The sequence below is a fragment of the Tursiops truncatus genome, chromosome 9, assembly GCF_011762595.2.
Source record: "Tursiops truncatus isolate mTurTru1 chromosome 9, mTurTru1.mat.Y, whole genome shotgun sequence".
NCBI lineage: Eukaryota > Metazoa > Chordata > Mammalia > Artiodactyla > Delphinidae > Tursiops > Tursiops truncatus.
In genome coordinates this window covers 9,272,698-9,401,295 of record NC_047042.1, presented here as the reverse complement: position 1 = coordinate 9,401,295, position 128,598 = coordinate 9,272,698, and the positions used below count along the sequence as shown (strand labels likewise).

Here is a 128,598-nt window from a genome sequence, read left to right as displayed (position 1 = left end):
AAAAGATGTCTCGTTTTCAATTCTCCTTTATTACTAGCGGGATTGAACCTGCCGCAGCAGTCCCAGAGAGGGAACTGGAGCTGAACACTGTTGCTAAGCTCAGGAGGTGGCGAGGAGGGGCCAGCTGCCAGCATAGGAGCCTCCTGTGGTCAGGGATGCCTGGCCGACGCAGCACGCCTCACTGGCTTGCCTCTCTGCTTCCCAGGAGCGTGCTGAGGGTTTGCAGTCTGGGCTGAGAGGTCAGGGTAAGACGGTGATGCTCCACCAGTCACTGGTCCGGGCCATGGCACCTGGCTAACTGTGTGTGCACTGCTCTGACCAGCAGTGATGTGAACAGTTTATGGTCATTTCCAGCTCACAGGGGTAACCAGCCTACAGGCTGAGATTTGGAACCTGGTCACTTAGTGGACCCTTCATCTTCTTTGCCATCAGACCCCAATTCTATTTGGTGAAGGACTGTGTCCACAGTCCAGGTGAGAGATGCTGCTCCCTGCTCTCCCAGCCTCCTTTGCAGCCAGCAGTGGTCCCGTGATCCTGTTCTGGCCAATGTGAAGGCTTCTTTTAAGAAAAAATAGATTTAATTTTTGAGCAGTCTTATGTTTATAGAAAAATTGAGCAAACATAACATTGTAACAACTATATTTCAATTTTAAAAATTTGGGGGGACTTCCCTGGTGGCACAGTCGTTAAGAACCCACCTGTCAACGCAGGGGACACGGGTTCAAGCCCTGGTCCGGGAAGTTCCCACATGCCGCGGAACAACTAAGCCTGTGTGCCACAACTACTGAGCCTGCACTCTAGAGCCCGCGAGCCACAACTACTGAGCACACGTGCCACAACTACTGAAGCCCACGCACCTAGAGCCCATGGTCCGCAACAAGAGAAGCCACCGCAATGAGAAGCCCGAGCACCACAGCGAAGAGTAGCCCCCACTCAATGCAACTCGAGAAAGCCTGCTCGCAGCAACGAAGAACCAACGCAGCCAAACATAAATAAATAAATAAATATTCTTCTAAAAAAATTTTTTTTCTTAACTGAACAGAAGGTACATAGCTCCCTCATGCCCTTTCATCCCCTCAACAGTTTCATCTATTACGACTCTCTTGCATTACTGTGTGGCACATTTGTTGCAATCAATGAGCCAATATTGACATGTTATTATTCACTGTAGTCCATAGTTCACCTTAGAGTTCACTCTTGGTGTGTGCATTCTATGGGATTTGACAAGTGTATAACGACATGTATCCACAATTATTATATTATACAGAATAGTGTCTCAGCCTAAAAATCCCCTGTTCATCCTTTGCTCTCCCTAAACCCGAACCACTGAAAACCGCTGCTCTTTGTGCATACATTTTTTTGTGTTCATAAAATACACATACCATAAAATACTTTCTTAACCTTTTTTTTTTTTTTTTTTTTTTTTTGCGGTACGCGGGCCTCTCACTGTCGTGGTCTCTCCCGTTGCGGAGCACAGGCTCCGCACGCGCAGGCTCAGCGGCCATGGCTCACGGGCCCAGCCGCTCCGCGGCATGTGGGATCTTCCCGGACCGGGGCACGAACCCGTGTCCCCTGCATCGGCAGGCAGACTCTCAACCACTGCGCCACCAGGGAAGCCCTCTTAACCATTTTTAACTGTACAGTTCAGTGGTCTTAAAGACATTCACACTGTTGTGCTACCATCACCATCCTCCTAACTCATTTCGTCCGGTAAAACTGAACTTCGGTACCATTAAATGTTGACTCCCCATCTTCCCCTCCTCCCAGGCTCTGGCAACTACCATTCTTCTTTCTGTCTCTATGAATCTGACTACTCTAAGTACCACATATAAGTAGAATCATACAGTAGTTGTCTTTTCGTCACTGGCTTGTTTCATTTAACATAATGTCTTCAAGATTCATCCATCTTGCAAAATTTCCTTCTTTCTTAAGACTGAATAATATTCCATTGTATGTATACACCACATTTTGCTTATCCATCCGTCAATGGACACTTGCTTCCATTTTTGGGCTATTGTGAATAATGCTGTTATGAACACGGGTGTACAATATCCCTTCCAGACTCTGCTTCAGTTCTTTGGAGAATATACCTAGGTATGGAATTATGGGACCGTATGGCAGTTCTATTTTTAATTTTTTGAGGAACCGCCATACTATTTTCCACAGCAGCTATACCATTTTATGGTATCACCAACAGTGCACAAGTGTTCCAATTTCTCCATTTCCTTGCCAACACTTGTGCTTTTCTAGTTTTTTGATAGTAGCCATCCTAATGGGTGTGAGGTGGTATCCCATTGTAGTTTTGATTTTCATTTCCCTAATGACTAGTGATGTCGAGCCTCTTTTCATGTGCTTATTCGTCATTCATATATCTTCTTTGGAGAAACGTCTATTCAAGTTCTTCGCCAATTTTTTAATTAGGTTTTTTTCTTGTTTGTTTTGGTTTTTGATGTTGAGTTTTAGGAGTTCTCTCTGTAATCTGGATATTAATCCTTTGTCAGATATATGGTTTGCAAATATTTTCTGCCATTCTGTGGGTTGTCTTTTTACTATGTTGACAGTGACTTTTGATGCAAAAAGTTAATTTTCATTTAGTCAAATTTCTCTATTTTTCCTTTCGCTAAATGTGCTTTTGGTGTCATATCCAAGGAATCATTGCCAAATCCAATGTCATAAAATTTTGTCCTATGTTTTATTCTAAGAGTTTTATACTTTCAGCTCTAAAGTTTATCTCTTTAACATCCTAAACTTATAACGCTCTAGCTTTTATTTATACCAGCTTAAGTTCAATAACATATAAAACTCTCTGCCTTTACAGCTCTGTCTCCACCTCTTTCAGCTGTTGTCACAGAATTACATCTTTATATATTACGCATCCAAAAACATAAACTAATAATTATTTCAAATGCATTTGGCTCTTAAATTACATAGAAAGTAAGATTTGGGGTTACAAACCAAGGTACAGTAATACTAGTTTTCACAGTTTTTTTAAATTAGTTTCTTAAATCATGTAGGAAACAAAAATTGTAGTTATAAATCATTGTTACAGTGAGATAGCTTTTATAATTGCCCACGTACCTTTACTGAGATCTTTATATCTCCATATGGCTTTGAGTTACTGTTTAGTGTCCTTGTAGCACTCCTTTGAGCATTTCTTGCAGGGAAGATCTAATGGTTACAAACTCCGTCCGTTTTTGTTTGTGTGGTAATGTCTTAATTTCTCCCTCACTTTTGAAGGACAGTTTTGCCAGATATAGGATTCTTGTTAACAGCTTTTTTCCTTTTAGCATTTTGAATATATCAGCCCAACATCTTATGGACTCCAAGGTTTCTGATGAGAAACTTGCTGATAATCTTTTTGAGGATCCCGTGTATGTAACAATTTGCTTCTCTCCTGCTGCTTTCAAGATCATCTTTTTGGCTTCAGTAAAGTTGATTATAATATGTCTTGGTATGGATCTGAGTTCACATTACTTGGAGTTCATTGTTTCTTGAATGTTTATGTTCATTTATTTCATCAAATTTAGAAAGTTTTCCACCATAATTTCTCCAAATATTTTCTCTGCCCCTTTCTCTCTTTATTCTCCTGAGACTCCTTGATGCACAGGTTGGTATGATGGATATTGTCCTACAAGTCCTTTAGGCTCCATTTGCTTTTCTTCAAATTTTTTTTTTTCTCTTTCTCAGACTTGATAATTTACATTATCCTATCTTCAATTCACTGATTTTTCTTTTTTTTATATAAATTTATTTATTTTTTTAGTTTATCTTTGGCTGCGTTGGGTCTTCGTTGCTGCATGGGGGCTTTCTCTAGTAGCGGCAAGCGGGGGCTACTCTTCATTGTGGTGCGTGGGTTTCTCATTGCAGTGGCTTCTCTTGTGGCAGAGCACAGGGTCTAGGCACATGGGCTTCAGTAGTTGCGGCACATGGGCTCAGTAGTTGTGGTTCGCAGGCTCCAGAGCAGAGGTTCAGTAGTTGTGGTTCATGGGCTTAGTTGCTCCACGGCATGTGGGATCTTCCTGGACCAGGGCTCAAACCTGTGTCCCCTGCATTGGCAGGTGGATTCTTAACCACTGTACCACCAGGGAAGTCCCTTTCCTTTAGTTCTTCCAACATCTTTAGGACAGTTGTTTTAAAGCCTTTGTCTAGTATTTCTGCCAGTAGATATTTTTCAAAGACTGTTTCTGTCGATTTTTTTTTCCCTTTGAATGGGTCATACTTTTCTGTTTCTTTGTATGCCTTGTGATTTTTGTTGTTGTTGAACACTGGACATGTGAATTTAATAATGAGGGAACTCTGGAAATCAGATTCCTCTCCTTCCCCAGGGTTTGTGGGGGTTTGTTATTGTTTTTGTTTATCGTGTATTGCTTTTTTTAAATTTTTATTGGAGTATAATTGATTTATGATGTTGCATTAGTTTCAGGTTGTTTATTGTGTATTGTTTTCTGATTGTTATAGGCTGTCTCTGTGCCCAGGATCAACCTAAGGTATAAACTTAAGGTCTTCTCAAGTCCTTTTTTAGACTTTTCCTGGGCATGCAGGGTCACTTTCTAATTTTCTCTGTATATGCAGTTGTTTTTGAATGTCCTAGATTTTAATGTCTGGCCCCTGAGACAGCAAAAAGTGAAAAATGAAGGTGGGAATAAAAGAGCACTGGTCCTTTAAACCTTCTGGAGGTCACTTCGCCTGGAGGGGGAGGGGCTTGCAACAACGGGGGAGGTGACTATTTGTCTGCACCTCTGTGACCTGAACCAGCAATCAGCCATCAGAGCACAGATCCCCAGTATCTGGAGGATAGGGTCCTTTTTGTCCACCCTGGCTCCAACTAGCTGTTGCGCACAGCTGCCTGCCTACAGGCTGGAAGTTGGGGATGGGTAGGTGCTACTGTACAAAGGGCTGAAATCGAGAAAAATTAACCCCAGTTTACCCTCCAAGTCTTCCCCTGGAAGTTGCAAGCCTTCAGCAGACTCCAGATTCCCAAAATAGTTACATCAGACAAGTTCTGCCAGTGCAATTGTTGTCTAGGTGGGGAGACAGATTCCTGGTACATCCTACTCCATCAGCTTCTCATGATCTTCTTTCTCCAACATGAAGGCTTCTGTTTCCCTCATTAAATGGGATGTATGCAGCGGGCATGGTATTCTAGCATTTCTCCCTTTTCACTGCCCTAGACATAGATGGAATGTCTGGAGGTGTAGCAACCACCTTGTGGCCCTGAGGCATCAAACATGAGGAGAAAGGCAAGATGCACAAAATCACAGAGGGAGTGATATCAGCAAAATGGTGAACTAGGAAGCTCCAAGCTCTTGTTTTCCCACAAAAACACTGAAAAAACAAGCAGAGGATTTCCCTTGTGGTGCAGTGGTTAAGAATCTGCCTGCCGATGCAGGGGACACGGGTTCAAGCCCTCGTCTGGGAAGACCCCACATGCCACGGAGCAACTAAGCCCATGAGCCACAACTACTGAGCCTGAGTGCCACAACTACTGAAGTTCACGCACCTAGAGCCCATGCTCTGCAACAAGAGATGCCACCGCAAAGAGAAGCCCGTACACTGCAACAAAGAGTAGATCCTGCTTGCTGCAACTAGAGAAAGCCCATGTGCAGCAACAAAAACCCAACACAACCAAAAATAAATAAATAAATAAAGTTATTTATTTATAAAAACAAGCAGAACTGTCAGAACCAACTTTTTAGGAGCTCTGGAAAAAATTCAAAGGTCTGCAGCAACCAAGCAAGTGCTCAACCAGGAAAAAGCCATCTTCAAGACAGTAGGAGAATATGACAAACCCACAGCCAACATTGTTCTCAATGGTGAAAAACTGAAACCACTTCCTCTAAGATCAGGAACAAGACAAGGTTGTCTACTCTCACCACTATTATTCAACATAGTTTTGGAAGTTTTAGCCACAGCAATCAGAGAAGAAAAAGAAATAACAGGAATCCACATCAGAAAAGAAGAAGTAAAGCTGTGACTCTTTGCAGATGACATGATACTATACATAGAGAATCCTAAAGATGCTACCAGAAAACTATTAGAGCTAATCAATGAATCTGGTAAAGTAGCAGGATACAAAATTAATGCACAGAAATCTCTGGCATTCCTATACACTAATGATGAAAAATCTGAAAGAGAAATTAAGGAAACACTCCCATTTACCATTGCAACAAAAAGAATAAAATACCTGGGAATAAACCTACCTAAGGAGACAAAGTCCTGTATGCAGAAAACTATAAGACACTGATTAAAGAAATTAAGTATGATACAAACAGATGGAGATATATACCATGTTCTTGGATTGGAAGAATCAACATTGTGAAAATGACTATACTACCCAAAGCAATCTACAGATTCAGTGCAATCTCTATCAAACTACCAATGGCATTTTTCACAGAACTAGAACAAAAAATTTCACAATTTGTATGGAAACACAAAAGACCCTGAATAGCCAAAGCAATCTTGAGAAAGAAAAACGGAGCTGGAGGAATCAGGCTCCCAGACTTCAGACTATACTACAAAGCTACAGTAATCAAGACAGTATGGTACTGGCACAAAAACAGAAATATAGATCAATGGAACGGGTTAGAAAGCCCAGAGATAAACCCACACACATATGGTCACCTTATTTTTGATAAAGGAGGCAAGAATATACAATGGAGAAAAGACAGCCTCTTCAATAAGTGGTGCTGGGAAAACTGGACAGCTACATGTAAAAGAATGAAATTAGAACACTCCCTAACACCATACACAAAAATAAACTCAAAATGGATTAAAGACCTAAATGTAAAGCCAGACACTATCAAACTCTTAGAGGAAAACATAGGCAGAACACTCTATGACATAAATCACAGCAAGATCCTTTCTGACCCACCTCCTAGAGAAACGGAAATAATAACAAAAATAAACAAATGGGACCTAATGAAACTTAATAGCTTTTGCACAGCAAAGGAAAACATAAACAAGATGAAAAGACAACCCTCAGAATGGGAGAAAATATTTGCAAACAAAGCAACTGACAAAAGGTTAATCTCCAAAATATACAAGCAGCTCATGCAGCTCAATATCAAAAAACAAACAACCCAAGCCAAAAATGGGCAGAAGACCTAAACAGACATTTCTCCAAAGAACATATACAGATTGCCAAAAAACACATGAAAGGATGCTCAACATCACTAATCATTAGAGAAATGCAAATCAAAATTACAATGAGGTATCACCTCACACCAGTCAGAATGGGCATCATCAAAAAACCTACAAACAATAAATGCTGGAGAGGGTGTGGAGAAAAGGGAACCCTCTTGCACTGTTGGTGGGAATGTAAATCGATACAGCCACTATGAAGAACAGTATGGAGGTTCCTTAAAAAAAATAAAAATAGAGAGACTTCCGGGAAGATGGCAGAAGAGTAAGACGCGGAGATCACCTTCCTCTCCACAGATACACCAGAAATACATCTACGCGTGGAACAACTCCTACAGAACACCTACTGAACGCTGGCAGAAGACCTCAGACCTCCCAAAAGGCAAGGAACCCCCCACGTACCTGGTTAGGGCAAAAGAAAAAACTAAACAGAGACAAAAGGATAGGGACGGGTCCTGCACCAGCGGGAGAGAGCTGTGAAGGAGGAAAAGTGTCCACACACTAGGAAGCCCCTTCGCGGGTGGAGACTTCGGGAGGCGGAGTGGGGGAGCTTGGGAGCCGCGGAGGAGAGCACAGCAACAGGGGTGCGGAGGGCAAAGCGGACAGATTCCAGCGCAGAGGATCGGGCCGACCGGCACTCACCAGCCGAGAGGCTTGTCTGCTCGCCCGCCGGGGCGGGCGGGACTGGGAGCTGAGGCTCCGGCTTTTGTCGGAGCGCCGGGAGAGGACTGAGGTTGGCGGCGTGAACACAGCCTGCAGGGCGTTGGTGCGCCGGCGGCTGGCTGGGAGAGAGTCCGGGGAGAGGTCTGGACCTGCCGAAGAGGCAAGAGACTTTTACGTCCCTCTTTGTTTCCTGGTGCACGAGGAGAGGGGATTAAGAACGCTGCTTGAGAGAGCTCCAGGGACGGGCGCGAGCCGCGGCTAAGAGTGCGGAGCCCAGAGACGGACATGGGACGCTAAGGCCGCTGCTGCCGCCGCCAGGAGGCCTGTGTGCGAACACAGGTCACTAGCCACACGCCCTTCCGGGGAGCCTGTGCAGCCCGCCACTGCCAGGGTCCCGGGATCCAGGGACGGCTCCCCGGGAGAGCGCACGGCGCGCCTCAGGCTGCAGCGTCACGCCGGCCTCTGCCGCTGCAGGCCCGCCCCGCACTCCGTGACCCTCCCTACCCCCCGGCCTGGGTGAGCCAGAGCCTCCGAATCAGCGGCTCCTTTAACCTCGTCCTGTCTGAGCAAAGAACAGACGCCCTCCGGCGACCTACACGCACAGGCGGGGCCAAATCCAAAGCTGAGCCCCTGGGAACTGTCAGAACAAAGAAGAGAAAGGGAAATCTCTCCCAGCAGCCTCAGAAGCAGCGGATTAAAGCTCCACAATCAACTTGATATACCCTGCATCTGTGGAATACCTGAATAGACAACGAATCATCCCAAATTAAGGAGCCCTGTGGATGAAAGGCTCTTGGTGCTGCAGCCAGGAGTCAGTGCTGTGCCTCTGAGGTGGGAGAGCCAACTTCAGGACACTGGTCCACAAGAGGCCTCCCAGCTGCATATAATATCAAACAGCAAAAATCTCCGAGAGATCTCCATCTCAACGCCAGCACCCAGCTTCACTCAACGACCAGCAAGCTACAGTGCTGGACATCCTATGCCAAACAACTAGCAAGACAGGAACACAACCCCACCCATTAGCAGAGAGGCTGCCCAACATCATAGTAAGTCTACAGACACCCCAAAACACACCACCAGACGTGGACCTGCCCACCAGAAAGACAAGATCCAGCCTCATACACCAGAACACAGGCACTAGTACCCTCCACCAGGAAACCTACACAACCCACTGAACCAACCTTAGCCACTGGGGACAGACACAAAAAACAACAGGAACTACGAACCTTCAGCCTGCAAAAAAGGAGACCCCAAACACAGTAAGATAAGCAAAATGAAAAGACAGAAAAACACACAGCAGATGAAGGAGCAAGATAAAAACCCACCAGACCTAACAAATGAAGAGGAAATAGGCAGTCTACCTGAAAAAGAATTCAGAATAATGATAGTAAGGTTGATCCGAAATCTTGGCGATAGAATGGACAATAGAATGGACAAATTGCAAGAATCAGTTAACAAGGACCTAGAAGAACTAAAGATGAAGCAAGCAACGATGAACAACACAATAAATGAAATTAAAAGTACTCTAGATGGGATCAATAGCAGAATAACTGAGGCAGAAGAACGGATAAGTGACCTGGAAGATAAAATAGTGGAAATAACTACTTCAGAGCAGAATAAAGAAAAAAGAATGAAAAGAACTGAGGACAGTCTCAGAGACCTCTGGGACAACATTAAACGCACCAACATTCGAATTATAGGGGTTCCAGAAGAAGAAGAGAAAAAGAAAGGGACTGAGAAAATATTTGAAGAGATTATAGTTGAAAACTTCCCTAATATGGGAAAAGAAATCGTTAATCAAGTCCAGGAAGCACAGAGAGTCCCATACAGGATAAATCCAAGGAGAAATACGCCAAGACACATATTAATCAAATTGTCAAAAATTAAATACAAAGAAAACATATTAAAAGCAGCAAGGGAAAAACAACAAATAACACACAAGGGAATCCCCATAAGGTTAACAGCTGATCTTTCAGCAGAAACTCTGCAAGCCAGAAGGGAGTGGCAGGACATATTGAAAGTGTTGAAGGAGAAAAACCTGCAACCAAGATTACTCTACCCAGCAAGGATCTCATTCAGATTTGATGGAGAAATTAAAACCTTTACAGACAAGCAAAAGCTGAGAGAGTTCAGCACCACCAAACCAGCTCTACAACAACTGCTAAAGGAACTTCTCTAGGCAAGAAACACAAAAGAAGGAAAGGACCTACAATAACGAACCCAAAACAATTAAGAAAATGGGAATAGGAACACACATATCGATAATTACCTTAAATGTAAATGGACTAAATGCTCCCACCAAAAGACACAGATTGGCTGAATGGATACAAAAACAAGACCCATATATTTGCTGTCTACAAGAGACCCACTTCAGACCTAGAGACACATACAGACTGAAAGTAAGGGGATGGAAAAAGGTATTTCATGCAAATGGAAACCAAAAGAAAGCTGGAGTAGCAATTCTCATATCAGACAAAATAGACTTTAAACCAAAGACTATTAGAAGAGACAAAGAAGGACACTACATAATGATCAAGGGATCGATCCAAGAGGAAGATATAACAATTGTAAATATTTATGCACCCAACATAGGTGCACCTCAATACATAAGGCAAATACTGACAACCATAAAAGGGGAAATCGACAGTAACACATTCATAGTAGGGGACTTTAACACCCCACTTTCACCAATGGACAGATCATCCAAAATGAAAATAAATAAGGAAACACAAGCTTTAAATGATACATTAAACGAGATGGAGTTAATTGATATTTATAGGACATTCCATCCAAAAACAACAGAATACACATTTTTCTCAAGTGCTCATGGAACATTCTCCAGGATAGATCATATCTTGGGTCACAAATCAAGCCTTGGTAAATTTAAGAAAATTGAAATTGTATCAAGTATCTTTTCTGACCACAACGCCATGAGACTAGATATCAATTACAGGAAAAGATCTGTAAAAAATACAAACACATGGAGGCTAAACAATACACTACTTAATAATGAAGTGATCACTGAAGAAATCAAAGAGGAAATCAAAAAATACCTAGAAACAAATGACAATGGAGACACAACGACCCAAAACCTGTGGGATGCAGCAAAAGCAGTTCTAAGGGGGAAGTTTATAGCAATACAAGCCCACCTTAAGAAGCAGGAAACATCTCGAATAAACAACCTAACCTTGCACCTCAAGCAATTAGAGAAAGAAGAACAAAAAAACCCCAAAGCTAGCAGAAGGAAAGAAATCATAAAAATCAGATCAGAAATAAATGAAAAAGAAATGAAGGAAACAATAGCAAAGATCAATAAAACTAAAAGCTGGTTCTTTGAGAAGATAAACAAAATAGATAAACCACTAGCCAGACTCATTAAGAAAAAAAGGGAGAAGACTCAAATCAATAGAATTAGAAATGAAAAAGGAGAGGTAACAACTGACACTGCAGAAATAAAAGAGATCATGAGAGATTACTACAAGCAACTCTATGCCAATAAAATGGACAATCTGGAAGAAATGGACAAATTCTTAGAAATGCACAACCTGCCAAGACTGAATCAGGAAGAAATAGAAAATATGAACAGACCAATCACAAGCACTGAAATTGAAACTGTGATTAAAAATCTTCCAACAAAGAAAAGCCCAGGACCAGATGGCTTCACAGGCGAATTCTATCAAACATTTAGAGAAGAGCTAACACCTATCCTTCTCAAACTCTTCCAAAATATAGCAGAGGGAGGAACACTCCCAAACTCCTTCTACGAGGCCACCATCACCTTGATACCAAAACCAGACAAGGATGTCACAAAGAAAGAAAACTACAGGCCAATATCACTGATGAACATAGATGCAAAAATCCTCAACAAAATACTAGCAAATAGAATCCAACAGCACATTAAAAGGATCATACACCATGATCAAGTGGGGTTTATTCCAGGAATGCAAGGATTCTTTAATATACGCAAATCTATCAATGTGATAAACCATATTAACAAACTGAAGGAGAAAAACCATATGATCATCTCAATAGATGCAGAGAAAGCTTTTGACAAAATTCAACACCCATTTATGATAAAAACCCTGCAGAAAGTAGGCATAGAGGGAACTTTCCTCAACATAATAAAGGCCATATATGACAAGCCCACAGCAAACATCATCCTCAATGGTGAAAAACTGAAAGCATTTCCACTAAGATCAGGAACAAGACAAGGTTGCCCACTCTTACCACTCTTATTCAACATAGTTTTGGAAGTTTTAGCCACAGCAATCAGAGAAGAAAAGGAAATAAAAGGAATCCAAATCGGAAAAGAAGAAGTAAAGCTGTCACTGTTTGCAGATGACATGATCCTATACATAGAGAACCCTAAAGATGCTACCAGAAAACTACTAGAGCTAATCAATGAATTTGGTAAAGTGGCAGGATACAAAATTAATGCACAGAAATCTCTGGCATTCCTATACACTAATGATGAAAAATCTGAAAGTGAAATCAAGAAAACATTCCCATTTACCATTGCAACAAAAAGAATAAAATATCTAGGAATAAACCTACCTAAGGAGACAAAAGATCTGTATGCAGAAAATTATAAGACACTGATGAAAGAAATTAAAGATGATACAAATAGATGGAGAGATATACCATGTTCTTGGATTGGAAGAATCAACATTGTGAAAATGACTCTACTACCCAAAGCAATCTATAGATTCAATGCAATCCCTATCAAACTACCACTGGCATTTTTCACAGAACTAGAACAAAAAATTTTGCAATTTGTATGGAAACACAAAAGACCCCGAATAGCCAAAGCAATCTTGAGAACGAAAGAAGGAACTGGAGGAATCAGGCTCCCAGACTTCAGACTATACTACAAAGCTACAGTTATCAAAACGGTATGGTACTGGCACAAAAACAGAAAGATAGATCAATGGAACAGGATAGAAAGCCCAGAGATAAACCCACGCACATATGGTCACCTTATCTTTGACAAAGGAGGCAGAAATGTACCGTGGAGAAAGGACAGCCTATTCAATAAGTGGTGCTGGGAAAACTGGACAGCTACATGTAAAAGTATGAAGTTAGATCACTCCCTAACACCATACACAAAAATAAGCTCAAAATGGATTAAAGACCTAAATGTAAGGCCAGAAACTATCAAACTCTTAGAGGAAAACATAGGCAGAACACTCTATGACATAAATCACAGCAAGATTCTTTCTGACCCACCTCCTAGAGTAATGGAAATAAAAACAAGAGTAAACAAATGGGACCTAATGAAACTTAAAAGCTTTTGCGCAGCAAAGGAAACCATAAAGAAGACCAAAAGACAACCCTCAGAATGGGAGAAAATATTTGCAAATGAAGCAACTGACAAAGGATTGATCTCCAAAATTTATAAGCAGCTCATGCAGCTTAATAACAAAAAAACAAACAACCCAATCCAAAAATGGGCAGAAGACCTAAATAGACATTTCTCCAAAGAAGATATACAGAGTGCCAACAAACACATGAAAGAATGCTCAACATCGCTAATCATGAGAGAAATGCAAATCAAAACTACAATGAGATATCATCTCACACCAGTCAGAATGGCCATCATCAAAAAATCTAGAAACAATAAATGCTGGAGAGGGTGTGGAGAAAAGGGAACACTCTTGCACTGCTGGTGGGAATGTGAATTGGTTCAGCCACTATGGAGAACAGTATGGAGGTTCCTTAAAAAACTACAAATAGAACTACCATATGACCCAGCAATCCCACTACTGGGCATATACCCTGAGAAAACCAAAATTCAAAAAGAGTCATGTACCAAAATGTTCATTGCAGCTCTATTTACAATAGCCCGGAGATGGAAACAACCTAAGTGCCCGTCATCGGATGAATGGATAAAGAAGATGTGGCACATATATACAATGGAATATTACTCAGCCATAAAAAGAAACGAAATTGAGCTATTTGTAATGAGGTGGATAGACCTAGAGTCTGTCATACAAAGTGAAGTAAGTCAGAAAGAAAAAGACAAATACCGTATGCTAACACATATATATGGAATTTAAGAAAAAAATGTCATGAAGAACCTAGGGGTAAAGCAGGAATAAAGACGCAGACCTCTTAGAGAACGGACTTGAGGTTATGGGGAGGGGGAAGGGTGAGCTGTGACAGGGCGAGAGAGAGTCATGGGCATATACACAGTAACAAACGCAGTAAGGTAGATAGCTAGTGGGAAGCAGCCGCATGGCACAGGGATATTGGCTCGGTGCTTTGTGACAGCCTGGAGGGGTGGGATGGGGAGGGTGGGAGGGAGGGAGACGCAACAGGGAAGACATATGGGAACATATGTTTATGTATGACTGATTCACTTTGTTATAAAGCAGAAACTAACACACCATTGTAAAGCAATTATACCCCAATAAAGATGTTAAAAAATAAAATAAAATAAAATAAAAAAATAAATAAAAATAGAACTACCATATGATCCAGCAATCCCACTACTGGGCATAAACCCTGAGAAAACCATAATTCAAAAAGAGTCATGTGCCACAATGTTCATTGCAGCTCTATTTACAATAGCCGGGACATGGAAGCAACCTAAGTGTCTACTGACAGATGAAAGCCATAAAAAGAAATGAAATTGAGTTATTTGTAGTGAGGTGGATGGACCTAGAGTCTGTCATACAGAGTGAAGTAAGTCAGAAAGAGAAAAACAAATACCATATGCTAACACATATATATGGAATCTAAAAGAAAAAATGGTTCTGAAGAGCCTAGGGGTAGGACAGGAATAAAGACGCAGACGTAGAGAATGGACTTAAGGACACGGGGAGCGGGAAGGGTAAGCTGGGACGAAGTGAGAGAGGGGCATGGACATATATACACTACCAAATGTAAAATAGATAGCTAATGGGAAGCAGCTGCATAGCACAGGGAGAGCAGCTCGGTGCTTTGTGACCAGCTAGGGGGGTGGGATAGGGAGGGTGGGAGGGAGATGCAAGAGGGAGGAGATATGGGGATATATGTATATATAGGTGATTCACTTTGTTATAAAGCAGAAACTAACACACCATTGTAAAGCAATTATACTCCAATAAAGGTGTAAAAAAAAAAAAAAAAAGACAGTAGGGGACTTCCCTGACAGTCCAGTGGTTAAGACACCATGCTTCCATTGCAGGGGGTGCAGGTTTGATCCCTGGTCGGGGAACTAAGATCCCACATGCCACGTGGTGCAGCCAAAACAAAAAACAAACAAAAAAAGACAGTAGGAAAGTTTTCCGGTGTTTCTACTCAACCATGCCCCACCCCCTCTCTGGCACAGCGGAGGTCTTCATTCTTGAAGTGATGTCAACACAGTTTCTAATCCCCTCCCTCAAACCAGTGGAAGCTGAGGCACCCTTATTTGCAAATTACTGCGTATATACATTCTAACCTGTGTTGGGGAGACCTAAAGAACTGCAACATAAAGAAATGTGAGGCACTTGCTTCTCTTTCACGTCAGGTGGAAGTCAGGTGGACAAAGCAACAGCCACTGCTCCTAAAAGACATCTGAGGCAAGGGATTATGAGTGGAGACACACAACAGATCATATACAGCCCAGAGGAGAAGCTTGGAAAGTTAGTACATTCAAAAGCAGCTGTGTATAAGGGGTATTTAGAAAGCCACATGCATGCACAGCACAAGACACATACCCAGAAAAGACCTGCAGAGACCTGATGCTTCACCCTGGGCTTATGCCTAGGCTCAGAGCAAGCCTGCATAAATATTAAATGATAATCCCAGCACAGAGCCAATCTGAAAAAAAGGGAGAGGTGGAGTTTTGTTTGTTTGTTTTTCTGTTTCTCTGTGTGTGTGTGTGTGTGTGTGTGTGTGTGTGTGTGTGTGTTTTGCTTGTTTGTTTAGCTCCTGGCATTCAAGGAAATCTCTACCAAAACATTAGCTGATCATGAGCTAAAGGAGCAGAGATTTCAGTGAGCACACACAAGGAATAGTCTTTGCAAAAATAGTTTGGAAAAGTATAAACATAAGCAGACCACTACAACCTTCAACAGTAAAAACATAAACAAACCAAAAGAGCAAATGCTAGGGAATAGGGAGAATCTGATTTCCAAAGTTAGCACATTTTAATAATCAAATACCCAGTTTTCAACAAAACAATGATAACGCATACAAAGACACAAGAAAATATGCCCATTCAAAGTAACAAACAAAAAAAAAATTGACAGGGAATTCCCTGGCAGTCCAGTGATTAGGATTCTGAGCTTCCACTGCAGGGGGCATGGGTTCAATCCCTGATCGAGGAACTCAGACCCCACAAGCCACACAGTGCTGCCAAAAAAAAAAAAAAAAAAATTGACAAAGACCATCCTTGAGGAAACCCATAAGAAAAGATCTTAAAACAACTGTCTAGGGAGTTCCCTGGTGGTCTAGTGGTTGGGAATTGGTGCTTTTACTGCTGTGGCCTGGGTTCAATCCCTGGTCGGGGAACTGATATCCCACAAGCTGTGCAGTGTAGCCAAAAAAATAAACCAAAACAAAACCAACAACTGTCTAAAATATACTCAAGAAGGTACAGAGGAAAAGGTACAAAGAGCCAAAGGAAATCAGAAAAAAAAGTATGAACAAAATTAATAAAGAGATACAAAATCTAAAAAGAAATCAAAAAGAAATTCTGGAGCTGAAAAGTACAATAACAAATGAAAAATCCACTAGAAGGGTTCAACAGCAGATTTGAGGAAATAATCAGTGAACTTGAAGATAGAGCAATTGAAATAATCAAGTTTGAGGAGAAGAAATAGAAAAGTAGGACTTCCCTGGTGGCGCAGTGGTTAAGAATCCACCTGCCAATGCAGGGGACACAGGTTCGAGCCCTGGTCCGGGAAGATCCCACATGCCACGGAGCAACTAAGCCCGTGCACCACAACTACTGAGCCTGTGCTCGAGAGCCCGTGAGCCACAACTACTGAGGCCGTGTGCTGCAGCTACTGAAGCCTGCGCGTCTAGAGCCTGTGCTCCACAAGAGAAGCCACCTCAGTGAGAAGCCCGCGCACCACAACAAAGAGTAACCCCCGTTCGCCGCAACTAGAGAAAGCCCGTGCACAGCAACAAAGATCCAACGCAGCCAAAAATAAATAAATTTATTTTTTAAAAAAAAGAGAGAGAGAGAGGACTTCCTCAACATGATAAAGGACATTTACAAAAATCCCACAGCAGGGCTTCCCTGGTGATGCAGTGGTTGAGAGTTTGCCTGTCGATGCACGGGACACGGGTTCGTGCCCCGGTCCGGGAACATCCCACATGCCACGGAGCGGCTGGGCCCGTGAGCCATGGCCACTGAGCCTGCGCGTCCGGAGCCTGTGCTCCGCAACGGAAGAGGCCACAGCAGTGAGAGGCCCGTGTACTGCAAAAAAAAAACCCAAAAATCCATATACCTGATAAGGGGTTGATATTAATATGCAGAATCTATTTTTTTAATTCCACAAATTCAATAAAAATAACCCACCCAGGGAACTCCCTGGTGGTCCAGTGGTTAGGGCTCTGCACTTCCACTGCAGGGGACATGGGTTCAATCCCTGGTGGGGTAACTAAGATCCCGCATGCCATGCAGTGAGGCCCAAAACAAACAAACAAAAAAAGCACCCAACTCAAAAACAGGCAAAGAACTTGAACAGACTTTTTTGCCAAAGAACATAGACAAATGACCAGTAAGTAAGCACATGAAAAGATGCTCAACATCGTTAGTCTTTAGGAAATACAAATCAAACCACAATGAGATACCACTGTACACCCATTAGGCTGGCCTTTATTTAAAAACATGGAAAATACCAAGTGTTGTTAGTGATATGGAAAAGTTAGAAAGCTCACACACTGTTGGTGGGAATATAGACTGGTGCAGCCACTATGGAAAACAGTTTGGCAGCTCCTCAAGAAGTTAAACATGGAATTGCCTTAGGATCCATCAATTCTACTGTACTCCAAGGTATATACCCAAAAGAACTGAAAGCAGGAATAGGTGTACACCAGTGTTCACTGATGCACTATTCACAATAGCCCAAATCTGGAAACAACCGAAGTGTCCATCAACAGATGAATGGATAAAAACGTGGCATATACATGCTTGGAATATTATTCAGTCACAAAAAGATATGAAATTCTGATACATGCTACTACCCGGATGAACTTAAAGACATTATGGTAACTGAAATAAGTCAGACACCAAAGGACAAATACTGTGATTCCACTTATATGAGGACCCTAGAGTGGTCAAATCCATAGAGACAGAAAGTAGAATGATGGTTGCCAGGGGTTCGTGGAGTGGGTCAGAAGTTATTGTTTAACGCGTATTGAGTTTCAGGTTGGGAAGGTGAAGATGTTCTGGAGACAGATGGTGGTGAATTCACAACAGTGTGAATGTACTTTAAATACTTCACACTTCGGCAATGTGGATCGTACACTTAGAATGATTAAGATGGTCAATTTTATGTTATGTATGTTTTACCACAATTTACAAAAAAGAGGGCAGGGCAGGAAGATGGAAGAACTCGGATCCCTGCGGCCATCCAGCTCCAGTTATCCGACCCCTCTTCCTTTACATCCCTGTCATGGGGCTTCTCTTACCGCAGCTAGACGCACTCCTAAGTGATGTGCCCGGAACTCCCTGCTCTCTCTCACCTGGCTCTCAGCATCCCCTACTGGTGCTTTGCAGGGCCCAGTTGATATTTTCAGCCAGATACCTCTTCTTTGTGGGGAATGCCCTGGGCATTGTCGGATTTAACAGCATTCCTCCTTCTACCCACTAGATGCCAGTAGCATCCGCCCCCAGATGTGATGATCTCAACTGTCTCCACTCCTTGCCAGAGGCCGCGTTGGGGCAAATCACCCCAGTTGAGAACCACTGCCCCACGAAGCCTTTGCTAAGCCAGCTAACCTGCCCACTGTTCTCCACGTGTCCTGTGGGTCCCCTGCCCCCAGCTCAGCTGTGACGCCACAAAGGCCCCTCCACGTCTTCCCGATTCCTACCTGTCCTTCACAACTCGCGTCAAATTCTTCAGCATGGTTGGGACTTTGCCCACCACCCCAGGCCCAGGTGGGCTCTCCATGCTCTAGCCATCCCAGCATTTGGTCTCTCTGTTGCCTTATGTATGTGTTTTGCTCCTGAAAGCTGAGTTCCTGGTTCCTGGGGGCAGGGATATTGCACATATAAGGGTCCAATCTATCCATTTCAGTGAACATATGAGATTGTCTTTCCCTGGGGCCCAGCCGCAGTCAGGAAGCACTGGTGTGGAAGCCAGAAAGCTCAGGGCTGTCTGGTCCTTTGTCCCCATCCCCGGTGGGGCAGCCACCAGCATCTCGGGAGTCTGCTCACCCAGCTTGCTCACACAGCATCTCAGGAGCCTGAGGTGGGGAAGGGCCTGCAGGTCCATGGAGAGGATGGCCCAGGACTATGGCCTGGCCTGGTCTCTGCCCTGAGTCACAGAGGTGACTTGGAGGGAGCGTCCAGCCCATTGCATCGGGGGCAGAGTCCAGCCTGCTTAGCACATCTTTCCTTCCACTTTTAACTGGAACTAGTGCTCAAGAGCCTCAGGCAGGAGAGGGGCTTGTGACAATGAATTACCCTCAAGGTACCAGGGACACTCTCAGGGGAAAAGCTTTTAATGAACATGGGTGAGTCCTGGTTGGGCCCAAGAACCCATTAACAACTTGGCATGGTGCATGCTTCCAAGAGCTCCCAGGCCAGAGTAAAGACCAGGCCCCAGAGACAAGCCTAATGAGGTCAAGGGCAGTATTAGATACTCACCGAGAAAAAGATGCCCAGCCCAGGCCAAGGATCAGGAAGCCTTCCTGGAGGAAGCCATGCCCAGGCAAGAAAGGTTCCACACTCTAGGGTTGCCAAATTTAGTAAATACAGAGGAAGATGCCCAGCCAGTTCTAAATTTCAGATAAACAACTAATAATTTTTTAGTATGTCACGAATATGGGATGGGACATATCAATACTTAGGCTAGAAAGTTACACCCTTTATCACTGCCCCTCACAGATGAAGATGAGACTCAGAGAAGGGACAGGACACAGCTGGACCTTGGGTTCTAGAGGGGAGCCCACTGATCTGAGCACCCTCCTACTCTGCCACTTAGCTGGCTGGCACTAAGGCTAGCGACTTACTCTCTCTGAGCTGCAGTTTTCCAACCTGTACAATGGGATGGGTGTGTGGACAGTAAAGCTCGCCTCTCAAGGGCTGGTGTGGGGTCCAGCAGCATCGGGCTCCCACAGGAAGGAGGTTATTAGAAATGCAGAATCTCTGGCCCTGCCCCAGACCCGTGGGATGAAACCTGCATTCCGAGAAGCCTCTGCGATCCAGGTGTGCATTCAAGTTTGAGGGCGCTGTGTGCAGAGCTGTCCCATGGGACCCAGGGGCTAGCACAGAGCCAGGCACGGGGCGGGGGGTGCTGGGGCACAGGGCCTCCCAAGCCTTATTGGCTCATCCTACACACAGGGACACTCGGAGAGGGCACTATACACCCACTTACAGCTGAGACCCCAGAGGAGGCCAAGAAAAGCGAGGCGCTTCCCTGGAGGCCGGGCTGGCACATCTCGGTGCCACAGAGGCAGTTCTTGGAGCTGGTCTGAAGGCCTCGGATACACCCGTGCTCTCCAGCTCAGCCGTGCCACGTTGATCTCACTGCTTCTCAGCAGCCTTGAGGATGGATTCATGGGCAAACAGACACTCGAGCTCTGAAGAGGCTCTGAGCTGAGTGAGGTTGAGTCTGCCCAGAGAGGTGCCTGGTGGGAGGCTGGGCAGAGGTGACTTTTCCTGCCCAGAAGGATCACGTCTTCTTTTTCCACATAAACATGGCTGTGGTGAACACACGAGAAGTGGCTCTGGGCCCCGCTGAGAAGCAGGACACCCTAAGGCTTTTTTCCGGGGAAGAGGATGGCATTTGGCAGGGGTGCCTCCCTGCACGAATTCAGCTCGATCGACATTGCCTCCCTCCAGGAAAAACTGCCGCTAAAGACCAAAGTCCCCGAGAACAACTAATTCCCCAAAGGCTGAGTCACCGATCCTCAGCAGATGGGGAGAGAATTAGCTGGAATGGGAAATGCACTTGAACTGGTTCGTGCTCTGGGTCCAGAGGTTTCTAGGGACACTCTGTTCTCCCATGCGTTATCGCCGTGGCTAAATCTGATCAGGGCGCTACCCTGCTTCAAATCCACTGGCGCCTTTCGGTATCTTTTGATTTTTTAACATGTGACTATTATCTTTTTAAAATAAATCAGGTTAGTTTTTCAGTCTTTGCCTGTTTTGGTGACGACCACTTTGGTTTTCTTTTCATCCTCAGATGTGCCGGGTTCCCTCCCACCCGGAGCACTTACACACACTGTTCCCTCTCAGAACTGCTGTTCCCCCCACCCTTCCAGTCTCACCTGACTCCTCCAATTGGGTGAGGCCCCAGGTAACCCTCCTGGCACCGTGGACGTCCCAGAAGGGTGCCAGTCTAACCATCAGTGCGCTGGCTGGGGGGCCTGGCCCGCTCCCTCCTGCCCCCAGCCCAGCACCTGCACCTGGCAGCTCCAACAAGCGTTGGCGGAGCAGAAAGGTGCTTCAGGAGTCTGTAGCTTGGGGGAGGTTGGGATGCACTGAAAGCTTGGTTCTTGACCCCTCTAAAGGTCCTCCCATGCAGGGGCTGTGCTCTGTCCATCTCCCCTAGACCCTAGCCCACAGCCAGGAACACAGTGGCACCCATTCAAGCCTACGCGTGGGTGGGAGTAGGCCAGCCAGGGGTGGAGAAAGTCCCTGCACTCTGCTGCCCCCTTTGCCGTAAGCTCTGTGCGTAGCCAGCCTGGAAACGGCTGGAAACAGGCCAAGCTTATCTGTTGCTCAATGAAGCTGAGCTTAAGGCAGACTAATCCCACCTCTTTCCTTCCAAGTCCATATAACCCATCACGTGCACGCCTGTGTCCCAGGGCCTGTCCAGTTCTGTTTTGGACGTGCTTAACGAGGGCACAGGTTTCGGTATCAGATACACAAGTTCAACCTCTGAGGGCCTGTTTCCCCACGTGTAAATGGATAGCAGTGCCTCCACCCAAGGCTGTGTGACTGAATGAGACATCCGTACACCTTCCCTCTGCAGACCCAGGGCATGGGGACACACCACTCTCCTCAACCTGCCCAATTCAGATCCCACCAAGTGCCAGGGCCCATTCCAGCTGAGCGAGGGTTATGTAAACACAGCCCAGGGTTATGTAATAAAGTGCCTAGGGTGGCACCTGCCCCACGCTGGTGAGAGCGCCGGCAGCGCTGGCTACTCCTCCGTGGGCGTGGATAGCCGGGCCAGCCCGAGACACCAGAGCAGGCCTGTGCTGACCTCCAAATCCTGCCATCACCTGCCCTGTGACCTTGACGCCAGGTTAAGTTCTGAGCCTCAGTCTCCCACCCAGGAATCGGGAGTAGCCTTATGTTGGTAGAATGCTCAGCACGGCTCTCGGCACACAGCCTGCATCCAGCACGCGGCCGCCAAGCCCCAGCTCTGTGCCCAGGTGGGAACACAGCCCAGAGCAGAGGCCCCTTTGAGAAGGAACATCACTGGGGGAACCCGAGGCGCCCACTCTCCTGCATCCGGGCTGACTCTGGGTGTAAGCTCATTGGCCAGGATGCCTGGAGGTGGCAGGCGGAGGAACAAGGAAGGTTACAGTGCGAGGTTGGCACACATCGTAGAGCAGACAGCCTCCTCGATGGCCCGGGCTGTCGTGTCCCCAGGGCCAGGCCTCAGCTGCTCACCTGCCTCGGGCAGCAGAGACTGAAGGCAGCAGCCAGGCGGGGGCCAGGAAGCTCTCCAAGGCCGGCTCATCCCACGCGCAGTGACACCCACAACGCTCTCGGTACAGTTCTGGGACCCAGCAGACACTCATAAGCAGCCATCTTTGTTCAGCTCCATTAACCGATCTCCATTAAGGCGCCCGAGCCAGGGCAGACCGCAGGAACGCTGGCTGCATTGCACTGGCCGCTGTTCCACTCACTGATAATCCCAACCAAGCAGCAACCCCTACCACGCACACCCTGGCTCCCTGGAAATCCTCAGAACAGGAGCAGGAAATGTGGAGACCCCAAACCTGAGGTCCCAGCAACCCCAAGTCCCAGCACACCTTAACAGCAGCCAGAGACCCGGGCTCCTCCCACCATGCAGACCAGATGGTGCTGACGCCTGCTTTTCTTTCTGAAAGAAACTCAAGCACTTTTGACTTTCTTCCCCGGCACAATCCAGGGCACTGAGTCAGCAGCGTCGTGCCTCCTTCAGACAGCAGCTGGGAGGCCCAGATGTGGGTTGGGACCCTCTACTGTTACAGCCTTGCAGCTGAGCTGACAGCAAAGGAACAGGGCGTGTGGGCATCACACTGCCACTCATGCATTTAAAACCCAGGTGGAGTCCGGCCCCCACGAGCTCCTGAGTGGTCCTGAGCTCACACCCAGCTTCTCCTTGGCCTTAACCTTTGCGCCGCCATCGCCATCATGCTAGGCGCCGCTGACCACCGGCGCTCGGTAGCAGCAGCCGCAGTCACCTGGACCAGTCCTCGAGTCCTCCTGCACCCCACTCCAGTCCCCGGCCCCGCTGCCGCTAGCCAGTCAATTCGCTGCTAGTCCCATGGGTCACGTGAGACAGAGGAGGAGTGTGACGCTCGCTGGGTGACATACTTCAGTAAGCCAGATACTGACGCTTGGGAATTGCATAAAGGGACGAACATGCTAGTTGGCTATGATCTGGTTCCAGAACGCAAAATCACTGCAGACATGCAGACATTAAATGATTCTGCTAGTGCAGTTCACATCCTAGAGGTTAAGGTCAAAGCACGACCTCATAAGGAAATCTACCCTAACGTCATCCAGGAACCTAGACGAACTTTAAATGAACTGGGAATCTCCACTCCAGAGGAACTGCGCCTTGACAAAGTGTAAACCCCATGGATGGGCTTCCCAAGGATTTACTGATACTGCTACCTGACTGTAAACAACCACCTGGAAATATTGATGATAACATACTACCTTACCTGAACAAGTTTTCCTTTTTGAGTACCAAACCATGTAATATATCGATAACTTGGACTTGAATAAAAGGAAAATGAGTTTGAACTGAAACAAACAAACAAACAAACAAAAAACCGCACCCAGGTGTGCTGAACGGAGCAGAGCAGAGAGCAGTTTGGGGAGGAGAGACAGCTGTCCCTGGCTGCCTGAGAGAGTGGAAGGCTGAATTTACAACGTGCCCATATCTGGAGAAAGACCATCTTCCCTGCAGGCGAGAAGTCGTTTCCAAGCTTCAGGGAAGGGAGGCTGTCAGCCTAATCCTAGACAGGAAGGCTGGAGCTGCTGGCGGTTAGGCCAGAGACCCAGAGGAGGGCAGGTGTCTCCTGGGCCCGAAGGCACCAGGTTGCAGCACTGCATGGCTTACCTCTTCTGGCCAAGGAGGCACTGTACACAGCAGGCAGAGAGCCAGGCACTGCTTACCGGAAGTGGTTTCTGATTCCCAAGGTTTCCAGGGATGGCCCCTTCCTACAGGCAGGAGGCACAAACCAGGGCAGCTAGGATTTTTATTCTGTTGTTAAAGGCAAAGCACCACCCTGGCCATAAGTCTAGAGGGCCACAGTGCTGCCTGCCCCGAATCCAGTCCATCCAGTGCGGGAATCAAGCTCCCTCCAGGCTGGGAAGCCTGCTCCACACCCTGTGCTCAGCCCCGGGAGAGGCCCTGGACAAGCTCAGGAGGGCGCTGCTGTGGGTCCGCGCTTCTCTTCTCTGTGCCTGAAGCTGCGCAGTGGGTTCTGGGTTTTCGCCTTCTGTGGGGGCAAAACTGTGGATTAGCTGTGGCGAGTGGACGTCCGTGTGAGCAAAAGGAGACAGACTCAGAAAAGGGGGTGCCGTTGCCACTTGACAAGCCGTACAGGCCATGAGCCAAGGACAGGAGCTGCTGTGGACACCGCAGGGGCCCACCTTCTACTTCCTGTAGCTTGAAGAATGAGGAGGGCAGTGGGGACAGAACAGTAGGTCCCCCTTTGCTCCTGAAGCTGCCCCGTGGGTGGCCAAGGCAGAGCCCCAGTACCCACAACCTTGATCAGGGGCCTGGAGTTTGGGGCCAGTCCTCGGGACTTCTCCCTCCTGAGGGCAAGGGGCAAGCACATCCTGGCGACAAGGGAGCAAGCTGAGAGGGGAGCCCTGCAGCTGTCACCGAGGCCCCAGGGGACATACCTTGGCCTTCTTAGAGGAAGGGGGCTTCTTCCGCTTCTTGTGAGGGTGGAGGAGGCCGCGAAGAGCAGGAGGAACTGGAAGAGATATCTGGCTCAGCGGCCACTGCCCACCCCGTGCGCCAGCTCCAGCCCCTCTCCTCAGCCAGCGTCTGAGAGCCCGCCAGCTCCACCCTCCAGCTGGCTCCACCCTCCAGCTGGCTCCACCCTCCAGCTGGCTCCACCCTCCAGCTGGCTCCACCCTCCAGCTGGCTCCACCCTCCAGCTGGCTCCACCCTCCAGCTGGCTCCACCCTCCAGCTGGCTCCACCCTCCAGCTGGCTCCCAGGGTGCTCTCTCCCACTCTGAGCCAGTGCCTGGCACTCCAGTACACACTTAAAATGCCTAAGAACACACGACTATCTATTATCACACATGCACAGGGCCAGAAGAACAGCTATCCCCAGGGGTGGGATTCTGGGGACTTTCACCGTCTAAAACACTTCTTTACAGTATTTAGATTTGTCACAGTAAATGTGTAACAGAGAAAAGAAAATGCTGGGGCTTCCCTGGTGGTTCAGTGGTTAAGACTACGCTCTTCGAATGCAAGGGGGGCCCGGGTTAGATCCCTGGTCAGGGACCTAGTTCTGTATGCCGCAACTAAGAGCCCACATGCTGCAACTAAAGATCACGCATGCCACAACGAAGATCCTGCGTGCCACAACTAAGACCCGGTGCAGCCAAATAAGTATTTAAAAAAAAAAAAAAAAAAAAGGAAAGAAAATGCTGCTGAAACAAAAAAACCCTACATGTAATTTCTTCCTATGTGGCCCCTCCTCCCATATCCTTCCTCACCTGTCAGGTGCCACCATCACTGCTCGTGACCTGCTACATGATCCCTGGGCTCTGCTGTCACTCCCAACTGCCCAACAGCACAGGGTCCCATCCGGCCAGGCCACACAGGTCCTGACAGGCCTCTGGGCATCACACCGCCACACCCTCCCACGTCACCTTGACCCCTTTAGGTCACACGCTTCTGGCAATGACTTTGCTCCTTTGTGACAGAGAGGATGGAGTTCCCTCCTGAGGCAGGAGATAGATGAGCCCCAGGTTAGCCATTTACAACTAGCCTCCTGTTTACACTTTGAAAATAAAGATGATAATAATAGGAACAGGATAAGCAGCTGGACTTTGTCTCCTGTGGACACCTCAAGGTAACGGGAATGGCAGGAACAGAGAGGGGTTAAGCGCTGCTTAGGTAAAAGATAAGGAAACCACATATTTCCCATTCTTGGGGTCAAGGAGACCTCCCAAACTATGCATGAGCAAACAGTTCCTTAGGGGAGGGGGCGCTAGACCATAATATGGTCTGCTAACCTCCCCAACACCCTCGTGCTGGAATCCATCTTGGCTAAAAGATGCATGCGCACATCCGGCAGGGCCTTGAGTCCAACCAGGTATGGACCTGGAGCCAGATAAAGCAAGATGACTGGCCAGATGAAACTGGAAAGCTGCCTCCACAGAAGTGACTTGAAGCACCCCAAAAGCTCCCGGCTGGCTCGTGCTCTCTCTCTCGAGCCCACCCATGTTTCTCTGCACCCACCTTCCCTCCTAATAAAACTTTACTTACCTCACTACTTTTTGCTGAATTTTAAAGAATTGCTGAACTCTTTCTTCAAAGCAGACAAAAGCCAGGGCCCTGCTCCTAGGCACTACTAGTCTCTGGTGGTCTAGGGGCTAGGATACGCCCCTCTCACCATCACGGTCCGAGTTCGACTCCCGCTCAGGGAACTGAGATCCCACCTCAAGCTGCCACTCCCAAGAACACTCCCACCCCCTCTCCCCCCTCCTTTCTCACTCCGCAGACCAGGACCCCGGCTGGTGTCCCCTATAGCTCACTGTCCTGGGGGAAGTTGGTATTTTCCCGTATCTCCTGGATCCTTCCCTTCCACTCGCTGGGGCCTCTCCTGCCACACCTGCCAGTTTATGCCAATCCAGTGGGGTGCTGGGGAAGGGGGTCTGCACTCACCACTCCTCTTCCTTAACCCACTTTAAGCATCTTCAGCATAAAAGTCACACATACTCGTTACCAAAGACACAAGGGACATCGTTACCCAGGTGCAAATGGAGCCAGGCTCCTGAACACCTCAGCTGGGCTTTGGCCTCCTCTACATCATAGAAACCATCTCAGGGTCCATTCTTGTCCTCACAGCTGCAACCCAGACATCCCTTGTCCCCACAAGGTCTGTTCTCTGTCCCCTCTGCCAACTGTTCTAGGGACTCCAGCCACCTCCCATCCCCCGGCTTGGCCCGGTCACTAATCCCGAGTCTTCTCCAGCACCAGCAGCACTGCCTCTTACCTGCGACACCCCACCCCCACCCCCGCACCTGGTCACTCCCTTCCACACCCAGGCGGCTGCTTGGCCAGGTACTGGCTCGCACTTTCACTGGGCCAGGCTCTGGGGCGAAAACCCCTGGCCTTGAATGCCCGGTTTCCTGTCTCCCCAACAGAGACAGCAATGCCTACCCAGGAGGCTGTGCGGCTCAGTTCAAGCGAGTGAACAGAGGTGCGTTTGTGTCTGTGTGCATGCTTGCTGCCCAGTCCCCGTGGTCCTGTGTCAGCCCAGTGCACGGCAGCTGAGGGACAAACGCCCACCGCGTCCCCCAGCCCTGCTCACCCAGGTAGTCAGGGACGTGGCCCAGGTGGGGCTTCACCACAGCGGGGTGCAAGGGTAGGTCGTGCCGCAGCAGCTGGAGATCCCTGGGGTTGTCTTCAAAGTACGTCTGGCAGGGGAGAGAGGTGGGCACTGCGGGGTCAGTCCTCCTTCTGCAATTTCACAGGGGAGTTTCTGAACTGGTAATCGGTCTTCCAGAATTTCAAGGGCTAAGGTCTCACACCGCCTTCATCTGTGGTCACCTGGTCCCCCTCCAGAGCCAGCTCCAGACCTGGTTTCTCACCTCCCCTCAAGTGCTCTGCACACATGGGAAGGCATGTGTCCCCATTCCCACTCCCCTTTCTGTGGGGAGGTCAGGAGCCTGCCACACCCTCCTCACTGATCATCACCCCACGGGCCGTCCTGCACTGACACACAAACAGCCGCCTCTTCCTTTTCTGTGTAACACGCACCGCGTGGATGCACCCGACTTGGCTTCCTGCGTCTCTGTGGAGGACTCCCGGGTGTTTCCACCTAGGGAATCATGACGAACATGGGCACACGTGCGACTGTGCACGTCAAGAAAATAAACTCCAGGAGCTGTGATTCTGATGGACACGGCCACTGTCCACCACAGAGGCCAGGCTGACTCACCTCCTAACAGGACAGCTGGCATCCTTCACCCGCTCTTGGCCTGTTTCCTCCCCACCGACCTGCTGAAGGCACAGCTAGCTGTCCAGTTCACTGCCTCTCATGCTCATAGCTGGGCCAGCCTCCTGGAAGGGCGATGTCCTAAAGCCTCGCCCCTCCCTCCCCACGGCCCCTCACCTTGAGCTTCTCGGAGTGCAGAAGCTCCTCCTTGATCTCCTTCAGCCTCGCCTCGCGGATGGCTTGTTTAGTCACTGAGCGCATGGCGTCCTGGGGGCAGACACCGAAGGTCAAGACGGCGGGGCTGTGAGCCAGCCCTCCTGCCGTGCTGGGGTGCTCAGCAGCAAGGGCCTGACGCTGGGTCCTAGAGAAGCTCCGAGCACTCCCGACCCCAGGGGGCCCCGCTCACCCTGCAGCGGTAGCGGAAGCCCTCGATCTCCTCCATGCGGAACTGGTAGGGAAGCAGGACGGGGGCTCCACTCCCTGTGGAGGAGATGGCAGTGAGGCTCCCCTGGGCTGAATGCTCAGGCTGGGGTCTAGTGGGGGCCTACTGCTTAGAGGTAGGGGTGAGGCACCCCTCACGCTGGGGCGAGGCAGCCGGGGAGCCAGCCCACTCCTTCCCCGCAGTGCACACGTGCGCAAAAACACCTGGGTCTCACGGACAGTTCACAACAGGCGATCCACTCTGCTGTGGCCAGGGCAGCTTGTTGTCCCCACGTCCTGGGTTCCTGTCACATCTCTCAGCCTCAGGACCTGCCCACCCGCCCACTCTCCTCCTTCCAGGCCACTCCAGCCACGAGGTACCCGTGATGACAGCCGCGGAGCACTAAGGAGCACCAGCCCTTTCCGTCAGACCCCGGTCTGTCATAGTAGCGTCCTGGGTCACTCGATGTTTACAAAAGAAGATGGGGCGGGGGGGCGGGGTTTGGCGGTGCAGCAGGGGCTTCACCCATTTCAGGTAAGGAAACCAGGGCACAGAGAAGCAAGGCCCAGAGTCGTCCCTCGATCCGCCGTCACGCAGTGCCCCAGGCCACCTTCTACACAAGCCCAGGGCTCAATGCCAGGCAGTGAGCATGTCCTTTCTCGGCCCATGTGGCGAGCAGCAGTGAGGCCCCACAGGAAGCCCAGGCTGGACCCTCCACCCATAACCTGCTGGATGGTGGAGCAGCCCTGCCCAGCCCCGGCTAGCGTGCCCTTCCTGCAGCCTGGAACGCCGCCTGGCTGCCCCGCTACAGCATGACCTCCCGAAGGCGCCAGCGCAGAAACCCCCCAGCAGCCCCCTCTCCCAGGGTCTCCTCTGAGATGCCACCAGTCCCACCCTGTCTCCCAAACCTCTTCCCTTGGCCCTTCTGCCCCATGAGGCAGAGAATAAACATGACTTTGGCCAATTACACGACGGCTCTGGACCTCAGCTGGCTTGACTGTGAAGGGGGGCAGTGCCTGCCACCCAGGGAAAGGCAAGGACAGGTGGAGCGACATGGCGCACAGCATGGCCAAGTATGCGGGCGGCTGCTGCTTGTGCCGGTGTCCCTGCTGCCATCACCACCACCGGGTCTACGGTGTCATGGCAGAAGCCTGGCCCTGGCGCAGGCCAGTGAGAGCTGGGCTCTTACCTCCGCTGAGAAGCTCCTCGATCTTGCCCAGATGGGGCTGCTCCGTGGGCAGCACGAAGGTCAAGACGATGCCTGGGTTGTTGGCACGTGCCGTCCTGCAAGGAGAGATGGCCCAGCCCGTGTCTCTGGCTATATGTCCTGCAGTGTGTCCTCCGTCCAGGTGCCCAGCCCGCCACACTCCAGTTCTCCTACCTGCCGGCCCGATGTATGTAGGCCTCGGGGGTGGGGGGGAGATCAAAGTTGAGCACAGCACACACGTGGTGGAAGTCTATGCCGCGGGCCACACCAGCCTCCGGATCAGCGGCCCTGCAGGAAAACGCCCCGACCTCAGACAGACCCCTCCTCTCCTCCAAGGCCACGTTCTCAAGCTCATTTAATCAGCAAAATCTCTACACAAAGCCTTGTATGGAACTACAGGACCCTGACACGTGTAAGACTCTTAAGCATCTGAACTGGAACAGGAACTAGGGTAGTGGGGGCAGCCAAACCGGGCTCTGACCTCAGCTCTGGGGCAACACTGCCCACCGTCAATCCGATAACAATTCCCAGCCAGCCAACCCGTTAGGCAGACAGAGACTGGGGACTCCTCTTTCCCCCTAAGAAAGATCCTTCCCAAAAGTCACAGCCACTGGAGGCTGGGCCACCTCCCCTCACAGGATGATGACGTGCCAACAAACCAGGCAGTCTGGCCCTTCATGCTGCCCATGCAGCACGTGTGTTGGCCCTTCGCTCCCTGCCCCCAAAGGCTGAAAAGCGGGTCTCCCTGGGGAGGGCTGGGAGAAGAGAAGCATGGACTCACCTGTTCCGCTTGGGTCCTTTGCCCCGATGCTTGCCCTTGACTGGAGGCCCCAAAACTTCAGCATCTGTTGCTATGACGCAGTCATAGAAGCCTTGGTTGAACTGTGAGATGATGTGGCACCTGTGGCCCGAGAGCAGACGGAAGTGAGCCCCAAGAGCAGGCTGGAGGTCCCTCTCCTGCCCCCTGCTTGGTCATAACGGTCACCCTTCCTGACTCTTCCCTCTTCTTCAACTCTTCCCCGACTTAATCTTTGTGCCTCAACCTCCTCAAATGAAGATGGAATTACAGTAGGTACCGCAGAGTTGTGACAGATAAAGTCAGCGAGGATCAGTCAAGCCCAGAGCCTGGGCACGATCTTCAACCAAAACATGGGAGATGGCACACCTGGAGCGCAGCGGGAGCTCTCCATTGAGCACACAGGCGGGGATGCTGAACTGCTCCAGGAACAGGCGCAGCCGGTAACTCCGCTCCATTGTGTTAACGAAGAGCAGAGACTTTCCCCGAATCAATGACAGTTTGAGCAGGGCATACAGCAACAGAAATTTGTCTTCCTCAGTCTCACAAACCACCTGAAACTGCTGTAACTGGTCTGGCCCTGGCAGCTGGGACTCCTGTAACTTGAGGGTAACCTAGGGGAGGACAGGCCTGTGGTCAGGAAAGAAAAGAAGACAGAAATGCTACTGCAAGCCACTGGCTCACCAACCACAGCACAAACGTGTTAGTGCAGGGCACCGTGGGTCCCCTCCAACTGTGTAATGTAAGAATTCAAAGCATGCTAACCGTTGTAGTGTACAGAGAACATCAAACTACAAAACTACAAACATTTGGGGCACAGAACAAAGAGAAACATGCTATAAATGACTGTAGTGAGGAGAGAACCCCTATAGCAGCAACCTTCCTGAAGAGTAAAGTTCACATAAGGTGAGAACTTTAGCCCTGCTGCTCAAAGTAGCCTTTGTGCCCCTTGGGGGTCCCTTCTCAGGCTTTAGGCAAAGCATGGTTTGAAGCTCCTAGCGGACATCTGGAGCTACATAGTGATTTTAGGTTGGGGGACAGGGGGATGGTTACAACTACCGGCTTCTAGCACATCAGAACCAGGAATGCTAAACCAATAATTTCCCACCCCAAATAACAAAGGGTTCCTTTGAGAAGGGAGAAGCAAGTCCTTCTGAGTTTCATGTCAACGCCTCTAGATGCTTCCAAAGGGCCCTTACCGGGTTATGCAGTACCAGCTCCTTGAGTGCTTGTACGTCCTCATTAAAAGTAGCCGACATCAGAAAAGCCTGGTAAATCCGGGGCAAGTGACTAAAATGAAACAGAGCCCCATCAGACGCCAGCTCCAAAGCCTCTAACTGTGGCAGATGAACTGCCCCCTCGCTCTAGGTCCTAGTGTCTATTCACAACCCCTTTTCCTTACCAGAGAAGACTCTTGAGTTCCTCCTCAAAGCCAAAGGAGAAAAGAAGATCAGCCTCATCGACCACCAGCAGCTCCAGGGAGTCTTGCAGTTTCAAGTTGTCTTGTTGCAAGTGGTTTAATATGCGGGATGGGGTCCCCACCACTACATCAGGCTTCTCCATCAGTACAGCTCTGCAGGTGGGCAACACCTCAGTATTGGGGAGAGGGTAGCAGCTGGGATCTCACCCTGGATTAGCCCTCTTTCTTGCTGCACACAAACCCAAACCCACATCCCAGTGCAAACTCATTCCCCTACAGCCCTGTTGCTTTCACCCACCTCTGAGAGGCTGAGTCTTCAGCGGCTGAGACATTGGCCACCCGGATGTCTCGAGCACAGTAGGCAGCCAGCTGTTGAATCATGGACTGGGCCTGCCGTGCCAGTTCCTTGGTCGGCACAAGGACAAGGGCTCTCACAGCCTGCTCTACCGCGGGGCCTGTCTGCAAGAGACGAATTAAAGACTTCAGCCGGTCGGTTCATGTCATCACAGCCACCGCATGCTTCTCTCTACCTCTTCCAGACAATCTGACCCAACTGCTGTGGCTTCCTCACAACAATCCAGTTGTGGTCTGGTCATCCCTTCACTTACTTTACCCACCTCTGAATGTAGATAGAAGACTTTTCCCAGGCACTGACCTCAAATAGGATAACTTACTTCATAGTTACAAAGTGACTTAAAATGTACTAATTACGACATTGGCTTTTCTGGAGGAGAAAATGTGCCTACTTTTTATAGTATAAACAAGAGAAAGCGATTTACTCAAGATTACACAAAGAACGGTGGTCGCAGGGCCCGGACTTAGAACCCAAGTAACCTGAATCCCAGGCCAGAGAGTTTTACCCCAAAACCACCAGGTTCTCTCAGACCACGCTTCACGGGTAAGAGGTCAAAAGAAAACCCGGTTCTTGGGAAAGACTTGGGTGCGTGCGGGGGGCGGGCACAGCTTTCCAAGAGGGCACAACGCAACTCAGACACCTGCTGCTCCCTTTCCCGGCCCCTCCCCCGACTCACCGCCTTCTTGTGGAGCAGATGCTGCAGCATCGGAATGGCATAAGCGGCGGTCTTCCCTGAACCCGTGCGGGCCCGAGCCAGGAGGTCCTTCCCCTCCAGGGCCAGTGGGATGGCCTTTTCCTGGATCAGCGTGGGTCGCGACCAGCCCAGGTCGGTGACGGCCTAGAGGAGACAAGGGACGGCTCAGGCGGCGCGCTGCCCTGCCGCCGCCCCTCTCCACGTCAGCCCGGCTCCTCAGCCCTCCCCGGTACCTGTAAGAGCCGGTGGTCCAAGCCCATGTGTTCAAAGCCCAGCGTTTCGGGATCCTCCATGCTGCTGCTCTGTAGTGACAGCGCGCACGCGCGACAGGAAGAGCACGCGATGACGCGTGGGCTTGTCAGAGCAGCAACCAATCAGCTTCAAAGGAGTCAGCACGTCCCGGAAGTGGGCTTCCGGTGTTACGCGGAGTGCTGCGGATGCGGTGGCTTGTGCGGCCGGGGGTCTCGGGGAGGGGCGGCGAGGGGCGGCGAGGGGCGGCGAGGGGCGGGGACCCTCCCGGGCGGGGACCCTCCCCTCGGGTCCTCGCCGGTTCCCTGACACGCCCTCCAAGTGGCGTGCTAGGTTAAGGTTACCAGCTGCAGGGGCAGGCTCGCCCTAGCAGTAATGCCAGCATTAGTTATATTGACAAATACATAAATGTTTAGAGTGTTCGTCTGTGTACTACCTAAGAACAGGCATGCTGCGGGTGGTAGCTTACCACGTTCGGGAAACACTGGTGAGTCCTGCGCCCTTTCCTACCATTATGCATCTGGGAGATCTCTGTCAGGTTTATCTGTAAGCACTAATTGCTCTGCCACCTGCTGTACTCAGGAAAAGTGCACCAGCATATGTGTTCCAGGGCTGTTTGCCTGTAGCAGTGGTGGGAACCGTGGGAATCTGTAACGGGGCAATGGCTTTGAGAGTAGAAAGCGACGCTGGGTGTACCAGCATATAACAGAGGTCACCGAGGCTGGGCTAAGGTTCAGGGCCACAGGCAATCCAAAGGACAGGCCATAGCAATTGGATTGTACAAGGATGAAGGCTGGAAGAATGAGTGGCATAAGAAACAAAAAGGTAGGTTGCTCTGGGGTTCCCAAACCTAGCAGCCCATGTTGCCTGCACAGCTTGGTTAAAAATAAGAATTCTTGGGAGTTCCCTGGTGGCCTAGTGGTTAGGATTCCGGGTTTTCACGCGGTGGCCCAGGTTCAATTCCTGTTTGGGGGAACTGAGATCCCACAAGTGGTGCAGCGCGGCCAAAAACAAAAAGTTTTCTTAGTCCCCACCTGTATTAGTTTCCTATTGCTGCTGTAACAAATTACCATAAACTTAGTGGCTTAACACAAACTTATTATCTTACGGTTCTGTAGGTCAGCAGTCTGAGGAGGCCTCACTAGGCTGAAATTACAATGTTGGCAGGGCTGCATTCCCTTCTGGAGGCTCGAGAGGAATCATCCCTTTTTTGCCTCTCCCACCTTGGCTTGTGGCCCCCTTCATCTTCAAAGCTGTTAATGGAGGGTTGGATCCTCACCTCACATCACTGCAACTTTCTTTTGCCTCCCTCTTCCATTTTTAAAGAAACTTTGTTATGATATTGGGCCCACCCCAATAATCCAGGATAATCGCCGTATTTTAGAGGCAGATGATAGCAACCTTAATTCCTCTTTGCCATGTTTGGTAACATAGTCACAGGTTTCAGGAATTAGTACATCTAACTGGACATCTTTGGGAGGCTATTATTCTGCCTACCACACCACCCCAAACATAAACCTACTTAAACAGCTGGACCTGAGTGTTGCCCAGGAATCTATATTGACGAGTTTCTCACATGACCCTATAAATCTCCTCTGACGTGGGCCCAGCATGAGAGCCAGAGGTTAGGCTCTGGCTGTTGTTAGGGTGAGAACTGAGAGCAATTCATGCACCACAGGTAAAGTGGGGCTGGAACCAAAAGATGGAGATGGGAACTACCAGTCCGAGTGAGAGCTGGGGACTGGGCCAGGGATGATGGGATGAGTAGAATGGCTCCTACGCCCCACCCCCTTTTTGTGGTAAGGAGGTAGAAGGCTGTTTGATAAGGGTGTTATATAACCTAAGAAAGCAAGACTTTCAGAATGGAATCAAGGTAGTACTGGGGGGGGGGGGGGGAAGAAAATCACCAGAATTCCTTGGATGTAGCCGAACTTTCAGAAACATCTTCCTAGGCCATAATGTGTCTGAATACCACACACCAGTATGGAAATCCTTCTTTTCCCCATAGCCACCACCTATTAGCCTGTCCTCTGGCAATCGAGATTCCAAGTGCCCATCAGTGTAAAGGTGTGCTATACTCCCACCTTTGTCCTCACTCCACTCCCCTTCCTATCAAAAAATTCACAGGAGGAGAAACTGAGGACACACTGATGTATCAGCATAATTAAGATGCACAGCTGGACAGACTGTTGAAGGCCACCCCAGCTCTTCTGTGTAGTTTCCTGTATTCCCACAGTCCAGGCTCCAGTGTCTGATTAGCTGGCTAGATTCCTAGTAACAGCCACAGAGCAGAAATGTGTTCCCTTCCTGACACATCCCATGGTCCCCAAGAGGCTCAGGCCAGAGGTCCACACGCTGACTAGTTCCAAGGCTACCTGATTTTCCCTGTGTTAATTCTATGAAGACAATTAAGAACTATTTTAAATATCCAAAGAATTTTGGAAGAGTCATTTATGGCATTTCACCTCACTGGACCGTTAACGTGGCCATCCAGAATTAGAATTTTTAAAATATCTACAAAAATATTAAATGACAAAGCCTATACAACTAAATTGCATATACTTTTTTTTTTTTTTTTTTTGCGGTACGCGGGCCTCTCACCGCCGCGGCCTCTCCCGTCCCGGAGCACAGGCTCCGGACGCGCAGGCCCAGCGGCCATGCCCTGCTGCTCCGCGGCACGTGGGATCCTCCCAGACCGGGGCACGAACCCACGTCCCCTGCATCAGCAGGCGGACTCCCAACCACTGCGCCACCAGGGAAGCCCTAAATTGCATATACTTTTATAAGTGAAAGTAGGCACACACGTGGAGTAGTATAGAACATAAAGAGAAAAACAAGAAGGGCAGAATTTAGTTTTGTACGTCAGATAAATAATGTATTTTAAGTAAATAAAACCACGAAATAAAACGTCAAGAATGGGAAACTAAGGGCATTAAGCTTTATACAGCAGAAGGGCATGAGGGAAGTACACTAAGATGTGTTTAAATTTATGATTCCAGGGAGCTAAGAAACGGGTACGTAATCTCCTCACAGGATTCCTTGCTGACAGGTCTACTTGGTTGGGCTCTGTGAATGGCTGAGCCACCACCCTGTCCGTTCCCACAACCCCAGAGTCTCCAGTCAGGCCAGGCTCTAGCACCACAAGCCCACATGCTGAAATCCACTCCGGGTCAGCTGCAGAGGCCCCCAGACCAAGAGCCTTTCCTCCATTTCCCTTTGTGCCTCCCCTCTGCCCACAGCCTCTTATTTCATTTCAAACACAGCTACTACAACACGCTTTATTTCACTGGAAAAATCTGTATAAAGAACCAAATCTGGTTCCCATGAAGAAAACATTTACCACAGCTTAAATAAACGTTAAGGGAAATGGGAGGGTAAGAGTGCCCTGCCTTGTGCTAGCTCTGTCACTGCCTCAGTCTGAACTCGGGCCCTGTGTGACGGAAATCACAGGTGTCCCAGAGAATTCTCTGCCTGGCCCTCTGATTAGGCCTTGAGAGCAGCTGTCATGTCTGCTTTCTGGCCCTGAGAACTGAAATCCTGAGAGCTGCCATGGTAGGTAGTTATCAAGAATGCATTGGTAAACAATGCAGAAGAGACTGCATTGGTGTTTTCAGCTAGTCACACAAAGGCAGTAACACTTCAACTAGGAAGGAAAATATATAATTTTATCAAAAAATAGTTCTAATATATAGAAAAACATTTCAATCCTCTGGGGCCTTTGCCCCTTATTTACATTCACGAAGCCACTGAGTGAACCCAGGACTGACAGGGGAGCAGTGAGGTGGGGCCTCCTCGGTGGGGCATTTTGGTCGCCTACTTTCTAAGCAGACGAAGAGAGAGGTTAAAGCAGTAGGAGAGACATTTGCTCATTTTGTGACAGGATGGAGAGGAATCACTAGTGGCAAAAGCAGCAAGACAGTCCTGGGTCAGTTCTGACTCCCCACAAACCCCAAGACAGATCTTTGAAAGCTTGGACCAATGTCCTGTGTCCTTGAGAACCAGTGTTGTTAACAAGTGGCTGATCTGAATGCTTTGTTGCCATGGAACCAATGTGGCTTATATTCTTTTTTTCACTGTTTCTTCCCTCAAAATCCAGATGGATAAGGTATTGGGTGGGGAAAGTACCAAACAACTGAGGTGACAGGAAAGGGTCATATGGAGAGGGCACTACACCAGCTTCTTGGCCTCAAAGAAGCTCTTGAGGTGACGCATCTGCCAGATGCCAGTGAGGATGAGGATGGCGGTCTGAGCGATGGACCACCACAGGACTCTCTGGTTGGTGCTCTCACTGATCAGACGGAAGCGCTCTTCACGATACTGCGTAGGACAATGGACGCAGGATTAAATGTGTAGGAGAGACAGTCCCAGCATTTGTGAGGCCCCTCCCTCCTGTGCGACGACTCAATTGTGGGACCAAACGCCTTTTGAAATGCTGCCTCTGGTTCCCCTGGAAGTGCCCCAAGGAAGTGACATGCCGCCCCTCCACAAGCATCTCTGCTAGGACAGAAATCACGCTCTTACCATTTCAGCAAGATCCCAATGTAAAGAGGTAGGCAATGGCTATTGATAGCGTGTGAACTGTCCTCTCTACCCTTTATTCTACGGAGCGGAAAAAACGGCTGATAGCCCTTCGTTCCAGTCTTTGAACAGCTGATCTCCCAAGCAGGGAAGGCCCCAGGCAGAAACTTCCAGTAAGTGTAGTGGGTATAAAGGTCAACTGCCATGTCCAAGTACAGTGACATGCCCTTACCCTTTGGTAATCCTGCTCCTTCTGGATCTGTTCCACCTGATCCAGCAACTGGCGGGCTCGGAGCTGCAGCTCTGTCAGTTTATCCTTGGCAGCAATCTCGGGGTAGTTGTTGGCATGCTCCCCGACCTGGATGTCTAGATGCACACGCTAGAAGGAAACAGGGTTGGACCCCAAAGTCGTAAGGTCAGAGACACTCTGTGGTTATGGTGTCTAAGTAGTGGGACCTCCGATGGTCTGTTCCAGGCTATGGAACCCACTCTTGTCCCTGGCTGTGGGACAGAAGGGCAACGTCTATTTCTTGCTTGTGACTGTGCCAGAAAGTGTTACAAATGATAAGGGTAATAAATCAAAATTTTGTAACCAAGTGAGAGATTCTGAGCTATGGCCAAAGAGAAAATTCTCTTACCAGTCTGCCGCCAGCAAAGAGAGCCATCCTGGTAGAGTTGGAGTGCAGGCAGATCTGATGGTCACCAGGAGTGTGGGAAGTGAAGGTGAAGCGGCCCTCTGAGCCATACTGCCGGGACAGCACCACCTGCAGCACAGCAGTCAGTGAAAGCCCCCGCCTCTACTCTGACCTCTCCAAGTGCAAGCTCATGTCTTCTGAGCTCTGTCCACCCCAAGAGCTCTAGTGAAGGTGGCCTTACCTTGCCTTCAGGGTCCTTCACTTCCACATGCATGCCCAGGCCGGGGGTCGAGGGTAGGAAGATCTCCTTCTGCTTATCCCACATTTGGGTGCGGTAGTTCCCTGCGGAGCAGACGGAGCTGTCACAACCTACCTAGTCCGTCTGGCTCCCACGCTCCGCGGGGCGCCGCGGTTCCCAGGACGCCGGGCAGGGGGCACTGCTCCCCCGGCCACGGTCCGGCGTCCACAGGGCGCCGCTAGGAGCGGGGAGCCGGACCGCGTCGGGAGGACACGCAGGGCCCTGTCCACCCTCGCCCCGCCTGACCGATAACCATGGTCTCGTCGGGGATTTCCTCGATGAAGCAGCGCTTTTCGGTCTCGCCGATGTGGAAATAGAGCCCTCGGGCGCCCGGCGCGCACAGCGCGATGAGCAGCAGCGCCAACAACCCCATTGCCCGCCGACGCCCAGCCCCAACACCTGCCAACGCGCGCCCCTCCGCCCAGGGCGCATGCGCGCACCTGCGCCCAGCTCTCAAACGACGCAGCAAGACCCGGCGCAGAATACGCGTGCGCGGTGCCTCCCTCCCTGCGTCCGCTCTGCCCCGCCTCGCGTGCGTCTTCCAGGCCAGGATGCACAGCCGAGGGGAGGGTGCGCACGCGCAGGACGCTCGGGGCTTCCCTCCCGCTCTCTGGCTGCGCAGTCTGTTTGGTCACCGGCCAACGAGCGGTTTATACCCAGTGCGCATGCGCGCGCCTACGCCCCGCTCCCAGTAAACGCGGCACGGCGGAGTGGAGAGTAAGCGTGGACTGACGCCTTCTTTGCGGATCCTGCTTAGAGTTCTGCTGGCCTCCGCCGGGGCTTGTGTCCCAGATCTGGACGGTTGGAGGGCGGGCCCCAGATCTGGAAGATTGGGTCCCCCGGGGCGTCCGGACTCGGGGTCCGCGCAAGGCGGGAAAGTCGGAGCCCAGGGGCCGACGGGCACTTCCCGAGACCCAGGCTGGGCGGGTGTCGGTGTGAGAGCCCTTCTGGCGTGCAGGGGCCTTAGGCGCGTCCGTTGCCGCCTGGAGGAGAGGCCCGCCCGGCCTTTGGAGTCCCTGACCCGGGAGAGGAGGCCTTGCCTGGATGGGGCTGCAGTCCAGCCGACAGGAAACGACATTCCGAGCCAGTGGGGCTCCAACAGGCTTTTAGGTGTTCCTGATTTTAGGAGTTTGTCGGGTTTTTTTGCATGCGATGTCGGTGTTGCAGTGGTTATTTTCTGACACTCCCCTGCTAGGGGTACACACTGAAGTATCCACAGATAGTCACCCGGGGGTGCTGACCTGGGAGAGGAGGTGGAGATTGGGCTCCAGGTGAGAGATGTGTGGGAGGAGGGACGATGCGAGACGGTCCAGTTGTCTCTAGACTGCTCCCGAAGGGCGGGGCGAGGCTTGGCGGCGTCTCCGTCTGTGTTCTCCAGCCCGTATTGCTCTCTCAACTTGTCCGACTGCCCATTGTCCCCTAGGTGAAGGTGATATGGGACATGCAGTCCCTTGGACTGCGGGTCTGCTCCACTGGCCCGCAGTGGTCTGGGGCTCAGAGTGGAGAGAAATGTGGAAAAGAACGAAACCTGTCCTCGTGGCTCCTATGGGCCCGTGACAAGTGCAAGTGGGGGCCCATTGCTTGCTCTGCTGCCTGCCTTCCTTGCTAAACACAAAGAAACCCTGTAATAGCGTGCTTAGTGTTGCATATGCTCCTATTTATCGCGTAAGAAGTGGGATTGAACCAAAGCAAACATCCTTGTGGAATTAAAGAAGTTTTACAAGGCAAACCTCCCTGAGGAGCAGCTGTTCTGCGGTGAGGATGGAAAATAAGATCTTTTTAAGAAGCTGGAAATTTGGGTTTCAGTATGAAATCTGATTGTTAAATATTAGCCTGTGACTCAACTCTTCTCTAATGGAATGAACAACAAGGCACAATCTGGCCACATTCAGCAGTCATGTGAACAACATGTGATCTCATACAAATCCAGTGGGGGACAGTCTTCTGGTTTAAGTGACTTAACCTGTTTGCCGGCTCCTCCCTTCAGGTTCTCTGCGTCTTTCTCCTTTCTTTGAACAAACTGGTACAACTTGAGACTGAAGATCTGGGCTAAGAAAATTGAGGAAAAGTATGAGGAAAACTCAGAATGAGTAGGTCCATGAGGCCTGTTTACATCTCCTAGTTACAGCACCCCTCTTTTGGGATGGAGGAAGGTGAAAATCAAACCAGAAAGTTTCTTACTGGGCATGGAATTAGAACAAAGAAAGGTTGAAAATTTGTTTTAAATTTTCTAATAAGAGAATTTGGAAACATAAAAGTAGAATAACTACAATGAACTTTCATATACTCATAAACCAGTTTCAACAACAGTCAAGATTTTGCCTTTCTTATTTCATTTATCCCTTTCTGCATTTTTGTTTCCTCAAGTGTGTTAAAGACTCCCTGGACATCATATAGTTTCACCTATAAATATTTCAGTGTGTCTCTAGCAGAAAAGGACCATTAAAAATACCATTATCATACCCAACACAATTAAAAATCATTCTTTAATAATTCTAATACATAGTATATATTCAATTCCTCCCCACTCCCCGTCTCAAAAAACTTTGGATTATTTAATCAGGTCTAAACAGGTCTGCTTACTGCATTCATTGACATATCTCTTAAACCTCTTTTGACACACAGTAGTCCCCCCTTATCCAAGGCGGATACATTCCAAGACCCCCAGTGGATGCTTGAAATGTCAGATAGTACCAAACTCTATATATACCATGTTCTTTTTCTATACATACCTCAGGTAAAGTTTAATTTATAAATTAGGCACAGTGAGAGATTAACAATCACAAAATAGAACAATTATACTTTAACAAGAGTTATGTGAATATGGGCCCTCAAAATATTCTGTTGTACAAATTTAATGCCTCTTCCATTTTAAGTTCTCATCATGCACTGTGGTTATAACTTTTGCAGTTTGAGATTCAACAGCAAAACCAGCATGAATTTCTTTTTTCCTTCTTTAAAATTCCACAGAAGTTTCGTCCTTAACATAGATCTTAGCAACTTCAGCATATGATTTTTCTTCTTATTAAGTCAATAACTTTCACCTTTTCAACTTAAAGAAATTTACGGCTTCTTTTTGGCATATCTGAATTGCCAGCATCACTACTCTTGCACTTTGGGGCCGTTATTAATTAAAATAAGGTTTACTTAAACACAAGCACTGTGATACTGGGCTAGCCAATCTGATAACTAAGAGGGCTACGAAATGGGCGGGATACACTGGACAAAGAGATGATTCATTTCCCAGGCAGGACAGAGCAAGATTTCATCACGCTACTCAGAACAGCGAGCAATTTGAAATTTATGAATTATTTCTGGAATTTTCCATTTAATATTTTCAGACTGCAGTTGACCACAGGAAGCCAAATCCATGGATAAGGGGGACTACTGTATTAACAATTCCCCTTCCCTTTTTGTTGTTGATGGTGATGATGATGCCATTTACTTATTGAAGCAACTGGATCATTTGACCGATAGAATTTTCCACATTCTGGATTTGGTTGATTGTTTATTCATGTGTCATTTAACAGGTTTCTCTGGCCTTGGTACATCCTTCAAACAGTTAAATCTAGAGCCAAGGAGTTACAGTAAGACAAAATGTGTTTAAATCCATTAAACCCATTACCCTTATTTAAAGCTCAAATTCTCTCATAAACACTTTTGCTATGCTCTTTTTTGACACAATTCCAGTAGCGTTTAGGGGCTTCCTTACATTCCATTTTGTACATTTCCTGCCCTAGACACCAAATCAGCCATTTATCCAAGGAATCCTAATTCACTTTTAGCAAGAAATGGTATCTGTATTTCTATTTTTTTTTTAGGAGGACCCTGAAATTTGTCCTAATTGATGGGTAATTGTAAGAAGATTGCATTCCCCACAGGAAGAAACCTGCCTTAAGTAATCTAATTCCCGAGGTCCCAAACCTTTTCCCCTCAAAGGTGGGAGGCGGGAATTTTTGCCAACGTTTACCTAGGCTAGCTACCCCTTCATTCATTCATTCAGCCAATATCTGCTGAGTACCCATTTGTGCCAGACACTGTTCTAAACCCTGGGAACACACTGGTTAACAAAACACAAAAATTCTTGTCCTCAAGGATTTATCTTGGTTATTGTCTGTCAATAAACAAGATAAATGAGTAAATATATAGCATGTCAGATGGAGATAAGTATCGAGGAGGAGAATAAAGGGAGTATAATGAGTTGAATGGTGGCCTGGAAAAAGACATGTCAATGTATGAGTCCCTGGAACCTGTGAATGTCACCTTAATTGGAGAAAGGATCTTGCAAATGTAATTAAGGATCTTGATGAGATAATCCTGGATTATCTATGCAGGCCCTAAATCCAATGACAAGTGTTTTATGAGAGACACAGAAGACACCTCACACCCACTAGGATGGCTACTATTAAAAAAAAAGAAAGAAAAACAGAAAATAGCAAGTGTTGATGAGGATATGGAGAAACTGGAACCTTTGTGAACTGTTGTTGGAAATGTACAATGGTGCAACTACTATGGAGAATTGTATTGAGTTTCCTCAAAAAATTAAACACAGAGTTACCGTATGTCCCAGCAATCCCACTTCTGGGTAGATCTCTAAAAGAATTGAAAGCAGGATCATGAAAAGATATTTGCACATCCATATTATAGCACTATTCACAATACCCAAGAGGTAGAAGCAACCCAATTGTCCATCAATGGGTGAATAGATAAGGGATAAACAAAATGTGACACATATATACTATGGAGTATTATTCAGGCTTAAAAAGGAAATTCTATATTGGCTCGGTGCTTTGTGACAGCCTGGAGGGGTGGGATAGGGAGGGTGGGGGGGAGGGAGACGCAAGAGGGAAGACATATGGGAGCATATGTTTATGTGTGACTGATTCGCTTTGTTGTGGAGCAGAAACTGACACACCATTGTGAAGCAATTATACCCCAATAAAGATGTTAAAAAAAAAAAAAAAGGAAATTCTGCAATATGCTACAACATGGATGACCCTTGAGGACATTAGATAAGTACAATGGTGGTTACAAGGGGACTCGGGGGAAGGGGAGAATGGGAAGTTGCCTAATGGGTACAGAGTTTCCGATTTGTAAGATGAAAATGTTCTGGAGATCTGTTTCACAACACTGTAAATGTACTTAATGCCATTCAACTGTACACTTAAAAAAGAGAGAGACAGAGAAAAGGAGGTGGCCGTGTGATCACAGAGGCAGGCATTGGAGTGAGGCAGCCACAAACCAAGGAATGCCTGGAGCCACCAGAAACTGGAAGAGACAAGCAATGAAATCTCTCCTAGACCCTCTGGAGGGAGCACAGCCAGCTGACAACTTGATTTCGGACTTCTGCCCTCTCTAATTGTGATAGAATGAGTTTCTGTTGTTTCTAATCCAGTATGTTTGTGGTAATTTGTTATGGTAGCCACAGGAAACTAATATAGCGAGTGTCTGGTCAGATGTGGGATGGGATACAGAAGAGTGGCCAAGGAAGGTTCCCTGAGAAGATGCTGTGTGAGAGAGGCCCTTAAGGGGCAGGTTACATGGATACCTGAGGAAACAGTGAAAGCCCCAAGGCTGTTGTGTGTCTCGTGAATTGAAGCTCAAGGAGGCCAGTGTGGCAGGAGGAGAGAGAGTGAGGGGGAAAGTAGGAGGAAACGAGGCCATAGATGGGCGTGGGAAGACTAGGTAGGGTTCTTAGACCATTTAAGGACCTTGGAAAATAAATGAGAACCTCTTAGGTGAGTTTTGAGTAAGGAATGACTTGATCTGTCTTAGATTTTTTTTTAATAAATTTATTTAATTGTTTGTTTACTTTGGGCTGCGTTGTGTCTTCATTGCTGCGCGCAGGCTTTCTTTAGTTGCGATGAGCAGGGGCTACTCTTTGTTGTGGTGCACAGGCTTCTCATTGCGGTGGCTTCTCTTGTTGCGGAGCACGGGCTCTAGGCACACGGCCTCAGTAGTTGTGGTGCATGGGCTTAGTTGCTTCGCGGCATGTGGGATCTTCCTGGACCAGGGCTCAAACCTGTGTCCCCTGCGTTGGCAGGCGGATTCTTAACCACTGCGCCACCAGGGAAGTCCTGTCTTAGATTTTTAAATGATCCTGTTCAGGCAAAAGATACTCATTGTAAAACGTAATCTATGAATACAAAATATTTTTGTAAGTTATGTTTCATTTCAATTAGGCCTTTGTCCATCTTGCAGTTTACAGGAAATTCAGAAGTTAGAAGACATCATGAGGAAATAATAAGGTAAATCCAGAATATGGAACAATTGACTCCAACCTTTCAAAAACTAAAGCCAAAAAAGGGGCGGGGGGAAGTGGGAGAAATATAAATACTAATTTAAGAAACTAAAGATGGATAATACTAATTAAGACGTGAACCTTGATTGGACATTGGTGTGGTAGAATGTCTGTGAAGACCTTCTCCAACAATCCCTCCTATCCCCATGTGCACATGCTGCTCTTCCCACTGAGAAGTGGAATCCATTTCCCCTCCACTGGAATCTGGTTTTGACCCTGTGACTTGCACTGACCAATTCAATGCAGTGGAAGAAAAGCTGTATGGCTCTGGCACCTGGACCTTAAGAGGCCTTGTGGCTTCCATTTTCACTCTCTTGGAAACCAGATGATATGAGATCCAGCCTGAGCCACCAGTTAACAGAATGAAGCTCTTTTGGATCCTTCAGTCCCAGAGGAGCTGCCTCAGTCAATACCATATGGAACAAAGATGAGCTGTCCCCACCAAAACCACTCTATGCAATTATGCCACTGGAAAAAATGAAGATACTCTTTATGAACTGATATATTTATAAACATTTCCAGGATATTTTGCTAAGTTAAAAAAGCAAGGTGCCGAAGACAGTACATAGTATGCTATCTTTGGTGTTTGTATTTGCATGAAAAATGCTGGAAGAATATATAAGACTATAATATAAGTGGTTACTTATAGGTAACATGAATATTCAGCAAATATACACCAGTATGGCTGTGCTGTGTAAACTACAGAATACTTCTGTGCTAGTTAGTAAATGGCCACTCTCCAAGCCCCTGAATTCCCTCCATCTCTGCTCTCCTCCTGGGATACCTGATTGCTCCATGATCCAACAAATAAAGAGTTACCCCTGGCAGGGAAGGGGTCTGCCAGGCCAGCAGATAATGACGTGGATGGTAACAGGGGTGGTGCAAGGGAGACTTTGCAAACTAGACCTTTTAATATCTTTCTGATTTCTGAACCAAATGGATGTGTTACCTAGTTAATAAAATATATTTTAAAAACAAAAGCAGTGCTACCGTGATTGTCTATCATAGCACCTTGTTTTATGGATTTCAAATCATCAATTTCTGTCTTGTTGGTTTACCCTAAAAGGTCAGCACTATGACAATACAGATCCTGCCTGTCTGTTGTGTTCACTTCTGTATCCCCAGCACCTAGACCCAAACTGGTAGAAATATTTGTTGAATGAATGCAGAATGTATATTTTGATGAAAAAGCATACTGAACAAAAGCCACAGGATGCAGTGAAGGCAGTGCTCAGAGGAAAATTTATAGTTGTAAAAGCCTGCATTAAAAAAGAAGAAAGAGGGCTTCCCTGGTGGCGCAGTGGTTGAGAGTCTGCCTGCCAATGCAGCGGACACGGGTTTGAGCCCTGGTCTGGGAAGATCTCACATGCCGTGGAGCAACTAGCCCCGTGAGCCATAATTACTGAGCCTGCGCGTCTGGAGCCTGTACTCCGCAACAAGAGAGGCCGCGATAGTGAGAGGCCCGCGCACCGCGATGAGGAGTGGCCCCCACTTGCTGCAGCTGGAGAAAGCCTCGCACAGAAACGAAGAGCCAACACAGCCATAAATAAATAAATAAATAAAATTAAAAAAAAAAAAAAAAAAGAAAGAAATCAATAACCTCACTTTACACTTTGATGAACTAAAATAGAAAGAATAAAGAAAAAAAAGCAAACTAAACCCAAAGTTAGCAGAAAGAAGGAAATAATAAAGATTAAAGTAGAGGTAAATAGGGAATTCCCTGGCAGTCCAGTGGTTAGGACTCTGCGCTTTCATTGCTGAGGGTGCAGGTTCCATCCCTGCTCAGGGATCCTGCAAGCTGCACAGCACTGCCAAAAAAAGAAAAAAAGGAAAAAGAAAGAAAGAAAAAATGGCAAATGAGGCTATCTTAAAAATTATATATAAAAAAGTAGAGGTAAATAAAACAGAGAATAGAAAAGCAATAGAGTCCATGGAAGGTATAAGTTGATTATTTGAAAAGATTAATAAAATTAACAAGGCTTTAGCTAGACTGACAGGAAAAAAAAGGAAGATATAAATCACTAAAAAATCAGAAATTTGAGGCATTACTACTGACCTAACAGAAATAAAAAAAATAAGAGAGGGCTTCCATGGTGGCGCAGTGGTTGAGAGTCCGCCTGCCGATGCCGGGAACACGGGTTCGTGCCCTGGTCTGGGAAGATTCCACATGCCGCAGAGCGGCTGGGCCCGTGAGCCATGGCCCCTGAGCCTGCGCGTCCGGAGCCTGTGCTCCGCAACGGGAGAGGCCACAGCAGTGAGAGGCCCACGTACTGCAGAAACAACAAACAAACAAAAAAAACAAACAAAAAAAAACATAAGGGAAATCTTCATGATCTTGGATTTAGCAATGGATTCTTGGCTATGACACATAACACATTAAGCAACAACAACAAACATGGATAAAATGGACTTCAAAATTTAAAACTTTTATTCATTAAAGAACATTATAAAGGGGACTTCACTGGTGGTCCAATGGTTAAGACTCTGTGCTCCCAATGCAGGGGGCCCAGGTTTGATCCCTGGTCAGGGAACTAGATCCCACATGCCACAGCTAAAAGATCCACATTCCGCAATGAACATCTCGCGTGCCGCAACTAAGACCCAGCACAGCCAAATAAATAAATACTTTTTTTTTTTAATGAAGAACATTATAAAGAAAGTAAAAGACAACCTACAGAATGGGAGACAGTATCTGCAACTCACATATCTGATAAGGGATTAATATATAAAGAACTCCTCCAACTCAACAATGAGACAAAAAACCCAATTCAGAAAAGGGCAGGGGACTTCCCTGGTGGCACAGTGGCTAAGAATCCACCTGCCAATGCAGGGGACATGGGTTTGATCCCTGGTCTGGGAAGATCCCACACGCCACGGAGCAACTAAGCCCGTGCACCACAACTACTGAGCCTGCGCTCTAGAGCCCGTGAGCCACAACTACTGAGCCTGCATGCCACAGCTACTGAAGCCCACTCTCCTAGAGCCCATGCTCCACAACAAGAGAAGCCACCGCAATTAGAAGCCCGTGCACCGCAATGAAGAGTAGCCCCCGCTCGCCACAACCAGAGAAAGCCCAAGCGCAGCAAGGAAGACCCAATGTAGCCAAAAAATAAATAAATGAATGAATAAAAAAAATCAAAAACAAAAAAGAGCAAATGACTCAAATAAACTTTTCTCCAAAGAAGATATACAAATGGCAAATAAGCACATAAAAAAAATGCTTGAGGGCTTCCCTGGTGGCGCAGTGGTTGAGAGTCCACCTGCCGATGCAGGGGACATGGGTTCGTGTCCCGGTCCGGGAAGATCCCACATGCAGCAGAACGGCTGGGCCAGTGGGCTGTGGCCGCTGAGCCTGCGCGTCCGGAGCCTGTGCTCCGCAACGGGAGAGGCCACAACAGTGAGAGGCCCGCATACCACAAAAAAAAAAAAAAAAAAAAAAAAAAGCTTGACATCATTAGTCACTAAGGAAATGTAAAACAAGACAACAATGAGATCGCCTCACACATACTAAGATGGCTATAATACAATTTTTAAAAGAAAATAAGAAGAGGATGTGGAGAAATTGGAAATGTCATGCATTGCTGGTGGGAATGTAAAATGGTGTGGCCACTATGGGAAACAGTTTAGCACTTCCTCAGAAAGCTAGACATAGAATTACCATATGACCAACCACTTACACTCCTAGGAAATACACAAAAGAATTGTAAACAAGTACTCAATGGATACTTGTAAGCCAATGCTCATTGTAGTGGAACCATGAAGCGCCCTGTGGGACCTTCCCAAGGACAGACCCCAGTGTCCCCTGCCTCTTTTTTTTTTTCATATTTAATTTTATTTATTTGGTTGCACCGGGTCTTAGTTGCGGCAGGCAGGCTCCTTTAGTTGCGGCACGTGAGTTCCTTAGTTGTGGCATGTGAACTCTTAGTTGCAGCACGCATGTGGGATCTAGTTTCCTGACCAGGGATCGAACCCAGGCTCCCTGCATTGGAAGTGCGGAGTCTTAACCACTGTGCCACCAGGGAAGTCCCTCCCCTGCCTCTTGTTCGTAGAAAAGCTTTAGCCTCCTAGGCCCGCCCCATGTTCCAAAGAACAAATTTAATCAGAGAAATGCGAAAATGCAGAAACAAAGGAGAACAGTCAAACAAGACCAAATAATAATAGTTTAGCCATAAAACAAAGGCAAGGAAGGACCTTTAGTTCCTCCTCAAGGGCCACAGATAATACTCTGAACAATCTCCCTGTTTTGCAGATACGAAAGCCCCCACTAGGTGGAAGAAGTTAACTGCATGCTGACCACAAGCACATAGACCTCAGACCAGTTGGAACCAGGTTGATGTTGCTGACTCCCGAAATACCACCTAGTTACTCCACCACCAACCAATCAGAAGAATGTTCACGAGCTGACCAGGCACCCTGCAACCCTCTCCCCTACCGTTGCCTTTAAAAACCCTTTCCTGAAAGCCCCTGAGTTCTGGTCTTTTGAACATGAGCTGCCTTTTCTCCTTGCTTGCCCTTGCAATAAATGCTGTATTTTCTTTCACCACAACCTGGTGTCAACCCAGTTTCGCTGCCAGTCTGGTGAGCGGACCCAACTTTGGTTCAGTAACAGTAGCAGTATTCACAAAAGCCAAAAGGGGGAAATGACCCACACGTCCATCAACAGATGAATGGATAGACAAGGTGCAGTATAGTGCTGTAATGGCATATTATTCAGCCATGAAAAGGAAGGAAATTCTGACCCATGCTACAGCATAGATGAACCTTGAAAACATGCTAAGTGAAATAAGCAAGACATAAAAGGACAGATAAATACTGTATGATTTCACTTATATGAGGTAGGTGGAGTCATCAAATTTATAGGGACAGAAAGGATAGTAGAGGTTACTAAGAAACAAGAGGGGAGGGGAATGGGACTTTATCACTTAATGGTTACAGAGTTTCTCTTTGGAGTGGTAAAATAGTGGTCATGGTTGCACAACATTGTGAATGTGATTAATGCCACTAAATTGTCCTTTAAAATGACAAATATTATTTCTTTTATATATTTTACCACAATAAAAAGAGAAAGGAAAAAAAATACTGAAGTTTTTTCCTTGGTTCCTTCACTTTCTGTCTCCAGATCCTTATCCCACATATCAGCCCAATTTTGTTCTTACAAGCACTTATACTTCCTACAGAAAAAACAAAAAAGAAAAAAACACCTCCTACTTTGCCTTTCCCTTTTAGAAATTTAGAAATCGCTCTAAGTCTATCACACCTGTGAGCAGGTGGCAAAGTCCTCAATTTGAATTTCAGCCCAGATTCAGACATTTGTGTCCTCTATGGAGCTTTCATGGTCAGATCCCTATGGTCAGATTGCTGGCCTTTGTCACCCCAGTATCCCTGGCTATGCCACATGACACAGCCCTTGTCTTCAAGTTTTGGGGAATAAACACCGAAGAACAATTCAAGACAGGGTGGAACAGCGTTTCCCTAACGTCAGTCATTTGGATGCCACCTTCCCATACTACTATCTAGTTAATGTAGTCTTAAAATGGAAAATTTTATTACAAAAGAAAACTTTTTTAATTATATTCTTTTTTTAAGATTTTTTTGATGTGGACCATTTTTATAGTCTTTATTGAATTTGTTACAATACTGCTTCTGTTTTATGTTTTGCTTTTTTGCCTGAGGCATGTGGGAATCTTAGCTCCCAAACCAGGGATCAAAGCCGCACCCCCTGCATTGCAAGGCGAAGTCTTAACCACTGGACCACCAGGTAAGTCCCCCAAAAGAAAACTTTTTATTACTGTAAATCAGAAAACCAGTATCACTTGCCATAAATGTCAAAGATAAACTGTCACAAATCAGGAAGACAAAGTAACTTAAGTTCTACCTATATTATTATCCACCAAAAGTTTTCAGCCTAATTTCTTATCTCTCTTTGTCAAAAAAGGGAAAGAAAAAGTGGAGCTAAGGATACACTAGCACGAAATGAGGCTTTCTCCTTGCTGTAATGAAGACAGAAGAACTGCAAGGGCTTTCTCAGTATGTGATTGACTACAATTTACCATAGTTCATCAAATCTGACCGTTTCCCCCCCACATTTTGAAATAGAGCATCTTACGATCGAGGTGTCCTAGTAACACTGTTTTTTCTTTTTCAGCAGTAAGTAAAATAAGCTCTGAAAGCAGATGACCATTTGTATTCGATGAAATGGCATGATAACACCGCCCATGCACCACGTGAAGGTCCCCGCGATCCCGCTGCCCACTTTGGGAAACCGTTGTGTCGGCGCTGGGGCTTCCTGGTTCTCACTCCCCCGGGCCACTACCTGCTGCTGCGCCTCGAGCGCGCATTTGCCGATCAAGGCTCCTTTCTGTCTGGCAGCACAGACTAGGTCAGCTCTCCATCAGAGGGCTCCTGACAACCCACTGCAGGAGACACTACTTAGCAACGTGCAGACCCCCTTTTCAGACCCGTCACGCGTCCCGGTAGGGACCGGCCGGACGACTCCCGGCCGCAGCCTGGGCATCTGCACTGCTCCCCCAAGAACGCGCCAAGAGCAACGAGGCGCGTGACGTCAAGACCCCGCTCACGAGTTAGGGGCGGCCCCTCTCCTCCCAGGGCGGGGCGGCGTGCTGACGCCGCACGCCGGGGCGGGGCCGAGAGTTTGGTGCCCCGGAGTGGGGTGTCGGCGCCTCATTCGGGTGGAGCTGAGTCGGAGACAGGTAGGCTCGGGCTGCAGCCGGGCTCGGCCGGATTTGGGAGGCTCCGCGCCGGTCGGGCAGGAGGCGGGGGTCGCGGCAGGGGGCAAGGCCGCCGCGCCCTCGTTGCGGCCGGTACCCCGGTGACAGGGAGTGAAGCTGGCTGGAGCGGGGCTGACGGGGGGAGGTGGGTGGGACGGGGCCTGACAGACGGGCGTGGCAGCCAATGGCGCGGCGGGCGTCTCCTGGCGGGCGGAGATTGGCGGTTGCGGGCGTGCGCAGAGGTCGCGCGGGGCGCGGAGCGGCGCTCCATTGGCTGTAGCGGGCAGGGGGTGGGCCGCACGGCGGATGTGAGGGAATGGGCGCCGCGGCGCGGGTGACCCCCAAGGTCGAGGAGGCGTCACGTGGGAGTCGCCCGGCAGTGTCCTCTCCACACCCGGACGGATGGAAGGGTGGCACGCCCTTGAAGAAACGGCTGCGAATTGTGGGCAGTCCTCCCTTTCCAGAGCGCGGAGACGCTGGTCGGCTTCTGTCCGGGCTGATCCTTTGCTCCTGGGGTGAACCCTTGAGGAACGGATTACCCCGCAGTACCCCCACTTCTTCAGTACCCCACCGTACTAATCCTCCCTGTGTTCCTTGGGGTGACTCCCTTGAGGAGCGGATTACCCCTCAGTATCCTCTGTGTTCAGTACTCGCTATATCCATCCTCCCTGCCCTTTCCTGGGGTGAACCCTTGAGTGGATTACCCCGCAGCATTTACCTTAGGTCAGTATCTCTACCGTACTCAGGACGCACCGTACCCATTCTCTCTGTGCTCCTCAGCGTGACGCCCCTGATGAGTGGATTACTTTGCCGCAGCATACCGTACTCAGTACCTATATACTCAGAATCCCTCCATACTCAGCACCCTCGGTACCCATGCTCTCTGTGAGCTCTTTGGGGTGACACCCTTGATGAGTAGAATACCCTGCGGTACCCTACCGTGCACGGTACGCCACCATACTCCTCTTTCTTCCAGGGGTTTGATAGCTCATGTTGAGATGAAGTGCATTTCCTCGAGGAACACACTAGTGTACCTTTTCCCTTTTACCTGATGTCGGTGTAAGTTGGGTACCGAGACTTAGTAGAAAACCGGTGGCGAGAGACGAGTAGATAAGAAACTGCTTTCTCTGCTTTTCGCCCAGAACAGATGACTCAGGCCTGAGGTGTGAACTCTGTCCTGGGGTTTCTCTGCGCCTTGTTCTGCAGTCGTGCGCCTTGAAGCAGGGACTAGAGGCCCACTTCCAGGTACACTGCTCTGAGCACCTTTAGGATGAATCACCTGGGATGAAGCCTTGTTTGCACTGTGTCAGGACGTGCAGCAGTCCAACCGCACAGATTTTTGTGCAAGACCTGCGCGGTATGAAAGTGTATAATACTATTCTAGCTTTGCATATTAGCTGAGGACTAGCTCTTGAAAGTTGGAGAAATATCAGAGTATCCTGATTATATTTTTGAGAGCAGTTTCCAAGTTTCGAGTATTTTTTTTTTTCCTTAACAGCTTTATTGAGATACAATTCATGTATCATACAATTCACTCTTTCAAGTATGCAGTTCAGTGGTTTGTAGTATATTTACAGTATGCAACCATCACCAAATTTCAGCACGCGAGATCCGGGATCCAGCCCCGCGCCCCCTGCAGTGGAAGCACAGAGTCTTAACCACTGGACTGCTGGGGAAGTCCCAAAATTCAGTTACTTTTAAAGACTAACTTTAATTTCAGAAATATGAATTTCTTTTGATTTCATTTAAATTTGAATGCACAGTTTATTAAATGTGAAATATTTACCGTGTTTATTACCTGTATATCTTGCATATACATCTATGTGTTTCACATCTGCTTTTAATCGGTGTTACTCCTCACTGCCCCATTTGACGGAAGTACTGTATCATCTCCATTAAAATTTTAGGTCGTTTTATTTTGGGATAATTGTACAATTATTGAGAAATTTATTTTAGAATGGTATAATTTTGAGAAATTGTACATGCAAATCTATGATATGCAGTTATAACAGATGGTACAGAGAGGTCTCAGTGTCCCTTTACCCACTTTTCTCAAATGATAACATTTTACAAAAACTACAGTATTATATCACAACCAGGTATTGACATTGATAACAGTCAAAATGGAGAACATTTCTATCACCACAAGCATCCCTCCTGTTACCTTTTTATGGCCATACCCACTTCCATCCTGCTTCCAATTCCTTAGCTTCTGGCAACCACTAATCTGTTTTCCATTTCTGTAATTTTGGCGTGTCAGGAGTGTTACATAAGGAGACTCATACAGTAAGTAACCTTTTGGGGTTGGCTTTTTTAATTTAAGTGTAATTCTCTGAAAATGCATGCAGGGTGTTGTCTATGTCAGCATTTTGTTCCTTTTTATGCGTCCAGGCTATTGATGTACCACAGTTGGTTTAACTCTCCAACCATTGAAGGACGTCTGGATTGTTTCCGTTCTTCGGCTATTAAGCTGTTATAAACATTTATATACAGGTTTTTATGTACGCATAAGTTTTCCTTTCTCTGAGGTAAATGTCCAGGAGTGTAATCACTAGGTCATATGGTGGTTGCATGTTTAGTTTTTTTTTTTTTTTAGAAATAGACAAACTGTTTTCCAGAGTGACTACCATTTTATATTCCCACCAGTAATGTATTTGTGACCCAGTTTCTCCATATTCTTGCCAGCGTTTGGTGATGTTACCATTTTCTAAAGTTTTAGCCATTCTAATAGATGTGTAGTGATTGTGGTTTTAATTTGCATTTCCCTGATGTCTAGTGATATTGAATGTCTTTTCATGTGTTTATTTGCCATGGGTATATCTTCTTCAGTGAAAAACTTCTTCATATCTTTTGCCCATTTTGTAATTGGATCATTTGCCTTTTTTAATGTTTCATTTTGAGAATTTCTTACACATTTTAGTCCTCTCCTGGATATGTGGTTTGCAGATATTTTCTCTAGTCTGTAGCTTGTCTTTTCATCATCTTAACAGTATCTTTTGCAGAGCAAAAGCTTTTAATTTTGATCAAGTCCTGTTTATGAATTTTGTCTTTTATGTGTTGTGCTTTTAGCATCAAGTTAAGAACTCTTTGCCTGGCTCTAGTTCCTCTTACATACTTTTCTAAAAGTTTTATAGTTTTGTGTTGTACATTTAAATCTATAATCCATTTTGAGTTGATTTCTATATAAGGTGTGAAGTCTAGTTCGAGTGGTTTCTTTCTTTTCTTTTCCTTTCATTCTTTCTTTTTTTTTTTTTCCCTCCCCATATGTATCCAACCAGCAGCATTTGTTGAAAAGACTGTTCTTTCTCCGTTGAATTGCTTTTGCTCTTTTGTCAAAAATCAGTTGGTTGTGCTTGTATGGGTCTGTTCTAGAGTTCTCTGTTCTGTTCCATTGGTCTTTTTGTCTATTTCACCATCAGTACCACAAGTCTTGATTATTGCAGCTACATAATAACTCTTGAAATTAAGTAGATTGGTTCTTCCCACTTCATTATCCTTTTTCAAAATTGCTTCAGCTGATCTAATTCCTTCGCCTTCCCATATAAATTTTAGCATAATCTTGCCTATATCTATAAAAATTCTTGCTGGGATTTAGATAGGAATTGTGTTAAAGTTGTTTATCAATTTGGAGATAACTTCTTTACTATGTTCAATCTTCCAATCCTTAAACAAGGTATGTCTATTTATTTAGGTTTTTTCTTTCTTCATCAGTGTTTTCTAGTTTCTAGCATACAAGTCCTGCACACGTTTTGTTAGACTTATACTATTTCCTTTAAAACAATTTTTGTTTTCATGTGTCTGTTGATAGTTTGTAGAAATACAGTTTTTTTTGTATATTTATCTTGTATCCTGTGACCCTGCTGAATTCACTTATTAGTTCTATAAGTGTTTTTGTAGATGCCTTGAGATTTTGTCATAGATAATCATGTCATCTGAAAATAGTAGTAGTTTTATGTTTTACTCTCTGATACATATGCTTTTTAGTTCCTTTTCTTGCCTTATTTCTCTGGCTGCAACTCTCAGTGCTACACTGAGTAGTAGGGATAAGAGTGGACATCCTTACATTGCTCCCAGTTTTAAAAAGATGCGTTCAGTCTTTCACCATTAAGTATGTGTTTGCTGTAGACTTTTGTGGATGCTTTATATTAAGTTAAAGTTCCCCTTTATTCCTACTTTTATGAGAGTTTTTATCATGGGTGTTGAATTTTATCAAGTGCTTATCTGCATCTATTGATATGAGCATGTGATTTTTCTTCTCTAGCCTGTCAGTATGGTAGATTACATTGTTTTTTGAATATTGAACTAGCTTACATCCCTGGAAAAAACCCCGTTAGGTCATGGTGTATAATTGCATTTATATATTGCTTAATTCTATTCGCTATATTTTGTCAAGGTTATTTATATGCATCTGTATTCATGAGGAATATGAGTTTAAAGCTTTTTTTTTCCTTTTTCTTTTTTCTATCTTTGTTTGGATTTCATTTCAGGGACATACTAGCTTCATGAAATGAATTGGTAAGTTCTCCTCCTTGTATTTTCTGGAAGAGATTGTGTAGGTTTGGAGTTAATTAATCTTTAAACATTTGATAGGATTCTGTAGTGAAACCATCAGGGCCTGGAAATAACGTTTTCTTTTTTTTTCTTTCTGCACTGCGTGGCTTGCAGGATCTTAGTTTCCCAACCAGGGATCGAACCCGTGCCCCCTGCAGTGGAAGTGCAGAGTCCTAACCACTGGACTGCCAGGGAATTCCCTGGAAATTACTTTTCCAGGAGCTTTTAAATTACATGTGAAATTTCTTTAATAGTTATTTCAAATTGGGTGAGTTGTGGCAGTTTGTACTTTCGTTGAGTTTCTCTGTATCCTTGCTGACCTCGTGTCTAGCTTTTCCATCTCTTGTTGAAAGGGGGGGTTGAAGTTTCCAACTATAATTGTAGGTTTGTCTTTTTCTCCTTTCTCTTTTATTGGTTTGATTCACATATTTTGCAATTATGTTGTTTGGTGCGTACAGATTTAGAATTGCTATATCCTGTTAGTGGATTAACCGTTTATCATTAATATCTCTGTGTCTGGTAATTTTCTTTGCTCTGATGTCTACTTTATCTGATAATAATATAGTCCTTCTCCTTTCCTTTGACTAATGTTTTCATGGTATATAATTTTTCATCCTTTCACTTCCAACCTTCCTGTATTGTTACATTTGAAGTTTCTTCTATTATTGGATCCTGTTGTTTTATCCGTTCTGCCAATCTCTGTTTTCTAATTGGTGTATTTAGGTCATTTACATAACATATCAAGTAATTATTGATATGTTAGGACTTAAGTCTGCCATTTTATCCTTTACTTCCTTTTTTGTTTTTTGTTCTTCTGCTTTCTTTATCTTGACTTCTTGTGGGTTACTTGAACATATTTTTAAATTCTGCTTTTATTTATATGTAGTGTTTTTGAGTATATCTGTTTGTGTAGCTTTTGTAATGGTTGTCTAGGCATTATATATACATAGTTTATCACAGAATACTGGTGTCATTATCTTATCAGTTTGAAGTATAGAAACCATATCTCTGTTTACATCACTTTATCCTACTCCACTTAAAATTGTCTTTTAACACATTTTTGACTGGAGACGTATTATGGCCACAGGCGTTAGTTTCTGCCAAAAATCCCCCAGTCAGTAATGTGTTAAATATTTCCTTTACAGACATATCACTAGAACCACATCAGATGTGTTGAAATTTTTGCTTCATCAATCACACATCATTTAGAAGATTTCTAGAGGAAAAGGAAATTATATTTACCCATACATTGTCTTTCTGTTGTTCTTTCTTTTCTTCATGATGTTGCAAGATTCCTTTTATCATTTACTTTCTGTTTACAGGATTTCCTTAAGCCATTCATTTTGGGTAGGTCTTCTGGCAGCAGATTTTTTTAGTTTTTCTTCATCTAAGAAGATCTTTATTCCCCTTTTGTTCCTGAAGGATACTTTTTCTGGATATAAGATTCTGGATTAACAGTTATTTTCCTTCAACACTTGAAAAGTGTTATGCCACTTTCTCCTGGCCTCCATAGTTTCTGGTGAGAAATATGCTATTCAAGTTGTTTGTAGTTTTCAAAAGCTTGTGATGGGTCTTGGAGTGGATTTCTTTGGGTTTATTTTGTTTGGGGTTCTCTCAGCTTCTTGAATCTATGGGTTTATGTCTTTTTGCCGAATTTGGGAAGTTTTCAGCCATTATTTGTTTGAATACGTTTTCAGCCCCTTCCTCTTTCTGCTCCTCCTGAGGTTCTGATGACATTTTATATTCAGCATTAGGTCTTTTGTTATAGTCCCACGTGTTCCTGAGGTCCTGTTCTTTTTTTTTCCCCCAGTCTGTTTTCTCCGTTCAGATTGCGAAATTCCTTTCGTTCATGTTTGTCCATGTTAATGTTCACTGTTTCTTCTTTCTTCAGTTTAACCTATCCATCAAATTTTTTATTCTGGTTATTGTAATTTTCAGTTCTGAAATTTCCATTTGGTTCTTCTTTATATCTTCTTTTTCTTTACTGAGGCTTTCTACTTTCATTTGTTTCAAGTATGTTTCTAGTTGCTTGTGGAAGCATTTTGATGCTGGCTCTTTGAAAATCTTTGCCAGATAATTCTAACATCTGTGTCATCTTGGTGTTGGTGAGCTTCCTCTGACACTGCTGGGGGGGTAGGAGGTGCTGCCTGGTTATGGAGGTAGAGGCTCCTCACCTGGCCTCCTTGGTATCTGTGGGTAGGGACTCCTTGTTACTGCTGTGTGGGTGTAATTTCCCAATTACACCTTTGGGATTCCACCCTGCCTGGGAAGGGAGAGGTGCTGCCCTGTTACTGCTGGGCGAGAGTAGAATCCAGGCTCCCTCCTAGATTGTTGGGGTGGGGAGGGTGGCTCATTGTCACCTGGTGGGGATGGAAGTCCCTGATCTCCTCTGACACTACCAGGTGGAGTGGGAGTGGGCCACAGTGTTTCTGTGGGGTTGGTTGCAGTAGAGTTGTTATTGTCTAAAAGTATTTTGTCCTGCTAGGCTGCCCCATTCCTGGTCCTTTGGCCAGAGAGGGCAGGCTTTTACTGCAGCTTTTTTTTTGGTCTACATTAGTTGGTATTTCTGGGTTGCCAGCTTCTTCAGCATCTAGCCTGGAATATATGAGGCAAAAGGAAAACCGAGAACTCAGTGCTCAGTCTTTTGGGGCCCCGAGGCCCCTTCCCAGTCTGTCTCCTCTCCACCTTTCAGAGTCTTATGTTTTGTTTTGTGTTAAATGAAGCATCTCATGTTTTTAGCTGCATTTAGTGGGAAACAGAAGTCCTGTATGTGCTTTTTAAATTTTTAATAAATATTGACAAGTGTCCTTGCTTTCCATAAAAATTTAATAATTTCTACTTTAACCAACACCTTTAAAAAGTGCGTATTTACCTATACCATACACCACTGCATTCAGGGCACCTTTGGAAACACAGTGCCGGTCTGGGCAGGATGGATCAGTCTTCAGACCCATGCACTGAAGCTTGTTTGGGGTTCCCACTTCAGAGGTGGAAGTCCCCCCCAGCAATCTGGTCAGCTACCCACTCCAAATTTACTTCTGTTTAGTGTTACCTCGGGAACTTCAGCTTTTTAAGACATACCATTAGTTGTGGGGTGGGTTTTTTTTTTTCTTCTGGTAGATTATAGTTCTTTAGTCATAAAAATACCTAAAAAAAATAAATTTATTTATTTTTGGCTGTGGTGGCTCTTCATTGCTGTGCGCGGGCTTTCTCTAGTTGCAGTGAGCGGGGGCTACTCTTCGTTGCGATGCGCGGGCTTCTCATTGCAGTGGCTTCTCTTGTTGCGGAGCACGGGCTCTAGGTGCGCGGGCTTCAGGAGTTGTGGCACGCAGCTTCAGTAGTTGTGGCTCACAGGCTCTAGAGAGCAGGCTCAGTAGTTGTGGCGCATGGGCTTAGTTGCTGCATGTGGGATCTTCCCAGACGAGGGCTCGAACCCGTGTCCCCTGCATTGGCAGGCAGAGTCTTAACCACTGCGCCACCAGGGAAGTCCCATAAAAGTACTTTTAAAGTGTGCAAAGTTCTTTCATGTTTGTATCATAATTACAAAAAACATTGAGGGAACAGAAGTGATTGCATCCTTCACTTTATGGCAAAGGAAACGAACACAGATCAAGTGATACATTTAAGGCTCACACAGCAAGGAAGAGTCACTCTGCCTGTTTGCCCTGCAGGCTCAACCACCGTTTCTGTGTAATAACGGCAAAGTACCTTTGTAGTTTAAGAGTACTCTGCACTACCTCTCAATCCCTCAGTTTATGTTTGATGAGGCATCACAAGTGAAAGACGTTGCATTCTCTTGAGATTCTCAGCCAGTAAAAGAAAATTGGTACTTGTGCTCTCCCTGTACATAATGTCTTTGTATCACTGCTAAAACTAGAATAATGGATTAACAGCGATAGGTATGTAGCAAGCATTGTTTTCTTGATTCATCATGAAAATCTTAATGAGTCCAAAACCAAAAGAAAACAAAAAACAAAAAGTCTCTCAAGGTAAGTTTTTTTAAAATGGTTCTTAGGCAACACACAATGGTAACAATCATTTAATGATGCATGTGCTTTTCCCTAAAAGACTCATGTCCTGAGAAATGCCCAGGCTGTTTTTGCCTCTTTAATTACTCCTCTGCTAGCCAGCATGAGGGTGGTAGACGTCAGGAGTCAGTTTATCTCCTCATCCTGTGAATGGGGAGGTGGCCTTGGGTAAGGTGTGTGCTGCCTGACTGGGGAATGTCCAGGCACAGATAAACTGTTTTATTTTCCTAAGGGCAGAGCACTGAACCCTTAAAAACAAATTTTGCTTTGGTTTTTGGGGTTTTTTTAATGTTATTTTTCTCAAATGTATACATTATACTTGCATTTTGAAATTAATGGGTTACAGATAGTGTCACTTTGTGTACTTTATTGATAGGGATAGGCTCGTTTATGTTTCTTCTTAGACTTTTTTAAAAACAACTTTATTGAGGGGCTTCCCTGGTGGTCCAGTGGTTGGGACTCCATGCTTCCACTGCAAAGGGGCACGGGTTCGATCCCTGGTTGGGGAACTAGGATCCCGCATGCCGTGTGGTGTGGCAAAAAAAATAAAGTTTAGGTTTGGGCAAATCTGTTCACAAACATTTAAAAACAAAAAACTTTATTGAGGTATAATTCATATACCATACAATTCACCCATTTAAATTGTACAATTTAACATTTTACAGTATATCGTAAGGTTGTGAAACCATCAGCATTATCTATCAATAGTTTTAGAACATTTTCATTCCCCGCCCCCCCCAAACAAAAAATAAAACCCATACCCATTAGTTGTTATGTCTTATCCTTGCTACCCCCAGTCTTGGGCTTTCTGTCTGTATCAATTTGCCTCTTTTGAACATCTTCACATAAATGAAGTCATACAACATGTGTTTTTTGTGTGTGAATGACTGTTTTCACTTAAAAGTTTCAAAGTTCATCTGTGTTGCAAGAGATATCAACATTTCATTCCTTTACATTGCCTAATACTATTACATGGTATGGCTATACCACACTCTGTATACCCATTGATCAGTTGATGGACATTTGAGTTGTTTCCACTTTTGGGCTCGTATAATGCTGCAGTGAACATCCGTGTGGACGTATGTTTTTGTTTTTCTTGGTTGTATACCTAGGAGTGGAGTTGCTGAGTCATATGGTAATTCTATGTTTAACTTTTTGAGGAACTGCCAAACTGTTTTCCAAAGTGACTGCACCAGCTTACATTCCCACCAGAATTGTATGAGGGTTCTAAATTCTTCACGTTCTCTCCAACACTTGCTTGTGTTGATTGTATCTAATCTAGTGGGCATGAAGTGGTATCTTGTTGTGGTTTTGATTTGCATTTTTTTCCCTAATGACTAATGATGTTGAGTATCTTTTAATGTGCTTATTGGTCATTTGTGTGTCTTCTTTGGAAAAATGTCTGTTCGTATCCTTTGGCAATTTTTAAAAAATTAATCAATTTATTTATTTGGCTGCGTCGGGTCCTAGTTGTGGCACGAGGGCTCCTGGTTGTGCTGCATGCGGGGTCTTCCCTGTGGCATGCAGGATCTTTAGTTGTGGCACGCAAACTCTTAGTTGCGTCATGTGGGGTCTAGTTCCCTGACGAGGGATCGAACCTGGGCCCCCCTGCATTGGGAGCGTGGAGTCTTAACCACTGCGCCACCAGGGAAGTCACTTTTGGCAGTTTTTTGATTGGGTTATTTTTATTTTCATTATTGAGTTGTAAGAGTTCTTATCAGCTCTATGATTTGCAAATATTCCTTTTACTCTTAGACTGTCTTCTCTTTTTTGATGTTGTCCTTTGAAGCACGAAAGTTTTTATTTTGTTGAAGTCCAGTTTGTCTATTTTTTTTGTTGTTTGTCCTTCTGGTGTCCTAAGACACGTTGTTTGTCTCAAGGCTATGAAGATTTATTCCATTTTAACTTGGAAGTTATAAAACTTCTAAGAGTCTTACAGTTTTAGCTCTTACATTTAGGTCTTTGATCCATTTTCAGTTAATTTTGTATATGGTGTGAGACAGGGGTCCAAACTTCATTTTTTCACATGTGGATCTCCAGTTGCCCCAGCACTGTCTGTTGAAAAGACTATTCTTTCCCCATTGAGAATTTTTGGCCCCCTTGTCAAGTAGAAATATTGTTCTAAACCACAAGTCAGAACACTTGGACTTCTTGGACAACCCGAAGCTTTCATGAAAGTGTTTGAACAATCCAGTGTTTCTACCAAAAATGGTGCACTATTCGTAATGTTGACTCTGGAATTGGAAGGATGGAATCTGACCCTACCAAAATCTGAAATGTATATATACCTGCTGTCTGCTCTGTGGGTCCATAAGATCGTGGATAGAGAACAGCTGTTCCTGGTCTTCCCAGGGTGGAGGCCGGGGATGTTGAGCCATCTGCTGAAGGGCAGGTTTTCCGATGAGTCATCTTAAGGGAAGTTTGAAAATTGCTAGTAACAGTGCTCAGCAGCACTGAGCTATTTGTCAGATTCCGTGACTGTAGATAGCTAGGTAACGTGGTTTGTTTATAGTATCATATTGGAAGGACTGCATTGGGAAGAACACATGAAACGAGCAGTTTTGTGCTTGTCAGTGTGGTGCCTGTTAATTGGGTATCGCAGCAACTGAATAATGACAGTTAATGGTGGTGATGATACTAATGGAGGTGATGATACTGCTGTGTTCTAGGAGAAAACCCCAGCTCAGGGGCCATCGAGTGTTTCAAGCTGCCTAGATAATAATGACATTGGAGGAAAAAAATGAGTGTTTTCCTTTGGATCTGAATTTTTAAAAAAATTATCGTGGAAAGCAGCAGTAGTAGTATTTTTGCCATCAGTGTCTTTCTTTGTCTGCCTGTGAGAGAAAATGGGAGTATAGTTGGAGGTAGGAAGAACTACTGAAGTTACTTAAGGTTAAAAAGAAAAGGAGTTAAGATTGCATTCTATAGCAAAATATAGGCTTGTTCATCTTTAAATTTTAAGGAGGAAGTTTTTGTTTGTTGTTCAGTTTGTTTTTAAAGTACCTGTTCTGCTTTTCCCTTTTGCTGACCTGTCTTTTCTGAGCAGGAGAACAGGCCAGAGACTCTGTCAGTGTCCTTTATGCGTATTCTGATCATATTTGGCTTAAGAGGAAGGGTTCGTATAAACTGTGTAGAGAATAGTTTATGTAACATTTATTTCTGGGTAATTCTCAGCATGTCTCAGAGCTTGGATTTCCTTCAGGCAGGAGTGGAGGTGGGGTGTAATTCCAACTTGACAGCCCCGGCACTTGCTTTAAGGCAGATTTAAGGGCAACCATGTGTTAGGCCAGCAGGCACTGTATCTCAGGGCAGAGGGCTGTGGTGAGCCTCGTCCCTGCCCTGGGGCTCCCTTCCCCTCCCACAGCCTCTTTCGCTTTGACTGGAAGGTGCCGGGATCTTTATGGGGAGAGGAACTGCACAGTGTCCTTATCCCTTCCTGACTGGGTCCCTTCCCGGAGGCATCTGGATTCTGACTCGTGCTTGAAAGTGGTTCAAGACCCCTCTGGGGACAGTCTAAACTCTTTCATGATCTGGTGGGTACATCAGCTGCTTTTGTAAAATGGCTGGCGTATATAGAGTTACATACTAGATTTAGTAAAATTACAATCCTCAAACTCAAGGTCTATTCAACCTTGGGGGAAAGTTAAACTCAGAAAGGTGACCTGTAAAACAGAAGAGCTAGCGCCTGCCTTCTAGGGAGTTGGTGGGGTTCATGAAGGATCCTAACATGTCAAGTTGATGACCACAGAGCGCCCCAAGGTAGGTAGACACTTGTGTAGTCACTGCTGCCCGTGCTTCCTCCCACAGAGCCCGCTCCCAGTCCCAGGAAACGGGGCTCAGGACCCCTGGCTGTCCAGCCAGTCCACCTCTCCTGCCAGACAAGACGATTCTTGCTCTTCCCCTGTGTTCTGCTCGCCTTTCCACCTCTCTGTCTTTCCTCCTCCTGATTCTTATATTTAGAATGCCTGCCGTTCTGCCTCTCCAGAGCAAAATCCTCCCTGTGTTCCGCCCCTTCCCCAAGCTTTCCCAGCCGCCGGAAAGGAACACCTGGGAGGAGCGGCTTCTCCCATGGAGTTGTGTTGGCATTTTCTGTGCCTCTCAAGCGCTCAGTGCTGTCGCTGTAATTTTTAATTTAAAAAAATTTTTTTTCTGCTGCTCAAAGATAAATTATTTGAGGGTGAGCAAAATATTTTTCCAATGTCTCCGTGTTCTCCAGAATACCGTGAGTCCAGCGGGTACTCGGTAGTCTCCGAATAGATTAGAAAGTATCTTTCTCATTTTACAATTATATTAATCTAATCATTCATTAATCTTTGTTGCCTTTGCCTATAATTGTTTTATACAACGTATAAACTTACAGGGCGTCACATATTTATCATGATATATCGTATCCCTCAAACTAGATTGAAACTTGCAGGGGAAGACCATACCTCTACAGCTGTGTTCTCTCCTCCCCATGTGGAGCACAGGCCCTGTACATAGGAGGTTGGTCAGTTTGACTACCTCATGCTGTGTCGTGCTCTCTGAAGCAGGGCACGCGGCCACAAATGCATTTACAGGGTCTTTCTCCTCCAGCCACAGTCTGCGAGGTTTTCCCCCAGTGGCCTTGGCTGCTACAATGCTCTTTCTAACTTTTCTTTCTTTTTTTGGTGCAGACGGTCGTGAGAGACTTCAGGACAAGAATGTTTCACTTAAGGACTTGTGCTGCTAAGTTGAGGCCGTTGACGGCTTCCCAGACTGTGAAGACATTTTCACAAAACAGACCAGCAGCAGCTAGGACGTTTGGGCAGGTCCGGTGCTATACTGCCCCCGTTGCTGCGGAGCCCTTCCTCAGCGGGACTAGTTCGAACTATGTGGAGGAAATGTACTATGCTTGGTTGGAAAACCCCAAAAGTGTACACAAGGTAAGGCTCAGAGGAGCAGGTGTCTTCGTGTGTTTGGAGTCTTGGCCGATGGTGGCTGGCCATCCAGGTAAGTGCATGTGTTCTGAGGACCGTCAAGAAGGAAGGCAGGCAGGTGGCTGGAAGCCCCACCGACCCGAGTTCTCTGCGTCAGCCCAGCTCGGCCGTCACACCAGGCCCAACTGGAACCGCCTTCTCTGGAGGGGCGTGTCCCTCTCTCCGTGTGCGGCGCGCTCAAGGCCTTGCTCCTTGGAACAGCCAACGTGTTAACCCGGCAAGGATGTAGAGGGCACTTGCACCACGCCCAGGCTCTCACCAAGGCTGCTGCAGGATGGTGATGCTGCAGAAAGGAAGCCCACGGAAGGAGAGGCCCCGCAGGAAGCTCCTCTGTCCCGCTGTCCTCGGAACACCTGAAAACCATTTCACGTGATTTCTGTATAAATGACATTTTAGATCAGTATGTTCACGTTTTTCTCTTGTATTTGAAAGTAAATTCTGTGAAGACTTCCTTCTAATTTCTCTGTGTTAACCAGTGAGGCTCTTCCTTAGAGCCTCTCTCTTCACACGTTTACTTGATACAGAGCGTGCCTAGTGGGAGAACTTCTTCACAGTATTTTGGCCAGTGATATTTATGGGTTTTGATGACTGTTTCTTGGTTTTCAGGTCAGGCAGCTGGCCCAGCAGAAGCTGGAGGGTAGATCCCCAAGTTGCTCAGACTCCTTGTGCCCCATTGCGGGGTGTGTGAAGGAGACAGTATGTGTGAGGTGCTCAGGGTCTGTGCAGAGAAAGTGCCCACCGGAGGCTGGCTGTTGTCACTGTTGATCTGGCTCTTTCCTTGTGAATTTTGGGGACTTGCTATCTAAAGGCAGCCTGCTTCCATTGGGCCCTTGAGTGTAAGCTTTACCCTTTTACCCTGAAGCACTAGTGACATTTAGATTGGGTACGTTTGACTGCGGGAGCCACTAGTCCCGTTTCATCAGGAATGCCGCCTCTTGGTCTGAACCTCCTTGCCCAGCAACGTTTCCATGGCAACCTGGAAGCTGCATTGCTCCATGAGCAAGATGAGACCTGGTTTCCTATGGGAGGAGATCTGCGGTATGTTTCCCAAGACTGTAGACAAATGCACTGCCCGGAAAGAAGTGCCTCTGCCTGTGATGTCAGATATTAGCGGTTTCTGAAGACAGTTACTACAAGGTTATCTCTCAAATAAACTTAGCCCAGAGGTTTCAGAATCAGACTTTCATCTTGTGTCCAGGCTGTCCCTTGCCTTCCTTTTCTCAGACGTAACCTCTTTATGGAACCAACCAAGTCTTCTTAAGTTATATTTGGTTTTAGGGAGAATAGCACATGAGTGAGCTATTGCAAGTTAACAGGGATCTAGGTTGGGGAACGTCCGTGTGTGAATGCCTGGTGTCACGGGAATGGGTTGCAGTGGTGAAGCACACTGTGGCTCTGTGGTGCAGAGCTCTGGAAAGTGAGGCTGAAAGCATCACAGTGGCTGTTACCATTATTAGTATTTGTATTAATATCGTTATCGTTATTGCTTTAAAAAAATTGTTGGGCTTCCCTGGTGGCGCAGTGGTTGGGAGTCCGCCTGCTGATGCAGGGGACATGGGTTCGTGCCCCGGTCCGGGAGGATCCCGCGTGCCGCGGAGCGGCTGGGCCCGTGAGCCGTGGCCGCTGAGCCTGCGCGTCTGGCGCCTGTGCTCCGCAATGGGAGAGGCCACAACAGTGAGAGGCCCGCGTACCGCAAAAAAAAAAAAAAAAAAAAAAAAAAAAAAAATTGTTAGGGCTTCCCTGGTGGCGCAGTGGTTGAGAGTCCACCTGCCGATGCAGGGGACACGGGTTCGTGCCCCAGTCTGGGAAGATCCCACATGCCGCAGAGCGGCTAGGCCCGTGAGCCATGGCCGCGGGGCCTGTGCTCCACAACGGGAGAGGCAACAGCAGTGAGAGGCCCGTGTACCACAAAAAAACAACAACAACAACAAAAATTGTTTAAAAGACTTATTCTGTAGAGCAGTTTTAGGTTTATAGCAAAATTGAGGGGAAGGTACAGAGATTTGCCATGTACCCCCTGCCCCCACATGCAGTCTCCCCGCCATCAACATCCCCCACCAGAGTTACAACATTTGTTATAATTGATGAACCTACACTGACGTGTCATCATCACCCAAAGCCCACAGTCTACATTAGGGTTCACTCTTGGTGGTGTGCGTTCTGTGGTTTTGGACAAATACATAATGCCATGTATCACCATTATAGTATCATAGAGAGTATTTTCACTGCCCTAAAAATGCTCTGTGCTCCACCTATTCTTGAAAAGGATTTTTATCACATGGTGTCGAGGAAGGTAACACTTGGGGGTTCTCAGGCTGCGTGGGAGGGTCACCGTGTCCATCTGTCCCAGGGATGAGGACAGCACAGTGAGAGGACTACTGACAGGCACAGGTAGATGCAGCCTGCCGAGGAAGAATGCAGAGTGAGGATTGGGTCCTTGGGCTTCGCAGGTCAGACAGAGCAAGCACCTCTTTAGCACCTCTTTGAGAGATTCTGCGGGGGATATGGGTAAAGGATCTCGAAAAAGGACTTTTCAGTTTAATAAGAGAATACATGCAGGTTGGCGTCTTTGGGCCAGATTTTATGTGCTGGTTTCTGTTGTCAGTATTCTCCAGGGGACACAGCGTCTCCTTGAGGGAGAGGGACAGGATGGTGTAAATCAGTGGACATTTACAATGGCAGTGTCCCTCTGCGGCCATCCCAGCAAAGTGGACTTGATCGCCTCTCCAAGTTGAATTAGGCCCAATACCTGTTGTATGCTCATTTTTTGAGGGACAGGATCCAGAGCTTTCATCAGATTTTCAAAGGCATTTGTGACCCACGGAAGGCCTTGGAAATCGTTGGTTTTATTAAGAATGCTTTGTTTGTGCTCTGTGTTAGAAAAAATAGTTTAGGGAGAGATAAAGAAAATTAGGTTTTAAGATTTAGATTGATCATCTTTCTGATCTCTCATTTCTGCATCAGATAAGGGATGTCACATTCCTTGTCCTGAGAGCTGGTTCTGTCATCATTCTCTTCCCTCCCTTTGCAGAGGGCTTATGAGGAACTGCTAGGACTGAATTTTTTTGTGTCCAGCAGAAACAGCACAGATTTAGCATCTTCCCCCTCCCTGCCCTTCTATGCTCTGCTTTCCTATTATTTTTTAAACTTTTTATGACGTTTTCAAACATACAATAGGAGTGTCAATTACAAATTGACACTTAGCATCTACCTCTGCAAGGATCAGATTATGAGCTCTGCAGCTGCTGACCTTCAACACCCCCTGAAAGGAGTTCAGGGGGTGGAGATCAGGAATGAAGCACTCTGTGCTCTGGGGAAAGCTGGGAGAACAGGTCTTCAGATAGATATCTTCAGGAGAAGATTTTATGAGCCCAATTCTGTCATCTCCCTGTATCTAGAGAAGCACTAAAATCCTTCATGGTGCTGTCTGCTCCTCGTGACTAGCAGAAACCTTCTGCAAAAAATGTGTGCTCGATTGCATGGACTCCCCCTTCACGAAAATCACAAATATACTGACCTTCCCCCCCACCTCTTTAGAGCAGTTTCTCGGAGCTCTCTGAAATGCTGTCTCCTGGGCTATAGTCCTCATTTTGCCGCAAATAAAACTTAACTCACAACTCTCACGTTGTGCTTTTTTTTTCTTCCCCCAGTTGACAGGAGTGTGAAATGAACCTCCGTGAGGAGACCCATCACGCAATTTCAGTAGCTCTCTGCAGTTTGCCAGTCTTTAAAAATCTATTCCTTCCCCACTTACTTTTCTGTCATAAATGCATCTCAGTGGCTCTATCAAGGGAATGGTTTCTTCACCACACCTAACAAAATTAACAAGATACTTCTCTAATACTATAATCTCATTCTCAGTCTATATTCAGCTCTTTGTGATTATCTTAAAGCTGCCCTTTCATGTTTGACTTTATAATTTACTTTATAATTTTGTCGTATCCCTATCTTTAAAGAAAAATTTTAGGGCTTCCCTGGTGGCGCAGTGGTTGAGAATCCGCCTGCCGATGCAGGGGACACGGGTTCGTGCCCCGGTCCGGGAAGATCCCACATGCCGCGGAGCGGCTGGGCCCGTGAGCCACGGCCGCTGAGCCTGCGCATCCGGAGCCTGTGCTCCACAACGGGAGAGGCCACAACAGTGAGAGGCCCGCGTACCGAAAAAAAAAAAAAAGAAAGCTTTTATTTCTAAATGTTTAATGGTGAATGTTATGTTTGTGGTAAAGTAATCAAGCAGTTCAGGGGTGCAAGCCTCCGAGCGCTCCCCGTGCCTCTGCGCACAGTTACCTGGGTCTGCCTTTGCACCCCGTTTCGCCGTCCCTCTGCTCTTCGTCCCTTGGCGTGGTCCTCTCCTAGACAGCCATCTCTTACCCATCATTTTCTCCAGTTTGGCCTCTGCGCTCCAGTCGTAAACACCTTGTCAAGTGTAGCTCGCCCCTTGCCCCCCTAGGACCCGTCAGCCAGGGCCTGTTCTGTCAGCATGCAAAGCCCTCCCTCATTAAGGTCTTGGCCATGTTGGGGACAAGTCAGATGGTGGCATCTTATTTTTGTTTATGTCTTAAAAACAGAGTCAAAGCCAGATTGCCCTTGTTAGTGTTTCACACAGACAGGTAATTGAGAGTTGCTGAGCCCTCACCGAGCCCCTCCTGTGCAGCAGAGGCAGGTGCCTGCCCTCACCTCCACCCCCACCACAGTCACAGTGTGGTGTCAGCCCTGCGGGGAGATCCCAGGGTCGGGCCCTGTGCCCTCTCCACCCTGTGGTGCCCTTTGTGCCCCTGCTCACTGAGCCACCACGGCCGTCCTTGGTGCATCGGAGCTCACTTCCCCTGCCTGGGCCTTCTGAGTGACCCCTGCCCACTTCCTAAAAGCCTGTCTTCCTCATCTTGCTGACTGTGTCCATTTCCTCTCCTGCCTTCTGCGGGCCACCTCCCACGTGTAGTAACAGCTCTCTGGTCCAGTGTGGTCACCACAAGAGCTCTGTGTGGCGCTCGACATGCAGATCCTAGACTCTCGGTCCCACCTCTCTGAGCTCGGCCATGCCACCCTTCTGGGCCAGGCACTTCTGCTTCTTCCTTCCATGCTCGTGAAACACAATGCTGTTATTTTCTGTAATTGAACCAGACAAGCAGAGCAGAAACAGACACACATCGTCCCCAGTATGGGGTGACACCGTTCCTTTTCATTCTGCAGCTTTGAAACTGCCTTGGCTGCACTTTAAAAACTCAGCCGCTGTTCGCCCTAGTTCTTTGCTGGCCTTGGGGAAAAGCACACACGTGGTATACTTCAGGGGCTTTCAGTGATCGAGGCTGTTAAACCTCACTTTGAAGTTCCCCCTCCATGCTCAGCTTCCTAAATCAGGATGAATCTCAACCCTGGTGACTTTTTGTGTTAAATCGACTAAACCAACAAAGAACATCTTCCCTAACTTCAGTATAGTATTTTACTCTTAAAGAATTTGTGTTTATACCTTCAGGGACATAAAATTAACACCTTTGGAAAGTGTAAGGGTCCTGAAGCAGTGCCTTCACCTTATGTGTGTAGCGGTTCACAGCTCGCGACAGTTTTATTGGAGGACTGCGTCGACTGGCTGCCAGGAGGTGCGAGTGTGCAGGGCCCACTAGCTCGTGGGCCCGTGGGGACTTCAGTAAGCCGAGCACAGTTAGAATACAGAGTAAACCTCACCAGCTTCTGCAGGGAAGCGCCAGTTGTTCTGAGTTTTGAAGGGTAAGGAAGGGGCCTGGCCAGGGACAGGGTGGCTGTACCCAGAAGAGGCACGTGTGAAGGCAGAGGGCTACAGGGGCATGGGAAGGGTCGGGGGGCACTCAGCGAGCACTCACAGAAGCTCCTGGGAGGCTCGGCACCAGGAACCCAAGGCAGCAAAGTGAAGACCAGCAGTTTGAGCTGCGACATACGTGGAGAGGCCCCGAGATCAAGCCGAGGGGTGTTGGCTTAGTTTGTGAAATGCTGTGGGAGTGTGGACCCCTGAGCAGTTGGCAGAAAGTGAGGGTGTCAGACGCTGATGGAGAGCTAACTAAGCCTGCAGTGGCCGGAGGGCGGGCTGGGAGTAAAGGCGTGCTGCATCTTTGGGAGCGTGATTTTTTAATGCCTATCCTTTTATACTGTATTTTAAGCAAGAATCGTGGGTTTTTAAATGTCAGTGATAACTGGAGAGAGAGATCCAGAGCGACCTCAAGGGGAAGGTGGACACCAAGAGCAAGAAAGGAGCGAGTCAACCTCGGGGCCGGGGCAGCTCCTTTTTTTTTTGGTCGCACCAGGTTTTAGTTGTGGCAGGTGGACTCTTTAGTTGTGGCATGTGAACTCTTAGCTGTGGCATGCATGTGGGATCTAGTTCTCTGACCAGGGATTGAACCCCGGCCCCCTGCGATGGGATCGCAGAGTCTTATCCACTGCGCCACCAGGGAAGTCCCTGGGGCAGCTCTTGAGAAGGGCGCAGCGAGCTCTGCCTCAGCCGCCTGCCTGGCACCTCCTCTCTGGGGAAGGGAAGAAGGAGCGCGTTGTCAGCCGGAGGCGTTCTTTGGGGCCTTTCCCAGAAAGGGGCTGTGGTGGTGATCACATCGTCAGTCCAGAGCCTCTAGGCCACTCACTCCCCGACTCCGCCTGTGCCAGGCCCCCGCGAGGGGTCTGAAGGTCTGCTGGGCTCTGGGCTCTGCCGTCCATGGGCAGTTTCTGAGTTTAGGGCCTTCTCTCTTAAGTGGTCCCGACACGCAGAGCCAGAATTCTCTCTCAGCCTGAGGCTTGGCTCCGCTGGGCTAGGTCCTCCAGGTGGGGCCATCCACTAGGCGCGTGGGGACCAGATGCCCACTGTGGTCCCGCACAGCCGCCCTTGAGAGTTGCAATTCTGAGTTGACAGAATGCACTGTTGGGTGCGGACCGCCAGGCAGAGGGCAAGGGCTCTCACTTCCTGAGCAATGCCAGAAAAACTGCGCATGAGAGCCGTCACAGGCGGCCTGCGTATAATATTCTCCTGCAGTAAAAGTCTGGTTTCTACGAGCGTTTGTGTAATAAACCAGCCCAAAGCTTGGCAACTCGAAACACCACCAATGAAGTCTTTCTCATGGTTCCCAGCTTCCGTGCAGCTGAGGTTTGGCCAGGCTGCAGCCCCGCAAAGGACCCCCTCACATCTGGTGCTTGGTGCTTGCTATCCACCAGGCCCTGCCATCAGCCAGGGGACCAGAGAGACTCCCTCACAAGTCCTCAGTGTAGCTCCAAGAGGAGAAGAGAGGAGAGAGGAGGAGAGGCTGCAGGCCTTGGATGCCCCACCCAGAACTCACACTGCCACTCCCACCCGTGGCCTTGGTCTAAGCAAGTCTCAGGCCAGCCCCCAAGGGCTCACCCCCAGTGGAGGAGCCACATGGCCACTGCAGGGGGCCTTTTGTGGACCTGGGAGGACGTGTGGCCCCTGGGCAGCCTACCACAGTCCTTTCTATAATGATCTGATGGGGCTACTTCCTTTAGGGCAGAAACCCAGGGAGTATCATTCCTCTATCAGCAGATTCCTTAGAGCAGAGCTGAGGCAGCTTTTCTTTGCTAATCTTGTGTGTTTATTGACATTTTACCTGCACGCCCATACAGAGAGAAGATAGTAGAACTTGTCTGGAGATGTTCTCTCGCCTGTGCTACACTGTGCTTTAAAAATAACAGCATCGCTCTAATCGAGCACAGTTCATTTGGCTTCTGTGGCTGAGGCATCCCCGAGCAGAATGCCCAAGTTTAACTGCTCCCAGTGTAAATAGATCTGTGGTGACAGGTCAGGCAGGCCCTGATCCTGGTGCCTCTTAGATGTGGTGGTGGGCAGTGAGCTGGGTCGGGACATGGCCCCGCCCGTCCTCAGCTGGGGACAGTTTGAGCAAGGCCCTGCCTTGGTGGTTGGAGGGGTCTGCAGCCCAGCACTATGCATGTCTTTCGAGACTGCCTAGCCCTGAAGCAGGAACCTTTTGTGCAGGTCTGTGGCAGTCCACCGCGGGTCTTCTCGCCCCCTCACCCCGGGCATCGTCTCGTCAGGACGTTTGGACAGTCCCACACGGTGTTTTCAGGAAAGGCATGGAGCCCAGCAGTTGGCACAGACAGGGCACAGCAGGAGGGTTGTAGACACTGCCCCATGCAGGCTTTTCATACACAGCACAGACATGAATCGCTCAGCTCCACGCCATAGCTGGGCTGGTGTGCACAGAAAGCTAGGCACTTAGAAAATAATTGCAGAATTTGCCAGCGCACTTTCTAAGCTGGAAGAGCCCCTGTGCAGGGTGGGTAGGGAGACGTGCAGCTTCAGAGCAGTGCCAGCTCCCTCCAGGGCACTAGGGTCCTTGAGGAGCGGCACCTCCTCAAGGACAGCTGGCGCTGTCGGCCAGCGAGTCACAGGTGACCATCCTTGGCTCAGGGAGCTGTTGCCTGTCCATTTATTTGACTGAATTAGCCTGAACCCGCCAAACCCTTGTTTGGCCATGCATGTGTTTTCCTTGGTCACTTGTTCCCTTGAATTTCACGTTTGTGGCAGTTAAAAAGCATTGTCAGTATCAGAACATAATGATATGGTTGTTTGTGACAGTGCTGGCATCTGACGTCCAGACCTGGCAGTCATTAGTTTATCAACTGTGATGGCCTTTGAGCCTGGGGTTTGGTCCATTCAAGAGGTGGCCAGAGGCTGCCCCGCCCGGTCCCCCGCGTGGTGTTTACGTCAGGGTCCTTGGCAGGGCGCCCAGCAGAGGGTGGTGGTGGCTAGCAGGTGACATCATGTTCTAGACCAGGGTGCATGATGCGGGTGGGTGGGGTTTGTTCCATAGCTAAGGTGGAGACGAGACAGCAGGGCATCTGAAGGGGACTTTGCACGAGAGAAAGTGGCCTGGCCAATCCAGAACCCAGAGTCATAGAATTGAGCAGCTAGAATAAGCATTAGTAACCCTGGGGTTAAGCTTTGATCATCAGCTTCTTGAACAAATATGAGTATACCTACAGGTGCTTTTTAAGGTGTAAAAGCACAAGTACAGGGCTGTCCTAAGTAAGTGCTCCCTACCTTTATAGGCAAGGAATGAGGCACAGAGAGCTGACGCGACTTCCCTGGCCCTCGCCCAGCCTGTGGGGGTCAGGACTGGGGCTCCCAACGCCCAGGAGCGGGCGGGCAGCAGGCAGGCCCACTCTGGTGGGCTCAGCCTGTGCGTGGCCCCGGTAGGTCACACGGTTGCACTGGCCTACGTATCTGACACACATCGGGGGACTTTGAGACGGGGTGGGGAAGGGCGCTTGGTAGCAGGTTTGTGACCCCTCCAAAGCCAAACCCTTCGTGAGCAAGTCTCTGTCACGACCTTCACAGTCAGGAACTTGGCCCTGACACTCTTGCGATCTGCTGACAATCAACAGGGTAAAGTCTGCTTGCCTCACTGAACCACTGACGCCCACGTCCCCTGGTTAGCACTCCCACAGCCACTGAGGTCAGTGCCTTATCTGAGATGAGGACTCTGGACGGTCCACGGTCTTACAGCTGTCACCGCACCCACTGCTGCACCTGACACCCTGCCTAGCACAGCACTTAGCACCACACCTGACACCATCCCTAGGACCACGCCAGACCGAGCACCTGGCATCCACCTCGCATCACACCTAACACTGCATCTGATACCACCCCTAGAACTACAGCTAACACCCCCCAGCACCACATTTGACATCCCAGGGAGCACAGCACCTAGCATCACACCTGATACCAGCCCTACCACTGCACCTGACATTGCATCTGACACCACACCTGTCAAGATGTTCGCTTTTGAAGGAGTCTGACCTGTCTGAACTTAACTCAGCAGGTGTGTTGAGCACTTACTATGTGCAAAGCACCGGACCCGCTTCCTTAGACGTTACAGAGAAGGGATGTGTTTGCAGCTTTGAAGAGCTCCCTCTAACTGGGGAGAAGAGGACTGGCGGCGGGCGGCAGGGAAAGCCCGTTGGGGCTGTGAGAAGCCTGGGAGGTGTATGGGGGAGCAGAGGAGCTAATGGCTTTTGAAAGCAGACCTTCATGTACTACAGTTAAATGCTTTTAGTTATCTAAAATTAAATGTAAGAATTCTGGTTTCACTTCACCCAGAATGTTATACTTATTTGTACTTGAAATCTATCGTGTTTTGGTTTAAGTCATTTCAGCAACAAGTTGATGACCTTAAACCCATTCATGGGAGGTGGGTGGCCTGCCTACACCTCCGTTGACGGGCCAGGGCTGCTCGCCTCTATGGCACGGAGGCCGCGAAGCTCCACGTGCAGGGGGCATGTGGGACCGCACAGGCGTCCTCTTCTTGAAGTTTTCTCTTCATTTGGGAAAGGGCCCACTGACCGGTCACTTCAGCCTCGTGGTCACCTGTCCCTGCAGCGGGTCTGCAGACACTTGGTTCTGACAGCAGGGAAGCCGCTGCCGGGGAGAGAACTGGAACTGGCAGCAGGTAGACATACGGGTAAACAAAGCCTCAAGTTCAGACGTGTGCAAATGAGGGCTGCGATTATCAGAAGGGGAACCCTCTCCAGATAGTGGCAGAGCCACAGGTTGAAGATGAGGCGGGTCAGTGTGTGGAGAGGGGATGAGCGCCCCAGGCAGCAGGAGTGGGGGAGGTGCAGGCTACTACCGAACGAAGGTGGAAGCCAGTTCAGGTGTGGGGAGGGGAGGGGTGAAAGAGGCATCTTGGAGAAGATGCTGGAGGGAGAGAAGCTCTGCCTCTGAAGGGCGGTGAAACCTACAAGCCAGAAAAAATGACCTTCACTTTCACAGCTTAAATCAACTTTTTTTTGAGGTCTGACTTACATGAAAATTTACTGGTTTTAAGCTGCGGTGCGAGGGTTTTGCAAAGTGTATGCCGCCAGGAACTTTCTGTCACCCACGTGTGCAAACTGATCGGATCTGGTGGAAGGGGGCTTGCTGTTTGTTGGGGTGGGCTCCTTGGGCGGGCCCTCATCTGAGTGCAGGTACCCACACCTGCCCAGAGCGTGCGGGGGAGGGCCTGCCGGAGCTGCAGGGAAGCGTGCGCAGCGGGGGTGAATTACGGGCCTGGAGGAAGCTGCATTCCTGGCATATTCTTTCCCAGTGGTTCCCAGCTCTCTGCAATACTGGTAGGAACCAGTTTTTTCTGACCGCCTCCAGCTTGAGCAGAATTTCAGTCTGTGTCGCTGTCCTCAGCCAATTGAAAATCACCTGGAGTTTTATCCCAAGCACAAAAGAAGGTCAGAGAGAGGAGGCCCGATGACTGCGATTTCCCTCCCCACCCCACTGCCACCCAGGGGCCTGGCCTGCGCCCTCCGGGTGTCAGCCCTGGAAATCCTTTGATTTTATTGTTTGCTGGCTTTGGCAAGGGTAAGCCAGCCTGAGAGACGCTGTTTATGTAAGGGTTGCTCTGTCTTACTTAACCTGATCAGTATCTCTGCCTGGTGACCACGCTATCAGTCCTGCCTGCCTGAACCTCTCCCCAGGAGGCTGTAGTTGGCATTCCAGGTGCTTGGAACATCAGTGTGGTAACTACTCCTACCTCTGTGGCTGCCACTACTCTTCTTGTTATTCAAAGCTGATTTTTCTAAAGAGAGGTGAACTTGTGTTTTTTGCTATGCCTTTTGGCTCTGGGTCTGTCAGCAGCTGGTGCCCATCAGGGTGAGGGGTCGGCGTGCAGCCAGGGGACCCTCTCCATCCAAGGTCTTGTCGTTGGGCGACTGCCGCTGCATTTCTACACATGTGTTCATGCGTTCTGTGGGGAAGAAGACAGTGTTTAAGGCTTGAAGAAAGTTGGGATCCTGTGTGCTGCTCTCCAGAGGCTACTTGGTTTCAGGGTCATGCCCTGTCCTTCAGCCCCCCTGCAGCCCCAGGGTAAATGTCCAGAGCAGGACTTGGCGTGGACACGCGTAAGGGTGGGGGCGCCAGTGCCAGAGCCCGCTGGGGGCAAAGCAGAAACTAGATGAGGTTTTACAAGTCAGGAACGGTGTGCTGTTGGTTCTTGCCGTGCAGGGCTGGGCTGACTCCTGCCGCATCCCCTACCCTATCAACGGGGCTCCTTTCAGTCCAGGCCCTCGGTTACTGGAGGTATGGGTGGGGGTCAGGGAGAGCCCTGGGCCAGAGCTGCTCCCAGAATGCGTGGAGCTTGCATGGCCTGCTGTACGAGCTCACAGAGTCAGAAATGTTTGGGGGTGTCCAGCGTGTCTGCTCCTTAGGCCTGTGTAAGGAACCAGGTGGGTGCCGAGCTTGGGGCAGCCTTGCCTTGCCCAAGGCTGCTGATCCTGAGGCATCCTCTCCTTTCTCTCCCAAGAGTAAGTCGGTTGCTTTCTCTGGTGGGCATACTGCTTTTACCCCTGTTAGAGGACTCAGAGGGAGAGAATGGTCTTGGGGTTCCAAGCCCTGGGTGTAGAATGCCCCTGGTTGTCAGGTCACGTGATGCAAGGTGCTCTGCAGTCGGTGTTATGGCCTTTGCCAAAAGAGAACCCCAGAGCTCCCTTCTACCATCAGCTGACATGCTGAAAATTAACCAGAAAGGTAAAAACAGTAAAACCTTGAATAGTGAGATATGTTAAAACATTTAAAAATTGTTATTGAGGTAGAATTTGCATGTAAAAATTGTACAGTTCTGGTTTTTAGTATATTCACCGTGTTGTACTATCATCCCTAATAGTTTGATTTTTTTTAATTAATCTTTTTGAATACAAAAGGACTGTGTTCTTATTGTAGAATGATATAAACATTCTGGAAAGCTCCCCTCAGAAACACTTGTAGTGAGAGGCCGGGCTGCCTTGTGTGATGCTCCAGGCCTGTGCGCATCCCAGGGGTCTGTGACTGGCAGCAGCATGCAGCCATCTCTCGGACCGTCCAAGTCAGTAGGTCTACATGTCATAAAGAGCCTGCCTGAAAAAGCCAGAAGACCTTCAGGCTTCAGGACCAGTCTCAGGGTTTCTGCCCAGACATAGATAGACCCATTCGATACCTGCCCAAGCTCCCAGACGAGCCCATCTGGACAACATCTTGGTAGCACTTAACTGGGAGGGCGAACAAAAGTCTAGTGAAGTTTCTCCTCTCCAGATTTTTCAAGAAGTCTAACCAGAGTTTATTGACAGAAGAATCTTAGAAACTGGAAAATGCATGGCAGAGAAGAAAGACAATGTTTTCATGTTTCTAAACTCTCTGAGTTTTAATATATATTTTTTGGCAATGGAATTTTATTAAATCTTAGTTTCTCTGACCTCTAAAATTTTATTTTAAGCTTCACGTCTTTGTATGAGATAAACTATTATAGTTCACAATGTCTATGCAGATTATAAATTGAATCAGGGAATTCCCTGGCACTCCAGTGGTTAGGACTCCGAACTTCCACTGCAGGGGCACAGTTGCGATCCCTGGTCGGGAAACTAAGATCCCACAAGCCGCACAACATGGCCAAAAAAAAAAGAAAAGAAAAAATTGAATCAAATACAAAATAGCCAAAAATAATAGGAAGAGGAGTTAGTTCACATTAGCACAAAGGAAGTTGAAACCAGTAGTAATACTAGTTACTACCAGTAATGCCAACTGCCTACCAGATTGTGTGCTAAATGCCTTTAGTCTTTACAAAAAAAACCTATGAAGAATATATAGATTTTTTTTGTCTTCATCTTACAGATGAAAGAACTGAGCACAGAAATTTAGGTTATTTGCCAAGATCTCAGAGCTCAGATTTAAGGTTCTGCCTCCGACTGCACACCCTGAGCCCTTAGTGACAAGACTATTTCTGTAGGGGTCGGTGAGGACGCTTCAGGCTTCACAGGTCCAAGCTCCGGGCTGCCTCTTACATAAAGGCCTTGATTCTGTTTGGGTTTTTTTTGTTTTTGTTTTTAATATTTATTTGGTTGCGCCGGGTCTTAGTTGCGGCAGGTGGGCTCCTTAGTTGCGGCTCGCCGGCTCCTCAGCCACGGCGCACGGGCTCCTTAGTTGCAGCATGCAAACTCTTAGTTGCAGCATGCGTGTTGGGATCTAGTTCCCCGACCAGGGCTCGAACCTGGGCCCCCTGTGTTGGGGGCGCAGAGTCGTAGCCACTGTGCCACCAGGGAAGTCCCCCTGATTCTGTTTTATGTCCGGTGAGAAAGCACAAGCAAGCAGGCCTGGGCTTCAAAAGCTGTGCCACGCCTCTGGGGTCTGGAAAGAGGATCTAAATGCACTCAGTTCCCCTGAGGAGGCCCAGTTGGGGTTTGAGGACCTGGGGCAGCTGCAGCCCTAGAGGCAGGAGGGCCACGAGCATTGGTCTTCCGGATGACTAGGCAGGGAACAGATGGGGCAGGAAGGCCTCTGTTCACCTGCCTCCTGGGCTGCCTGCCATGGAAGCAGTTGGCACTCACAAGCCGGGCAGAGCTGCTCGGCCTTGGGCCTTGGGGGTTTTGATGGGAGGGCATCTGCGTCGTAGGGTTGGGGTGAGGAGGCGCATCTGAGGGAATGATGGAAGCAGGGGCCCAGCCTCTGAGAGAGCCACCCTCTGGGGGCAGAAGCAGGCTGTCCAGAGTAGGAAGAAGTTGACCCAACCAGGCTACTGGTAGATGGGCATAATCAAGGCTTACCTGCCGAGAACAGTTCTCTTTTTGGCTAAAAATGAGTCCTAGGCCTTAGGGGAGCAACGGAGTGACATGTGTGTTCCTTCTTTGTCTTCAGTCATGGGACATTTTTTTCCGAAACACCAACGCCGGAGCGCCCCCGGGCACCGCCTACCAGAGCCCGCTCCCCCTGAGCCTGGGCTCCCTGTCAGCTGTGGCCAGAGCGCAGCCCCTGGTGGAGGTTCAGCCCAACGTGGACAAGCTGGTGGAGGATCACCTGGCAGTGCAGTCTCTCATCAGGGCCTACCAGGTAAGGTGGCAGCGGCCAGCCATCCATGACAGAGTGCCCCGCTGACCCCATGAAGGTTGTCGCTTAACTTTCACCCCCACCAAACACTAGGCGCTCTCTCTCCCTGCTCTGGGCTGGAGGGAGGCAAAAATGACATATGACAAGAGAAAAGGAGCCCAGGCGGTCTCACCCTGTTTGAGCAGATCCTCTGCCACCTTTAGCACCTGCCCTTATTTCTTCCCATAGCTTGGCAAGAATGATTTGTGAGCAGGGAAACGCGGTCAGTGCCCGGGTGTCAGGGGAAGTGCCGATGCCCAGGAGGGAGCAGTGACCAGGAGGGGTGTGCTGCTCCCCTTCTCAGTTGCTAGGGCCCAAATGCAATAAGACAAAATGAACCTGTAGGGTTTGGGGACAGAAGCAGAGCCCATGGAAGCAGGGAGAGGCAGGTGAGGGGCAGCTGAGCCTGCAGAGGGGCCACCTCTCCAGGAGCATTCCAGTCAGTGGTCAGCCCCGTTGGAGGAGGCTCATGCAGAACTAAGGGCTTCCATGGCCTTTCTCAGAGCCCAGAAGCCCCTTCCAGGATATCCACGTGGTGTGGAGAAGAGCCCAGAATTCAGACCTTACCACCTGGTCTGTGAGTAGTTCTCAGGAGGAAAGGAGGAGAAATCGGGCCCGGGGAGGCCCTTCTGGGAGCTCCCAGGACATGGGCTCCCCTGCTGCCTCTTCTGGCATTGCTGCAATGTAGCAGGGGTGTCACACCACAGAGTTCTGTCTCCGATGTTCTCTTTCCTGGAAATGGCCATGTGGACCGTTCCCCTCCGCCCACGGGGCCAGTTGCCACAGGTGTCAGGACAGGTAGCACAGGGTGGGTCTGTCCTGTTGGAGCCTGGCAAGTCAGGCTCTCTCCCCAGGGCAAATGACGAGACGCACGCCGTTCACAGTGGGCGTTTCTGTAGAAGGAGGCCCAGTTGGTGTGTGCTGACCACTGCCTGACTTATTCAGCCTCAGTCATTTCTGTTGGTCTTTAAGTGACTTCTCAGCAACTGCTCCCCTTCCCAAATTGTTAGCAAGAAACAGTGGATAAAGTATCCAAGACTTAAAGAAACAAAATTGGAAGGGATTTTACGTGTCTTTTTGCTTTTAAATGGTTCAGATCAGGCACTGAGGTCCCTGTTGTAGCTGTCTGCTGTTGTGCCCCCTGTGCCCTGACCCACGCAGCAGGGCCACACCCACCCCTTCCTTAGGGACTTCGTGTTCTAAGCTGAGTGGTCTTCGCACTGGCGCTAAAGTCCCCAGCATATCCCATTTCTGTTTATCCAGGAAAACTGTGAAGGATCCCGAGAAGTGGGTCCTTTTAGACTGCCAGGTTTATCAAAACCTGAGGAGCTTATCCCCTTTTTATAAAAGTGCATTTATGCACAATAGTGCTTTAAAACAAACTATTGTAAGTCTTTTTACTAACTGACTTTGTTGTTTGGGTTCATTGGCACTCTCAGGGAAAGGTTTGACCAAGTGCAACTTTTACCCCTCGCCACAGCCCACAGGACCTGCTTAATGACTGCTTGTATTATTGCTTCCAGGTCAGGGGTCACCACATTGCAAAACTTGATCCTCTCGGAATTAGTTGTGTAAATTTTGATGATGCTCCAGTAACTGTTTCTTCAAACGTGGGTGAGAATTAATCTGTAAACACTAATTTTAATGTAATTTTACTTTTTTTTTTTTTTTACCCCTTCCCTCTTTTTTTTCTCCTGTCCTTTTGTGTGTGTCCTTCCCTCTCCATCGCTGGCCCATTCGTAGATACGAGGGCACCATGTAGCACAGCTGGACCCCCTGGGAATTTTGGATGCTGATCTGGACTCCTCCGTGCCCGCTGATATTATCTCATCCACAGACAAACTTGGTGAGGGTCTGAGAGCGGCCAGCGCTGCGCTGCGTGGCTCCTCTCTCTGTGTCCCAGCCTGTGGCAGCCAGGACGTCCACAGGCAGAGGGAAAGACTCTTAAGTTTCCTTCGTTCTGATCACTTGACATTTATCAGTCATGTAGCCTTAGTGTGTTTTGGGCAAGTTATTTTTATCTCAGCTTTTCAGCCAGATCGTATGAGCTCAATTATCTAAGTCTCAAAATTGGAAAGTAAAATTTGGGGGCAGAAAAGGTTTGTGGCACAGAGAAAAAGATGACCCACCCAGGCAGGCGGGTCAGAAGATATTCCAGAGACCAGCTCGTCTGGCTTCGGTTTCCAGATCTCAGGGCAGTGCTGCCCCAGACGGGGCACTGCTCAGGACCGTTGTCACACACTGTCTGCTCTGAAGCACGGTGTGGCCTGCCTTTGACAGGGCGAATTCCAGAGCAGGTGGTGCAGTTTGGGTGTCTCGATTCTCAAATGCCGGTGATCATACTGAGGAAACTTTGGAAGGCGTCCCCGCGGGCGCTTGTAGTCCCGCTCACCGTACCCTCTCTGTCTTGAGCAGAGGGGCGTGGCTGGGCTCACACCTGCGGTTGCTTTCTCAAGTTAACCTGCTCTAAGTCACCGTGCTGCTAACCTGTGCTGCAGAAATGACGACGTGACTAATTTTTAAATGGCCAGGTTGTTTTCGAGAAACACTGTGCATGCTAATAAAACTGATGATTACCTACCTGCCTAACGCTGCTCTTTGGGAGGGGACGAAATTTGCCTCCTGAATAACAGTCACTAATGCTTTGTGGTGCCCGAATGCCCTTAGAGGCGTGTCCGAGTTGTGACGTGGGAGGTCAGGCACTAGTCAGGTAAGGCTGGATTTCAAACAGTGTTGGCCCTGGGATTGCTGTTAGAGGTTCGTCTCTGCTCCGTCTTCATTTCAGAAACACTCCTAGGTAATGCAGGGTTTCCTCTACTTTGTACCTGCACTTTTGGAAGAAAGATTAGAGAAGCCCTCCTGAATATGATTAAATAGGGCCAGTTCAGATTGTCGGCAGGACGTGAGCTTAACCCTGCTACTTTATTGAGTGGTGACAACTGTGCACCCCAGAAGTGAGCTTCTCTTTGCAGTGTCCCTGAGGACACTTGGAGCTCCTTTCCTCTTCCTCGCCACTTAGTCCCCGCAGCACCCAGGCCTGACCCAACCTGTGCTCACCAGTGCTGAAGCCCCCTCAGCACCGTGAGTCCCCTCCAGGTCCAGGGCAGAGCACCCCCTCTACGTGAGAGACCTGCGAGCCCCAGGGCACCAGCTGCCTGATGAGAGCTCAAGGCCCTGTGCCCTGGAGCTGTCTCTCCAGAAAAGGAGGACTGCAGAGCCAGCCCGGCCCAGGCCACAGAGCCTGGTGTTCCCATGCACAGTCAAGCATTTCAACAAGAAAGGCACAGGGGAGGTGGGGTCTCCTTCTCCCATCCGAAACTGCATCTCCCCTGTTCCTTGTGCCATCCCTGGTTGCTAGTTTCTTGGTATCAAAACGGACCTTTTTCGGTGGTTTCCAGCTCTTTAGTATTGCCTGGGGAGCCTGGAGCTCTTCTCTGTCCCACGCAAGACTGGTCAGGGTGGGATGGCTCCCGCCGCAGCCCACAGGCACAGGTGGGGCTTTCTTGGAAGCGCCCCCCAGGCCATCCCAGCCCAGGAGTCTGTTAAGGGTGGGAGCCCCCAGGCCTAGTTGATGCTGCCTGGCTCCTCAGTTCACAGCTCTCATCAGGGGCAGGGGCAGAGGCAGGACCTCTGTCCTTCTTCCTAGTTCTTTCTTGGCCATCTCAGCCTTGCCTTACGTTCTACTCTGGAATAGTGCCCCGAGTGTGCCCCTGTGAGGTTCTGTGTCAGCATGGCGAGGGTTATAAGCCAGAGACACACAGAGGTGGCCCAGAACTTCCTGAGCTCATTTGAGGAAGACTGGGCATCCTCCAGCTGGGAGCCCTTCAGAAACAGCAGGAGAAAGTTGGGCAGCAGCCCCCTCCTGTGCAGGAGAAAAGGTCACTGCATCCCGAGAATTCAAAATAGTGTGACCTAAAAGTCATGATCAATGGGGTTAGTGTAGGAAAGTTAGTCTTAAATTATCTCATCCTTGATGTATGTAGGTCTTTATGAAAACAACTGGTCCAATGTGACTGCTCTATTCAGGGACACTGGACAGTCCCTAGAGCACTTTCCTGCCCACCATCTTATCCGAACCTCAGGGCCTGGGTTCGAGCCAGCTCCCTATGTGGAAGCCCGGCTCTGCCAGGACTAGCTGTGTGCCTCTGTCTCTGTCTCCTCGTCTGTTAGGTTGTTTCAGAATTAAATAAACTCCTGAGAATAGTGCCTGGAGCTTACTAAGCTCCATGAAGGTGTGAGCCACTGTGATTGTTAATAATCTTTTGAGATAAGTAGCTGCTGGTTTCTCTGGTAAAGATATATATTTAGAAACCAAGAAATGGAGCAAATAACCCAGAGTGGGTCCCACAGGAGTTGGTAGTAGTAAGGACTGGGCTGCACCCTGAGTGACGAGGAGACAGGGTAGCTCCGGGGCAGGGACCTGCCAAAGCAGGGGGTCGGCGTGGCCCACGTGTTGGTCTGGGGTAAGTGAGTGACTGCAGTGGTGTCCTGTGTTGCACAGAAGCCTTCCCCAAGCCTGCGTCCCACTCGTAACACCCCTGAGCTGCCCTTCCTTTCTCCCAGTGGATGCGGCACGATTTCTCCATCCTCTTGTGGGGAAACTGAGGCCCAGGCGGTGATCACCCCTCAGGTATTTGAGCATTGTGCTGTTGCTGGAGCAGCATGAGGGCCAGAGGAACAGCTGCGAGCCTTGGGTGAAGTCAGGAAGCCGTTCCCAAGGGCAGCGCTAGCCAGTGCAGGTCTGCAGGGCGAGCGGGGCTGATGTCCCCTCAAAATTTTTTTAATAAGGTGGAAAATATGAAAAGTTTCCACTGAGTTCTTGCCCTTTTCTGACCAATTCTGAGAAGGTTGGGAAACGCTGGCCTAGGTTCCCTATGCTAACATCCTAGAAATACTCATGGCCCCTGCAGTCACTGGTAGAGAGTGTTAACAGGTAGACAGCCGACTTGGCCGACATGCTCCAGCTGCTGGATGGTCCTAGCATGTCAGGGTCACCGTGAGACACGTGCACACAGAACATACTGTGAATGCAACAGAAATATCATTGAGATGGTGGGGTTATCGATTATTTTGATTAAAATTTAACAATTAATGTTAGAACAGTTTCTCAGGTGTGGGTTATGGTCTAGAATTGTGCGGTGACTGCTTAGGAAAGGGGGGCCTTTTCCCAGAATGTGTTATGTTAGGAGCCAGGTTCCAGGTGTCCCCCAGAAGAGCATCTTGATTTATGTCGCATCGGGTGGAGGAGAGTTGAGCTCCAACCTGAGATGCCTGGGCACTCTTTCCACATTCCTCCCTAGGGAGAGGTGGGAAGTCTCCAGATGGGATCAGGTTTTCTAGCGAGGCCTCTCCTGGTTGGCCCTAAAGAAGGGTCAGCGTGCAGCTTTTGACAGCGAGTCCCTTGGGGTCGGGGTTGTTGCCACCTTAAGTAGAAACAAATCAACTCCAGACAGCCTGTGCGCTCTTCCCCCTCCAGGGTGCAGTCCTGCGCTGGCATGCAGTCCTTGCTTCGCTGGGGTGAGGACGGGGCGTGGGGCAGTCTTGTTTCTGGCCTCAGCAGAGCTGCCCTTGGCTGGGTGGGGACATGGTGAAAGTTCTCATTAGCTCTTGCCCTCCATTTCCTCTCCTCTTCCAAGGGCAGCATTTGAGTTAGATTCCAGCTTAAAAGTGCCATCGTCTGTGGTTTCTGTATAAATTCTATAGTATAACTATTCACAGTGACAAAATGATTGGAATTTACTTAAATGTGAGACTTAAACATAATTAAAGGAGAACTCAAAACAAATTCTGTAAATAGAGAGGAAGGCGTGAAACTTCTATTTACCATTAGTGTTTGCAAATTGTCAGTCTTAGGAAATGAGCTTGAGTTAAATAGTTAAAAGGGCAATTCAAAAGTCCAAATGATGGCAACATTTTAGCTACTTCATGTCCAGCACAGCAGGACATGAAGTCTCCCCACCCTTCTGACCTTCCAGAGCGTTCTTTCTGGTTGAGTTTTGCCCCCTTGATGGCTGGGAAGAATGAGCTAAAAATAGAGTTGAATTTTAATCTGCTTTCATAATTTCAGAACAATAGAGGGCAGTTTACTTAGCATTTATTGGCAGCTGTGTGCAGTGAGTGTGTGGTGCCACCAGACCACTGAGTGAAGAGTTGGGATCAGGTTCCCCAAGTGACTCAGGAGGGCAGGCCAAGCTAAGGTCATTGTGGGTACCTCCCCCTGCAGGGGTGTCCTCCGTCCTGGATGCCCAGGAACTGGCAGACCAAGGCACATCCCTGCTTCTTGCCGGCTATGCTTCACTTAGGAACAACACGGCCAAATCTCAGCCGTTCTCTGTCTCCCCAGCAGAGCATCTTGTGCTCATCAAGAAGTAATTTTTAAAAATGTTTTTAAGTGCTCAGGTGCTGGGAATCCCTTGCGCTTTCTGTAAATGACAACCAGAATATCTGTTCTCTTTCCATTCTCCTTCGGTTTGTGTCTTTTCTTTGTATTTTATTTTAAAAATATCCAAAAAGTGCAGATAAGAATAAAAGCATCCACGTATCCAGTACCCGCGGTGAACAAATGTAAACATTTTACCATATTGCCTTTAGATTTTTTTTTTAGTTTTATTTCATTATTTTTTGGCTGCGTTGGGTCTTTGTTGCTGCGTGCGGGCTACTCTTCATCGCGGTGCGCGGGCTTCTCATTGCAGTGGCTTCTCGTTGCAGAGCACAGGCTCTAGGCGCGCGGGCTTCAGTAGTTGTGGCACATGGGCTCATTAGTTGTGGCTCACGGGCTCTAGAACGCAGGCTCAGTATTGTGGCGCACGGGCTTAGTTGCTCCGCGGCATGTGGGATCTTCCCGGGCCAGGGCTCGAACCCGTGTCCCGTGCATTGGCAGGCAGATTCTTAACCACCGCGCCACCAGGGAAGTCCCTAGATTTTTTTTAACAGATGCACGTTTGCAGTTCCCTTTGAGGCCGGCGGCGGGTGGGGAGGTGGCAGGGGAGGTGGGGAGATAGTCCCACAGGCAACTCTTATGGCTCCTTGGCATGGTCGTATGTCTTGATTATGAGGATTGAAGGAAAAAAATGAAGAATCTTCATCCTTGCCTTAAGCAAAGCATCCATGCTTTTGTGTAGGACCTGGACGTTCCATTGTCTTGAGAGCCACTGGCTCTGAGGTCTTTGGTAGGTGCTGCCGTCCTCGAGGGCGAGGAGGAGAGCTTTACCCACTCAGAGCAGGCATCTCCGTCCTCTCTGAGTCAGAGCTCTTGCCATCAGCGTCCAAGGATGCATTGGCTGGCCTTCCTCTCTACTCCCAGGGCAGGGAGCAGCCACAGTGCCAGTGACCATGCTCTGACCCCTCAGTCATCAGGCCCACCCTCCCAGGGAACCAGCGTCAGGAGGCATTTTGTGTGTCCAGATCAACATCTTGATTTTCACTAGCGCCAGGCAAGCTTCCAGGTGTGGGGCAGGAGTGTGTACAGCTGTGCACGTGTGTGGCTCTCAGCCTGTGTCCTCAGCAGCTGAGTTCCTCCATCCTGGTTCTACCTTCTCAAGAGGGGAGACCAAGGACCTACCTTCTACTCTTTAGAATCCAGCAGGAGCTTGAGGTTTTGGGTCTAGTCTTCTGCCTAGTGCTCCAGTTCTGAGGAATGGGACACAAAAATTAGGCTTTTTCATTTTCTTTTCCCCAGTTTTTTCATCCCAAAGCAGTCTGGACTGGGTGGATTTGACTTCCCAGGAGAGCTCTGTGTCGGCCACTTGTTCAGGATGGGGAAATGAGGAGGCCTCAGCTGCCACCACACGGTGGCTTCTTGGTCTCAGGGAGCGGCCTTTCCCTCCTTCAGATTCACCTTATTCCAGCTGTTCATGAACCGTTTCCATGTTTATCAGACCACATATCCCCCCTCCCTTGTTCTCCTTCAGTGTCTATGTCTGTGTGACAGTGTTTGTGCTACCTGTTCCTGCGGTAATGGTGTAGGGTTTTGGGTGTTTGGGGTTTTTTTAAACTAACTCGCCTGTCTTTTTCCCTCTGCACTCACCCATGCTATCCCACTCTGCCTCTCAGATCTTGCAGTTTTCAAGGAACGACTTCGAATGCTAACAGTAGGAGGTATGAAAATAACGAGCCTTTCACTTTTCTGGAGCTGAGGACTTCATTTGAGCAGGATGTGCAGCTTTCCCCAGCATGCAATTTGGGGAAAGTTGACACAACTCTGTCGAGTGTTTTGAAGTTTGTTAATTGTCTTGAGATATGTTTTTCCTGTCATATAGCTGTTATCCAACAGGTAGAGCTACTTACCATGTCATATTAGCTTCTGTCCATTTGTGTTCTGAAGAGCATTTTCACCTCCACGTGTCCACCATCGCTTCGCTGGGCTTCCGTCTTTAGCGTAGGCTGTCTCTAGCTCCTGCTGTAGCCAGCGGGGACCTGAGGCCACACTACATTCTGCATGTTGGCACGTCGTTTCCTCCACATCCTGCACTGTGCCTCTGACTGGACTCTGGATTCTTTCAGATTCTGCTTCCTGGGCATTTTTTCCCTTTTGATCTTCCCATGTTTGAAGGACAACTAAAGTACTGATAAAACGTTACTTAATGAAGTAAGGAGTCCTTAATGACCCTTGGTTCTGGGCAGAGCACCTTTGAAGAATCCAGAGTGGGGTGCCGGGGGTCATCTGCCTGCTGTCACTCACCACAGTGGCCAGTCTTCCTTCCATGCCAGGTGTCACTCAGAAGTTCTCTTTTCCTCCATCTTATCATGTCTGTGAGACTCTAGTTTTGATTAAACTTTTCATTTTGAAATAATTGTATGCAGTTATGAAAAATAACAGAGACATTCTCATATGCCTTTCAGCCAGTTCCCTCAGTGGTACCATCTTGTAAACCATAGTACATCACACCAGGATACCGACACTGACAGCAGTCAAGCCACAGAGGTCTACATCACTCCAGCGGTCATTCCTGCTGCCCCTCTGTAGCCACACTTACTCCCCTTCTACCCCACCCCCATGTTTGACCCCTGGCAACCACTGTTCTGTTCTCCATTTCTATAATTTTGTCATTTCAAGAATGTTTTACAAATCACAATATGTAACATTTTGGAATTGGCATTTTTCAGTCAGCATGCTTTTCTAACACTAATTTTTTCCTTCTTAATTGCTGAGTAGCATTCCTTGCCATAGGTGTCCCAGAATTGTTTTAACCATTTACTCACTGAAGGACCTTTGTGTTGTTTCTTCTGTTCTTCGACTAATAGGGTCTTTTACAGAGCAAAAGTTTTAAACTCTATAGTCCAGTGTATCAATTTTCCCTTTTATGGATCATGTTTTTGGTATCAAGTTTAAGAACTCTTTTCTTAGCTCTAGATCCTGAAGATTTTCTCCTGTATTTTTCTAAAGGTTTTATAGTTTTGCATTTAACATTTAACTCTGTGATCCATTTTGAGTTCATTTCTGTATAGGATATGAAGTTTAGATCAAGGTTTGTTTATTTTTGGCCTGTGGATGTCAATCACTCCAGCACCATTAACTGAAAAGTTTGTCTTTCTTATCATTGAATTGCTTTTATACACTTTTATCAAAAATCAGTTGGACTTATTCAGTGGGTCTGTTTCTGGGTTCTCTATTCTTTTAATAGGTGTGTCTCTCCACCAGTACCACACTGTCTTGATTACTGTAGCTGCTGAACTTTATTTTCCTTTTCCAGAATTGCCTTGGCTGTTCTAGGGCCTGTCTCTTTCCATGTAAATTTTAGAATAAGCTTGTCTACATTTACAAAAACTCTTGCTGACATTTTGGTAGGAATTGTGTTAAACCTATAGATGAATTTAAGGAGAATTGACATCTTTACTATGTTGCCCTTCAATCCATGAACATAGTATGTCTCACTTATTTAGATCTTTGATTTCTTTCATCAGCTTTTTGTAGTTTTCAGCATACAAATTCTGTATATGTTTTGTTAGATTTACATGTCAGTACTTCCTGTTTTTAAAAAAATTTAGTGTTCCTCTATTCATTACTAATATCTTGAAGTACAATTGATTGTTTTTATGTTGTGTCCTGTGACCTTGCTGAGCTCACTTATTCTAGGACTTTTTTTTTTTTTTAGTAGATTCTTTAGAATTTTGGGGGTAGACAATCATCTCACTTGAAAATAGGAACAATTATTTCTTCGTTTCCAATCTGTTTGCCTTTTATTTCCTTTTCTTGCCCAATTGCCCTGGTTGGACCTTCCAGTACCATGTTGACTAAGAGGCATAAGAATGAACATCCTTGCTTTGTTCCTGATCAATGGTGGATTATATCGATTGATTTTCAAGTATTGAACCCAACTTACATGTACTGCTGGAATAAACCTCAATTGGTCATGGTATATAATTATTTGTGCATATTGCTACATCTATATATGTATGTATTTGTATCTGTATTCGTAGGGAATATTGGTCTGTAATTTTTTTTTTCTGACTGTCTTTGTCTGCTCTTGGTATCAGGGTAATTCTAGCTTTGTAAAATAAGCTGAGAAGTTTTCTTCCTACTCTAATTCCTGAAAGAGACTGTGTAGAGTTGGTGTTAATTCTTCTTTAAACATCCAGTAGAATTCCCCAGCAAAACCATATGGGTTTGGATTTCTTTTTCAGAAGCTTTTTATTTATGAATTCGATTTCTTTAAAAGTTAGAGCTATTCAGATTATCTCTTTCTTAGTGGGTGGGTAACAGCAGTTTGTGTTGTTCTAGGAATGGTTTGTTTACATCTGAGTTGTCAAGTGTATGTTGTTCATAGTATTCCCTTAGTATCTTTTTGATATCTGCAGGGTCTGTATTGATATCCCCTTTTATTCCTGATACTGGTAATTTGTGTCTTCTCTTTTTCTGTTAGTCCTTTTAGAAGTTTGTCAATGTTACTGATCTTTCCAAAGAACCAGCTGTTGCATTGATTTTTCTGTTTTGCTGTTTTCAATTTCATTGATTTCTGTTCTTATCTTTATTTCCTTACTTCTGCTTTCTTTGTATTGTTTTTTTTTCCTTCTTTTTCTAGGTTCTTGTGATAAGATCTTATAGATTACTGATTAGAGCCTTTTCCTCTTCTCTAATATTTGCATTTACTGCTATAAATTTCCCTGTCAGAACTGCTTTAGCTGTCCTACAAACTTTGACATACTGTATTTTCATTTCCATTCAGTTCAGTGTATTTTCTGATACCCCTTAATATTTCTTCTTTGACTCATGGATTATTTAGAGGGTGCTGTTTAGTTTCCAAGAATTTGGAGATTTTCCTTTTATATTTCTCTTATTGATTTCTAGTTTGATTCCATTGTTGTTGGAGAATGTACTCCATATAATTCCAGTTCTGCTAAATTTTTTTGTTTTTGGCTTCATCTAGCCTTAGTCGCAGCATGCGGGATCTTTTGTTACAGCGCGTGGGCTTCTCCAGTTGCATCGCACTGGCTTCTCTCTAGTTGCGACGCACAGGCTTAGTTGCCCCATGGCATGTGGGATCCTAGTTCCGCGACCAGGGATCGAACCCACATCCCCTGAATTGGAAGGCAGATGCTTAACCACTGGACCACCAGGGAAGTCCCTCAGTTCTGCTAAATTTGTTGAGGTGTTTTTATGGCCCACTATATTGTCTGAATTGGCATTTGTTCCATGGACATTTGGAAAGAATGCATACTCTGCTGTTGTTTGGTGAAGTGTTCTATAAATGTCCATTAGATCCTGTCAGTTATAGAGTCTTTCTATATCTTTGGCAACTTTCTATCTACTTTTTTAGTCGATTATTGAGTGAAGGGCTTTGAAGCCTCCAGACGAACTGTGGGTTTGTCTATTTTTCTTTTCAGTCCTCAGTTTTGGTGTTTTTTCTTTCGCATATTTTGCATCTCTGTTGTTTGGTGCACGCACATTTAGAATTGCTATGTCTTCTGGGTGGATTGATCTTTTTATCATACAATGTCCCTCTCTGTCTCTAGTAATTTTCTTTGCTCTAATATATACTTTATCTGATGATAATATAGCTACTCCTGCTTTTGTTGGACATGTTTTACATGACATATCTTCTTCCATTCTTTTACTTTCAGTCTGCCTAAATCACTGTATTTGAAGTCAAGCATATCGTTGAGTCCTGTTTTTTTAATCCACTCCGTCAATCTCTGTCATTTAAGTAGTATACTTAGACCATTTATATTTAATGTAACTATTGATACGTTAGGGCTTAAGTCTACCATTTTATCCTTCATTTTGTTTGGCCCTATTCATTTCTCTGCTTTCTTTTTCCTGACTTCCTCTAGGTTTTTAAACCTATACTTTAAAATTCCATTTTTATTTATATATAGTCTTTTTGATCATCTCTCTTTGTGTTTTTAGTGGTTTTTAGCCTTTTTAGTGGCTGTTTAGGTGTTATATCACTACATAACTTATCACAATCTAATGGTGTCATCATTTTACCAGTTCAAGTGAAGTGTACTTACCTCCCTTTACATCCCTTCCTTCTCTCCATGTAAAATATATAGTTATCTTAAACATTTCCTCTACATATGTTTAGAACTGCATCAGATAATATTACAAATTTTGCTTCAATCATCAAACATAATTTAGAAGACCCACGAGGAGAAGGAAAGTCTTTTATTTACCTGTATTTTTTAGTTCCATGTTCTTTCTTCCTTCCTCCTGTCTGATTCCTTCTGGTATCATTTCCTTTCTGTTTACAACTTCTTTTAGCCATTCATTTAGGATGACAGATTCTCTTAGTTCTCTTCATCTGAAAATGTTTTGATTTCTCCTTCATTCCTATAGGATATTATCACTGTATATAGGATTCTGGGGAAACAGTTCTTTTCTTTCAGCTCTTGGTAAGTGTGGTCCTACTTCCTTCTGGTCTCCATGGCTTCTGTTGAGAAATCCTCTATTATTTTGTCCTCTGTTGTTTTGTCCTCTGTTGAGAAATCCACTGTTATTTGAGTTGTTTTGCCCTCTAGGCAAAGTGTCACTATATTCTGGCTGCTTTCAAGATTTTTTGTCTTTAAATTCAGAAGTTTAATTGTAACATATTTTGACATGGATTTCTTTGGCTTTATTTTGTGAGTTCACTGAGTTTCTTGAGTCTGTGGAGTAAGTCTTCTGCCATATTTGGGAAGTTTTCAGCCTCCCGCTTTCTCTTCTCCTTCTGGGATTCATCAACACAACTGTGAAATCTTTTGTTACAGCATCACACGTCCCTAGGACTTTCTTCCGTTTTTTTTCCCCCCAATCTGTTTTCTCTGTATTCTTCAGGTTGGTTGATTTCTGTTGTTCTCCCTTTAAGTTCACTGATCCTCTGTCCTCTGATAATGCCATTGAGCCCGTTTACTAAGTTTTAATTTGGGTTATTATATTTTGCAGTTTCAAAATTTCCCATTTGGTGCTTCTTTGTATCTTAATTTTTTGCAGAGACTTTCTGTGTCTTTGCTGAGACTTAATTTTTTTTTCATGTCTCTCTCATGTTTTAATTGCTCACTGAAATCATTTGATAATGGCTTCTTGAGAATCTTAGATAATTCTAACATCTTAGTGTCTATTGATTATCTTTTCTCGTTCAATCTGACATATTCCTGGTTCTTGTTATAGTGATTTTTCTTTTTTTTTTTAACATTGAAACCAGGACATTTTGGGTACTATGAGATGGGATCTTGTTGAAATCTTTGTTATAGCAAGGCTCCTCTGAACACTGCTCTGGTAGGGAGGGGCCCACCTAGTTACTCCCCGGTGGAGATGGACATTCTGGGCCCCAAAGTCTCTGTTGACATTAGGGTGGGGGAGTGGGCTAGTGCATTACCTCCCAGAGGGAATGAAAGTTTGGGCTTCCTCTTGGGCCTTCTTTGAAACCTTTGGGTGGGGTCAGAGGTCAGAGTGCACTGCAGCCTGACAAGGGTGTTGATGGGGCTGCAGTGTGTTCCGTATGTTTGGGTGGAACAGAGCAGTTACAGTCTAAAAGTTTTCTGTCCTGCGAGGCTGCCTTTCTCCTGGTCCTTTAAAGAGAACAGCTTTTGTTGGGGCTTTTTCTGTCTACACCTGTAGAAGTTTCCACATTCTTTGCTCCAGGTCTGGGATATGGGAGCCCAAAAGGAAACCTAGGGACCTCCTTGGCTGGTTGGCTTTTTTCTCCACCCTTTGGCGTCATCTTACATTTGTTTTATACATGATATCTGGGGTTTTTAGTTGCACTTGGTGGGGGAATAGGTAGGCATATGTCTATACTACCTTCCCAGACGTCTGTAGATTTAAGTTGTCAAATGACTGAAGAACTCAGAAGCAAGGCCAGCAGTTTTGAAGTTCAGTAGTAGAGCCCAAGAATGATCAGTTCACGGTGATGGAAATGAAGAATCACACATGTGGTGAGGCCAAGGGCTCTTCATGCTGAAAGGTCACGACAAGCCCACGTTCTCCTCTGGGACACACAGGTCGTTGGTTAACTCCACAATCAAAATGTTCAAACTGTTCCCAACAGAGTGTGCACTCTTTGGATACCCCGGTTCCCTTAGCCCCCACTGCTGAGTGTTCCCATGAGCTAGGAAAAGTGTCCCCCAAATAACTCTGGTTTTCCTCCATAAACACTGAGAGCTGGGCTGTGAAGGGCCAGAGCCATGCTTTATCAGGCCCACGTGATGGCCCATCCTCATTCTTGATAGAATAACGGCAGGAAATGGGTGCATAGCTTAACCAAGCCACTCTACCATCACCACCACCACCCCAAGGTAAAAAAAAGCCAGGTTGCTTTTGTTTTAATAAAACAAAAAAAGGTTGAAAAACACAGAATTTGCTTTTAAAAGTTTAAAAAAAAAAGTGTCCTAGAGCATTAGATAAATAAAAGCTGTGGTTCCCAAGCCAGCTTGAATAGGATCATCCAGGGATGTTCGTGGCGCATCCATGACCAATTGAGTCAAGTCCTGGCATTGGAGCCTGGAAATGTGCATTTTTACAAATCTCCCAAATTCCCTAGAGATTTGGATACACAGCTGTGTTTGCAAGCGACTGCTTGGGTCCCTTACTGGGCCCTCTGTCTTATTTACACTTAATTAGGCCAGGAAATGGGAGACTGTCTGATCTTGCACAGTCAGGTGTTAGAGACTGTGGGTGCTCGTTTCACATTTCATCCTGGCGTCCGGGATTGTGAACTGCACCTTGCCTCACTCCAGCCAATATCTTGTGGGTGGGAGCCTAACCTATAGTGTCACTGGGCAGTTTTCCTCCAAGTCTCTTCCCCTTTGATAATTATTGCAACATGAAACAAGCGCATAATGCCCTGGAAAGAGCCCCTCCGCTCCATCACGTGTTTGTCAGTTTGAAATATGCTTTCAGATGAAGAGGCACCTTGCACGTGGTGCTCAGCAAATAACAGTGATGAGTCAGTGATAGTCGGTTCCTTAGCAATTAGTCAGTAAATACGTGTTGTCGGTATTGGACTGGGGAGAGCGATAATCAGATCTGTGACTTACGAGCGCTGTCTGGAGGATGGGTCTTTATGTGCAGTTGGAGGTCTTCCAGGAGATGGCGCCGTCCTTCATCAGAGGTGGCTGTGGAAGCCTCTGCCCTGCTGCCTGGCAGCTCTCCCGCAGGCCACTGGGCTTCTTGGTGACTGTCCCTCACTTCTCAGTCTCCTAGCTTCCACTCACCACATACAAATGCCATCACCATTAAGACATATATGACCTAGTCTAGTCCAGTTCCTCATTTTCTACTTGAATTCTCTCCTTAACTGTTTTTCATTTGCTTTCTGATTGACTTACCCAGTGCCTTTTCAAACCTAAATCGCTTTGTGTCTGTGGGGCCTTGAAATACATTTTTCTCTAAATTATGAATAATTGGTGCACTGGACTAATATATGCATCATATGAATTTATTCTCCTTTACCTGTGATGCCAGTAATATACTCAGCTTCTGTTTGTTGCTAAACTTTGTGTTTCTGGCTGTAATATAGTATTTATTTTCATACATAACAGAGGTTTTTATGATTTTGTTCTTCTTTTTTCTCTCCCCCGGGGAGTCCCTCCCCCTTTTCCTAAACTGTGGCCCCCGTATGGCTGTGCCCATCTCTCCTCACCCCCGTAGGGTTCTACGGCCTGGACGAGTCTGACCTGGACAAGGTCTTCCACCTGCCCACCACCACGTTCATCGGCGGACAGGAGTCGGCCCTTCCGCTGCGGGAGATCATCCGGCGCCTGGAGGTAAGAAAACACAAGTCGTTTCCAGAAAACTCCAGTGGACTTGCTAAAAACTTGTGTTGGCAGGAGGCCTCCAGACTAGGTTGTTTTTCTCTTGATCCTATATATTTTTTTAATGTAAGGGAAGGGGAATTGTTTTGTTCTGTTTTTTGCTATTTTGTTGATGAAATTCCATGTTTTTTTATTTTTACAATCAACCATAACAAAATGTAGACTTTGCTTCCGACTTTAAAAAATGTGTCCTGGGCTTCCCTGGTGGCGCAGTGGTTGAGAGTCCGCCTGCCGATGCAGGGGACACGGGTTCGTGCCCCGGTCCGGGAGGATCCCACATGCCACGGAGCGGCTGGGCCCGTGAGCCATGGCCACTGGGCCTGCGAGTCCGGAGCCTGTGCTCCGCAATGGGAGAGGCCACAACAGTGAGAGGCCCACGTACCAGAAAAAAAAAAAAAAAAAATGTGTCCTAAAGCATTAGGTAAATAAAGGGTGTCATTCCCAAGCCAACTTGAATAGGAACGCCTGGGGAGATTCCTGGCCCAACTGAGTCAGCTCTGGTTTTGGAGCCTGGAAATGTGCATTTTTACAAATCTCCCGGAGATAGGGATACGCAGCTGTGTTTACAAGCGACTGCTCGAGCCCCAGGTTGTACTGATCCAGCATTTGAAAGGGGCAGAGAGCCATGCACGGCTCTCATTTCATCCAGTGCCAGAACCCAGGAGTTGGGCTGTTGTGGACCCTTGGACCTGGACTCCAGGGGTCCCAGCCATAGCACCCCCTGTCCCCAGAGGGCCCCACGTCCAGGGCTCTTCCAAGAGAGCCTACCATTCTGACTTGTCCCAGTTAGGAATACCCCTTCTCGTTGTTTACAGATATTTGTGAACACTCACCCGATGATGGTGGGTTAGGTATGTTTACACGTGACATGTGCGTGCACTGGGCGGCTGTGTGAGCTGACAGAGCTTAAGTATGTTCTTGGTCCTGTGACATAATAATCAACTTGCAGCTCTTTGAATATTTAGAGCGAGTGCAATTTCTTGGCTTCCTAACGTCTCACTAGAGAGAGAAGCTAAGAATCGGCACCTAAAACTCCCTGCCCTTTTCTCCTGGGGATTGAGCCAAGAACAGGAGAAACAAAATATGATCCAGGGGCCCAGTAACTATGTGTCCAAGTTAATAGCTAAATTCATGCTGATAATAATGGAGACATACTGTTTTTGACCTAATAATTTCCTTTGAGCCTTTAATTGTTCATTAATGGACATACCTGCCCATCAGGCATAAGGAGCACGGGCGTGTTCTCCTGCCTTCATGGGTAAAGGAGGGAGCCCCCTCCCCCTCCCCGCCTCTTCCCTCCCCACTTCCTCCCTCCCCCTCCTCTCCCCCTTTCCCTTCCTTCATTCTCTTCCCCTCCCCTCCCCTCTCCCCTTCCCCTCCCCTCTCTCCCCACCCCTTCCTCTCCTCTCTGCTAGGCTTACAACTCAGACTTGGGTCCCAGGGAAGATGCACCCTTTTTTAAGCTGATGGAGGAAGGTTCAAGGTTCATGTTAACAGACGCTGTGGCTGGGCCATGTTTTCTCAAATGTGTTTGTGTAGAAATACACTTTCTTCTGCGGCTCAGTAGATCAGGGCACTGTCACTGTACAGCTCCGGTGGAAGTGGTGACACGCGCTGGCTCTGAAGTCAGGGAAGGCAGGCCAGCACCCCCCATCCCTGGGCTTCTTGTGCATCCAGTTTAAAAGTTCCCAGTTTATCACATGAGGTGTCCTCAGGGAAATATAGTTTTGGAGTTAATGAAAACACCTTAAACACCAAGGTCTTTCCCAGCTCCATCTCCTCTTTTTGTCCCTAGGCAAGATTTTCCTCCTCTTGGCTAGGATGATAGTGAGCGCGTTGTGGTTGGCCATTATTTTGAGTTCAAGCAAATGTCCCTTTGTTTCATTATCATAGAATTAACATGCAGAGGTGCCCACCCCTGCTCTGGTGTCACATCTGGACCCACCACTGGGATCCCAGGTGCATCCTCACCCTGCACTGTGCCAGCCAGTTTCCATGTCTGTTGTGAAAACCAAAGGGGGTCACAGACAGAACCACCAAGCAGAACCCGGCCCTCTAAGTGCTTGGTCAGCATGGCTGCTGCGAAGTTGTTGAAAGGCATCTGTGGGCTCTAAAACTTATTGTCGGGAGTTCCCTGGTGACCTAGTGGTTAGGATTCAGCGGTATCACTACCGTGGCCTGGGTTTGATCCCTGGTCAGGGAACTGAGATCCCACAAGATGTGCAGCGTGGCCAATATATATATATTAATTAATTTTAAAAAATTATTGGCACACCAGGGCATTGCTTTTTAAATTCCTAAAAGCAGTGGTTAAGAATCCTCCTGCCAATGCAGGGGACATGGGTTTGAGCCCTGGTCCGGGAAGATCCCACATGCCGTGGAGCAGCTAAGCCTGTGCACCACAACTACTGAGCCTGCGCTCTAGAGCCCATGAGCCACAACTACTGAGCCCGCGTGCCGCAACTACTGGAGCCCGCGTGCCTAGGGCCTGTGCTCCGCAACAAGAGAAGCCACCACAACGAGAAGCCCGCACACCGCAACGAAGAGTAGCCCCAGCTTGCTACAACTAGAGAAAGCCCACACACAGCAACAAAGACCCAACGCAGCCATAAATAAATAAATTTTAAAAATAAATAAAAGCCTGCTAACTTAAGTGGCCACTGAGCTGTGATATCCACCGGCAGTACAGGGCCTTTCTTTCTCAGGGTGGTGGGCACAGTCTGACCTTGAGGTCAGAGAACCTGTCTTCCCCAGGAGCTTCCCCATCCCTGGGCTGGTGCTTCTGTCCTCCCACCATGAGGGGAGCATGTCTCGGCTTAGTGGTTCTCACTGTCCCCTCCCTGCCTATTGGGCTCTGTACTCTGTGGAGGAAGTATTTCATGGCCAGGTTCGGAGTGAGAGGAGGTTGTGGGCCCAAACTTGGTGCCCCAGATCACAGCTGGCTCTGTTGCATTTGAAAGGGAGGCCACCTGTTCCTGCCAGCCTTCTGGCTGAGTGGGCAGTCAACACGCCTGGGGGGACATCCCCTTGATCGTGTGTGTGTGCGTGAAAAACAGATGGCGTACTGCCAGCACATTGGGGTGGAGTTCATGTTCATCAATGACCTGGAGCAGTGCCAGTGGATCCGGCAGAAATTCGAGACGCCTGGGATCATGCAGTTCACCAACGAGGAGAAGCGGACCCTGCTGGCCCGGCTAGTGCGCTCCACCAGGTACGGGGCTGCACTGGTCCCGTCAGTGTGGCACAGCCTGTTGACAGGGGTGGGTGGGTTTGGAGCGTGGCCACAGCCCCACGAGAGCAAGGTTGGCCCTGGCGACTTGGCTCTTCAGAGTGGCTTGGTTCCTGTCCAGGTTTGAGGAGTTCCTGCAGCGGAAGTGGTCATCTGAGAAGCGCTTTGGTCTCGAAGGCTGCGAGGTGCTGATTCCTGCCCTCAAGACCATCATTGACAAGTCAAGTGAGAACGGAGTGGACTACGTGATCATGGGGATGCCGCACAGGTACCTGGCTGCCCTTCATGCATCCAGAGCACGGGGTGGGGCACTAGGCCAGCAAAGAGGCTGGCTCGCCTGGAACGCACTTGCACCCCTGTCCTGGGACAGCCATCGCCACAGCATCCCCCTCCCTCAGTAGCCACTGTCACACTCAAGGCCATAGTGGTTTTAGGCAGGCATCTTGGCCTCATGCCCTTGTCGGGATCACCACTGAGGGAGGTTAACCTAGAGGGAAGGCTGCTCGGTGACGTGGAGCGGAGACCTCAGCTTGAGGCGGCAGCGGAGGCTGAGGGTGGAGCGTTCGCCGCAGGCCGGCAGTGTTTCTCCGTTTTCTACCTTTCTTCCTCCCACCTCGTCGTGGCCCTGGGTGCCGGGCAAGCAGAGGCTGAGTGTCCCATCAGCTCTGCTCTCAGCTCCTCTCGGGCTGCAAACCGAGGCACTGCCTGTCCATCGGGGGAGGAAGGGGCTAGAACAGCATTGCCTGCTGCCCGGAACACAGCTCAGGCCCTGCTCGCTCCTCTGTGTACCAGAGGGCGGCTGAACGTGCTTGCAAACGTCATCAGGAAGGAGCTGGAGCAGATTTTCTGTCAGTTCGACTCAAAGCTGGAGGCAGCTGATGAGGTGAGACACCTGATTTCTTTTAGAAACTAGCATAGCTCCGACCCACACCAGACCCTGGTTCCACTTGTTTCTCCGGAAGCACCTGGGCCTGGGATCCTCCATACCACTCACAGAGGAGGTGGCCGGTGGCCGACCTCCCGGAGAAAAGAGAGATCAGAGGCTTGGCAGCCCCCGCAGTCCTCCCCGCTGGGGTTTGGGATGTGCGCCTCTGGTTGAGGGACCTTCTCCCTGTGCCCTAGGTAGAGCCGTTCTGGGGAAAGGCTTTCCATCCTTCCAGGAATGGGGGTTCTGGGAGGAGAAGTAATACAGGACAGCGCTGTCGTGAAGAGTAAGCATCTCCATGCCCAGGATGAAGACTGACTGTTTGTACCTTCAGGGTTCTGGAGACGTGAAGTACCACCTGGGCATGTATCACCGGCGGATCAACCGTGTGACCGACAGGAACATCACCCTGTCACTGGTGGCGAACCCTTCCCACCTGGAGGCTGCCGATCCCGTGGTGATGGGCAAGACTAAAGCTGAGCAGTTTTACTGCGGGGACACCGAGGGAAAGAAGGTAAGGCCACGGGGGCTGGCCAGGGGCAGCCCTGAGGCCACATGGTCCAGGACCGGCTCACAGCCTCAGGCACGTCCCAGACCTCATGTTTCTGGAATTTAACAAAATATTCTGAATGGATTTTGAAAGAGTAGCCATAGTATTAATAAATTAATCCGTTACAGATAATGCTTCCTTCCAAGTTGTGATCACCAGAGCTAGGTGGGGAGTAGATTGCTTTCATTGTCACCACACCTGTGGAGAAGCTAGTCTTGTACAGTATCATGGCGGACAAAGAGCCTTTGTCACTGAACAGGAGGAGAGAGTCTTAAGGAAAAGATGTGGGTGAGCCTAAAGGAGGAACTGTAAAACTGACAGATGGGGGGCTTCCCTGGTGGCGCGGTGGTTGAAAGTCCGCCTGCCGATGCAGGGGACACGGGTTCGTGCCCCGGTCCGGGAAGATCGCACATGCCGCGGAGCGGCTGGGCCTGTGAGCCATGGCCGCTGAGTCTGCGCGTCCAGAGCCTGTGCTCCGCAACGGAAGAGGCCACGGCAGTGAGAGGCCCGCGTACCGCAAAAAAAAAAAAAAAAAAAAAAAAATACTGATAGATGGGAGGAGAGGTGTTCGAGTTTGTAGCAGGGTGGCACCGTTTAGAGATGGAGAACAGCTCGAGTTCCGGGGGGCCCTGGTACCGGCATTTTCCAGGTGTGTGACACTGAATGTTTAATGTTGGTTGGACAGCCTACTTACGTATAGAAATCCTCAGTGGATTTTAACTGTTTGTCCTTGTTTAACCTCAAAGTAGAAGTCTGTCTGTAACAAATTGTACAGTTCTTATTACTTAATGATAACCTCAAAGCCAAGCAATAAGAAAAATCAAGTTTTTGTAATGTCTGCCTGTGCATTCTGGGGCATGTTCAAAGTCAGCATCACCAACCTACTCTCAAGCATCTCTTGTTCTTCCTAGAAATAGGGTCATATGTGAGGAAGCTAACAGAACATACACAGTGTGATGTAAAGCTGCAGGTTCACTGGTAAAGAACTTCAGAAGACGTATATGGGTGTGGAAGGAAGTGGAATGAAAGGCAGACAAATCCTCTCATCGATAGAGTAGGTAGTTGTCATATTTAATTAAAGAAACAGCAGGATTTAGGTAGACGGGAAGAAAAGGACATTCTCTGGCGATGAAAGAAGGACAAGGATGGAGGTGGGGTTGTGCTGTGGGCAGAGCAGGGAGGAGCTGGGCAGGGCAGCCTGGCCCAGGGATGCCCTGGAGAGAGGTCAGACTTTTTAGAGGTGGAACCAAGCATTAGTCTACTAGGTTCTATAATTTAAAACACTGTGAGTCTACTCGTACTGTGTTTGGACGGTTAGAGGGTAACGGGATCCCGACCAGAGGTGGCATTGGGAACAGGAAGTGGTTCCTGCACCACAAAGAGTGTGGCCCACGGGGAGGGTGTCGGGACATGAGAGTTACTTTTCTGAGCTTGGGGGCCTGGATGGTGCCTCAGAAACTCCAAGAGGGTAGAAAGTGGCTTCCTGTGCAGCCCCCGAGACCACCAGTGACACAGTGGCCGGGGACGGATAGGGAGGAAACCAGCATCAGTGACCAGTGCCTCCAGCATTTCCGCTGTCTGTGGCTGGAACCCTTGCCCAGGCATTTGGGGCCAGGGAAGGGAACAGGATTGCAGAAAACTTTGTGACATCCACGTTCATAAATTACAGACGAAAAGCCACTCCATCATCGCTTGCTTAGAATGCTGGAGACGTCCTGAAAAGGAATGAAAGAACTAGGGAGAAGTGGTGGAGGGTGTCTAACATGCTTCAGATGATCACAGCAATCCATCCTGAGGCCAGGAGAGGCTGATTAGCCCTGTGTGGTCACCAGGCACTTGTCTGAGGGAGTGCCCTGTCCATGGGAGTGCCCTGCCTGGCGTGGACGGCCCATCCCTCCAGGCCCCTGCCCCCGCCCCTCTATCTGAGCCCACCCTTGCCCGTGCTCAGCGGGCGGGTCCAGACCCCACCAGTCCTTCACACCTGCTCTCCTGGCTACGCTTCCCAAACCCTTAGGCAATTATCTGATTTCTGTTAAACCCAGAATCCAGGGAGCTGGAGTGTTTGTTACATAACCTTCAGTGTTTCAGAAAAAAACTATGTAATTTCTATAAATGTGGCCAAGGTTGTTCTATAACCTGGTGCAAGACTGAGCCTGACCCAGCTTGGCTCAGGGCTGATGTGGCCCTTGGGGCATTCATGTGGGAAAGCAGCTCCCTAGCGCCGCGGGTGGCCTGCCACGGACGGAGGCCCGCTCCTACCTGGGTCCAGATCGGGCCGCCAGGGTGTGTGATTTTAGCAAGCAGCGCTGCGCTGAGGAACACAAGGGACCGAGTGCAACCTAGCAAGGGGCACAATACAGCTTCTCCAGAAGATCAAGAGAAACAGCGTGAGGAGAGGGGAGGCTGACCCTGAGGTGCCCGACGGCAGAAGGCCGAGGTTGTACAGAGAAGGCTCTGCAGAGAAACGCACGTCCTGGCGAGCAGGAAGAGGCACCGTGTCCCCCGGTCGTTTGGGCCCTGGCAAGGCTGCAATCCTCTGAGGAGGTCCCTGCGCAGACCCGACACTTGTGTCCACTTCCACCTGTCCCAGACAGCGTCCCTGTGTCCCTCAGGGCAGGACACATGGGGTTCTGCTAAAAAAAAAAATCTAGATTTTTGTCCCTGAAGAGCACGTGGACCTTCTCTTCCTGGCGCTGCGGACCAGGGAGGTGACAGGAGCTGAGTAAACACAGCAAGAGGGCGTCAAGGAGCAGGGGTGGCAGGGCCGTGGGGCTGTACCAAGCAAACAGGTAATGTGCTGCGGACAGTGGGAACAGTGTCTCACGGGGTAGGAGATGTTTATAAACGCGGAAGGAGGAAGGCCCAGAAAAAGGGTTGGAATTGGAGGCATCACAGTTGTGCAGTGTACAGACTTAGAAATCTCTGTGTGCGTGAACCTGTGCTTCTGGTTTTTGGCTCTGTGCTGGAAGAGCCTAGAAGTGTGATGTTTCTAGTGGTGATGAGCACACAAATACTAGTCTTCAGTGCCGTCCTCCACTGAAGGAACCAGGCTCCTTAGAGAAGTGTCTGATTCCAGGGCTGGGCAGGAACAGTGCAGCAGGGGGCTGAAATCTCTGTTGTGCCAGAAAGCACGGAGGCCCCCACGAGCCATGGGGCCTGTCCAGATGGCACGGGACCCCCACGCCAAGTATGGGGCAGTGTGAGCATCCAAATAACTACAGATACTAGTCAGTTACAGCCAGCTGAATAAAACAGGAATCCGGGAGCACATATTAATACAAATAAATAAAAGTCGAGAAGAGAAAGCTTTTGTGGAATGCCAGCGCGTGAGGTAGGAGTGACACCTGGCAGCATCCCGGGGTGCCGCTCAGGCTGCTGGGTGGGTGGAGGTGTGGTAAGGAGCAAGATCTAGAAGTTCTCCTCACTGTTCTCGTTACCGAGGAGAAATGGCGAGTTTAAAGGGAGAAACACAGACTTCCTGGCGGTCCAGTGGTTAAGACTCTGCACTTCCACTGCAGGGGGTGCAGGTTCGATCCCTGGTTGAGGAACTAGGATCCCACATGCTGCGCAGCGTGACCAAAAAAAAAAAAAAAAAAAAGGGAGAAACAGACAGCTACCTGTCCATGTGATCCAAGTCAACTTCATCCACGTGGGGTAGGCCAGCTCTGGCGTCCCCTGGTACGGAATGCACCGTTCCTGAGTCTGGTCACACAGGACCATCAGAGCCCAAGGCCTGTCCGCGACGTGGAGACGGGAGACACAATGGGCTGCTCCAGGTCGAGAGGCTAAAGAGGCGTGGCCCTAAGAGCACGTCCACGTGGGGTCTGGGCCAGCATTGCTTTCCTGATGAGAGGGTCCTGCGTGGTGGGTTCAGGGGTGATGGGCATTGGCTCTGCAGCAGATGATGGTAGGGTGGCTGGTGTGCAGACATGGAGGGCACCCTCATGGAGCACATTCTCAGGGGGAAGGGGGTGCTGGGGGGGCCTGGGGGTCTTTGTGCCTTCCTGCCATTTTCTTTCTAAGTTCGAAATTATCTCAAAATACATCATTTTTTGAAAAGTGGATTGTGACTGAATCTCCAGTGTGCCTTGTGGACGTGGTGGTCAGGACCATGTCACATGTGGGGTCTCCTTTGCATGTCTGCAGGTCATGTCCATCCTTCTGCACGGGGATGCTGCGTTTGCCGGCCAGGGCATCGTGTACGAGACCTTCCACCTGAGTGACCTGCCGTCCTACACGACTCACGGCACTGTCCACGTGGTCGTCAACAACCAGGTAACCTGGGCTCCAGGCGGGCTCTGGGGTCTTTGCAGCAGAGAAGGCTGTGGAGGCCACAGCATCAATTAGACTTTCTCCTGAGGCTTCTACGCTCACATCAGCCTTACTTAGAATGACATGGTTTCATCATTTAATACATTTGTTGTTTTCTGATTAATAAACTTGGACAAACAGGAAACTTTCTTTAAAGTGGAGAGATTTTAATTACAGTGTTTAAGATCATGGTGTTATTTCAGAATATTTTCTTCCATATCCACAAGCATATAGATGGCTTTCCTCTTTTAAGAAACTGGGTTCCATACACACAGTTTTATATCCACTTCTTATTTACCACAGTGTTTTCTCATGGCATTATATATTCTTAAAATATTAATTTTAATGGAAATAATTCATTATAGGTTGTTTCATAAAATAGATATTGAAAAGGTGCCAAGGAAAGAGAAAGGTCTAAAAACAACCTCTGAACTGTGTTTTAAACAGATGACCAAACACAGAGAGTCTTTACTGCTTTTTTGGGTAGGGGCTGAGATGCTAACAGGAATGGTCTTCAATCTGGAAGAGTACAGCAAAGATCATTCACAGGGATTGGAAGCCCAAGACACAGGGGGATTTTTTTTTTTTAAAGAAAAAAATTTTTCCATGAGTAGTCTCCAGAGTCAGGTGAATTCCATCCCAGGAGTTTTTTGCTTGGTTGATTGGTTGGGTTTTTTTGGTGCGGTTTTTTGGGGGTTTTTTTTGATTATTTATTCTTCTTTTAAAATTAATTTATTTGTTTATTTTTGGCTGCATCGTGTCTTCATTGCTGCACGTGGGCTTTCTCTATTGGGGCTGCTCTTCATTGTGGTGCGTGGGCTTCTCATTGCGGTGGCTGCTCTTGTTGTGGAGCACGGGCTTTAGGCACGTGGGTTTCAGTAGTTGTGGCATGTGGGCTCAGTAGTTGTGGTGCACGGGCTCTAGAGCGCAGGCTCAGTAGTTATGGCACACGGGCTTAGTTGCTCCGCGGCATGTGGCATCATCCCAGACCAGGGCTTGAACCTGTGGTCCTTGAATTGGCAGGCGGATTCTTAACCACTGCACCACCAGGGAAGTCCCTCTCCATTTGTTTAGATTGGGTAATTTCTGTTCCATCTTTAAGTTCTCTGAGTCTTTCCTTTCTCCCTTCCATTCTGCTATAGAGCACCTCCATTCAGGTTTGGGTTTTTTTTCCCTGATTTCCACCCCCCCCCGGGGGGGGTTTGTTTGTTTGTTTGATTTTTCAACTCTAAAGTTTCCACTTGGTTCTTCTTGTATCTTCTGTTTCTTTGCTGAGTTTCTATTTTTTCATGTATTTCAGGAATGTTCATAATTTTTATTGAGGTATTTTTATGAAGTTTGCTTTGAATTTTAATTTTATGGTCTTTGTGAGGTAATTCTAAAATCTGTGTCATCTCAGTGTTGGCTTCTAATGATTGCTTTTTCTCATTCAAGCTAAGATTTTTCTGGTTGTTGGTATAACAAGTGATTTCTTATGAAACCAGACATTTTGAGGATATGTTATGAAACTCAGAATCTTATTTAAATCTCCTGTTATAGGAGGTGTCCTCTGGACATTTCGGGTCGGGGTTGGGGGACACTTGTTACTGCCAGGTGGGGTAGGGGTCCAGGTTCCCCACCCCAGGTCTGTTGATACCCAGGGAAGGGAGGGGACGGAGGGTGGGACAAGGGTGCTTTGTTACTGCTTCCCAAGTAGCCTCCACTAATACCAGGGATGGAGTGGTTGCCTAATTACCAGAAGCCTAAGGGGGCTGCTGGGGACACCGGGCCTTTGCTGGGGCAAGTGGGGGTGGCCACGGTGTTTTCTGTGGGGTTGGCTGCAGCAGGGTGATGATTGTCTAAAAATCTTCTGTACTGCTAGGTGGCCTGTTCCTGGTCTTCTGGCCAGAGAGAGCCACTTTCCTTGAAACGTCTTTTTGCTATGCCTGTTGGCGTTTCTGAGTTGCCTGCTTCCCTAGCCCTAAATCTGGGCTATATGAGGCAAAAAGATAGCCCTGGGAATGATCACCAGTCATTCATCGGGACCGGAGGTCCCCGGCTGATCTGCTTGCTTCTGTCTGCCTTCAGTGTTTGTCTTATGTATACAATGCCTTGGGTTTTTAATTGTACTTATTAGCAGGAGAAGGAGGGAAAGGTACATCTCCTCCATCTTCCAGAAGTGGAAGTCCCTATGAGCACTGTTTTCTAAGTGTAAATTCCATTTCTCTAGTAAATACAAGACTATTCAGGTTATCTGTTTCTTCTTGAGTGAGCTCTGGTTACTTCTGTCTTTCATGGAATTTTTTCATTTCATTTAAGTTGTAAAATTTATGAGCATAAAGTTTCCAATGTTCTCTTATTAGGGTCTGTTGTTTTATCCCTTCTTTCATTCCTAATATTGGTAATTTGTGTGTTTTCTCTTTTTCTCGGTTATATAGATTTGTTGTTGGTTTCAAAGGAACAGCTTTGGTTTCATTGCATTTTCTCTGTTGTTTTCCTGTTTTCTATTTCATTGGTTTCTGCTCTTTGTAATTTCTTTTCTTCTACTTGCTTTGGGTTTAATTTAGTCTTCTCTTTCTAGTTTCTTTTTTCTTATTCATTGACTTGAAACCTTCCGTCTTGGCAATATAAACATTTAACAGTATTTCAATTTAAGAATCACATTACATGGGCTTCCCTGGTGGCGCAGTGATTGAGAGTCCGCCTGCCGATGCAGGGGACACGGGTTCGTGCCCCGGTCCGGAAAGATCCCACATGCCGGGGAGCGGCTGGGCCCATGAGCCATGGCCACTGAGCCTGCGTGTCTGGAGCCTGTACTCTGCAACGGGAGAGGCCACAACAGTGAGAGGCCGACATACCACAAAAAAAAAAAAAAAAAAAAAAAAAAGAATCACATTACACAAATGCAGTACAGGTAAGCCTTTGGTTTGTCAAACTTCTTATGACAGAACATCAAGCATTTTGGTTGAACTTAAGTGAGACTGTGTCCAGAGGAGAGAGTCTTAAGATGACATAGTGTCTGGAAAATTACCCTAAAAGGAAGCCGTGACCATGTAGCCCAGAAGATGGAAGACTCCTAGAAGCATAAGAGCTGTTTTCAAATAAATGAATGCTTCACAAAGCAAGGAATATAATGGGCAGAGTCAGCACCAATGCATAGCAGTTACCAGGAAGCAGCAGATTTCAGCTGAATGAAAAGAACTTCCAACAATCAGACCTGTTCCTTTTTTTTTTTTTTTTTGCGGTACGCAGGCCTCTCACTGTTGTGACCTCTCCCGTTGCAGAGCACAGGCTCCAGACACGCAGGCTCAGCAGCCATGGCTCACGGGCCCAGCCATCTGCGGCATGTGGGATCTTCCCAGACCAGGGCACGAACCCATGTCCCATGTCCCCTGCATCAGCAGGCAGACTCTCAACCACTGCGCTGCCAGGGAAGCCCCCTGTTCCTTTTTTTTTTTTTTGCACCGGATAAAATTTAATAGGGTGGGGAAGACACTGAAAACAGGACAGGGAAGAAGGTGCAGAGTCCGGGTTGGGTGAGGGCCTTAGTTAGCCAAATCTGGGGCCTTCAGGCCCACCCAGCTTCATCTGCAGGTTGATGCGGTAGCCCTGAAAGCTGCAGAGCGCCCAGCGCATGTGGGAGCAGGGGTAGTGGCGTGGATGGGGGCAGCCAGGGACAGAGCTGCAGGGTTGAAGGAAACAGGGCTCCAACCAGGATAGACCATTTGCCTCTCGCATCCCCTCTCGCTCTCAAACCCAGCAGTTCCACTTTGTGGGGTTTTCCTACTAGTACACTCACTCCCAAATGTCTTCTTTAAAGATATCACTTGGGGGGCTTCCCTGGTGGCGCAGTGGTTGGGAGTCCGCCTGCCAATGCAGGGGACACAGGTTCGTGCCCCGGTCTGGGAAGATCCCACATGCCGCGGAGCGGCTGGGCCCGTGAGCCATGGCCGCTGAGCCTGCGCGTCCGGAGCCTGTGCTCCGCAACGGGAGAGGCCACAACAGTGAGAGGCCCGCGTACCGAAAAAAAAAAAAAAAAGATATCACTTGGGGAATTCCCGGGCTGCCCAGTGGTTAGGACTCGGTGCTTTCACTGCCAGGGCCAGGGTTTGATCCCTGGTCAGGGAACTAAGATCCTGCAAGACACACAGTGTGGCCCAAAATATATATATATATATATATATTATATGTACATAATATATATGTCACTGCTGCACAATTAATATCTTAATAAAACTGGAAGAAAAAATAAATGTACAAAACTGAAATAAGTAAATAATATGGAGGGGCACTGTGGGGAAGCTATGACTGCTGCAGCAAGACTAGAAACCAGAGTTTCTACCACTACATCAGTAGGGAGCTGGTTAAGTAGTTTATGATGTATCCATCCATGTGTTACAAGGCTTAAATGAATTAATACATAGAAATTAATATACATAAAGTGCTCAGAATAGTGCCTGGCCCATAAATAAGCACTAATGTAAGTTAACTGCAACTGCAGTGTAATAAAACCATTTGAGAGAGTAGGATGTGTATATACTGTTGAAATGAACTATAAGGTACGTTAAGTGGGGAAAAGAAGTGCAGAGCAGAACGTGGAGTATAGCTGCACCTCTGTGTGTGTGTGTGAGTGGGTGGGTATGCGTACACCCACCATATGTGTTTAAAGATGAAGAAGTCAGGGACTTCCTTGATGGTCCAGTGATTAAGACTCCGAGCTCCCAGTGCAGGAGGCCTGGGTTCAATCCCTAGTCAGGGAACTAGATCCCGCATGCCACAACTAAGACCCGGCACAGCCAAATAAATAAATAAATATTTTTTAAAAATAAAATAAAAAAAATGAAGTCGGTAACAGTGGTGGATATTGGGGAGGGCAGCTGGGGGACTGAGGTCTCAAAACTTCGAAGCAGTTCACTTTCTGTGGTGTTCTAGCTGTAATGTTCATATTATGATCACTGTCTTACCTGGTCCCTACCCTCATTTCCCTATGGGGAGACCCAGACCCAGATGGACCCTGGGATTGATCAAGGTTCTCTGTAAGTGCTCATCAGAATTCTCCCTGGTACATCTTTTTTTAATGTTCTCATCAGTTTGTGACTATTTCTAATCTTTTCTTTAGTCAGTGTAATAAAGGAGTTTATGTAAAAGCAATTCATCATAAATAAAGAAAGAATTCTCAGACTTCTGTAAGAACTACAGTTTTGCTAATGTTTTCTTAAATCTTTTTACTGTTTTTGATAACATCAATCATGACATGGGGCCAGTAAGATCTGTAGCAGGAAAGGAAAGACGTGCTTTGCTGAGGCTCTTGTTTCTCTAAGGACACACGTAGGATTTCCTATTCTGAATTTTTCTTCTAAGGAAGCCATCAGTTGCTAAATGCTTTTGTATAAGAATGTTTATGGGCGGGGTGGGGGGGCTTCCCTGGTGGTGCAGTGGTTAAGAATCTGCCTGCCAATGCAGGGGACATGGGTTCAAGCCCTGGTCCGGGAAGATTCCCACATGCCGCGGAGTAACCAAGCCTGTGTGCAACAACTGCTGAGCCTGCGCTCTAGAGCCCGTGAGCCACAACTACTGAGCCCGTGTGCCACAACTACCAAGCCCGTGTGCCACAACTACCAAAGCCCGTGTGCCTAGAGCCTGTGCTCCACAGCAAGAGAAGCCACCGCAACAAAAAGCCTACGCACCACAATGAAGAGTGGCCCCCACTCACCACAACTAAAGAAAGCCGGGACGCAGCAAAGAATACCCAAAGCAGCCAAAAATAAAAATAAAATAAATTTTAAAAACAAAAAACAAAAAAACTTACTAAAAAAAAATGTTTATCGGGCTTTCCTGGTGGCGCAGTAGTTAAGAATCTGCCTGCCAATGCAGGGACACGGGTTCGAGCCCTGGTCAGGGAAGATCCCACATGCCACGGAGCAACTAAGCCCGTGCGCCACAACTACTGAGCCTGCGCTCTAGAGCCCACGGGCCACAACTACTGAAGCCCATGCACCTAGAGGCCATGCTCTGCAAGAAGAGAAGCCGCCACAATGAGAAGCCCGTGCAGTGCAACGAAGAGTAGCCCCTGCTCGACGCAACTAAAGGAAGCCCATGCACAGCAACGAAGACCCGATGCAGCCAAAAATAAATAAATAAATTTATTTTTTTAAGAAAAGATTTTTCAGGGAAAAATTAAAAAAAAAAAAGAATGTTTATAAAAACCAAAGAGTCTTTGTATAAATCTTGGCAAAGCCGTAGGAAGCAGTATTATATAATCATTAAAATATTTAATATCCTGGGGAAACGGTCACAACATGGTGAGTTTAAATGCAGGTTACTCATGCTGCTAGTAGGAGGGTGAGTGGTACAACCACTTTGGAGAGCACTCGATGGTATTTAGGTGCAATGTTCTGACCCTGTGGCTTAGTTTTCCCTTCTTAGGAGTACTGCAGAGAAACTCAGTGCTTGCTGGAGAAAACCTCCGTAAGAATGTGTACAGTAACAGTGTATTAACCACAAGTTGGAAACAACTAAATGTCCAACAACAGGAGAATGGATAAATGAACTGTGGTGTATACTATTCAGTACTTAGATTTCACTAAGCTCTACTACAGGACGTAGAGGTACATGTTTCAACCTGGATGAACCATGAATATAAATATTGAACAGAAAGCAAGTTGCAAAGGATTTGCACAGCATATAGAGTATGACACCATATGTAAGGTACACAGACTGTATATCTCTATGGTTTAAAAGACATGGAAATACTCTTCCAAAATGTCAGTGCTATGAAAACCCAAGAAAAGCAAGAAGGCTTCAAGATTAAAGGGGACTAGAGAGAGGTGACAACTAATGCAGGGTGATGTGCTGGATTGGATATGGGACTGAGGCAAGAAAGACTGGGTATCGTTAGGACAATTGGTGGAATGTGTCTACTGAGGATCAGATAACGGTATTCTGTAATATTAAATTGCTTGGGCCGAGAACTGCACTCTGGCTGGTAATGAAATGTCCATGTTTTAGGGAATAGGGACATCTACTACTTACCTGCAAATGGTTTAGGAAAAATGTGTGTGTGTGCGTGCGTGTGTAATGGAAAGAGCATGAATAAGAAAAGGGGCAAAATGGCAACAGTTGGTGAATCTGAGTGAAGACTGTGTGGGAGTTCTCTGTATGCTTTCAACTTTTCCATAAGTCTGAATGATATCAAAATTTTAGTGAACAATAAGCCTAAGAAGATAACATATATTGTTTATGGACACATGGAATACATATTGCAACATGTAGAAACTACGTCCTCCACTTTCAGGGCTGTGCTGTCTGTGTGGGGGCCAGCTGTAGCAGAAATGTATAAAAAGTCCTGAAACTGTTAAGATTTGTTCATTTTGGCTTGTGAGTTCATGGGTGATCATTATAGTATTATCATACTTTCTATATGTTTGAAGTAGTCCATAAAAATAAATTTTAGGTATTTGTTTTCTTTATTTTCCTTTTTATTTTTTTGGTTGCGTCAGGTCTTAGCTGTGGCATGCGGGATCTTTTGTTGTGGCATGTGGGCTCTTCGTTGTGGCATGCGGGCTCCTCTCTAGTTGTGGCGTGTGGGTTTTCTCTCTCTAGTTGTGGCACGTGGGCTCTGTAGTTTGTGGCACGCAGGCTCTCTCGCTGAGGCGCGCGAGCTCAGTAGTTGTGGCTCGCAGGCTTAGTTGCCCCGCAGCACATGGGATCTTAGTTCTCCGACCAGGGAACGAACCTACATCCCCTGCACTGGAAGGCGGATTCTTTACCACTGGACCACCAGGGAAGTCCCCATGAAAATAAATGTTAAATGCAGGTTATAAAATTACGAATATATGATTAAGTTTTAGTACATCTAAGTGGTGAGGCCTTTAATTTTCTTTTCAAAGAAAGAATGCTAATGTTAAGTGACCAAAGTGCAAAACTACAGAAATGATAGGATCTGAAATTTTATATTTATATTTCATGCGTATGCATGCAAAGAAAATCATCTGGAAAGGAAAACATCAAAATATTTACACTGAACCTGGTAGAATATAGTGACTTTGTTTAATTTTTCATTAAACTGTCTTCCAAACTCTGTTGAACATGTATGAATTTTGTTACCAGAATAGGAAAAAAAAACAATTAAAAAAAAATAGCCTTTGGGAACTGTCTTAGAGTAGGCCAAGGGCAGCCAAGTGGCCTCCAGCAAGTGGCCTTCAGGCCCCACCCTGCCTGCCGTTAGCCCCACCCTCACCCTCAGACACATACATTCCTGCTCCTGCCCTGCCCTCTTATCCTGCCCTGCCCTCGGCTCCACCCCCTGTCCTGGTTCCACCCTGCCATTGGCCTGGAGGGTGGGCCTGCTCTGCCCCGCCCCACCTCTGCCCCACCCATGCTCAGCAGCATGCCCAAGCTCCCTGGCCAAGCTGCCTGTCTCTTGCAGATCGGCTTCACCACCGACCCACGTATGGCCCGCTCCTCACCGTATCCCACCGATGTGGCCCGAGTCGTGAATGCCCCCATTTTCCACGTGAATGCGGATGACCCGGAGGCAGTCATGTACGTGTGCAAGGTGGCAGCCGAGTGGAGGAGCACCTTCCACAAGGACGTGGTGGTGGACCTGGTGAGTGACCTTAGCCCGTGTCCTGAAGAGAGGGGTCAGGGCTCCCTAGAGCCAGGGCACCTCAGTGCCCCTCCTGAGGGCTCCTGCATCTTCGGCCTGGGTGACCTGACCTGGGGAAGAAGGTAGTTGGAATCCTGTCCCCAGATAGCCCCAGGTCACTCTCGTTTCATCTCATGTGACAGTCAAAGCAATTATAGCGAGTGAAGGAGTGAGAGACAGGACCCTAATTCTAGAAGAGGTAAACTGAGGTGTCACATAGGAGAAATGGGGGCAGGTCCTCGTGGGTCCTGGGTCCCAGCCAACATGGTCCGTGATGCTGGCATCTCCTGGCTGTGTTCAGGTGTGTTACCGACGCAATGGCCACAACGAGATGGACGAGCCCATGTTCACACAGCCGCTCATGTACAAGCAGATCCGCAAGCAGAAGCCCGTGCTGCAGAAGTACGCCGAGGTGCTGGTGTCGCAGGGCGTGGTCAACCAGCCTGAGTATGAGGTGCGTCCCCGGCTCTGGTCCCAGTGGGCCTTTCCAGAGCCAGGGAGGGATAGAGAAGGCCCACCACAGGGCAAATGCTCGCTTTCGCAGAGTAATTAGGATCCAAGTGAGAACACGTGAAATATTTACAACTACAGCATTTCGGTGCATAACTTCTTGGAGAGTCCAGGCTACTGAGGAGTTGGGTGAGGGAGGTGGGACCTGAGAGCACTTTGGCACAAGGCAGTGGCCTCCTTGGCTTACGGAGTCCAGTGCACAGGGGTGAGAGGGCGAGAGGCTGATGAGGGATCCAGCTCGTAAAGGGCCTGCTGTGACCTGGTCAGTTCTGGCTGGTTATGAGTGCGAAGGCCCGTGCAGGGTGACGGAGAAATGGAGCAGGGCTTCGTATTCAGGGGCTGTGCTCGGAGCCATGAGAACTCATCCGAAAGAATATGGTGAGAGGGTGGGCGGGGACAGGGCTCCAACTTAGAGCAGGATCTGCAGCCAGCAACTGTGGAGAAGCAGCTACGGGAATGAAAACAATAAAACGGAAGCTTCCCACAGACCTCAGGGGTGATGCGTGTTGGGAGGAGAAGGCCTGGAGGCCAGTGGAGTCTGAGGGACTCTGCACTCAGGAAGTGCAGGCGCGCACTGGCCGTGTGGCTGGCGTGCCCTGTGCAGAGCGGCCCTGACGGCTGTGTCGGGCCCGACCCTCCAGGAGGAGATCTCCAAGTATGACAAGATCTGTGAGGAGGCCTTCACCAGGTCCAAGGACGAGAAGATCTTGCACATCAAGCACTGGCTGGACTCCCCCTGGCCTGGTGAGTGAGGAACGCCACCAGTGAGCCCCCTCCCCGCTCCACAACACCCTGTGGGCTCTGGACTCGGACCCCTGACTTCGTCTCTCGGTCCTGGCCACCGCTGCACAGCATCTCGCGTGTCCACGGCTCCTTGAGGAGTGGCACCTGTGCGTCAGCTTGCCCCTTCTCTGCTAGGCTTCTTCACCCTGGACGGGCAGCCCAGGAGCATGACCTGCCCCTCCACGGGCCTGACGGAGGATATTCTCGCGCACATTGGGAACGTGGCCAGCTCCGTGCCTGTGGAGAACTTCACCATTCACGGAGGTAAGGGCGCCACCCGGACCTTTGGAAGTGTTGGGCCGAGTCCAGTGCCAACTGTGTCCCAGCATGAGACCAGTCCTCGCCCACCTTAGGTCCCTGCTTCGTTCAAGGCCGGGGTGGCTGGATGAGGGAAGCCCTCGCCTCACCTCACCCCTGCCCCGGCGAGGTCCTCAGCCGGCGGAGCAGTGGAGGAAGGGATGGGATGTCACGGCCGCTCTGGCCTGGTCTCCACTCAGCTCCCTTCCCCACTCTCCCGGTGAGTCAGGACTCCCAAAAGCTTGGGCCGAAGGAAGCTCAGCTCTTGTCCCGAGAGGGGGTGCTGGGCGGCTGGTGAGCACCCTGTCTCTGCAGGGCTGAGCCGGATCCTGAAGACCCGTGGGGAGCTGGTGAAGAACAGGACGGTGGACTGGGCTCTGGCAGAGTACATGGCTTTCGGCTCCCTCCTGAAGGAGGGCATCCACATCCGGCTGAGCGGCCAGGACGTGGAGCGGGGCACTTTTAGGTAATGGTCCCGGTGCTCTTGTGGGCCCTTCAAAGCATGGGAGATGGAAAGGAAGGGCTCTGGAGTTCCTCTCCCAGAAGAAAATCCCTGCCAGGAGCAAATCATTAGATCCCATTGCTCAGACCCAGAAGCACCCTTTCCCTGCTCTGATTAGACGCTTCTGTTAAGAACGGGGCTTTGTGCTCCCCCGGCGGTGCACGGGGCTGGCTTCTGCCGCTAATCGGTGCTGTTCTCCCTCAGCCATCGCCACCACGTGCTGCACGACCAGAATGTGGACAAGAGAACCTGCATCCCCATGAACCACCTCTGGCCCAACCAGGCCCCCTACACCGTGTGCAACAGCTCACTGTCCGAGTACGGGGTCCTGGGTGAGCACCCCAGCCTGCGAGGCCCTCCTCCCTGCCACCTCCCCGCTGCTTCCCCTGCCACCCCTTGCCCCTCCTCCCCTCCGCCCCACTCTCCCCTCCTCCCTGCAGCCCCCTTCCCGCCCACCAGCTGACTCCTGTCCGGTCTTCTCTCCCTCCCTCCTGCCCTGCAGGCTTTGAGCTGGGTTTTGCCATGGCCAGTCCTAACGCCCTGGTCCTCTGGGAGGCCCAGTTTGGTGACTTCCACAACACGGCCCAGTGCATCATCGACCAGTTCATCTGCCCGGGACAAGCCAAGTGGGTGCGGCAGAACGGCATCGTGCTGCTGCTGCCCCACGGCATGGAGGGCATGGTGAGGCCCCCGCCCCTTCCCGGCAGACCTAGAACGTGGGAAGGGCCTGCCTAGGACCCTGACCCCGAAATTGGCACCGTACAGGCTCTGCTGGTGTTCCCCACCTCCCTTGGAAGGCAAGAGGCAGGTCCTGCTCCGTTACTGATGAGAAGTGGCAGTGCGGACGGGGACCTCCCAGGCTCCAGTGTTCCCTGTTCTCTTCCCTCCTCCTCCGCCAGGCCCTGTGGGGGGCTTGCTTAAGAACCGGGTTTGGAAACCAGGAGGAACCAGGAGTGCTGGGCCCTGTCCTGATGTGGAAACGCCCCCTCCACGCTCCATGTGCAGGAGGAGAAGGAATTAAACTGCCAGCAGTAAAGAGACAGTTTGGTGTTTTTCAGACCAAAATGAGCAAGTTGGTTAAGGAAGAGATGTACTGAATGCAACGGTCAGCATGGGGGAAGCTCCTGATCTGTAACTTGTGTGTCTGGTTCCAGGGTCCGGAACATTCCTCCGCCAGGCCGGAGCGGTTCCTGCAGATGTGCAATGACGACCCAGACGTCCTGCCGGTGAGTGGCACACCTGGGCGTCTGTGGGCAACTCTGAAGGCACGACTGCTCTGTGCCTCTCGGGAGTCGCAGGTGGGCCCCGAGCCTGCTGGTCTCCACAAAGTGAGAGGCCTTCTTAGAGCACAGAAGACAGTGCCGGGCTGCCTCCTGTCGTCCCTGCTGCTGTAGAAAGCAGAGGCGCTGAAAGCTACAGCAGAAGCTTCTAGGGGTGATACCACCTGTATTTTGATTCAGGCAAACAGTTTAGAGGAAAGAACTCTGGGGTGATTCTAGTGAAATTTTAAGAGCTAAAAGGAAATTTGGGGGGTTCTGTTTCTGAGGAACATCAGAATTGGTTTTAGGTAGAACCTGTATCTGTCCCAGACCAGGCAGTAGTTTTCAGAGAAATAGGGATTACATGGGACTGAGAATCCCATTCAGAGCGTGGGGCTGGCTGGCTGAGCTCTCGTCAGTGCCCCCTGTGTGTGCATCTCTGGAGGAGCTGTGGCACCCTAAGGCTGTGGCCATGAGGCCCTCTGCCTTGATGCCCCCTGCGATGGGGTGCTCAGTGCCGCCTGGCCTCTGGCCCTTTCCCTCCTTGCTCCAGGACCTTAAGGAAGCCAACTTCGACATAAATCAGCTGTACGATTGCAACTGGGTTGTCGTCAACTGCTCCACCCCTGGCAACTTCTTCCATGTGCTGCGTCGCCAGATTCTCCTTCCCTTCCGGAAGCCGGTCAGTTGGGGGTGTCCCAGCTCAGAGAGGCCTGGCCTGAGAACTCCAGGGCCCCAGCCCAATGGGAGGATGGACTTGTGGGCGGGTGGTCGTAGATGGTGCGTTGAGCTTGGAGGAGAGCTGAGCCCCCAGGAAGCAGTCTCCTTGGTGAGGTGTGGAAGGGTGAGTAGGAGTGTGAGTGAAGGGTCCAAGGGGAGAATGCCCCCTGCTGCTGCCGGCCACAGTGCAGGGCCAGGCAGGCCCATGGGACAGGACAGCCCTGGCCACAGGCAAGGACGTCAGGAAAGGCTCAGGGGTCTTCCCCAGGTATAGGGTAGGGGGCACCCAGGGCTCCGAGCAGGCTGGGACAGACCCTGGAGGAGTGGATGCCCAGTGTCTCAGGGCGGAGGAGAGGGGACAAGGGGAAACCGCATCGTTCTGTTTTCCTTCTCTTCACCTCTACCCTGCGGATCCCGCTGACCTGACCGTAGAGCTGGGAGGGCAGCATTAGATGCCTGTTCTGAAGGCGAGGCCTGGGCAGCCCCTTGCTGTCGGCCCTCCTTCTGGAATCCTTAGAACCTGAGCCTGTCCTGCTGTGTTTCAGTTAATCATCTTCACCCCCAAGTCCCTGCTGCGGCACCCTGAGGCCAGATCCAGCTTTGACGAGATGCTTCCAGGTAGGCTTGAGGGGGGTGAGCATTTGGAGTGGGTCTTCACTGCTACTCTGTGGGGGGCTTATCCTTGTCAGTCTCACTCTGGTCCTTGCCACATTTTTTGGTTGTTGGGTAAAGACCACTGAACACGACAGCCTGGATGTCAGAGCTCATGTGCAAATTGGTCAAACAGCATGTCTCGCGTCCCACTGGGGTCTGTGACCCCTGCCTGGGTGCACCCCCGCAGGACTCTCTTCAAGACCCTGCTTTCAATTCCTTTGGGTATATACCAAGAAGCAGATTGCTGGGTCATATGGTAATTCTTCAGGCATACCATACCGTTTTCCATACTGGTTCACAGCAATACACGAGGATTCCAGTTTCTCTACATTCTTGCCAACACTACTGTTTTCTGTTTTTGTTTTCTTGGTTTTTGTTTTTGTTTCATAATAGCCATCCTAGTGACCATGAAGTAGTATCTCATCGCAGTTTTGATTTTTGTTAACCTAATGATCAGTGATGTTGAGCGTCTTTTCATGTGCTTATTGGCCATCTGTATGTTATCTTTGGAAAAATGTTTAATCAAGTCCTTGCCCATTTTTTAATTGGGTTGTTTGTTTTGTTGTTGGGTTGTAAGAGTTCTCTCTGTTTACTGGATATTGATGCCTTATCAGATATGTGACTTGCAACTATTTTCTTCCATCTGTGTGTAGTCTTTTTTTTTCCAGGCCTGTTTGTGTGTTTGTTTGTTTGTTTATTTGCTGCACCACACGGCATGTGGAATCCTGGTTCCCCAACCAGGGATCAAACCCGTGCCCCTTGCATTGGGAGTGCGGAGTCTTAACCACTGGACCACCAGGGAAGTCCCTGTGTGTTGTCTTTGGATGCACAAAATTTTTAAATTTTCATGAAGTCCACTTTTTCTCTTCTTTTTGTTGTTGTCTGTGCCTTTGGAGTCACATCTAAGAAATCACTGCCAAATTCAATGTCATGAAGCTTTTTTTTTTAAATAAATTTATTTATTTTTGGCTGCGTTGGGTCTTCATTGCTGCGCGCAGGCTTTCTCTAGTTGCAGCGAACGGGGGCTACTCTTCATTGTGGTGCACGGGCTTCTCATTGTGGTGGCTTCTCTTGTTGTGGAGCCCAGGCTCTAGGTACATGGGCTTCAGTAGTTGTGGCGCGTGGGCTTAACAGTTGTAGCGCACGAGCTCTAGAGCGCAGGCTCAGTAGTTGTGGCACATGGGCTTAGTTGGTCCGCTGCATGTGGGATCTTCCGGACCAGGGATCGAACCCCTGTCACCTGCATTGGCAGGCGGATTCTTAACCGCTGTGCCACCAGGGAAGTCCCAATGTCATGAAGCTTTTGCCGCATGTTTTCTAGTTCTGTAAAACATGCCGTTGGTAATTTGATAGGGATTGCATTGAATCTGTAGATTGCTTTGGGTAGTATGGACATTTTCACAATATTGATTCTTCCAATCCAAGAACATGGTATATCTCTCCATCCTTTTGTGTCCTCTTTGATTTCTTTCATCAGTGTCTTATAGGTTTCTGAGTACAGGTCTTTTGCCTCCTTAGGTAGGTTTATTCCTAGGTATTTTATTCTTTTTGTTGCAATGGTGAATGGGATTGTTTCCTTAATGTCTCTTTCTGATCTTTCCTTGTTAGTGTATAGGAATGCAAGAGATTTCTGTGCATTAATTTTGTATCCTGCAACTTCACCAAATTCATTAACTCTAGTAGTTTTCTGGTGGCATCTTTAGGATTCTCTATGTATAGTATCATATCATCTGCAAACAGTGACAATTTTACTTCTTCTTTTCCAATTTGGATTCCTTTTATTTCTCTTTTTTCTCTGATTGCCGTGGCTAGGACTTTCAAAACCATGTTGAATAGTAGTGGCGAGAGTGGGCAACCTTGTCTTGTTCCTGATCTTAGAGGAAATGCTTTCAGTTTTTCACCATTGAGAATGATGTTAGCTGTGGGTTTGTCGTATATGGTCTTTATTATGTTGAGGTAGGTTCCCTCTATGCCCACTTTCTGGAGAGTTTTTATCATAAGTGGGTGTTGAATTTTGTCAAAAGCTTTTTTCTGCATCTATTGAGATGATCATATGGTTTTTATTCTTCAATTTGTTAATATGGTGTATCACATTGATTGATTTGTGTATATTGAAGAATCCTTGCATCCCTGGGATAAATCCCACTTGATCATGGTATATGATCCTTTTAATGTGTTGGTGGATTCTGTTTGCTAGTATTTTGTTGAGGATTTTTGCATCTATATTCATCAGTGATATTGGTCTGACATTTTCTTTTTTTGTAGTATATTTGTCTCATTTTGGTATCAGGGTGATGGTGGCCTCACAGAATGAGTTTGGGAGTGTTCCTTCCTCTGCAATTTTTTGGAAGAGTTTGAGAAGGATGGGTGTTAGCTCTACTCTAAGTGTTTGATAGAATTCACCTGTGAAGCCATCTGGTCCTGGACTTTTGTTTGTTGGAAGATTTTCAATCAAGGTTTCAATTTCATTACTTGTGATTGGTCTGTTCATATTTTCTATTTCTTCCTGGTTCAGTCTTGGAAGGTTATACCTTTCTAAGAGTTTGTCCATTTCTTCCAGATTGTCCATTTTATTGGCATAGAGTTGCTTGTAGTAGTCTCTTAGGATGCTTTGTATTTCTGCGGTGTCCATTGTAAATTCTCCTTTTTCATTTCTAATTTTATTGATTTGAGTCCTCCCCCTCTTTTTCTTGATGAGTCTGGCTAATGGTTTATCAATTTTGTTTATCTTCTCAAAGAACCAGCTTTTAGTTTTATTGATCTTTGCTATTGTTTTCTTTGTTTCTATTTCATTTATTTCTGCTCTGATCTTTATGATTTCTTTCCTTCTACTAACTTTGGGTTTTGTTTGTTCTTCTTTCTCTAGTTCCTTTAGGTGTAAGGTTAGATTGTTTATTTGAGGTTTTTCTTGTTTCTTGAGGAGGCTTGTATAGCTATAAACGTTCCTCTCAGAACTGCTTTTGCTGCATCCCATAGGTTTTGGATCGTCATGTTTTCATTGTAATTTGTCTCTAGGTATTTTTTGATTTCCTCTTTGATTTCTTCAGTGATCTCTTGGTTATTTAATAATGTATTGTTTAGCCTCCATGTGTTTGTGCTTTTTACATTTTTTTCCCTGTAATTGATTTCTAACCTCATAGCATTGTGGCTGGAAAAGATGCTTGATATGATTTCAGTTTTCCTAAATTTACTGAGGCTTGATTTGTGACCCAAGATGTGATCTGTCCTGGAGAATGTTCCATGTGCACTTGAGAAGAAAGTGTAATCTGCTGTTTTTGGATGGAATGTCCTATAAATATCAATTAAGTCTATCTGGTCTACTGTGTCATTTAAAGCTTGTGTTTCCTTATTAATTTTCTGTGTGGATGATCTTTCCATTGGCGTAAGTGAAAGTCCCCCACTATTATTGTGTTACTGTCTATTTCCTCTTTTATAGCTGTTAGCAGTTGCCTTATGTATTGAGGTGCTCCTATGTTGGGTGCATATATATTTATAATTGTTGTATCTTCTTCTTGGATTGATCCCTTGATCATTATGTAGTGTCCTTCCTTGTCTCTTGTAACATTCTTTATTTTAAAGTCTATTTTATCTGATATGAGTATTGCTACTTTGGCTTTCTTTGATTTACCTTTGCATGGAATATCTTTTTCCATCCCCTCACTTTCAGTCTGTATGTGTCCCTAGGTCTGAAGTGGGTCTCTTTTACACAGCATATGTCTAAAAGCCTGTGTCTTTTGGTTGGAGTATTTAATCCATTCATGTGTAAGGTAATTATCGATATGTATGTTCCTATTACCATTTTCTTGTTATGGGTTTATTTTTGTAGGTCCTTTTCTTGTCCTGTGTTTCCCACTTAGAGAAGTTCCTTTAGCATTTGTTGTAGAGCTGGTTTGGTGGTGCTGAATTCTCACAGCTTTTGCTTGTCTGTAAAGCTTTTGATTTCTCCATCGAATCTGAATGAGATCCTTGCCGGGTAGAGTAATCTTGGTTGTAAGTTCTTCCCCTTCATCACTTTAAATATATCATACCACTCCCTTCTGGCTTGTAGAGTGTCTGCTGAGAAATCAGCTATTAACCTTATGGGAGTTCCTTTGTATGTTTTTTTTCGTTTTCCCTTGTTGCTTTCAATAATTTTTCTTTGTCTTTAATTTTTGTCAGTTTGATTACTATGTGTCTCGACGTGTTTCTCTTTGGGTTTATCCTGCCTGGGCCTCTCTGTGCTTCTTGGACTTGGGTGGCTATTTCCGTTCCCATGTTAGGGAAGTTTTTGACTATAATTTCTTCAAATATTTTCTCAGGTCCTTTCTCTCTCTCTTCTCCTTCTGGGACCCCTATAATGTGAATGTTGTTGTGTTTAGTGATGTCCCAGAGGTCTCTTAGGCTGTCTTCATTTCTTTTCATTCTTTTTTCTTTATTCTGTTCCACGGCAGTGAATTCCACCATTCTGTCTTCCAGGTCACTTATCCGTTCTTCTGCCTCAGTTATTCTGCTATTGATTCCTTCTAGTGTATATTTCATTTCAGTTATTGTATTGTTCATCTCTTTTTGTTTGTTCTTTAATTCTTCTAGGTCTTTGTTCTTTAATTCTTCTAGGTCTTTGTTAAACAGTTCTTGTATCTTCTCAATCTTTGCCTCCATTCTTTTTCGAGGTCCTGGATCATCTTCACTATCATTATTCTGAATTCTTTTTCTGCAAGGTTGCCTATCTCCAGTTCATTTATTTGTTTTTCTTGGATTTTATCTTGTTCCTTCATCTGGTACAAAGTCCTCTGCCTTTTCATTTTGTCTGTCTTTCTGTGAATGTGGTTTTCCTTCCACAGGCTGCAGGATTGTAGTTCTTCTTGCTTCTGCTGTCTGCCCTCTGGTGGATGAGGCTACTTAAAGAGGCTTGTGCAAGTTTCCTGATGGGAGGGACTAGTGGTGGGTAGAGCTGGGTGTTGCTCTGGTGGGCAGAACTCAGTGAAACTTTAATCCGCTTGTCTGCTGATGGGTGGGGCTGGGTTCCCTCCCTGTTGGTTGTTTGGCCTGAGGTGACCCAGCACTGGAGCCTACTGGCCCTTTGGTGGGGCTAATGGCGCCAAGGAGTACTTCCCAGAACTTCTTCTGCCAGTTTTTTTGTCCCCACGGTGAGCCACAGCCACATCCTGCCTCTGCAGGAGACCCTCCAACAGTAGCAGGTAGGTCTGGTTCAGTCTCCTAGGGGTCACTGCTCCTTCCCCTGGGTCCTGATGCACACACTACTTTGTGTGTGCCCTCCAAGAGTGGAGTCTCTGTTTCCCCCAGTCCTGTCGAAGTCCTGCAGTCAAATCCCACTAGCCTTCAAAGTCTGATTCTCTAGGAATTCCTCCTCCCGTTGCCGGACCCCCAGGTTGGGAAGCCTGATGTGGGTCTCAGAACCTTCACTCCAGTGGATGGACTTCTGTGGTATAATTGTTCTCCAGTTTGTGAGTCACCCACCCAGCGGTTGTGGGATTTGATTTTATTGTGATTGCGCCCCTCCTGCCATCTCTTTGCGGCTTCTCCTTTGTCCTTGGATATGGGCTATCTTTTTTGGTGAGTTCCAGTGTCTTCCTGTCGATGATTGTTCAGCAGTTAGTTGTGATTCTGGTGCTCTCACAAGAGGGAGTGAGCGCACTACCTTCTACTCTTCCATCTTGAACCAATCTCCGCATGTTTTCTTCTAAGTTTTATAATTTCAGTCTTGTGTTTAGTCTTTAATCCATTTTGAGTTATTGTGTGTGTATGGTGTAAGGGTACAGCTTCCTTTGCATGTGGATATCCAGTTTTCCCAGCACCATTTGTTGAAGAGACTCTCCTTTCCCCATTGAATAGTCTTGGTTCCCTTGTCAAAATCATTTGACCATATACGTGAAGGTTCATTTCTGGTCCCTCTGTTGTCTTCCATTGGTCTATATATGTCTTTATGCCAGTACCACTTTGATCTTGTAGCTTTGTAGTAAGTTTTGAAATCAGGAAGCATGAGTCCTCCAGCTTTGTTTTTCTTTTTTCAAGATAGTTTTGGCTATTCAGGGTCCTTTGGGATTCCATGAATTTTAAGGTGGACTTTTCTATTTCTGAAAAAATGTCATTGGGATTTTTTTTTTAAGACGTATTATTTATTTAGGCTGTGTTGGGTCTTTGTTGCTGCACACGGGCTTTCTCTAATTGCGGCGAGCGGGGGCTACTCTTCGTCGTGCTGAGCAGGCTTCTCATTGCGGTGGCTTCTCTTGTTGCGGAGCACGGGCTCTAAGAGCATGGGCTTCCGTAGTTGCAGCACGCGGGCTCAGTAGTTGTGGCTCACGGGCTTAGTTGCTCCACAGCATGTGGGATCTTCCCAGACCAGGGCTCGAACCCACGTCCCCTGCATTGGCAGGCGGATTCTTAACCACTGCACCACCAGGGAAGTCCCTGTCATTGGGATTTTGATAAGGATTGCGTTGAATCTGTAGATTGCTTTGATAATATTAACATCATGGCAATATTAAGTCTCCCGATCCATGAACATGGAGGACTTCCCATTTATTGGTATCTTCTTTAATTTCTCTCAGTAATGTTCTATAGTTTTCAGTGTACAAGTCTTTCATTTTCTTGGTTAAGTTTATTCCTAAGTAATTTTATTTATTTGATGCTGTTTTGAGCAGGATTTTTTTTTCTTAACTTTTGGATTGTTCATAGAAGTACAACTGAATTCTGAGTGTTGATTTTCTATCCTGTAACTTTGCTGAATTCATTTATTAGTTCTAACAGGGTTTTTTTGTATGTGGAATCTTTAGGGTTTTCTACATGTAAAACAAACAGATAATTTTATTTGTTCCTTTCCAATTTAGATACTTCTTAGTTCTTTTTTTTTTCCCCCCCCAATTGCTCTGGCTAGAAATTCCAGTGTTACGCTGAATACAAGTGGTGAGAACGGACATCCTTGCCTTGTTTGTGTCTTAGGAAAATGCTTTCAGTCTTTCACCATTGAGTATGATGTTTGCGGTGGGTCTCTCATATCTGGCCTTTCTCATGTGAAGGTAGTTTCCTTCTAATCCTAGCATTTGCGTGTGTACGTGAATGTGAGCATGTTGTGTGTTGCTTATGTGCCATTAAGGGAACCCCTTATTTTGAATGCAGCTTCCTGAAGTCGGCCTTGTTCGCAGGGGAATGGTCCCGGCCGTGAGCATCTGAGTATTTGCTCTAGTTTCCAGTGTGGCAAGTTTTAGTATTTGTAAACTTATGAGGAGTCTGAGCAGAGTGGTCATGGGATGGTCTTCTAGACCTAGTTGTCCCTGAAGTCTGAGGTAGGTCGTTCTGAAGAATGAACTGATGTCCCTTGCTCCTCAAGGCTGGCCTTGCCTACTGTGCCTGTTAGGCTCTCCCAGTGTGGATTAATGCAAGGGCATCACAGGCTGGCGAGTGGGGGAGAGCCCTAACCCTCAGAAACTAAATGTTCTGGTGTCAGTTGTGGCACAGCCCCACCTCGTGGAGGGAGGGCCCTGGACACCCTCAGCCAAGTCCTGAGCAGACCCCCAGCTGTGGGGATTCTCTTGTAGGTACCCACTTCCAGCGGGTGATCCCAGAAGATGGCCCTGCAGCCCAAAACCCAGAAAACGTCAAGAGACTTCTCTTCTGTACCGGCAAAGTGTACTATGATCTTACCCGAGAGCGCAAAGCACGGGACATGGCAGAGCAAGTGGCCATCACGAGGATCGAGCAGGTGAGGGCAGGTGGTGCCCAGGCCGGTCCTGGCATTCCTCCTCTGGGTGTCTGGACCCCAGAGCTTTCCCAGAGTTTCCAGAACATCCTTCAGGGGTCACTGAGCTCCTCACCTGGGATGCCAGCCCCTCTAGGACACCAGCCTCGCCCAGTACTCTGAGCACCTTCTCCTGACAGGAGCTCCTCTCTCTCTCCCCAGCTGTCGCCCTTCCCCTTCGACCTCCTGCTGCAGGAGGTGCAGAAGTACCCCAGCGCCGAGCTGGCCTGGTGCCAGGAGGAGCACAAGAACCAAGGCTACTATGACTACGTGAAGCCCAGGCTGCGGACCACCATCAACCGCGCCAAGCCTGTGTGGTAAGGTCGCGGGCAGTCGGCTGGGGCCCGGGGAGGGCAAGGGGGCCCGGACCCCTCGGGGGCCTTCGCCATCACCGCGCACTGTCACTCCCCTCAGGTACGCCGGCCGGGACCCAGCAGCGGCTCCAGCCACCGGCAACAAGAAGACCCACCTCACGGAGCTGCAGCGCCTCCTGGACACGGCCTTCGACCTGGACGCCTTCAAGAAGTTCTCATAGATGCTGCCTGGGCTCCGCCTCACGACCGCCCCTTGCTTCTCCACTACAGAATAGTGCTCCGCGCTGCCCGCGCCTCTGCCCGTCCCTGCACCACACACACCCCCTCCTTGCTCACTTAGGAATTAAGCCGCTCCCCCACGTGCTCGGCTGCCCCCAGGCCAGGTGCTCCCCAGGCTCTGTGACTTCTGTCCAGCTGAGCAGCCTTCATGGAGGCAGTGGAGAGCGGGGGGAGGAGAGGCAGCCCCCGCAGGAGTCCTGGGAGGGTCACATCTGCCCTCACCCCCGGATCACCCCCAGGGCCCGCCTCATGTGGCACACCCTTGTGCTGGCGGTCCCTGTCACCCAGCAGGGTGGCTTCCTCTCCTCAGGCTGAGCCCAGACCCCTCAGGGGAGCCACCACGGTCAGAGGCTTTGTGGGGTGGGAGGGCTCTGTGAGGACCCTCGCCGCGCAGTGAGCAGAGGGCACTGACGCGGGCTGGCTGGTGGGAGACGGCCCAAGACTGACCTGCACAGAGAGGGCAGGTCCGCTCTCCTCAGCGTCCACTTCCTCCCCTCGAGAGGGTCCCGGGCCGTGCACAGGGGCCATGCACACTCCACCCGCCTGGAGCTGGGTGGCACCCGGGCCCGTGGGGTGTGCGTGGCGGGAAGCGCCACTCGGGGCTCTCGGGCGCAGGCGCAGGCTGCTCATCTGGGTCCTGCCCTCCCTTAACCTCCAGTTCCACCTCCTTTCCTCTTTCCTTCTACACGATGGAGACTCCGAAGCATCCTTCTCTCTGCTGTGCCAAAGCTGGTCCGAAGGGGAGAGGAGGGCCAGGAGTGAGGGGCAGCACTAGGCCGGGGGCCAGCTCCCCTGACCTGTCACAGGGACAGATCTGATTTATTTATTTTGGTTAAAAAAAAAAATAACGAAAACAACTTTGCATTGCATTTGGCTTGACCCATAAACTAAGTTATCCTTGGGCCTGTGTGGTGTCATTCTTTCTGCTCCGCCCTGCCTGGGAAGCAGCCCCTCCTCGCTGCAGGGCCTGCGTGCCTGCGGGGCAGCACAGGGGTGGCGGCGCCGCCTCCTCCCTCCGGCCTGGCCTCGCTGTCATCATTGTGGCAGACTGTGTTGGACACACCCTGGTTTCTGAGTGTCCCCTGCTCCCAGGTCCCCCAACACTCCACCTAAAAAAGTACTCTGCAGTCTGTGCTTCAGCCAGCGTGGGTGGTGGGCTCGCCCTGGGACGTTGCTAGCAGTCTCCAGGAGCCCAAGCAGCTCATTGGACCTCTGGAGGGGAGCCGGCCGTGCCAGCTGAGCCCTTATGAGGCCGTGTCCCCTCTTGACAAGAGCCCCACTGCCTTCAGCCCACAGGACGCCAGCCTTGGTTTTCTGGGGGTTGGAGAGGTCCCGGCACTGAA

At 47.9% G+C, this 128,598-nt stretch overlaps 3 protein-coding genes and 2 long non-coding RNA genes across 8 annotated transcripts; 2 read left to right on the top strand and 3 right to left on the bottom strand.

Moving 5' to 3' along the window:
* Positions 1-24,361: 24,361 nt before the first annotated feature.
* DDX56 (DEAD-box helicase 56) lies at positions 24,362-33,567 on the bottom strand. Of its 2 annotated transcripts, XM_033862848.2 has the most exons (14): positions 33,433-33,567; positions 33,182-33,343; positions 32,449-32,609; positions 32,133-32,303; positions 31,930-32,020; positions 31,100-31,344; positions 30,716-30,835; positions 30,109-30,222; positions 29,917-30,011; positions 28,713-28,786; positions 28,484-28,573; positions 27,680-27,785; positions 25,028-25,101; positions 24,362-24,618 (listed from the first exon to the last, which is right to left on the bottom strand). In XM_033862848.2, the coding sequence occupies exons 1-14, from the start codon at positions 33,490-33,492 to the stop codon at positions 24,541-24,543; spliced, it is 1,641 nt and encodes a 546-aa protein (XP_033718739.1). In that variant the 5' UTR covers positions 33,493-33,567; the 3' UTR covers positions 24,362-24,540. The 2 variants fall into 2 exon arrangements, 1 of the variants encoding a protein (XP_033718739.1); XR_004528051.2 differs by lacking the exon at positions 24,362-24,618 and having other exon boundaries at positions 25,059-25,101; positions 27,680-27,828.
* Positions 33,568-33,693: 126 nt separating this feature from the next.
* Positions 33,694-34,983, top strand: LOC117313563 (uncharacterized). Its single transcript, XR_004528052.2, has 2 exons — positions 33,694-33,935; positions 34,567-34,983. It is a non-coding gene; the product is annotated as an uncharacterized lncRNA (long non-coding RNA).
* Positions 34,984-36,712: 1,729 nt separating this feature from the next.
* On the bottom strand, positions 36,713-39,329 carry TMED4 (transmembrane p24 trafficking protein 4). Its single transcript, XM_019939076.3, has 5 exons — positions 39,146-39,329; positions 38,843-38,943; positions 38,605-38,730; positions 38,199-38,345; positions 36,713-37,765 (listed from the first exon to the last, which is right to left on the bottom strand). The coding sequence occupies exons 1-5, from the start codon at positions 39,270-39,272 to the stop codon at positions 37,616-37,618; spliced, it is 651 nt and encodes a 216-aa protein (XP_019794635.1). The 5' UTR covers positions 39,273-39,329; the 3' UTR covers positions 36,713-37,615.
* Positions 39,330-44,666: 5,337 nt separating this feature from the next.
* LOC141279502 (uncharacterized) lies at positions 44,667-52,657 on the bottom strand. Its single transcript, XR_012333840.1, has 2 exons — positions 51,514-52,657; positions 44,667-44,999 (listed from the first exon to the last, which is right to left on the bottom strand). It is a non-coding gene; the product is annotated as an uncharacterized lncRNA (long non-coding RNA).
* OGDH (oxoglutarate dehydrogenase) lies at positions 51,824-128,156 on the top strand. Of its 3 annotated transcripts, none has more exons than XM_033862845.2 (23): positions 51,824-51,910; positions 65,163-65,411; positions 80,104-80,295; positions 82,075-82,177; positions 96,398-96,513; positions 99,618-99,772; positions 99,912-100,058; positions 100,583-100,673; positions 101,050-101,229; positions 105,412-105,540; positions 113,984-114,163; positions 114,504-114,656; positions 115,354-115,456; positions 115,631-115,759; positions 116,108-116,258; positions 116,499-116,626; positions 116,797-116,975; positions 117,449-117,520; positions 118,107-118,235; positions 118,819-118,891; positions 126,463-126,626; positions 126,825-126,979; positions 127,077-128,156. In XM_033862845.2, the coding sequence occupies exons 2-23, from the start codon at positions 65,190-65,192 to the stop codon at positions 127,195-127,197; spliced, it is 3,072 nt and encodes a 1,023-aa protein (XP_033718736.1). In that variant the 5' UTR covers positions 51,824-51,910; positions 65,163-65,189; the 3' UTR covers positions 127,198-128,156. The 3 variants fall into 3 exon arrangements, with proteins under 3 accessions (XP_033718736.1, XP_033718738.1, XP_033718737.1); XM_033862847.2 differs by lacking the exon at positions 82,075-82,177 and adding an exon at positions 81,855-81,945; XM_033862846.2 differs by lacking the exon at positions 51,824-51,910 and adding an exon at positions 53,075-53,173.
* Positions 128,157-128,598: the final 442 nt, after the last annotated feature.

Coding starts and splice junctions, on each gene's coding strand:
- DDX56 (XM_033862848.2), bottom strand. CDS start 33,492: ATGGAGGATCCCGAAACGCTGGGCTTTGAACACATGGGCTTGGACCAC. Junction 32,304..32,448: donor GAAGACTCAGCCTCTCAGAG/GTGGGTGAAAGC, acceptor GCCCACCTGCAG/AGCTGTACTGATGGAGAAGC. Junction 30,012..30,108: donor TACATACATCGGGCCGGCAG/GTAGGAGAACTG, acceptor CTCTCCTTGCAG/GACGGCACGTGCCAACAACC.
- TMED4 (XM_019939076.3), bottom strand. CDS start 39,272: ATGGGGTTGTTGGCGCTGCTGCTCATCGCGCTGTGCGCGCCGGGCGCC. Junction 38,944..39,145: donor CGACGAGACCATGGTTATCG/GTCAGGCGGGGC, acceptor TCTGCTCCGCAG/GGAACTACCGCACCCAAATG. Junction 38,346..38,604: donor TCTTTGCTGGCGGCAGACTG/GTAAGAGAATTT, acceptor GTTTCCTTCTAG/CGTGTGCATCTAGACATCCA.
- OGDH (XM_033862845.2), top strand. CDS start 65,190: ATGTTTCACTTAAGGACTTGTGCTGCTAAGTTGAGGCCGTTGACGGCT. Junction 100,674..101,049: donor AGCTGGAGGCAGCTGATGAG/GTGAGACACCTG, acceptor TTGTACCTTCAG/GGTTCTGGAGACGTGAAGTA. Junction 101,230..105,411: donor GGGACACCGAGGGAAAGAAG/GTAAGGCCACGG, acceptor GCATGTCTGCAG/GTCATGTCCATCCTTCTGCA.